The sequence below is a fragment of the Aptenodytes patagonicus genome, chromosome 3 (genome assembly GCF_965638725.1).
Source record: "Aptenodytes patagonicus chromosome 3, bAptPat1.pri.cur, whole genome shotgun sequence".
In the NCBI taxonomy this organism is placed as follows: domain Eukaryota; kingdom Metazoa; phylum Chordata; class Aves; order Sphenisciformes; family Spheniscidae; genus Aptenodytes; species Aptenodytes patagonicus.
The window spans coordinates 99,297,390-99,405,121 of NC_134951.1; the positions used below are offsets into that span (position 1 = coordinate 99,297,390).

General features: G+C 48.1%; 1 protein-coding gene across 2 annotated transcripts; it reads right to left on the minus strand.

Moving 5' to 3' along the window:
* Positions 1 to 33,842: 33,842 nt before the first annotated feature.
* Positions 33,843 to 93,494, minus strand: LOC143158442 (uncharacterized). 2 transcript variants are annotated; one of them, XM_076334391.1, is made up of 5 exons: positions 92,949 to 93,494; positions 75,049 to 75,124; positions 73,277 to 73,767; positions 49,368 to 49,421; positions 33,843 to 36,299 (listed from the first exon to the last, which is right to left on the minus strand). In XM_076334391.1, exons 1-5 carry the CDS (start codon positions 93,051 to 93,053, stop codon positions 36,171 to 36,173), a joined length of 855 nt encoding a protein of 284 aa, XP_076190506.1. In that variant the 5' UTR covers positions 93,054 to 93,494; the 3' UTR covers positions 33,843 to 36,170. The 2 variants fall into 2 exon arrangements, with proteins under 2 accessions (XP_076190506.1, XP_076190507.1); XM_076334392.1 differs by lacking the exon at positions 49,368 to 49,421.
* Positions 93,495 to 107,732: the final 14,238 nt, after the last annotated feature.

Consider the following 107,732-nt stretch of genomic DNA (forward strand, 5'->3'; position numbering starts at 1 on the left):
ATGAGAGCAAACAACCTCCAGATGGAGCTCATGATGCGCAGACATCACAGTACCTTAGGTCTCCTCCGACGGCAAGGAGGGAACCCAGGCTGTATCTGTGGGTATGGTCCCCTAAAGAATGCTTCCTCTTGCTTATCTAAGGAAAACTGAAGCTACATCCATGCATGTAACAATCCACTTTCTGGAATGGAAAGGAGCGTTCATAAGGTCCTTCAAAGCATTCAAAGGAGCGTAACACCTACTTGGTTACCTACTTGTCAAACTGGGTTTACAGCACTGTAAAAAGCTACAGGATGCAGAGAGATATCATTAACAAGTAAACCATCCTGTAACCAGCTCACAGGCCTTGCTTCAGCATTCGAGAAATGGTTGTTTAAAGCAGCTATTTCCTGCACAGAGCACACGATTAGTTGGTATTTTCTGTGCAACATGTGTTTACCTCATTATCATACTCACTTTCCACTGCTACAAAACTTCCAGTTCTGTATTCACCTAATAAATACTCTTAAATTTATGGGGCATCAATGCCCTAAGGCCCATGAGCACCTAATATTTGGGCAGCTGGCTGCAAGATATTTTGGCTTGCAGTGCTGTGCGTAAAGCAATATATATTTTGATACCTGTGTAGCAACACATTCTGCTGTTCTGGGGCACAGAATTATACATACACATTTAGCATAGCTGTAGACATGATATGGGGGTTTTTTTAGGTTTATTTTTTACATTCTGAAAATGAAGTGCTGTCTTAGGAGCTCTCAGTTTCATTTTCAAAGTGAATGTGAGGTAAGATGTGAAAAACGTTCTTTAAGTTAAAGGAAAGGTCTATATATCAGCCTGATTTGCTTAATTACGCTTTTAAATTGTGGAAGTGTTTTGTTGATTGTGCAGCTGTGTGGATGTATATGCAGGTGTATGCACACTTTCAACCATGAATATATTGCTTTGTTTCTCCGCTTTGACCTGTTAAACCACTTGAAACTCAAGTTTATGCTTTTGCTGGACGCAGTCTGCTGAAACTGCAGTCTTAGGGCATTTCAAGCGACTCGCCTCTTTATGCTGAGTACCTGTTTCAAATCCAGTTTCTTGTAACACCTAGAAATGAGATATGCAGGCTAAGAATAGCATATGATATGAATCCACCTGCAGGTGATTGCTCAAGGGAAGTCTAATTGAAATTAGGCTCCTCAAACAGCAGATCAAAACTCACCTGTGCTGGCCCAAGCGATGAGAGCACTTGGATGCACCGTAGAAGGCTCACCAGCTCCCCCAGACTCATGGCAAAGGCACCGAGCCTCCCTTTTTGTAGGGATCATGTTTGTACTCCTGTGTATAAAAGTATACTTGCTGAAGCCTTGACCATATGGTCAGTATGCAATGTGTGCAGTACTTTGGTTTAAATGCAACACATGGACTCTGACAAAAATTGATGTTCATGTGAACTGCAAAAATTTTCATACATAAGGAAATTTTTAAGGGCTGGCATATGTTATATATATGTAACATATGTAATACGTATGTAATACAGAGCAGAGTCTGCTCCAAAAGGGCAGTTCCAAAAGGGAAAGATTTACCCAGCAGCTTCTTACACTTTCTTCTGTTTGGCAATCGATTATTTTCCTTTCATGCAGAAGCCATGGACTAGCAGACACCTTTTGAAGCCGTCCCTTGACAATAGCTTTTCCTGATTTCATTTGATCTTGTATCTTTTCTCCCACCAGACTTGGTTGGGTCTGGTTTGCTGCTGGTGGTGCTCCTCTTTTCTGCCATTGCTTCTCCTGTATGTTGAGTCCAGTTCAAGCTTCATCATTTCCCGTGGGGTAGAACCACGTTGTGCTGAGCTGCTTCCTTTGTTCATCTTCATCCTCAAGCCCATCTCCACCTTAGCCGTACTCCAAATCATCCCCTTCATACTTTTGTCCTGCTCCTGAGTTGCACAAGTGGTTTTGCTGGGAGTTGAACTTAACCAGAAACCAGTCTGAACCACGATTTTCTCCCTCCCCCTTGCCTCCCCAAGCAGAAACTGAACCTGAACCTCTATTTCAAAGTTTTGAGTGGGACCTGCAGTCCCAGTGGAACCTGAACCAAATACTTCATTGTTGGGTGCCTGTCTCCCAGCTGCCCCTTTTCTTTGGGAGCCTTTTTTGGGGGTCCATCCAGTGCAGAACAAAGTGGGCAGTATCTCTGGCTCAACCTGGTGTTGCCTGGTTTAGCTCCAGCCCCAGCCTGAGTCTGTAGGCTGTGCACTTACCTCTGCCAGGAGTCAACCGAAAGGGTTGGCTCCCAGACTGACAGCTGTCCTGGACACAAGGTGTGTTTGCCATTCGAGCGGAGCTCAGCAGCCTGCTGGGTTATGAGCTGGCAGTATGAAGTGGCTCAACACGAGGCTGCTGGGTAGCCAAATCTCTCCCTTCTTGTCCTCCCTAATCAGAGCAGAGTTGGTCAAAGTCTGAGGTTTGCTCTTATTTGGGGGGGAAATGGCAGAGCCATCAGCTCGTGATAGGGTGGGATGATGTTTCTTTGCAACAAGCCAGAGGAATAGTGATGTGACATCTCATAACTTACTCATTCATCTCCTTAATCCCCAACCATAAATAACCACCGCATTCCCATTACACCTCTTCAAGAAACAGCAATCCAGACTGCTCCATAACAGCAAAGCAGTAACATCATAATTGCTCTTACGTGCTAGGGTAATTATAATGGGGTCTGTGGTGGAAAGATGATTTATTTTCCAGTGTTGAAAGCACAGCTGTAAGTACACAGACCTTCTCTGTGCTTCCTCCTGAAACAGCTCTCTTGGTTTCTCAGGTGTCTCACCGCAAAACAGATGAAACCATTTTCTCTCTCCAAATTAGCAGATTTGCCTGAGAACTGTCATCTGCTCTTGCGAAGCAGTCAGACAAGGAGACATGCCATGAAGCGCTGATGCTCTGCGGATTCTCTTCTGTTCCTCAAAACACATAGACAAGTATTAAACAGTTTAGGCTCAAGCCCAAGCAGAATCAACTACTGAGATTTCATCCTGACTCACTCCCAACCTTTGACTTTCCTACAGCACTTACCTCTTGCTGCCCAAATTGCCCAGCGGTAAAATGTGGCTAATTTCAGAAATGCAGCTGTACTCAATGAGTGGAACCTTGATTTCTCTGAAAGACGCTGGCACTGGGTCTAGGACTTTGCCATGTTTGTGAAGAGCTTTGTTAGCCTGGATTGAAAGGTGCCATCAAATGTCTCCTCCCCCTGAAGATGGGGTTGGTGTTTGGGGTGGGAGGGAGAGAGGGGAGGATCTCTCTTGTGTAGGAAAAGGCAGAATTCAAGCTATGCTTGAAATGACTACAGAAAAGCTTTCTAGATACTTGGATGGGCGACTGAGAGATAGCAAATGGGCAGGAGATGCGATGTTATTATGCCAAAAAAATTACCCCGGTTAGCTGTTGTGGCACCTTGGGTAATTAAAATCCTCTCTTGGATTAGGCCCAGGTTGTTCCCCAAAGACAAATATGAAGATGTGCTCTTTTTAGAGTATGGAGTAATGGTTAGAGGTTACAGCTCTGGCTGTATAACTGCTTTCATCTTATAAAATGAGAAAAGCATGAATGAAAAAAAAACCTCAAACATCCATTAGGGAGAGAATTGGCTGAGTGGTCCACAGGTACAGATAGTTTAATCTCCTTTATACTCTATCAGAAATCGATTCCGTGCCTGTGAACACTGGCCATATATTTCTCTCTCATCACCCTTTCACAGACTGGATCACACCAGCTATGGTCTGTTTGGGGACAGAACGACTATGAAATCTGGAGTGGCTTCCCCAGCAAGAGGATTGCCTCGCAATCAAGCAGCTTCCTTGGTTTTGCCTCTATGCTGGGAGATAATTGGGCTTCATTCTTCTTATGACTCTAAGCCCAAGATACATGCAGCTGTGCCCAACTTCCAAAGCCCAGTACCCAGCAGCATTTTACGATAGCTCTTCTCCAGTCCCGTAGAGCTGATCTGTGATGGCTATATACAGAGTGAGATGCAGGGTATCTACAAACTATATTGTTATCTTGTTTAAAAATGGTATAAAATTTACAGCAAATCAGATTTCGTTGTTGTATGCTGCCTCCCCTCTATATGGAATTTGCTGAAATGTGTCATGGCTGTAGGGTTAACCCAAACCAGTTAAACTCTTTTAATAATGACTTGTCTTTGTCTCTACTAGCTGCAAAGACTTACCTAATGTTCTGTTGTGGTTTTTAACAAGCATCCAGTTCCAATGGGACTTCATTAGAAGAGGGGTTTTTTTAAACTACAGTTCTTGCTCCAATTTGTGTTTTGTAATAATTATGTTTAAAGAGGAAAGAAATGTCATGTCCCAAGCCACGAGGGGGGCACGTGTCTAAATAATACAAAGGAAGTGGAGCTGTGCAACAGCAGGAGAAGGAAGAAAATGCCAGATCCTCTCCGCAGCCGCTCAGAGTTTACTAGAAATAGGAATAGCTGCACTGGGCCAGACCAAGGGTCCGCTTAGCTTGTTATCTGTTGGATGCATAGAGGAAGAAGCATAAGAAACCATGCGTGTGTGTATGCATATATGTATATATACATACATACACGTCTATGTCAGACTATTCTCAGAGGTGCACAGTGCACAGAGAGGCAACAGTCAGAACCCACAGGAAGGAAAACTCCAGTTAGATATTAGGAAAAATTCTTCCCAATGAGGTGAGGCAGCATCAAAACAGGTGCCCAAGAGAGGCTGTGAGGTCTCCACACCTGGAGGGGCTCAACACTCAACTGGACAAGGGCCCAAGCAATCTGACCTAAGGTGGCCTGGCTTTCTGGGGGTTTAACATGATCACCTCCAGAGGTCTCTTCTAGCCTGAATTATTCTAATAAATAAGTATGGATATACATACCCATGCACATACACATACACATTTTTAAAATAGATGAGGATATATATGCATGTATTTGGTACACTCCCTCTTCATATTCTGTATGGAAAAGGGTGACTTTTAACCTGTTGCACTGTTGGCTAGTCTTTTCAGTGAAAAGACAGAAGACCTTTTGGACACGATCCTCCAGACACGCTTGTTCAGTGGTGTTGCTCATGCAAATTTCAATGAAGAGATCATTCCTCCTGAACTGTGTAGAGTTCCTGACATGGGCCATTCTCTTGAAAGGGTTTGCAAAATCTGACTTACTTAGAACTATAATTTGAAGTCAAACTAGAGAAAGCATGCTACAAAACAGATTCTGCGACCAGCTAAGCTGCTGGATCTTTCTTTTGTGAGTCTGAGTAAGTGTTTGGCCAATGGATGAGGATGGTTGTTGTGGAATTGTAAGGTCAGATATTGGGGAAAATTATGACCTTTCTTCTGTAAGGAATGATAGTGTGAAATGAGTGCTGTGTGTGAGGCGGTGAACGGGCTGTTGTCCCTTAAACGCTGGGTTTAGTTCTTGCTTTGGATCCTATTACCTTTTGCACAGAAACTTAGTTTATTTCTACATTCCCTTCAGCCTAAAGCAATTTATAGCTCTTGTTCTTCCCCTTGTGAGTGGGTGGGAAGCTCTTATTTCAGAATCCTTTAAATAACCAGATTCAATTTCACCCTCATAAATTTGATCTCCAACACACATCCCCTTACTAAATAAGCAAATATTTTTCCTAAAACCAGTTTGGCTTATTCCTAGGTTGACCTTTTGTCAAGAAAACATGAAGATATTATCGTGATTGGAAACACTTCTCTCAGGCCCATAAACCAGGCAAACAAAAAGGGGAGAGGGAACGGAGGAAAGGCTGGGGCTTAAAAACCTCATTTTGGAAATGTCAGCTGGGCAACCAAACAGCATGAATCATAAAAAACAGTGAAAGAGTAGAGAAACAATGTGTGAACAGTTATTGCAGTGAAAGAGATGGTAATTCATTGTATACATAACAAATCTGTCCATTAAGCTGGGAAACAATATTTCACTTAGTCCCATGGCACAGCCAGGGGTTTTCCATGCAGCAGGCTGGGTTCAGATGGCATGGCCTCCTTGGGTGAGCCGGGGCCGGGGGAAGCCACTAGGATGCCTTGCAGAGGTCCTCAGCTCGTGCACCGCCACAAACGGCTTGCACCAGCTTTGCCAGGAGGGACGCCAGGGATGCACGGGGTCCCTCCTCTAACACAGCTGTGGTTGCCAGCCTGGTAGGCAATCTTCATGTGCCGCAGGTGAGGGAACAGCTTCTCCAAGGCACCTGTCACCCTCCTTTGCCAGTGAAATTAAAGGTAAGGGGTGTTTGCTCTTCATTCCCCCAACAGGAATTATCCTGGCCAGGGATGCCAGTCCTGCTGCCTCCTCCAGAGGTCCTCCAGAGGTGCTCCAGACCTCTCCAGCCTCTGTTGGTCCCAGAGGTCTGAGCATGTGGGTTTGACCCATGCAGAGGCAGGATGCCCCAAAGCCGCCAGGTGTAGCTGGCGGGCACAAGCTGGTCTCTTGTTTTTCCTCTCCCAGTCCAGGCCCAGGCAGGTGTCAAGTGAGGTGAGTGGTTAGGCATAGCCTGTTCAAACAAGCTGCTTCATAAACCTAAGTAAAGATCTTTCCAGGAGCTGAGAAACCCTGTTCCCATGACTTTGGCAGTTTTAATGTCATTGAGAGGAAAGGCCTGGGGTAAGCTCAAGAGAAATGGTTCAGTAAACTCCAGAGTGGCATAATTCCTGCTAGGGAAAGCTTGCTACTTGTCATATGGGTCTGCAGTAGCAGCGGGAAGGGATGACCTATCTCAGTGACCTCTTTTGGACGTGCCCTTTCCCAACTGATTCAAACCCCTCTCATCACAGCAGCACTGCTGAGGCAAGAGGCAGCATGGATTGCCAAGTATGTGGTGTTGGGGAACCGGGAAGGGCATTACCCACCACCAAAAGAAGTCCCTTTTCAAGGGATTGGGAGGCAGTCTAATGCTGATAGAGCTTTTCCTCACCAACTGCCAACACACCAACCTTCTGGATCAACGAGCAGCTATTGATCGCTCCTTTTCCCTATGATACCGACTGGCTTGAATAAATCAAACAAGAAGGTTTGGTGAAGAGAAGAGTCCAGTCCAGGCTATGACCTCCTGGAGCAGTCTGGGTGTCACGTCTGTTCAGGGAACCATCCTCTCCTGACCTTTGCATGTGACTTGTCCCCTCCCTTCTGGTGGCACACGCTTGCTCTGAAATACGCACACATCATCGGTCAGAGCACAGCAAGTGAAGGAGAAAGAACGTGCTGAAGTTCGTCGTGGAGTCAGGTTAGGTCTGCTCCACCGGCATAAGTTGCTCGCTTGTAGCGGAGCGTCACAAGAAATAGGCAGCTGGGCAGCTGCGGGGAGGCAGACCGGTGGCTGTTTGAGCTGACCGCTCACATAGCTACTCCGTCCTGCTCCTGTCTTTTCTTCCTTGACTTAGACAAGCTGCATCCTGGGCTAGCCCCTGTGCATCGCCACCAGTGCTGTCATCAACTCCAAAATTACATAGGAGAGTTGGTGGAAGAACCAAATGGTGAGTGTACCATGCTGCACTAGAGGGTAAAGATACCACAAAAAATATACCCAGGATCAGGTGCAGGGCAGATAATGCCCATTATCTGCCGTGGTCAGTGAAGTGACAGGGGTCTGTCTCTGTTTTGGTGTTTGCGTTACAGCTTGCTATGCTTTTACTGGATGTCTCCCTGCCATCACAGAGGGTAGAGAGGAGAGGGAGATGAGAACACAGTTCTTAACAGATTTAGGGAAAGGCTGAAGCTGTAAATCAAGATCTTCAATGCATTTCATCTCCTTCCCTTTCAGTATTTAGCAAGAAAACAAATGCATACACAGGAAATAAGGAACAGATGCGCAAGCGCATCTTGGGACAAATAAATTAACATGCAAGTAAGCAGGCAGGAGAGAGTAGCAATAAAGGGTAATTAGACCACACAGGCACCATCAACATGGGGCTGTATCTCCAAATATTGCCAACACCCAAGAGGGCCACAGCAAAGTGAACTCTTCCATTTTTGGCAGTGATGGTCCCAGGCCAGGACTTTGGCTATGAGCACCTGATGCTTTGATGACTGGATGGGTAGTGATGCTCCCCAAGAATAAACAATCACTGAGGGATATGGGAGAGAACCCCCCGGTTCTCCTCTTTTGGGGCAAATTGTCTCTTTCCACAGCAACTAAACAAACCAGATGATAGAACTTAGGGCAGGGATTGGAAAGCCATCATATCCTGTAGCTGCTCTTGGGTTTGAGTGTGGCCAGCACCTTTCATCTCACACCCTGTATACAGAAAGGTCATTTTTTTTCTACTGGATCTACTGAGGTTGAGACATTCTTCCCTTGTCCCCAGTGCTTCATAAAGCCTTACCCAGCAGTGTTCTAGGCACCAGCTTGCAATGCTGTGCAGAACACGACCCTGCAGCCCCCACAGAAATGCAGTACAGCCCTGATGAACTCCTCAAAGGCCAACAGCAGCCCTTAGGCACTGTAGAGTCTTAGATGGCAGGGCAGGGTTTGGCTCTGAGCACCTGGATCACCTCAGGACCATACGCTTACCATGGTCCCACCTTGCTCTCCTAGTTTCTGCCTTGTATGCATTAGACCAGCATCTCTGTATGTGTTTTACTCAAAGGTCTGCCCAGCCTTTTCTGAATAAACTGAAGGCATCACATGGCACAGTCACCACAGTGATTTGTACTTAGGTCCAAGTAAAAATTAAGCTCAGCTTTGAGTGTCTATTTATTCCTTTGCATTCCCCCCCAGTTTTGATTGCACGCATGGGACTGAGAATGCAGGAAGGTTATGGTTTGTATTGTATTTTGCACCATTCACTGAGCACCTTCAGATACCTTGAGAACTGCATGGACCACAGGTTGGCAAGTACTGTGCTGCGTGAGAGGAGAGATGACTGCCCTGCTGTAAGGACACCTGAGGTACTACAGCTGTCAAAAAAAGAGAAAAACAGCGACACGAACACAACAGTACCTGCGTGGCACTTCTGTGCCCAGCTGTTGGAAGGGCAGCTCTGCTTATCAAGCCCTGTGGAAGAGTTGATCCTCTCGGGTCAGCAGAGCCCACCACAGCTCCCAAAATGTCCTCACTGCTCCACCACAGAGTCATACCCGCCCCTGCACACACAGCCTTCCAGGCAGCAGTGAGGCAGCTCCTCTCCAGCTGTGCTCGAGGACAGAGATGGCATTTCCTTATCCAGGTTTGGATAAGTTTGCAAAGTTTCCCCAAGGTGGTGTTTGGGGTTTTTGCCCGAGGCCTGGGAGGTCCCCGCTCCTGCTCCCCACTGCCCTCCACGGTGCCCCTGGGGATTCAGGGAGGCTGGACAGCGATGTCCCCTGAGCCCGGTGAATTGGAGAATTGGCAAAAAATACTAATGTCGTCCCTGCGACCAGCCCACCTCCCACTGCAGAAGGGGAGGGAGGTCTGCTCCTCCTGCCTCACTTGCTCCAGATGACTGCACTCTGCTTTCCAGCTAGACCAAAGCATTTGGTTAATATCCGAGTTAATTCCTATGTTCCCCAGATAGGGCAAAGGTCAGGCACTTGGAATAAAATATCTGCACGAGTCCTCCCTCCCAAGTTACAAATGACACAAGCATGCTCTTTCTTTCTTTTACCCCTTCCCTCCAACCACAACACACATTGTTCCCCCTCTGCCTCCTTTATCTATCATCTACCTCCCCTGGACCTTGCTTTTCAAGTCCTAGCTGCATTGTCTTTTCTCCTGATCCTCCCTCCTCTCCTCTCTTGCTGTACATTGCGCAGATCACTCGAGTGTGCACTTGGCAGGAGCTGGGCTTCATTAAGTCTCTTTAGTTACCATGCTCTTTCATTAGCTGCCCAGAGACATGCTGGAAGCACGTTGCAGGCTGTCCTTCGGTGGTCAAGAGCTTTGGTGGGGTGTTGGCATGAAGGAGTTTGCAAGCCACTGTCAACAGGAGCAGCCTGAAAAGTAAGTAGCACCAAATGCTGGCCATCTTAAGCACAGCGCAGTGTGCAGGCAGGAGGGAAGTGGTACTTTCTGTTGTCAGAAGGGCATTTTGCTCCATGCCCTCCAGCCTTTTGCTGGGTGAAATATTTATTTTTCCCTCCGTGTCTCAAGATCAAAAGGACTATTGCCCCTTCCTGCCAAACAGCCCATCTTAATGCACATGCATGTGGTCTCACAAGTCATTTCCCCCACAAAAACAACTGTTGAAGCTTTTTGGCGCTGTGTGGAAGATTCCCTGAGCAACCCACTCTGGCGAGTCTTGCTCTTTAATCACAGGACAATGTTAACGGAAGGGACCTGCTTGGCTGTATCTAGTGTTTTGCTATCACAGGCAACTAGGTCATAAAATCCCTTGCAGAGACTTATCCTTAGCTCTGTGGAGCTATTCTGGGGAATGTTTGGTCAGCAAGAGTAATATTTATGTTAAGTATGAACCAGAATCAAACCTCAAGTGCAGGTTTCAGTTCCGGTTTGGCATTTCCTGAGCCCAATCCCAACAACATATGAAATCTCTAAAACTTCAGGTTTGCATTTCACACTCTGTCTTACGTGAGTCTGTGCCTTCAACCAGGCTATCTTGGTATTCTACAGTGCAGAAATAGCAAGCTTGCATTTAGCTGAAAGACCCTGCCCAGGACTCCCATGTATCACCCACTGAGTGGGTCCCAAAGTGCATGACAGGCTACGGAAAGGTTTCTAGAAACCACTGGGGGTCCTGCTGAGAAGCAGGACCTCTGAACACATTGCAGCACTCACTGAATGTCTTCCAACGATGTGAGAGCTTCATTTGTGAGACTCTTAAGGAAATTGCATCCAGTTGTCATTGCAAAAGAGGGAATTCAAGGCATGCACAATGTAATTATTCCCACTGGGAACTGCCAAAAACAACAAGGGTGGCACCCCATTGCTGTGAAAAAAAAAAAAAAGCTTGTAGAATATCTACTGCTGTGTGTGGCCAGGACTTTGATGTCCCATCTCCTCTGAGCACAGCCCTTCCCTTTGGCTTCGGCTCCCCCTCTGCCAGCCTCCCAGGCCCTCTGGCTGCCACAGGAGACCACCGACCAGGCTGGAGGTAGAGGCAAGAAGCAGCCACGAGCTATTTGGCTACCTGGTGTGGGAGCACGGACCTGCCGTCTGGCAGAGAAAGTCGCCTTGGGGCTCGGCCACCAGCTAAAGGTTTGGAAGGTCAAAATTTGATTTCCAGCATGTTATCAGCAAATTGCTTAGATCCAGGTAGGCATTTAGGTACTGAATTATCCTGGACTTAACTGGGACTTTGATGTCTAAATACTTTTGAGGGTCTGTCTGTAAAACGAGAATAATAGCACCTCAAATTTTCACAGAGGTTTTATGAGGAGACAGAAACCCCAGCTGGTGAGGTAGGCGGCACTGGCAGACACAGCACGGTATGCCTTAGGGGCATTGCCCTGCTTCTCCAGGAGCTCCCGAGCCAGGACCCCAGCAGCAGGCTCAGTGCCACCACGCTGCTGCTGCCCTGCCGTCCAGTGGACTTCCTATCGATGTTCACAAGCCACAAGGCTTCCTACTCAGGTAGCTCGCTGCTTTTGCAGAAGTCCTGCCACAATTAGCCAAAGAGCAATCACTGGGCTGTCAGGTTGGAAAGGCCAGGGAAATCACTCATCTATAAGCTGTCCCAAGCTTCCCCACCACCCTCTGGGCTCTGCAAAACATCTTCTGGTGTCACCAGAGTTTGAAAAGACCTGGGAAGCAACTCCTGGATCAGATCTAGGCTTCATTAATCTGTAAAATGTCCTCTTCTTTTTTCTCTAACCAAGCTCTTCTCCTCCCAGCATACAAAGCAAAACATAGCAAAGAGCTCTGGGGGAGGCTGGGCCTGGAAAAGGCTCAAAAGAACCTAATCTCGTTCTTCTGTGTATGTTTTTGCTTCATATAGTCTTTTGTATATGCTTTTGCTCCAGATGTCAGCAGCAGAACTGAGCAGCCGGGCTGTGGGTGACAGAGCAGCTGGAGAGGCGGCAGGGCTGACCAGGTGGGGTGGGCATCCCGCGCAAAGGTGGCATCGCCCTCACTCTCCGCCATGGCAGCACCCAGGCTTCGCTGGCGTTTGCAAGGCCATTCCCAGCGCTGACTCTGTCGGTATGAAAGACAGTCCGGGCCCCAGCTGTTAGGAGGAGCTATGTCTCATCTGATGTCCCATGAGGAGGACAGCTCAAGTGAAACCACTGGATGGGTCTGACTGACGGCTGGATCTGGACGTCATGGGCACGGCACAGTCCTGTCAGCTGCCAAAATACGGGAAGCGTCCCACTGATAATGAGTTGTACAGTGAAATGGCCAAAGCCCACACTGACTAATCTTCAGCATCAGCTCTAGATTTCAGTATTTGTTTTGATCTGTTAAATAATACCAGTGCCTTACTGAAAGTACATTTGCAGACAGTTTAACAGCAATTAAACTCATATGTATCTCTCACATGGGAGCTCGGCTTCAGTGAATATGGTTTCAATAATCAAGTGGTATTTTGTTTACATGCCGTAATTATGGTATTAAAATCTATACACAAACCTCACTGGAGACATGATCTTTTAATGTATGGCAGTCTTTGCAACTGAGGTAAAAGGCGACAAGATGGATGTGGTGTGAGCGCCCATAAGATTAACCAACACCACGAGCACAGCTGAGCGGGGTCCCTGGCATCCAGCAAGACGGGCACGGCTTCCAGCTCTTCAGCTGAAAGCTACTAGACGGCTAGCTGTAATCCCTGAAAGATGAGCACTAGCGGGAGACCAGTTTGGGATGCTCTGTCACCCAACAGGGTCACAGCATGGATGAAGTATTTATCCTCGTAGCTGTGGCCGTAAGCTTCACACAACCAGGGCTCATATTTAGCATGAAGATGACGCTCCCCTCAAGCGACAGGATGTCGGATCCTGAATCTTAGCCCTTTAAAATTGCCTAGGGCTGCCAGAAAGGGCTCAGAGTTGCACAGGGGAATTTACCTTGTGGAGTAAAGCTTTTTGGAGAACCAGAGAGAATTTCAGAGAACCGACAAAGACAGTATGATTCAGCATCAATTGCCATAAATCAAGCACAAGTGGCTCAGTACTAGTTCTGGTTCAAAAGCCTTCAGCACCTCACTCTCTCTCTCTGGATTTGTATCTCCCACCTCGTGGCCGTCTTCTCCACCTGCAGTGTGAGCTTTTGGAGAAAGAAGGTCTGTCAATACCGAATGCCTGACCCAGAGTTTTATGTAGCAATTCAGAGCCAGCGCCCCAGTGAGGACAGCCAGCACATTTTTGCCTAGGTGATAATTAGTAAGAGATGGTGAGGAGAAGTATCTTGAGATCTTAAGTTTTCCCTCAGTTCTGAATGTGGACAACCCTGCCCCATTCCAGGGCAAAGTCAGATCACGATGCAATGAATAAACCTCTGTCTCTCCGCTGGAACTGGGGGAAATAGCTCAATGCAGGCAAGTAAAGGTGAAAAGAGGTCATATTTTTGTACTTTTAATCTCTCCACATCACAACCCATGCTTTTCCTGGCCACTCCCATCACCACCCCAGCCACGCTGCAGAAAGGAGTGACTGTAGACTGCCTGGTTGAGTGTCCTCCTCCAGCCTCAGCCCAGGGGTTTGGTGGAGAAGGTCAGTGTACAAGGCCTAAGTGAGGGGTGAAGCTCTGGGCAAACCCCCTGCATGGACGCAGGCAGACGGTCTCCCCGGTGGCACAGGTACATGCTGTGCCTGCCCATGGGCACCATTGCAGCCGGTGCCTGGGCACATCTTGCCAGGGACACATCAACCTCACCATGCCAGTGAGCTGGACACCACTGCTCAGGATCTCTGGGCTGTGTTGCACGACCAGCTGAGCAGGATCCAAATGACTGCTCCTCTCTTTAAAATCTGTGGCTACAAAGGAGAGTTAATTTCTTTGTCATATGTTGAGTCGATGACTTTCCTCCAAGCAGAGGAGTTGTGGGGAGAGAAACAGTCAGGGGCTGAGATTAAACGGTATCACCAGTAATAAAAGCGAAGCAGATTTGCATGTAGTGAGCTTTCTTTTCTGAGAGCCATGCCTGGATAATCTCAGTTTCTACCTAAGAGATAGCAGAGCTGTCAGGACATACTCCATGTGGCCACACAAGAAAACACAGACATGACCCCTTGGCTCTTAGGAACGAGTGTAAGGGGGAGGGGGAGAAAGCACTAGCAGGGGAAAAGAAAACAAAACCCAAATTCATACAGCAAACAAATGTAAGAGCTCCTATTTTTACTTAGTAATTTACACGCCTGGCCCCCTTCCTATTTCTTCCATTTTTAATCTACAACAAATATCTCTGAACTGTGCTGAGACAATAAATCTGGGCCCCTTTGAAGACCTTGGGCAGCAGTGCAATAACAATACACTTTATAAACTAAACATTTTAGAGATTCATTTTCCCTTTGATCTGCAGCATGGTACCTCCACTGCATACATACGCACACACCGACGCACATACACATTCTGCTGAACCCACCACGCTGCTGTCTGTTGTTCCCCTGCCACTGGCGATGGACATCAGAGAGGTCATAACTGGATGTGATATGCAATATACACCCTCACAGAGATGCGCATGCAAGCAAAGCCTTTTTGGTAAAAGAACACCATAAAAGATGTGACCACTCCAAAACTGGTAAACAATAGAATTTAAGGTCACAGTGGAAGAATTAATTGTTCAATGGTAGGGGCAGGAAGTGGTTGTAAGCAATTTTAGAGTTTGTTTATTTTTAAAGCACAGTGAGAGAAAAGGAAAGAAACTTTATTGCATGACATCTTTCTCGTATCCCCAGGGACCATCAGCGGGGTCACGTCCATGAGATCTACTATGCAGACTTCAGCCCCTGAACTAGCAGAGTAAGTGAGGGCAATAGCTATTTGTCATCCTTTGTGTAAGCCTCCTCCAGACACTTTGCCTTTGGGTTTCACAGACAATTGTTGACAGTGAAAAAATAACGAGGCATCGATCACTTCGCCACTCTAGTAGCTGTACATCTGAGTCCACGTGCCTCCCACAGCCATCGAGCTGAAGGAGTGCAAAGCATTTATGAACTACCTGTCACTCACTGGTGCATCACCCACCTACTTCCCAAATGCAGCTCCCCTGGGCCAGCAATATGGCTGTAGATTAGCAAGGAAGCATGACCTCTAAGCACAGCAATTTGGGGCAAGAAATAAAAAAATCCACAGGTCAAAGGAAGAGAGTGAAATCTGGTGTGAGAGGAATGCATGGCCCATGCTCAGATTTCCTGGCCATGGTGATGTGAAGTCCCCATTTCATCAGAGCAGTGTCCAGGAGTCAATATTCATAGCGCCCTGTAGCAGTAGGCTAGTGTGATCAATCCTGCTGAGCCAGTAAAGAGGTTGTCACATCTGGTGACACCCTGGCCTCTCCTCTGAGGACTTTCAACCAAGAGCTGACCTGGATTGAACCTCCTTGACTTACATGAACAGACAGGATCACAGCAGGAGCGAGGAGGTCCCTGAGCATATCGCCTAAGCTGCAAATAAATCAGCTGCAGCACTTGCTGTGTGATGTGTATGTTGGAGATCGAAGCATGGTGTTAAATCCTGGGGAACAGACAGAAGGTTGCTGCCTCTAATTCTTACTCATTTTCTTGATAATCCAGCCTCATGCTATCCTGCCATTCTGCAAGCGACGACTCAAATTCCGGAATACCAACTTCTACTGAAGGTGAAGAGTTCAGTTCTCATGCCTATAGGAAAGCCCACTCAAAGTGTGAGATGAGGTTAATTAAAGAAATGTTGTCTTCCTGAGTCTGAAGAGAGCCTGAAACAACAGCTCTGAGAGGTGGAAAAGTCTTTATTCCACATTAAGTTCCTAATTCTGGCACAACAATTTAAGTATCACTGTTTTACTAGCATTTTAGCAGAAATATCCAGCTTAGATGTCCATGCCAGGTCTTAAATAGTCTCCTACACTTTCCCTGCTGCCATATTGCCTGTTGTTCAATTGCCTGCTCAATTGCCTTTTGCTCGGTAACAAGATCTTCAGTTTCTTCCCTGTGATTTTTAACGGAGATACAGTTTGCCAGTGCATCAATCTGGTAGTGTGTCAAAACATGGACCCAGCCAAAGGAGCGAAGGGGGCCAGGGAGGAGAGAGAGGGAAGGATGCCCAAACTTTGTTCCAAAACTAAGACGCTTTTTGGTTTCATTCCTGCCACCTACGTCCAAAACGGTTGGCTTGTCACCAGGAGTTTTCCCCTTACTTGCTGCCTGCGGAAGAGCTGCACCAGGCACATACAGCCGTGGGGCCAGAGGAGCAGGGCAATAGCTGCAGCTTATTGAATCAACAGCGTCCTCCAACCCCTGCCCTCCAAAAAGCAAAGGAAGGACAAAAACCAATCATCTGATACAAATTAATTTCCTGGAAAGACTGCAGGGTGAGTTAAAAGCACACACGAGTGCACACATGCAGAGCCCAAACTCTGAAATCTGACCTGGCAGAAGCTGTAGCGGCAAGCCTGACACGGGGGCATCTGGAAAGCTCTCCATCCCCACAGGAGATGGATGCAAAATGTGCTGCCCCTTCGTTGGTTCGAGTCAGCAAGCGGAGGGAAGCACCGGTGTTTGGACAGATGCAGGTGGTGTGTGACAGGCAGAAGGGCTGAGCAAAACGCTGCATCCCCCACTGCCCATTATGGGTCCCTCCGTAATAATTTTCCAGGTTCCTTTTAGCCATCTCAAAAGGGCTTGCTCTCCAGCTGCTTCTCAGGTCCCCCTCACACTAGCCCTGCCCTGGTGCAACACAGCAGATGTCAGCGAGGACACCCCTGATTTGCTAGGGCATTCGCAAAACGTGATTCAGGCCCTGGATTGCCCTCTGATCCTTTGAAGAGGAGCTACAGACAGCAGTCTTAAATAAATACATTTCAGGCTTTTCCATCTTGCTTTCAGGGTCCAGAGAAGCGACAGTCTTCAGGGCCCAAACATTAAATTTTGCAGGCCAGGTGTACCCCAGTAGTGAACTACCCCTGAGAAACTGCAGAGAAAGTCCAGACTGTGATCTAGGTCTTTTAACCATCAGGACTGTCAAAGACAAGCTTCAGGCAACTCTCCCAACCAAAATCTGAAGATACTTCTTAAAATGTGTGATTTTTTTTTTAAAAAGGGTTGAGTTCTTTGTTTTGCTTTCTTGCTTTGTAGGCTACATGCAGGCTTTCCTCTCCCCTCAGGAGCCCTGTTGTCACTGCTTTTAGGACATGAGAGATGAGAGCCACGTGTAATCACAGTGCTCCAAGAGCTGGAGCCTAGGAGTATTCAAAGAGCAAACCCCGAGGGCTAGGAAAGGGGATGTAAGTTTGTCTCTGGTGTCTCAGGTCACATACTGCGGCTGGATGTACAGTGCCTGGGAGGGGTTGGGTGTGGCCAGTATTTTCCCGCAAACAATTAGTTCTGCTTTCAGACAGTTCACATGGAGAATAAGTATGGGACTAAACACTGGCTACATCCTCTGCGTGGCATAGAATTTAGGGGGATGTCACTTTTGACCCTCCCTGCTCACAGTTTGCTCCCCAGATGCCACCCCAGCACACCAAGCCATTGCACAGCAGTGACTAGATGTCACACAGCAAGGGTATGATGCCCACGAGCCCAAAGCAGACGTCAAAGTATCGTGGGCTGCTGCCACTGGAAACACCTAAGGGCATTCCCAGGTCCTGGCTGTCATTCTCTCTGTTCAGGATCAGAGGAGCTCAGAAATTAGGGCTGGAAAGGACCTCAGGAGGTTGTTTAGTCCAACACCGGTCCCAAGACAGTATCAGCTATCCCTTCGCTGCTCCTGACGTGTTTGTCCAACCTCTTCTTTAAGACACCTCCACTAATGGATTTCCACCACTCCCTTATGCGATCCGTTAGCAGGGATGACCTAGGACATGCTTAACAGCTTGGGAAGGGAACAGAGGAAGTAAACACTGGAGTGACTTTACTTTCCAGGCCGAGAGAAGAGAAGAAAGTCAAACAGAAGTAAGGAGAAGGATGGGAAAGCTGAGAGGAGCCCCAAAAATTCTGCAAAGATTTTGATTCATGTCTCCTTCAAACCTCCAAGAGCTACACAAAGCCCAATCCTCCTCTCATCACATCTGGAGGCCCAAGAGGCTTCCAGACGGTCTACAAATGAAGAGTCAGAGCCATGTCAGCACTCCACAAGGTCACATCACCACTGGGAGGTGATGCGTGAGAGCGTGACTGTAAAACCCCAGTCTTTGTCACACCCCAGCACTGACCCCAGGAGCAAGATCGTGTTGCAGAAGACAGTCACTGGCATGTGGCGCTACTCCCTCCCATTAAAACAGCCTCTTCAGGTTGTCAGATGTTGGTGGTGCCAATGCCAGGGCCTCGACACTGCAGCAGCTCTCTAGCAGTTGGCTTGTTTCAGTCCAAGGTTTCCAAGCGGTTACAGGCCTGTAATAGCTGAGCAACTCTGCTCGGTACACTTCGACATTACCACTACTGTTGATCTTGGCGTATTATTTATCCATCTTCCCAGCCATAAATTTCCTTCCTGGACTCCGTGAGTTGCTTTATAACCGCACTCTTTGCGCTGAGACTGAAAAGCCCTGGGGACAAGACCTTTGCCTCCCCGCTTTCTATTTAGGGCTATGCAGCTTTATGACACTAACAGAAAAAGTAACTTCCCAGATGACTTTGCAGCCAGCGCAGAAGTTTTTTGAAATGCTACTTTTTGGCTACTTAGAAGGTCACCGATAAGAGCAGGGATAAATCTCAAGCCCGAGCTGCTACCACATAGGGAGGAGGAGATCCTGGTAGCTTGCTTGCAAATACGACCTACAACAAACCGTAAAGTTTTTCCCCTGTTCTCCCAAACGGATCAGCATGAAAGTCCACCCCAGAGTCTCATTACTTGGCCTCTGTTTCACAAGTTTAAAGCTTTGGAGGAGGTGAGTAGCCCCACCGTATTATCACCAGAGGCTCAGCTGCCTGCACAGACCTTTGCAACAACCTTTGGGAGATCAAGCAAGACCAGGGTTTGCACTGCACGCGTTAACGCCTGTCTCTCAGAGAGGCCCAGAGCTCGCCAGGCTCCTGGCTCGTGCCAATGACCTCAGAAGGCATCTGATGACAGCATGGGCTAGCATCAGCTGGCTCACGCTCCGGTCCCCCTCCCAAAGTCAATCCTTCCTACCAGCCTTCTTGCTCTGGACCTCTGCGAGCAGTCTGCTGTGGGTCTCTTTTCATTGGGGTGAGTAAATTTGAACAATGCTTTCCATCCCTGCCTGCCTCGGCTCAGAGGGGTCCCTTGAGTGCGCCATGAAAGGAGAGGCACATCTGGGCTGGATTACAGGGTGGTGCAGTGGCTTTTATAGCTACAGATTCCTGCATATGTTTCTGAGCAGGATGTATATACTCATACATCAAAATGCAGAGAGCCCCCAGGGTTGAGGGCCTTCATTTACATGAGTGGTTCTTGGTTGCCCCCTCTTTGGAGGGCTCAGCTACGCACACCTTGGCGGGCTGGGGTCAGTGGGAGGAGATGCTCGGGGCTGCTGATAACCAGCTCTCCCACTGGCAGGGGGAATTGCTTTCTTTTGAGAGCAGAGGCCAAACGGAGGGAGTCATTTACACCATTGAGAAGTGGGTGTAACACCGTGATTTACTGGCGTATTACAACCGCATAGGCACTGACTTCGCATGGATAAGGACAACTGTGAAGAAAACAAGGGAGGAGGCAATGAGACTCAGAGTAAATCCACAGAGATCAATAACATTACATCAGATTTACGCCAGTTAGTAAACCAAAGGTTGCGGTCTGCTCTCCGCAGCATTGGTTTATCACAGCTGCAGATTTTACACCACAGTCACTGAAACCAGGATCTGTCCCCTGAGTTTTTAGAAATAACCTCTTTCTCTCAAAAATCTCTTCTTTAGCTATCCGTGGGTTGAGAAAAAGAGACAATGATATGTGGATGGAAAAGCAACAAAAAAGAACGAAATTAAAATTAAAACGCAGCAAGGCTCCAAAGAATTTACAGATGTCTCTCTTCTCCTTCCCCCCCGCTTCTCCGTGGTCAGCTGTAAATATTTATCTGGCAGGCTGCAGTGAAAGGCATGGCCCAAAACACTTAATCACAATTTCAGTGTGGCTGCCCTCCAGAGCGCCCCGAACTTGGGGGACGGTGGGTTTTTTCTTGCAGCTTTGTTTGTTAGAAGAAGGTACCTCCGTCCTTACATGGGCAAACAAGCGCTTTCAAAAGCGATTCATTACATCTCAAACATGCGCTGCTCAATGCTTTTCTTCCCCTTCTTTTTAGGATTTTTTTCTTTCTAAAGGGTCTGCTTTTCTTTTTTAACCCTGAGTGAGGGAGATGAACGAGCCCTGCCACCCCACCAACAGCAGCCCGGTGCCGATTGCCAGACAGAAGTGGTGAAAGGGGAAATGTGAAGTTGGACTGGATCAGTCAGGAGCTTTGGGAAATCTTCCCCAGAAGCAGAGGTATCATTATATTTCTGTAATTCACCCCAAAGTGTTTCACAAGTGTTGATGAGACACGACCCCATCTTCTCTGGCGAGGGCGGCTGTCTCTGGGGTGGAGCCTGGCAGCTCCTATGGGGCGCTTGGCTCCACTCACCAGAAATTTGGGACAAGTGGAAGCACTGCCAGAGGCTGGCAATTGTCGGGGCTTCAGTTTCGAGGATGCCCAGCAAGAAACACCATTGGTCCAGGGGTTCCTGTGCAGCAATAGGCTGCCCGTGAAATCAGGAGCAAATCCCATGGGACCAGGGATTTGCGAGCCTCGCTCCTTGATTTTCAGTCCAGCAGTGAGTCTGGCCTTCTGACTCTGATCTCCCCACAAGGGCTCTAAACCCTCTGTATTTGTACTTCTCTATACTGCTACTTATGTTTGTTCCTGCCATGGCAATGGACCGCTGCAGAAATTTCCTTTCTGGTTGTTCCCTAGATGGACCCTGTGTCCTCCCGACCCTTCACACCCCCACCATACCACACAGCCAGCGGCCAAAGCTGAGGATTACTACACTTAGGGTCGTGTTCAGAAACAAAGTCAAAACACTTCCAGCAAGTGCACTTAGCGTGGCTCCATTTGCCAAGAGCAGCTGCCTCCTCCTATGGTTTTGGTTAAGGGAATGGATTTTGTGTTTAAAGGGGGAAAAAATGAACAGCTTCCTCTGAACCTCTCTGCAAACACTTGCAAGTCTGGGCAGTGGGATGAACCCAGGCAAAGAAGGTGGGGACTAGCTTGGCCAGAGTCCCCTAGCTGAAAGACCAGCTGGACCTCCCTGGCTGGTGGTGTTTAGAGGTGTCAATGAAGGGTATGGGTCATTGCCTTCAGCTAGCACCAACATGACATGCAGGCTGCTCCTATTTTGTCCCGCTCAAACTATTCCTCCCTTTTTTCCTTTAGCTTCTTCCTGCCCCTTCCTCTCCGTTCAAATCCAGAGCAGTATCTAGGGCCCATAAATACCCAGCAAAACGTGGCTGTTGCTGACTTCCCTCAAAGGAGACATTGTCCTGCGCCTCTCCCGAGGGCTCACTCTCTGCTTTGATATGGAGGAGCTGGGAGAGGAGAAAGGGAGGACAGGACTATAACACACAAAGCTGTGGCCCCTGTGGGACCACCCTCAAGGTCTCCCCTAGGTTTGTTCCAGCCCCACAGCAGCTCAGAGGCTGGAGCGCCTAAAGAGGCAGCCAGTGTTCACTTCGTGTCACAGCTTCCAGCCTCCGTGACCAAAGCGTGGCAGAGTGAGTCTTCCTTGGGAGAGGAACTGTGATGTCCAACCAACAGCTCTGCTGCTACTTCACCATAATGATTATTGCCTCAGTCTCCAGCTGAAACATGAATTTATTTTGTTTTTGTAGTTCTTCACAATTTTCTGCAGGGAGCGGCACACTTTTTGACAAAGCAGAGCCATGCACGACATCACATTTTCTTATTGCCTCACCATTTATTGCCAAGTTGTTGGTTCACCACCTGATTATTTATCAGTCTGCCTTTATGCCTTCCTGGACAAGATTCACTTATTTTTTCCCTCCTTGCCAACGCTTCCAGTGGAAATGATGCTTTGTGGGTGCAAACGTGCAGAGTTTCTTGAGAAGCCAAGTCCACTTTTAGCAATGAGCTCATTTAGAGCAGGTGATCAGTAACCACAAACATAAATTGGTCTGAGGTTAATCTATTATTGTATCTGGCTCCTGCAATTTTTAACAGACTCTCAGAGCCTAGAGAGCTGTTAAAGACTCCTCCCTGTAAAATGTAAATATATGAGAATCTCAGCTTCCTTCAAAAAATAAACAACCCTGTAACTACCTTCTCTGCAGTAATTCTTGTGACCTTGCAATTGCGATGCAAAGGGAAGCTGAAAATGAGGCCCAGCTATATCTGAAAGTTTTAAAAACCAAAATAGAGGATACGTAATCAGACTCCAAACTGCACAGTTTTTAATCTCCTATTTTTTAAGCCAGTACTGTGAGATTTGGGGCCTTACTCAGGATTTTGAAATCTCTGGGGCTGGTCATGCTGGTAGCGGTTAACTGTGTGTGCTGACACCGATTACAGCGTTACTACCTGGGGGCTGTGGTATGCTCTGGGAGCTGCATCTCCTCTTAGGGCAGTCTTTTGCAAAAGGCTCTGTTTGCTTTGACCAAAATGGGCTGCTGGCTTTTTGTTGCACGTAGGGCACTGTACCATCAGCGATTTCCAGCCTCCCTGGTCCTGCCGCCCTCTGAGCCCACCCAGTTACTGCCCAGCATTGCACCCCAAAATCCCTGGAAGCGCCAGGCCCACCTTCTCCCCTTGTAATGTAATAAATGGCAGCACTCAGGGCCACGCAGGGAAAGGCTGCTTTTATGGCAGGGTGCCCGGTGCCTGGGAAGAGCCAGGGTGAAGGTGAGGGAAGGCTTTGCATTATCATCCCACCAGTGCAACGGGGACGGCCCCGGCAGCATCAGGCACCACCTTTGGGGAGGACGAAGCGGAGCTGGTGCTTTGTGTGCCCGTGCGGCCAGGACCCTGCTCACACCCCAGGGGGTTAACGCGGTATTGAGTTTACCCAGCTGTAATTCCCATCATCTGCTCTATAGTCGTTCCCCACGTCCCACCGGCAGGCGCTCAGGGTAGCTGGCTCATCCATCAGTCCCCGCTCTGTCGGGGCGGCCAGTTACTGCTGCCTTCATACCGCCGAGGCAGACCATGGCAGGGGTGGGGAGGGCATGGGGCGGGGAGAAATATTTTTTATACTGTGACTGCCGCCGAGCTGACAGCAGCCAGCCAGAGCCGGGTTTTCCCACGGTCTCTTCACCTTCCCATCAGTGCCAGGGGTGAGGTGCCAGTTTGGCCCCCGGCTGCTGGCCAGCTCTCAAGGGGTGGGGAGGCGGAAGGGGCTGCCCAGGCCCAGCTGGAGCTTCTCTGACCCAGACATCAAGCGCAATGCTGTTTTGGCGATGCACTTTGTCCTCCTGCTTTGTGAGCCAAGAGTTTATAAACCCGCAGGGAGAAGCACCTCCTCTTCCTCCCAGCACCGCCGGCCCTGCTTTCGGCCGCAGGCGCTGCTTCGCTGTGTGCCTCTGAGCTGCAGATGGGCCTCTGCTGCTCGCTCTTCCCTCTTGTCTTATTAAAGAAAAAAAAAGAAAAAAAGGAAAGAGAAATCAAGTGGCTCTTCGCTGTTTGCTTTTCCTCTCCAGGAACCGATTACACAGTGGGAGCAGCAGTTTGTTGCCCTGGCCAGTGCCACCCTCCTGCCCTTCCCTTTTTTGCCCCAGACTCAGCAAAGCGGCCGCTCCAGGCAAGTCCCTGAAGAGCAGGAGGCTCACATCGCCTGCGGGCACCACGGGGACCTGCCTGCCTGCCTGGGGGCAGCTCCACATGCTCTGTAACACACCGTCTTCAAGGGACATCCTGGGTTCGAGGCCATGTCAGCTCAGGCACGTCCCCATCTGCCCAGTGTTGATCTCAGGGTCTTTCTGCCCTTCGCAGACCCAGGGGCAAGTCCGCACTGGTGGCTGTGGTGGGACCCTTGGACGCAGACAGCATTGAGGAGAGGGATGGGACCTGTCCCTCTGTTCCCACTGTGGGCACTGCCGCATGTCCCCAACAGCCTGGCCCAGCCAAGCTCATGACGTGAAAGGATGACTTGAGCTACACCCTGTGTATTTCCATCCCTGCTCTTTCTGGCCCAAGCCCAGGAAGCCCAGATTATTTACCAGATACAAAGGGAGGGGACGGTGTGATTCAGAGATCAAGAGACTTTTCCTTTTTCAGAGGGAAGAAATACTACCCCGCTCTTTTGCAGTACATAAACTGTCCGGCTGTGCCAGCACCAAAAGAAAATGTGTTGTTCTCTTGTGTTACAGAGAAGCGTCGAGGCCAGGCCACCAACAGGCTCTGCATAGGAGGCATAGCCATCAGCCAAAGGCAATGCTGGCATCTCCAAAGCATGATGGGGGCTTCCAACCTGTACAAGTCTTAAAAGATGAGTTTCTGTGTGGCTATTGTAAGGAAAGGGTTAAAGCTTTGCCAGGCAGCTGCAAGATGCCATAGGAAGGTGGGATGAGGAGTTACCCAGACTGTGGTACCCAGCCTCTTGCAATTGCAAGCAACCACGCAGCAGGTGGCCCCAGCTGAGAAGACCGAAGTCTATGGCACGTGGCCAGACCATTTCCTGGCATCCTGCAACGAGCCCAAGAGCCTTGCTCAGCCTCACCTCCACAGAGCAGCAGCATCACTCATAGAGCAAAGGCCTGGTTGTGCAAGAAGCCCTTGGCAGCATTCCCAGCGCAGCACCAGGAGGTGACTTTGGTGGGCCACCCCGAAGTGCTGGGTCCCCTTGATTAGCTCGGATGGGAGGAGCTGGATGGAGCAGCTCTTGCTCCCTCCTGGCCTATGTTCCCAGGTTTGCTCTCAATCATGAGAGGGACTGGAGAGGTACAGAGGGACTCTCAGGTCTCATCCTGTGCACCCTGGACAGGGCTGCAGTCCAGGCTCCCATAGCTCAACCCACCGCTGGGCAAAGCCCTCCAACTGCCCCAGCTCCTTGCTCTGCTGAAGAACACCTATAACACATTTTGGCACATGGACAAAGCTCCTTGAAGGAGCGATGTCAAGTGTGAAGCCTGTCTAAATACCTTGTTCATGGTCATGCACTCAGACAGCACCGCCTGTGGGAAGAGGCACAAAGAGATTGGATTCCCATGACCCACTAATTATAGGACGTGTTCTTCTTTTAACTGGTGCTTCAGATGATCCTAGTTACCTGGGATCAATTTGGGTGATTAATCACTCTGCAGTATCTATCTCAAGCACCCTCGGTAGTGCAGACACTTTGGCCACCCACTTCCCTCACCATTTCAGCCACAGCTGCAAAGCCCAAGTCAGTCCTGGGTGGAAACTCAGACTGAAGACATTACCCTGGGATCTCCCGGGCCTGGCCCCCTGCGCCCCACATGCAGCCAGCACCGCGGCTCCTCAGGAAAAATTCCTTTCAGGCATCAGGAAAAACGTGATTTCCTTACCAGCCGTTCAAGAGCCTCGCTGCCACACGCAGTCTGCAAGCAGCCATGGGCAGCATGGGACAGCATCCACCTCTGAAGGAAAGCAATGCTCCTGGGGTGGGCAAGCGATGTGAGTCCTGCCAAGCACCCGCTGCCAGTGCTCTGTGGGGACTTCGTGTCAAGGTGCGTGCCCAAGCTGCTCGGCAGCGTGGGGAGGAGCCGTGCCTTGGCATTGCCCGGGCAGGGGAGCAGCTTGGTGACAAGCAGGAGATGGCAAGGAAACGTGAGGGGGAGCCGAGGCTCTGGGCAAAACCCATGCACAGTGTTAGACAGAGGTCGGCTGACACATTGCTGTGCCTGAGCTGCTGGCCGAGCTGCCCCGCAGCCAAGCCTAGACAGTCAGAGCCTCCCTCTCCCTGGCACCGAGGGAATCTGAGAGTTGGGAAATTTGGTAGCGAATACCTCGTTTATGGTCAAACAACCTTGGGAGTTAAGGAATCACACCCCGCACCTCGGAGGAAACCTGTTCCTTGCAGTGAGACCATCAAGACAGACTCTGGAGATCCAAGGCAAAGTCTTCGTGCAACCAACAGTTTCTCTAAGGACCTAAATGATTTGCTTACTCTGCTCTGTGTTTCTGCTCCAAAGTGAAGATCTTTCTTCTGTGCAGTACCACTGCCATTCAATAATAGCAAGAAAATTCAGTATTTTGGTGTGCGCGAGAAGTAAAATCCTATTTACCTCGGATATTGTGCTGTCTCCCAGAGGTAATCACAAGGATACAGTTTGTAGAGCACCACAGTACTGAAAGCCACAGAAATACCACTGCAGATAGAAAGGTTAGGTGATTTAATATGAACCATACGTGCTGCTCAGAGTTTTCTGAATAATCCAGCTTCTGCGTGTCCTTGCTGCATTACAGAAATGATGCATCGTCTCTTCTTTTCTTGGCTTCGTTACGGGGAATGAATCTCCCCCGAGACCGTAATTGCTTCAAATGCTCTCTGCTCTATTTATATTTGATTTTACCCAGTGGTTTCAAGCAATTCTGATCCTGAATGACTGTTGATCTAGGGCTGTACCCTGGCTAACATCTGCTTTGAAGGACTTGGGTGCAGGTCTGTTTGAATAACATTACACAGGGCAGAGAGGACTTGGCTCTTCAATTAAAGGCTTTATAATGATCCAGTCAATACAGTGTTTTTCTTCACAGGCAGAGGCATGTGACCATGATGGTTTTCGTATCTGTGGACACAATTTCAGGCTAATGTGTATCTTTCCACTATCTTTGTGTCGGGTCCTTGCCTTAGCCACTCTCTGCCTCAGTTTCCCCCTCACAAACTGGCCATAGCTCGCCTGGCTTGGGCCAGGGTGCAGCCAAAACCTTGATAACCTGCCGTGCCCTACCTAAAAAGGGATTTTTCCTTCCCTGACTGGTGGAAATATCCGCAGCAGGCACTGCTGCTGGCAGCCCTGGCATCCAGAGGTCAGCAGAGAGGGGCAGCATTGCTTGCTGCTTCTGGGCAGAGCAGAGGGGGGGAACATTCGTACCCTTCTCTGAGCTCACGGAGGCCCACTTCATGGCCAGGGCGAAGCGATGCCTTCTCTCTCTGCTGTCGCAAGGACAGAGGCATGGCTCGGTCTACGCAGTGGCAGAGGGTGGGGGGCAGGAGGAGCATGTAAAGCAGACAGATGGCTACACAGCCAGCCAGGTTATTACCAGAATAAATTGGGTAAATCGCAGGCTAAGCAGTTGCTCTCCCTGCGGTAGAAGAGGATCTGACACCGTGATTGAAAATTAGCAGCATCTCAGAGGCAATCATGGCTGGGAAGTTGCTGTGCTGGGAAGCTCCGCTCAACCGGGTGTTGCACTTGGACTGTGTTATTACTGCACTTTAAACCACAAGAACAAAATGTTTGGGACATGCTAATGACACCAGGAGAAACAGAAGCATTTTGATTTGGTAGTAATTGTTGTAATTATTTTCTACCAGAGCAGACATGAATATAATATAATGGGTCTGATTATTTATCAGCATTCAACACAAGAAAGAAAATAATGCCGGTAAATAGCAGAGGGTTTATTTTGGGGAACTGTTTAAAGCCAGGAAAGGACAAAACATCTCTCTTCAAAACAGGGCCTGCGGAGGCTCTGCGCTGAAGATCTGACAAAGGCCTTCAGGATTCAAAAGAGCTGTATATGATCGAGGTTTTGCCCTGCTGCGTTTGGCTTGGTTGCACTGCCTAAGGCCAGGTTTGCTGAGCAGCCTTCCATTGGGCAAGACCCTCGCCAACATCTTGCCAAATGTCACCCGTTGGCAATGAAACTGTCCAGGGTGGAAGACTCTGGCTATCCTTTTCAGAAAAATTTGGCAAAGATGCTTCAACCATTTCCAGGAGAGGCACATAGTTTTGTCTACATTAAAACTTCCTTGCTGTTAAGACTAATGTCTGAAACAAGGTGGCCAAGGAAGGAAAAGAGGACGAGAAAATTTGTGAGGGAAAAGAAATCACACCAAGACCCCAGCACCAAAGCCTCTGGGCTGGCTCAGTGCAGGGTCTTATAGGAACCTGAAACCGGGAGAGGGGGTAAAGAAACAGGGGAGGCCTGGAAAAAGACATGGTCAGGCATTCTGAGGAGAGGCATTCACGGAGGCCAGGGAAAAGAGGAGTAGGTCCAAGTGGACAAACAGGAGAGCTGTGGACACACAAGGACAGGTGTCACACCAGCAATACAGGGCACCACCGTCTCTCAGTGGGGAGCAAACACCTGTGAGACCCACCGGTGTAGCGTGCCAGTGTGCTTCGAGGCCACGCTACACCGAGGACAGATGCTGGCTAGCCTGTCTCGGGGTGTCTGCAGGACGTGCCAGGGTGAGGAGAGCAGAGCTCCCAGGGGACCCTTCAGTAGAAAGCAACTTTCCTCCTGCTGCGGATGGTGACCACTTTCCTTGCCAAAGGGGCTTTGTTGTCTCCGTTCATCTCCCCGCTTGGCACCCCGCTCTGATGGCACTTTCGGTTCCTCCACTCGTCTGACCTCGGAGCTACTATGCTGTGAACGTGTCAGATGGGAACATGCAATCAATGCTGGCCAACCCACTAACAGACCGAGCTATTATTACATCAGGCACTGATGTGAGCAGCCACAAAAAGGAAAACAGATTTTTGGGCTCCTCATGTGTCCGGAGCTATCTGCACATCCTGTCCCGGGTTAACTGAAAACATGTGGTCAAGTCCTGCCAGGCTGGCGTGCAGCTACAGCCGGAGCTAGCTCTCAAGGCATCTGCATCTTCTGTCTCCTCACTCCCTTTCTTGAATAAGCCCACTAAAATCTAGCCCAGGAAATGGTGAGATACTAACATGCTTAAATGTCCTCCTCGTCACTGATGTTACTTCTTCTGCAGAGCCTTGCTGTTTCAGCTGCGTCCTCTTTGGCTTGCTCACTCCCATGTGAGGGTTACCAATCGCTGGAGGACACTTCTTGCTTTCCTAACTCGTTCCTACAACCCAAAAGTATATTACATATATAATATACATATTGTAAGCCCGAGACAGTGCTCAAACCAAACTCACTTTGTTCCTATGGCACATGGACACCGGCCCGCCACCCGGTGCAGAGCTGACCCGCTGAGAAGGGGATGCTTCGGAAACCTGAGCCTGAGCTATGCCCTTGCGACCAGCCTCTGCACATAGCGACCACGGACGGTTCAGGCTCAGCCTGGCTGTGGCAAGGGACATGACAGATGCCAGGCAGCCCCAATGACCTGGGGTCCTCCTAGCAGGGCCCCAGCACCTGCACACTGAGGGCAGACAGGATCTGCAGGATGCCCATTTGCAGCCATGCAGATAGATCAGCGAGCGGCCCAGGTTTCAAGCTGCTCCCTGATGCTGGCAGCTCAGTAGATGCAACAGGTCATCCCCAACCTCACCATCAAAGACATGAGGGCCGAGTCACCACTGAGGCCTCGTATCACCTCGTGGAAAGGCAATGGGGGTTTTGCCCCAAGCTGCCATGGAAGTGGGATTAGGCTTTATCCAGACCATTTGTTATCAACCCATTATGTCTGAGAAAACAAAAACCAGTTAAACTGCTTTTGTTAATAACAAGAAGAGTGCACTTTGTAAGGAATCAGAGTGACCGTGTCTGTTTGGAGCCACTCACCCACCTTGAACCCTGGCAGGAACAGACTCTGCCCCAGAGAAGGGTGAGATGGGGCTGGCACACAGCAACCTACCCTAGAAAACCCTCCCACCTCACCACCTTCCTCAACCGGAGGTGGCGTTTGTGCATGCAGTGTTTCCTGGGGAGTATTTTTCTTCATTTTTCTTTCAAGTCTGGAGCCATGTAAATATTGAGCAGCCGCAGCGTCCTGCGGCACAGGGTTCCCCAGTGCAACCCCATGCTCCGTGCAGATCTGCCTCCGGTTGTTTGCTTTGAACCTGCCACCTGATACTTTTATTTGTTATATGTGTTCAGTTTTGGGCCCCTCACTACAAGAAGGATGTTGAGGTGTTAGAGCGTGTCCAGAGAAGGGCAACGAGGCTGGTGAGGGGTCTGGAGAACAAGTCTTATGAGGAGCGGCTGAGGGAACTGGGGTTGTTTAGCCTGGAGAAAAGGAGGCTGAGGGGAGACCTCATCGCTCTCTACAACTACCTGAAAGGAGGTTGTAGCGAGGTGGGTGTCGGTCTCTTCTCCCAAGTAACAAGCGATAGGACGAGAGGAAATGGCCTCAAGTTGCGGCAGGGGAGGTTTAGATTGGATGTGAAGAAAAATTTCTTTACTGAAAGAGTGGTGAAACATTGGAACAGGCTGCCCAGGGAAGTGGTTGAGTCACCATCCCTGGAGGTATTTAGAAGACGTGTAGATGAGGCGCTTAGGGACATGGTTTAGTGGGTGGTGGTGTTGGGTCGACGGTTGGACTCGATGATCTTAGAGGTCTCTTCCAACCTCAATGATTCTATGATTCTGTGATTTGATGTCCCTGAAGTTCTTGTCTGAGAAGGAACAGTGTACAATCACTATTTTGTAAAGAGGTCACTTTGGTTTGAGTCACTGTTGTCCAGGTGCCTGCTTCTTTTTAATTCAATGGTGAAAGCTCCCAAATGCCTCAAGGACACAGATCAGGCATTTGTAATTTTTTCTTCACTTTTCCTAAACATTACTGGCATGATGCATTGCAAAAGTCTGCCAGTTGTTACCGCAAATGGCTGAGACTGCAGAAACAGCAAAGAAATACTCACCACCCTTGCCTTGGCCTGTGTAACCTATTTGTACATCCTCCGTGCATCACTATCTGCAGACGTCTGCAAACACACGGCCTCATTCATGCCCCTCCCCAGCACAAGCTCTTCTGCCCGTGCCCCAGATGCGCATCCACCAGCACCCATCCCGCCAGGTCCACACTTGCTTGCATGCATGCCCGTTGCCTTTACTCCTCCGAGATTTCCTTCCACTTAAAATATAAATAACATGCCATAAATATAAATGACAGAACCATATAAATGCTACTGTAAATGCACTCTGCGTCTATATGCCCACACTGTATCAGCACATACCCCATCCAACCCTAATCTGATACACATCCCTGAATGCATTCTTCCACCCCATGCCTTGCCTCAACATGCTATGCAGCTTCAGAAAGAGCAAGGGAAAGCCCTAAGCTGTTTGAAGGAGACGGTCTGTCTGGCTGGAAATTCTGCTTCTCAGTTGTTTCTGTGCCAAGCCGTGTTTCAGTGGCCTCCATCTAGCCTGGGGCGAGAACCCTGGCCCTAGCAGCACTGCTGATTTTGCCCATTTTCCAGTCAATCTGGTAGGTAGGCAGATAGGTCAATACTCAGCACGCAGTTGGAAACGGGGTGGTAGGTGTGTTTTCCAAGCATCATCACGCTTTGTAGCACACAGATGGTGAGTGTGCCGCAGGTGGGCTTCGCATTGAGCCCTGTCAAACAAAGACCCAGGTGGGTACAGGGCACCCCACTTGTGGGTGACTGTAAGAGTACAGAGATTTCTGCACAAATGAAACATACAGAGACATAAATATATATGTCATGTGTGTGCATGCGTGTACATACATATGTATAAGAAAATGTTTGGACAACACAAGAAGAGCTGATCTTGCGTGCCAGCTGCAAAGGGACTCGATGAGTCTCAGACTACACATATAACAACTCACTTTGCTGCTGCTGTGAGCTTGGTTCCCCTCTGTTATTTTTATAAGGCCACAGCATTAACCTAATTAATTTACTTTAATTGGAGAACAGTATTAGCCTAAACGGTCCCACTTAAATCACAGAGAAGCCGTGGCCAAGCTCTTCAAACAGCCGCCTGTCCCCATTCACCCTCCTGCAGATGGTTAACACAGCTGAGTTCAGCGTGCCTTGGCACAACAGTCCTCCCCTCTTTGTTTTCAGCTCTGAAGGGAAACACCTGCACGTCTCCAAGCGAGATCGGCTCAGAGCAGAGAAAGATCTCAGCTTAAAAGTTACGGGCTCCCCCACCGAGCCATGACCCAAACCTGGTGGGAGGACTCACTCTGGAGCCAGGAGCTCCAGCAAATCAGAGGTCCTGAGGGACCTATGCCCAGCTGACCACGCTTGCAAAGCGCTTTGCTCGCAGCCAGCCGGTGCCCCTGCCCGCTCCAGCAGTGGAGGGAGTGTTTGCAGAAGGCGTTTTGCAAGCCACAGAGGTGAACAGCCCCGCACTGATGTATGCCAGAGGCAGCAACAGGGCGCAGCGGCTACAGCAAGGAGCAGCCTTCAGAAGACCACAGCTCAGCTCTCGTTTCCCTGGTTTCTGCTGATGGCTTCCTCAGTGGTCTTTGGCAAACCCTTCCCCCATGCCGGGGTCTGGCATCCAAATGAGGCCGACGTCCTTAGCCTCCTTTGTCAGCTACACTGGTAACTACAACTGAAAAGTACACCGTAAGATCGTCGTGAATGCCACTAACCTGTTTTCTTTTAGTTTCAGAGTTGTCGCCGTATCAAGGCTTATCATCGTATTTTACCACAAAAACTGCCCTGTTTTGTTGTTAACTCGGAGGCCCAGCTTCCAGGGAGAGATGAGGGGTGGGCACAATCGAACTTAACCCAAACACATGCCGGGGGGGCTCAGACTACAGCCCTGGGGGCAGCAGAAGCAGCTCTACACCCCAGCTCACCCCGGCCGATTAGCTGATTGCACGCTGCAAAGCTTTATGCCAGCTTTCTGCCGTTCCGCCTGCTGTACTCTGGCTTCAGCACGATAGGTGTCTGTACCTACAGCCTGGCTGATACAAGGTGAACACGTCCCTCTCTATACGTTTCTAAACAAGCTTGACGTGGCAGAAGCCTGCAGATGATCAGGGTTTGCGGAGCCATAGCGGCCACCGTGTTTTTGAACAGCATGTAGGGCCCCAAAGGTGGGTGCGCTGAACAATCAGTCTGTTTTGGAAGAAACATCACAAAGAAAGGCAATTCTGTACGGGAGGTTCGAGAGCAAAGGGCTCGGGGGAGCCAGCAAGTCCACCTTACAACCCTTGGAAAACGAGCCAAGGCCAATTAACAATGAGCTGCAGCCGACAGAGAGGGGAAGGATTTCAAGATAAGAGAGATGGCAAGAAGCCTAGAGGAGATCAGAGCTTAGAGGGAAGAGCAGAAAAGGCCTCATGGGAATGGGTCCGAGTAGGACCGCTAAGGGAATTTAGGGGGCCTTGGAAAAGAGGACCTAGGTAATAGCCTTGTGAGATGCTGGTTAAGATAGATAGAGAGCTAGGAGTGTGGGGGAGAGACAGGAATTAGCTCAAGGAGATAGCAAGGGGTGGGGAATGCACATTACAAGTACCTGAGATGAGGTTTTTAGAGCAAGATCCAGAGAAAGGGGTGAGCTGTTACGCTATTGAGGAGAGGAGCATGAGTGCTCTGGGTGTGAGCAAAAGGGCTGCTGAGAAACTTGGGATAGAAGGTGTAAGACTTACTGAGGCTAAAATTATGAGCTGAAGACCAGCTGTGTGGTCATCCACCCTTCTGTTTTGGGGGATGGAGACCTGCAGCCAGGACATGTTCAACCCCCAAGCAATAGGCAGGTCACTCAAAAGCTAAAGCACCTTCTTGGTGGGAGGAGCACCAGTGAGGGCCAGTATACCATACCAGGCCTAGCCTCAAAGGGAGCAGCTGCATAGGGAGCTCCTCTTAGTTCAAAGAACCTGACGTTCATTTCAGAAAAGCTTTTGCTAGTTTGTTTTTAAAGCCATTCTCTTGCAGACGTGGCTTGGGATTTGGGAGTGCTGTGTTATACCTTGCTCTGCTCCATCCCCTCCTACACCCCTGCCCACAAACACCCACTGCCCGCAAACACGAGACCCACCAGAGGTTTGAATAGAACAGCTGTTATGCTTTATTTCGTTGTTTTGTTGGGTTTTTTTTTTTATTTTTCCTTCTGATTGAAAAAGAAAAGACAGAAAAGTTACAAAAGTACTAAAAGGCAACAATATTGGCAGGACATCCCCGTTCCCCGCTCCCACCTGGGGGAAGGCAGCCTGTCGTACCCTTGGGCTGGCAGAAACATGTCTCTAGGGCCAAGCACCTCAGCAGCTCTTGCTGAGCAAAGCCTGGGGACGCAGAACCACACGGGAGCTGCCGCCCCAGCCATCTCCACAGGGAACATGCCTCTTCAGACAGGTACCAGGCTACAGCTGTCCCTTCTCCTGAGCACAGGGGTTTGGTCCGAAGGGGCGACGCTTCCTGTCCTGCACTGGTCAGCTTGATCTGGCAGCAGTTAAAAAGCTGAAGTGTGCCATCAAGACAAGATAAGCAGGGTCTCTACAGGGGCAGGAGGAATCAGCAGAGGAATCGGCCTCTGTTGGAAGAAGGGAATTCTTGCAGGGAACCACGATGCTCTGCCAGAGGCACCTCACCAGCAAACCCAAGCGACCCCTTGGACATGGTACTGGTGCAGGGGGTGGCCCAGCTGGGACAGTCTGGAGCCAAACAGCAGGCAGAGCTGGGACAGCATCAGGACAGACATCCCCTCACCACCTTGCCCAGCTGCTCTGCCTGCCGGAGTGAGAGGAGGTTGGGGAGGGAGGAAGGCAGGGGTGGGGGATTTGGGTCCCCAGGCCTAGAGGGCCTTTGGGCTTTCCCCAACGGTCTGAATGAAGGGCCCAGAAAGCACCAGTGAATGCTGGTTCACTGTGTGGCCTCCTACTGGCAGCTGGACTGACCATTGGTCTCATCCAAAGAGTGGCATCAAAGACCTCCACACTGGAGCAGATTTAAAAACAAAAATTATTTTATATATATACTTACAGTTGCTCCTCTTGATCCAGACAAGAAGTAAACTACTCGGTCCCCCTTGCACCCAGCCAGATACAGGCTCAAGTTGGGGAATGCCTAGACAAAGATTTTATTCTCTCTACCAGGTGCAGCAAGGGGAAAAGCCTTGTTCCTCTGCCTCACCAAGACAGGTGAGAGCTTGTCCCATTAGCTCTTGCCTTGTAGCACAAAACACATACATGCCTCAAGGCCAGATCCCAGTCAAACTCCAGTGGTAGCAAGGCCTAGCATGGTCCTAACTGTCTTAGGACTGTCTATGGAAAAACATCCCCCAGCTTCACCCAAACTCTCCTCCTGTTTCTTCTACTAACAGGTGGCCACAAAACAGAGACCTTTCTCCCACTCCATGCTACACCTGGGAACACTTGTTCCACTGGTACAAGGCAGGTCTACAAGAATTTAATAGCCAGCATAAACAGGAGACTAGAAAGCTGCCAGAGACCTTAGATTTGTTTGAGTTTGGTGATACCAGTTACCTTCAGCATCATGTGAGGGCAGCAGGGTATTGGGACAATGCTGCGGAGAAGTGCTGCACATCCCAGAACACGGACAGCCTCAGCAGAGAGGAAACCCAAGAGCACACAGTCACCTCCCCAAGTTCTTCTCTCTGATGATGCTGAGAGGACTGAGGGTGGGCACTGTGTTTCCTTGGATGGCTGAACACAGACCCTCTATTCTAGAATTTTATTCTAACCCCTGATCTACAACCCCTTTCAACCCCATTTTAGACGCTATCTCCAAGTTGCCAGCAGACCAGCTGGAACATGCAGCTAGATTTGCCAGTTACTCCCTCTCCTAGGGTCTTCCATTCAAGAGAGCTTGAAGTGAATGCAATTGTAACAGTCTCAGAGAGGGATGATCTTGCTTTGCAGGCAGCCCTGTATAGCCTCTGTCTCCAATCCTGAGATCACTTCTGAGTGGGAGAAGGGTCAGATCTATAGCAAAGCATTGTAGACCCAGGTACTCTTGGGAAACTGACTGGACTTGGTTTCACACCCTGATCACTCATCCCTGCTGCCATGTAGGCCGTACTAGCCCCTGAACCCCTCAGGGATATCTTCAACTACCATCATCCCTGTGTTTGACACTGCCTTGGTGGCTGCCCTTGCAGTTTGTGGACCTGACTGGTTTGTTTTGCCCTGAAAGACAAAAATTTCTCCCTTTGCCACTATTCAGTTATGGCGATGGTATGAAAACAGGCACTGCTGCAAAGCCGTATGTTTACTGCTGCCAGAGAGGCTGCATTGCAAAGATGTGTCATTGTCCCCTTCTTCTCCCACCCATCCCCGTGGGCATTGCCACCTCCCCTTCTCCCTGCCAGGCAGGTGGTTGGTTGATAGTTCCTGAGGTTTTTGGAGAAACTCCTTCAGTAGGCACATGACGGTTCTTCCACTGGAGCTATCGGGCTCAGCGGCTTCAAGGTGCTGAGGGAACGGAAGGCAAAGGTGGATGGATCATACACAAAGTGGGGTGGTGGGCGGGCTCCATTGATGCTCTGCAGGGAAATAAAAAGAGGGACAAAGTCAGTGCTCATATAAGCTGCCAACAGTGAAGTTCTTGCCTCAAGTGCTTTGTCACATCCCTCTTTGGTACAATTACACCTCCTTGAATGGGTGGTCATGCATATGCTTGCAGCAAATGGCACCAACATAAGCAGTGAAGCGCTTTGCACATTCCCCTGCTCCTAATCCTCAAGAGAAAAGCATGTGCTCCACCCCCATCCCCCCACCAAGACTGAGGTTCCTGAGATCCACATGACCAGGACCCATGGCACCTGTAGCCACTAAGTGAAACAGGACATCCACAACGCATTTAGAGTCTGTCTGTGGTACTCAGTTGCCAACTGAGGTTAAACCACAACAGAGTCCCAGAGTCAGAACAGCGTCACTGCCAGAAGATGTAACATGGAAAAGCCAAATTCAGATTCACTTGGCCTTGAAGGAAGATCTACTACACTTTTAGAGCAGGGAGATAAACCAGGTCATCTCTGAAGACTCATTCTTCAGTCTTGTTTTTCAACAGCTCTCCAGTAAGGATTTACAAATCACCCTTTCTTAATCTATAAAGTCCCAGACACGCTGAAACTCTCCAGAGTTTTGGCTCCAGACTTCACAGTCCAATGAGGAATGGCTGGGAGATGCTCGGAGCAAAAGATCTCACCTGAAGCCCTTACAGCCTGGTTTGTACCACGGCCAAAGACCATTCTCTCTTTTGCTCCCAGTGTTCAGAGCACGGTCAGAGCAGACCCAGAGTAAGGAGGCCAGAAATACCCATGCACTCCATGCGCTGTGTGACAAGACAGAAATGCTGTTCCCCACTAGGCTGTGCTGGGACCTGCAGATCCCAGAGGAATTACGGTGCCAAAGACGTGATTCCACTCTGTTAAGTAGGAAGTGTTTTCCATTTACCTCTCGGGAACTTTATTTTGTTTCTTTCCTTAAGCAAGCAGAAGCACTAGTGAGGCAGCTGCTTCACAGACGCTCTTTGGCCAGGAGAGGAGGTCTCACTGCTCTACGGGCCAGCAGAGTATTTAATCATTCTCCTTCAGAGTTCATTCCCCAGGGACAGGTGTGAGCTACCAAGTGCCACATGCTGGAGAGTTTATAGCAGCTCAGAAACTCATGCAAATGTCCCCCACCCTCACCTCATTCCCATCACTGCTGGGAAGGGCTTTACCATTGTTTTCATGAAGGCTGGAAAAAGCCCAGTGAGAAGAGATCTGGCCTGGGCTCTGGTGTTACGTGCCTCCCTGCTGCCTCTTCTAGGCCTTTCCTAGTGAGACCCATGTCTTCCCTTGCTCAGTCTGCACCGAGTTCCTCAAAGAATTAGGCTTTTTAGGAACAATTACCAACTCTGCTGTCTCCTCTAAGCAGAGGTTCATTTTGGCACTTCAAAATCAGGTCTACCAGACAGCTGCAACCGCGTACCAGCACGGCAAGGTGATGTTTTGATGCCACCTGCCTCTATCCTGGCTGCTTTTTAACTTGTCATCACAGGACGAGCACATGCAACTTTTCCCAGAAAGCTGCTCAAATGGTCAGGCTTACCCAAACAGTCATACCAAATTAGAGAGAGCTACAGAAGTGTCCAAGCCAGGCCCCAGGTGCTGCAGTCACTGCAGCAGGATCTGGAAGCCTCTCCCTCCAGGATCTTGGTCACAGCTCGGACCCATGGGGCAGCCTTAATGTCAGAAAGGGCCTCTTTAAAAGCCAGTGTGGGCAGCATGTTCCTGCCTAGTTAGTACCTCCTCTGCAAATTAAGATGGGCACTTGAAAATGGAAAATACCAACATGGTGCTTGGCATCAGCTGTACCTGGAGTTTCAGCCAGCAAATCATGCCCTACTACATCCCCCTGACACCTTGGCCAGCAGCATAAGAAACAAGAGAGGCAGATTTAAGGGCCTTTACTCAATAGGCACCTGCTGTGGGGTTATATATGGTGTGTGCTCTGGCAAGCCTCAGAGCTGGAGGGTAACATAGCAACCCCTATTCAAAGCTAAGGGGCAGAATAAATTAGCCCATTTGTCCTTCTCCAGAGCAGAGAAGGTCCCCTGCCAGTGCCAAGAGGGAACAGGAACAAAGAACCTGGCATTCCCCTCCATTTTGAAATGCCAGACAGGATTAGGGAGGGCAGCTGAATCAGTTCATTTCTGGCGGACGGCAGATGGAGAAGAGACTGGGGAAAGACGGGTCCAGAGGACAGAGGAAAGTCATCCACAAAACTCACCAGGCTTTGGGTGAGAAGGCACCCTCGGATTTCCCTCTGGGCTTTCTTCCGGGGCCAACGTGTGGGGCAGAGAGCCTTCCCAGGGCACAGCAAGGGAGACAGGCACAGAACAAGGGCTGAGGTGAAGGACAGGGACGTGAGAAGACACAGGAGGATGCAGAGATTCACAGGTGGTCAGGCAGCTGCAAGTAAGGCTCAAACTGCACCCAGTCCTGCCTCTTCATCATGACACCTCTCGAGCAGCCACAAGACGATGGCGGGCTTTCAACAGCACAGCCACCACAACAGGAGGTGAGGGCAGGGTTAGAAGGGCCCTGTGTCCAACTGTAGGCAGTAACAGGAGAGGCACTAATGCAACTGCCCTCATTCACAGGAACACCCTGACCAACCTGCAGTCATCTATAACCCTGAGCAGTACAGGTCTATCTTACACCTACTCCATGATTAACAGGGCAGGACCCCTGCTAGGGACCTTGCTGGAGGAACGAAAGAGCACCAGCACCAAAGCACTCCACTCTCTTCTTGCAGAAGAGCATGTTTTCTTTGGAGCTCGTATTCTGCTCTAGGGATGACCAGGCCTGATCTGGCTTAGTCCACGACACCATTTGGGATCACAGCATGTGGTGGTCTGGCTCTGATGAGTAACACACAGCAAAGCTCTGTAGATATATTCCCAGAAAGAAGATGGACAGGGCCGGCTGCCAGAGAGGGAAACATGTTCCTCCCACCCCGTTGCTTGGGCCAGCTGCCTCCCTGTAGTCTGGGCAAGTGTCCTAGCCAGCCTGCCCTTCCCCTTGGGTGCCCAGCACCAGCCTACGATGCCTGGAACATTGGTTCGACTAAGGAAGGCTGTTAGAGTTGCTGCTACTGCAGCAGGCCCCCGGAGAGCTTGCCACAAACCTGCCTGACAGCCCCTGCTGAGCAACCCCAGGCCAGCTCCTGCAGAGGCTTCCTGGAGCACAAACACTCCACATTTGACATTAAAGGCTAGTGTGTTCACTCTAATGGCATTTGGGCAGCTGGGTAACTCACACAAAATGAAGCCTAATATGGGCCCTGCACTAATGGCAATCATTAACCAGGGCCCTCAATTTGTTAAGCAATGTATTTACACAGCTGGAGAACAGCCTGAGATACAAGCACTCGGCTGCCAGCAGGAGGGCACATACACTCAGATACACACTGTCACACACACCCATGCTCACTTGCACAACACTTACCTGCTCTCACACGCCTCAGGTTCTTCCCAGTACACATGCCCTTCCCTGGTCACTTGTCCACACCCCTCCATGCACACACAGAGACCTCCTCCTGACTTGGAAATCACAAGGAGAGCTGTCCGCGCTCATACAAATCTTGTCCACTCACATCGTAACTCAAGCCAAGCAGGGCCTGAACTCCACCAGCATCCAGTGGACAGCCCAAGGGAGCACAGCTCATCACTTGCTTGTACAACTGCCTGGAGCAGGAGGTAGTTTCAGTACCTACAGACACCATGCTGCCTCATTGCACGCCTCATTTGATTTAGATGAGCTCCTAAGGGAGTTAGCTTGTGTTAACACATTTCAAGCAACTATGCGCAGACCGCCTCGGTCACACACGCTTGTCAGCATGCACCCAGATACACACTTCTTCCCTCATATACACACGCCTACATATACACTCCTGCAAACCTGTACTGTGGTCACCAATTGCTTTATCACCATTAAATACAGGTGGTAAATAAGCAACCAGGCTTGAAACATATCTGAAACACATTAACAAAGAAGCACACCTAAAGATGGTACAGATAGCAACTGGATGCAGGTGCCTCAAAGACGACCAGTGAGATTAAACACTGCAGAAGAAATGCGGAATTTCAATCATATTAGCAGCCCTCAAAAAACAGAAATGAGCAACTGCTTCATAAATCCATCTGTAACATAATTGTACGTTTCAGCAAGAAAAAAGTGCATCGGAAGAAGATAAACAGGTAAAAGGATAAATCTACTAATACAAACCCATATTCCCCCTAGAAACCCACCCCTTACCCCTGTGAAGTCTGGGAAAATATCTCAAATGCAGATTGTGAAATCATTTTGGACTCATGATTCCAGAGAAGTGTGGTTCTCTTCTTTGGACAAAGCAAAGGCAAGCACAGCTCCAAGCATGCTTTCAGCTGTAGGAATGACAATCCCCACAGGAGGGGGGAAATGAAGTTACCTAACACAACAATGTCTTAGAAGGGAGTGGTGTGCTAGGGGTGATACGAAACTAAGCCCTGCTTAATACTCTTTGGTCCTCTTTCATAAGAGCTGTAGTATCCTGGCAGGATTAAAAAGTGGATCAGCTTGTGCACTCTGCCAACCCGTCCCCTACTCAGGGCCAATCCAGTACAGGAGTCCCTTCTTTCCTACCCCAGCAGTTGGGAAACACTGCCGAGCTCTGTTGAAAGGATGCTGCCTTCCAGTGGTGGATGCCTCTCAGTGGTGGGTGAGTGATCCCTTTGCAGTCTGCAGACCCACTTGTTAAAAGTCCTTTGGGATGAAAGGCACCATGTAATTGCAAGTTGTAAAGGCACATCCGATTCCCACCACCACCCTGTGTGGAAAGGAATAAATCCCCAGAAGAGCCCTGGCAAAGACAGACGCCTGCCTGCGATGCTGCCTGTTCATGAGACAGCCGCCTTGCCCAGGAGTGGACAGAACCAGAGGTAGTGCTGATATTCAGGCTGGGCACAGAGACAGTACAGGCTGGCTGACTCCACAGTGGAGCATTTACAGGTACACCACTTTTAATTCCACTTTGCCCTTGTTCTTCTCACCCTTGCCACGTGGTAAGAAAAGAAACTGGTGACATTTCAACTTCGATGTGTGAAACGATCAGCTATGAGCAAGGGAAGGGGACCCCCAGGCCTGCTCCTAGCTACATCTGTAATTCTGGACACGGTCCTGACCAAGCCACTTTCCATCATCTGTGCCTCAGTTTTTCCTGTGTATAATACATACACCACAGCCAGGCAGCCAGGATGAACTAATTAACATCTAGGTGTTGCGACCTTCTGATAAGAGGTGATTTCCTTTCAATTAGAGTCTCACTTCAGGCAGTCTTCAAGAAATAGTCACTGACAAGCAGGACCAGCTCCTCCAGTGGAGCAGCAATTCACATTTAACTGCTTCTTCATTAACTCCAATAGGGCCTCTGACAATTTAGTCCAGTCACAGACCTGAAGCAACTCAAAGAATAACTTTTCAAAGGCAAACCCCTTCCCTCCTGAAAGTCTCTTCTCCATCCCCAGGTTCTTATGCAGTTTAATATCAGGGGATAGCTAAAAGATACACCATGGCAGAACTTCGTTTTAAGACTACTCTTCTCCCTTCTCCTCCAAGAAAAAAAGACCAACTCCAAACACTGTTCTGACAAGGAAGAACAAAACTTTGCAGTTAGCACTGTTTTTCCTGTGTTCTCCGTTACCCTTCCCTAAAAGGCTGAAAGGCCTGTCTTCCTCCACCAACATCAGGCTGCCTAACACCTACTTCCTTCTATGCAACCACATTGCAAAGACCAGTTCAATAGTTTACAAACACATCACTGTTCCTCTTAGAAAGGAAAAAAAAAATTTTAAAAAAGTCTATCAGACATTTGCAAATGTGTGTGCAGAGTTGTCAGATGGCAACTACCAGACTTAGAGAGGTGCCACCAGACAGACAACACCGAACTTTTTTGGAAGGTACTTCAAAGGGCCTAGCAGATGCTTGCTGGTCACTTGCCCAAAAGCAGAAATAGGCCAGTTTCAGATATGGGTCCTTGCTGACACCAGAAGAAGCCTTTCTTCTCCTCTCTCACATGTCTTTGAGAAAGCTGACTGCAAGCTTTGATTTTGCCTGCCTGACAATCTGAAGGAAGGAGGCTCCACAATGAATAGGGACAGATGGGTCATTCAGAGTGGCAGGATGTCAGTGCTCCCTGGCCAACTTGGGGAACTCACCGCTCCAGGGTCCCAGTGAAGATCATGCTCTGAAGGCCACACAAATCTCTTAGGAACAAGCAAATGAACCCACATCCCCCTACTAGCGAGCTGTGTCTTGTCCCCACTTTCTCTCCTTCTGATACAAAATGGCCTGTACTTCCCTGCACACACCTGCAGCAGTTCCTGCACACACCACAAGGTCTGCGTGTGCCTGAGCAGGAGGAGGAGTGGGCACAAGAGGAGCTCCAAGCAAGCACAGACAGAGGCAAGGCATGATCTGGCCCTAAACCTCTCAACTACATCCGAGTAGAGTCCTTAGCAGTTTTGGTCTGTACGCAAGTGACACTACCTTGTCCTCTCTTTCCTCCCCACCTTCCCCTTTCCAGCCCTCCCTGTGTGGCAGGAACATCCTCCCTCCCTCCAGAGGGATCGCAGCTGGCTGCCCTCATAGTCGTCCTCCCTTCAGGCCAGGAACTCCAGGTACCATGCTTCTCACAGAGCCGGCACGTGGTGCATACTTGGGCATGTGCAGCTTCCAGTTTGCATGAGGCCAGGGCAACCCGATTCCCTCTGGCCAGGCAAGCTGGCACAGAGCAACACGCTGCTTTCAACTTAAAGGGAACTCAAATTAAAACTGCAAAGTGAGTATTAATTACCCTGGCATGAGCAGGCTGTGCACACATGCTGACACAGTGCACTTGCCTCTGGACAAACCGCCCCAGCCATGGAAGCGAAGCGCAGGAAGTGGGTGTATTATGGGAGAGGTGTGTGAGAAAAGAGGATTACAGCTCTGGGGACTGGAAGAGGGAATGGGTGCCAGGTTCCCACAGCCACACAAACAAAGGGGAGCAGTGAGCAACTGCAGTGGGCCTGGATGCAGTGGTAAAAGATATGCCTGACCTGCCATCTTAGACTTGAAGCTCTGCCAGGAAACAATGGCAGAGCCACTATGACCCTCTGCCATCCCCTACACCCCTCTCTCTCTGCTCCATCACTCAGGTGTGACCTAAAAGTCATCAAATCTGTCCCCCGCTCTGTGAAACATGCCTTGCCACTTCCCAGCCCCTTGAACCACAGTGCCACCAGCCACAGCCACCACCAACACACAGGGCTGTCCAAGGAGCAGCTGGTTACTGGGCTGCACCTCAGTCCTAACCTCCTTTCTACCCCTCCTCACCCCCCCGTTCTTAAACCAGATCCACAACCCATATCAGACCACAAAGCAAGGACAGCGCTGAAAACAGGATGTCAGCCTCCTGACTCACCGGCCACTCACTACTTTCATGGTGCTGTTTGGATTACAGAGCTCTTGGTTATTCCACAATGTCTATTCTGCAAGCACTTAAATGATTTAGCGGGTGCAAGGGCATACATGGCAGGAATTTATGAAAAACAGGCAGCAATAAAAATTCTTTTCTTTAAGGAAGCAGAAGAGAGACATGACAGTCCCTCTTCTGGCTGCTGTGGACAGGCTGAAGGCTGGTTAGCCTTTGCCATGAAATCCTATAAAAGCAATGCTAAATAAAACAATGTCTGGAGCCAGATATTTGGGATAGTTTTTAACAGAGGCATTCACACCTTGGCTACACTGGATCCTTCCCCACACTGAGGAAACTCTGGACAAAGTCTTTTGTTAAGAATTATTCAGACCAAGGGCTGGGGCTCTCCAGGGCCAGCTACCACTGCACAGAGACCTTCAGCAGGCAGCTCAGTGTCTGGATTGGGAGGAGCATGGGGGGAACTGGTTTCCCCAATAAGCAAATGGATATTCATGCTCTCACTTAGCAGAGGACCTTCTCCATTTTGCTCAGCAGAGATGTGCCCATCAACAGGAGACATAGAGCCCGCCTAGGGAACTGGAGTGCTAAAATCTCCATGAGTGGCCTCTGCCCAGCAAGTAACCCAAGGATGCAACTGGCCAGGGAGATGTCTCTCTTGTTGCTTCTAAAGGGCAGGTTTGGGTGTAGGCACTCAGTCACATACTAAAGACAACCAGGAGGGTTTGACAAACTGTTAGCAAGCTGCAGTTTGGGATCTCTGCTGTCGAGATGTCAGAACTGTTTAGACTGCATGATATGGTATGAATAAAGACACAGCTCAAGGAATGTGATTTGAAGATCAAAGCCCAGACTCAGTTCTCCTAACACTGTCTCTCTTCGGGCAAGTCACATTCTCTGCTGGTTTCTCAGTTTAACTCACTCTGAAATTGCAATTGTGATATTTATCTGCTTCTGGGATGCTATATTTAGCAATGCTTGCAAAGCAGCTTGGGAGCCTGTGATGCAAAGGGCAACATATATGTATGTATACACACACAGTGTCTTCTGATTTTTTTAGAAATCTTTACTTCTTGCTGTGCAGCCAGAACCTGAGGTTTGCACCAATACTGCTCTGTCACCTAACATGCCTTGCATTTGTGAATAGCTCAGGCATGTGCCAAGAAGTCTCAGGCCAGCGTATCTCCTGCTCAGTTCCAAGCTGTAAAGATCCCTTGTTTTAGAAGACCCAGCATGTTTCTGCAGTGGCCTTTTAGGATGCAGACACAAGAGATAAGAGACAGGGAAGTCATTCCAGGGATCTGGCCCCTGTCCAAGCAGAGGGCATTCTCAATGTTGATAAGATCAAGGCAAGAGCACAAGAGGTTTATGTTCCTATTTAAAATTCTTATCTTATTTTTACATAGCAGAAAACATCTCTCTGATCAACCAGGTTATCAGATTGGCCTTGAAATCCTTACTCCCTTTCTGCCTGCCCCAACAAGAGCTCTCGAGATACCCAGGGGCTTGCCAGTTGTGTCTTCTACCCACCTACTGCTGCTAAGATAAGCCCAGCTCCACCGATCCCATTCAGAGACTGCATGTAGGAGTTCGTGAAGGAAGAACAAGAATAGGACTAGATGACAGACTTGTAACCCTCATCCCAAGAGGGCCTGGAGAACTGAAGACTTATGGTATTACAGAAAGACTCTGGAAGATGGGTCTCTGCATACAGAGCTGGCTACAGCCAACCAAGCCTGGTCCAGGGCAGAGGCAGTTACACCCTGCGAGCACATGCTCGTACAGTCATCCTCCTTCCAGCGCTAAGGAAGTGTCTCCAATGCAACACCCAACTGCACCACGCAAACATGCTCTGGATGCTAAAATATCCATGCACATGCGTGCACCCCTCTCATCCTCACCTAGCACCTTTCTTCCACTTACAGACATCACACTGGCTGACACTAAGGCACCAGTGACCAGGTCTGCACACACACATTGCCCACCTCACTGTGCAACACCCATGTAGGCCCACGCCTACCCCACACCTTGCACTGACACGTGCTACGCTACATGTATCTTATGCACAAATCCACACTTCATACACACGCTGTCACCTCCAATTTATCTCTGCTCACCTGCCCACAGGGGCTGATTCTCCTGTTCCATTATCCTCTACCGAGGAGGAACAGAGGGGAGATTTTAATATTATTTTCTCTTCACTGTAGGCCCTGACCTTTCACAGCTGCTATTCCTGAAAACATTTCAAACAAATGTGCAGCAGCTCAGTCAGGAAGTTTATTAATCTCTCTGCCTTAATCTGTCTAGGTTCTTAGACTTGTCACATTACTGTCCCATCATCGCACTCAAGAACTGTGTGAAGCGAGCAGAAAGGCTGTAGCCTAACACCACTTGAGCTGGCCCATGGGAAGCTGAAGTGTAGGGAATGACAACAAGGTGGCACCTTAGTGTTAAAACAGCACACGGAAAAGCAAAACCCAGCCTGGGTCACCTGCTTGATAAAGACTCCCAAGGACCATGAACATTTCCAAGGGCTGAAAAACTGTGTTTCAGTGCCAGAGGGCAAAGACACTGCCCCTCCATCTCACCTTCCCATGGGAGACACTTCCAACAGAAGAGGAAGAGCATAGCTGGGATGATGCAACACCTTGCATCCTGACATGCCAGCAAAGCCCTAAGATGTCAAGGCAACCAAATATCAGTCAGGAGAAGGGTATTTTTAAAAGCACGCATTATCTCACAACCACATGAGACATTGTCCTCAGCAAGAACAGGATGAAAATGCTTCATTGATGTTACCAGCGGGTCACTGTCATCATCATCCTTGCACAGGAGGGAATAAGCATAATCCCTTCTCCTTCAAGCTTTCAGCAGAAGAAGTGGGGGGAGAATGCAGGAATCCTTGCTTCAAAACCCTGACATAAACCATTAGGTAGCCTGCCTGCTCCTCAGATCAGTTCTCTCACTGCATCTCCATCCAGTTGTACGCTGCCTGGATGTTGCTGCCCACCTCAGTTCAGAGACTGCATGCTCTTTACCTATGCTGAAACAGGAGCACTTGCGCATCAGGGCTTCTCAGGGCTACAACAACACAAGCAAACTGGTTCACATGGTGATGTTTTCTGTTCAGACATGCAGACAGTTGCCTGGTTCCTCCCGTAACAGCTCATCAACCCATTTGCTATAAGAGATCTGTCTTAATTTCTTCTACCCTCACCAGAATGGCAAAGTCCCAACACTGAACCTGTATCACCAGACCCTCAGCAACAGAGAACCAAGACTCTTACCTTGCCTCCTGCTATCATCCTTTGCAAAAGGTCACATTCAGTAGGGCCTCAGAATAGCCCTCCCAAGTGAGCTAAGGTCCCTGGTGTGCTCTGACTCCATTACTGAGTGCTGGGCAAGACCCAGAAATCACAGAATGGTTGAGGTTGGCAGGCACCTCTAGAGATAGTCTAGTTCAACCCCCCTCCTCAGAGCAGGGTCACCAAGAGCACGTTGCCCAAGACTGTCCTGGCATGCTTTGAATACCTCCATGGACAGATACTCCACAATTTCTCTGGGCAACCTGAATTTCCTGCGTTTTAACTTGTGCCCATTACCTCTTGTCCTGCTGCTGGGCAACGCTGAGAAGGAACCCTGTGCCAAGCATGTCTTACTGGCTGGATTGAGGTTTCCTTTTATATGATGAGAGCACAGCATCATCCTTCAGAGGTATTGACCTCTCTCAGCTGCTTCCAGAGCTGCGGCACCTCGGCAAGGTATTCTGCCAGGGACCTGCTGCCTCCTTTCTAAGCTGGGTACACAGAAGTGGGCACTCGCAATCATTTGAAAAAATGGAAACAAAAACGCTCCTTTACCTAACAGCTCTGCCACTACGACAGACCAACAAGAGACTGTGAAGTATCATATGCTATTGTCATGGAAACCACACAAGCGCCTCAGGTGGAGATGCACTGTCCCAGCTCAGCAAGGTTGGCCAGAGAAGTGTGGATTCTGTGCCATCTGTCAGAAGGGTGTGCTCTCAGTTTCTGCTGTTTATTTTAGTACGAGCTGACATGGGCTCAGTATGGAGCAAAGGGATAATTCTGCCTCTCAGATTCTCCAGGGGCACAAGAGTAAGCCACAATAATCAGCTCAAGGTGTCAGGGGAAACCACCCCACAGAGGTGTCGCTGAAAGCCCAGGGACTGGGGGACTGCCACCAAGCAGCACTGGAAATAGCTGTAGTCCAGGGACACCCAGAAAAAACAGCAAAAGCACATGGGGCAGGGATAAAGGAAGGTGATAAACAAGTTGCACTAAAACATTGCGGCAGGATTAGACTATTACTAGGTCTGAAGGACAGGCACAGTCTGGGGACAGCTCACAGGGCATAGGAGGAGACAGCTCCACTGAAAACAATCCAGGCAGGAGCACAAGAGAATACATAACAGATCAGGATTAATGTTGCAATCAGAAGTATTAGGTCATTGTGGGGCTGCTGGAAGACAAGACTGAAGTGCCCTGGCAGAAGGCATATGAGGAGTTGGAGAAATACCATCCAGCTCTAGCCAGCCCTACCTGCTCTCCCCCTCTCAAATAAAGCAGTGATGGGCAGCGGCACCCAACGGCACGCCCATAAACAGTAGCACTTCTGGGTAGACAAAAGCTTCAGTCCCATTTCCTGCTGGGCACAGCATAAACCCTGAAGGATCCCGGTCTGCCATTCATCCCTCTTACAAGGCATCATTGCTGGCTAGAATTACTCAGTGAAAGTAGTAGCTTTATCACAAAGAATATCTGTTTTCTTCACCCTGACCTGGTTTTGCCTGTATATCGCAAACATGCGGAGGATCACATGGAGCTCAGTGGACTGAGGCACTTGTTTTGGCTACAATGTGCAAGGTCACGCACACATCTCCCACAGCACCATACAGCACTGACCAAAAGAAAGCCAAGGTACCCACAAAGGAGATGGGCTGGCTGAAGAGTCAGGGGATGGGGTACTAGAGACAGACTCAGAGGTGCAGGCAGCACAAACTACAAGCAGGAGAGTTGAGCAAACCTAGCCCTGCTAGGCGTGTGTGCAATCAAGAATGGGAGATGCTCAGACACTGCAGTGTCATCCCAGCTGCAAAGCCATCCAAGCAATCTAGCTCTCATCTGCCATCATCCAGTCCCACATCCCATACAGTTCTACAGACATCAGTGCACCATGCAGGTATAGTCCCTTTTCCGCAGCTATCTACCAGTACTTCTCACCCCTGCCGAACACCACTTGTTACCTCAGATTAGCACTTCCCTTGGTCAAGGATCCAAATGACACCCTACAGGACAGCTATGCATAACTGTATGAGCTCATAGCAGAGGATGTAGACTTTCACTCCAAGGAAGCTTTGAACCGATAGTCTCCAAAATGGAAAAGCCGATGTATTATTAGCCTCATCAGCACCTAACCTAAATTGCAACTACACTCTATACTCCAGACTAGCAACTTTTGTTACGCAGCTGATCAAGCCACAGGAAACCTGCAGAAATAACATTCTGGGCGTAGGTGTTCAAAGAAAATCACCACATTTAGATATATGTGGAAAGATGAAGGAACTGCACCAAAAAAGGGCAACTTACATGAATTTTAATAACTCTAGTCTTCGCTCCACAATTCTTCTTGAGCAGCATCTTCTGAAAGAGAAGTAGAATCCAGGGATTAGTAGCAGTAGCATGAGGGAACAGAGAGCGGGAAGTTGTAGAGAGTCTCTTTTCATCAACATTTAATTAGCAAACAAGATGGATAGATGGTTAAGTGAGATATGAAAGATTAAGAATTACCAGATGTGGTCATCAAGTAATCAACCTAATCTGAGACTGTCTCACTCAACCTGCACAGAGTCCTTCGGCAGTGGCCGATATCCTGGGTTTCAAAAGAAAGTACAAGAAATTCCACAGAGAAAGATAGAACAACTGCCTAAAAGGAAGTTTCTTCCTAATTTCTGTCAATTAGTGGTTAGACTCTGTCCTGAAGCAGGTGAATTTATCTTCCTTCTATGAAGAAAAAAAATAGTCTATTTAATGTAAATGTGGATGTTCCCATTATTTAACAGTTATTTTCATTATGTTTATTTAGAATTAAAAAACAAGGTAAAAAAGCACCTGCCCACAGCCCTAAATCCCTTCGCCATATATTGTAAGGGCCATTAAAGCTGTCATAACATATGAACCGCACAACTTAACAAACAGGATAGACTTAGAACAGCAATTACTCTGTGTAACAACAGAAATAAACAGGCGAGTTGCAGCTCTATCCCAGTTCTGAGGCAGCACTTTGAAAGTTGGCAAGTGAATAAAAATCATTCTTTCCCCTCAAAAAAATTTCCAAAAAAAAGTGGAAAAACAAGGCTTCAAGAAAGAACAGGTTTTCCTTAAAAAAATACTTCAACTACATTTTTCACAGTGAAAAACTTGGTGGTGGAGGCATGTCAGGCAGAAACTTCTCCATCAGCTTTTGAAAAAAATAATAGATTTTCCTAGCTCCTGACTATTTTCTACCCTTCTCCAGTTGGAAAGCTGTGTGAAGTGTGGGAAAACACTCCCCCTGCCCCCTCCCACGCTTTAACAAAGCAACTGAAGTATTTTTCAGATTAAGTTCTTAACACAGAAGACCTGTGGAAAGACATTCCACCATCTTACTAATATGGATGGTAAATAGTGTGACCTTTCTATTTTCTCTTTCCTTTTGTTTGTAGTCTTCCTGCTTCTTCCAGTAGAAGACAAGATAAAAGCAACACAGTAAAGAGAGCCTTGGAAACTCAGAGCTTTAAAAAAAAACCCCAAAATACACAAACACCACTCAAAAACCTCAGAAGAAAAAAACCCAAACCTGAAGACAGTGCTCAGGTGAAAGTATATATTATTTTTCCAGTAGAAAGTACTGCTGGGGGGGCGGGGGGAGAAGTCCCACTCCTCCACCACCTTCTGTCATTCTACAACCCGTGAACATGTCTTTGCAGTGCCAATCCACACAGGTGCCCAAAGCTTGGAGAGGGGGCTGGAGATCCACCCACCATTTCCATGCACGCCAGCCTCCTGGATCTAAAATCCAGCCCTCAGCACACTCACAGCCCACTTACATGCCTGGAAAAGAGACTGACACGGCAGCAAGTCTTGAAACTTTTATGTGGATAGTTTGGGGCCTGAGGAAAGTACATTTCACTGCCCAAGCATGCATGGGGGAGAAGGGAGGTGCTGCAAGGATTTTGAGCTTTTTCTCTTAATCCTTTTGCAGGTGAATCCTAATGTTGCCTTTGTTATTCAAAGGGCTCAACAGCAGCCATGCCCAATACCTCTGCCCCCAGGTGTGACCTGGCAGCACAGGCTGCCATGTCAGCGCAGCACCAAGGTTTCTAACCTAAAAGGACCCAACAGGTCTTTGTCTCCTACCTCGTTTGTGCAAAGGGAACTGCTGAACTGAACTAACCCGAGCCTGTGCTGTCTGACTAAGCAAGTAATTCTTTGGGAATTCCTATAAAACAACATGGGGCTCCATTCACAGCCAGGCTGCAAGGCAGTTATTGTAAGGATGGTATTTACTGTGAGGTTACTGCCTTTCTTAAGACCCCTCGCAACCACACAATGAAAAAGACTGAGGAGGAGGGAGGACTTGGTGGGGCTGAGAAACCCCAGGGGTGCAGGGAAGGCCAAAGTGAAGAGTTGTGAGGTCTTGCAAAGTTTTGGTCTCTCCGTAAGCTTTTCTTCTAGACTGCTGTGAAATTTTGGCTGGTGGGGATGAGGAAGGGTAAGCTAGATAGCTCAAGCCACAAGCCCACTGGTGGGATAAAATGTGCGCGACAAAGTAGGATTGAGCAATGAAAGTGAGAATCAGGACTCCGGATTTTGAGCCCCATCCTTTAGGGGAAAAGCGCTGTTACAGTGGGACATACCCTGCCACATCCCAGTTGACTACAAGCTGCATCACTTTAGGCGAGACTCTCAGCTTCTCTAGGCTGCTGTAAAGCTGAGCTTTACGGTGGTACTTGGCTGAACCCCCAAGGAAGCTGTGACACCAAATTCCACAGTGCCTCAGTAGCACCACAGGATCCTCTGCTGAAAGGGGAAAAGTATCTTTAAACACAACTCTGTCAGCCAGGGAGCAAGTACAACACCTTCCAGTACAATCCAGTGGGGTCCAATGCCTAGCGAGGTCCCATCCACAGGTTCCCCCCCGACTCCATTGGGGGGCAACAAAAGACATTATTTCCCAACTACAAATTAGCAGAGGCAGCAAGACCTTAAATTTACTTATCCTGGCCTTCTATTAAAACGCATAGGGAGGAACAACAGAGACAGCAATTACCAGAAGACGACAAAGACTGACTGAAAAGTTTGAACTAGCCTGTGGGTGGATGGACAACCACCCAGACTTTACCAAGAGGAATTCAAGTGCTCAGCTGTATCCCAAGTCCTACGCTTCTGGCAGAAAACAGAGGTGCTCTTTTAGCAGTGCTGTTGTGGTGAGCTTTAATCATATGAGGATCTTACCACTATTTGCACTATTGCTGCAGTTCAAAGAGGTTGCATTGTGCAGCAAGAGCAGGATGCCCTACGTAACATTTTTTGTTACGCAATAGTCATCTGTGGTGTGCCTCTTGATGGAATTAGTAGTAAAATGAAAACATGACATCCCCTCATCTGCAGGCTGTAAAACTGGAGCATAAACCTCAGCAGAGGAAGCTCTCTAGAACTGCTGGGTTTTCCTACTTCCACTTAGACTGGAAGTGGAGCAAGACCACTTGTGCTACACTCTTCCAGCTTCACTGCAAGGGTCCAGGATCACCATAAGAGACAAAACAGGGGGAGGGAGAGAGAGTGAGCAAGCCAGCCACATGATCCTGCAGCTGAGAATGAATAAATAGAAGGCCAGTTATCAAATGTTATTCTATTTAATCAAATTGCTTGCACCTCACTTGCAGCCACATGCTCTCTGCACCCAGCACAGTAAAGCCATGCTTTACAAAAAGTAAGTCAAGCATCTTGGTATGGTTTTCCATCCCTCGGTTTTCCCTTTCCTTGGCAAACCTGAGCACAGACTTTTGGACAGGGAAGCTAAAACACAGTGCTGCCTAGCAACAGCCGGGGACTTTCCACGACAGCCTCTCCTCATCCTCCCTCTGGAGACCTCCACGTCACAAGCCAGCCGTGAGATGCAGCAACTCATTAACTCCTATTTACATAGATACAAGGCAGAGCTGAAGTAACATTTATTTGGCTACATGACTTGCAGTAGCCTAAAGCCGGGGGAATGGCCTGTAAGAAAGATGACACGTTCAGTTTAGTAACCCTGGGATTATTCCTAACTACTAGGCCAATCTGGAAGTGCAGTTTTATTTCCTCAAGTTATTTTTGGGGAGCTATGTCAAGGAAAAGAGCAGAGAAGGTCATGGAGAATATTAGTAGCAGAGCTGGGAATAAACCATAGGGTTTGGTTTCTGAGACTCTTTCTTCCACCTGCAGAAAAGGAAATGGAAGAAAAAGAGGCAGCATCTGTGCTCAGCCTCCCTATTTCAATTAAAAAGTCCCTCCTGTTGGTCTCTGACAGAACTGCTGGCATCAGCGCTGAAACCTACCGCTTAGGAGCACTATTATTTGCATGAAGGAAAGTTTATTTTATGATCTGCTGTGGCTTCTACTTAAAAGGAGGAAATGACATGACTACAGAAATGTGGAAAGTCTTTTTGAGGGCACAAGAGTTATGCCTCACTCTAAAAATAAGGCTGAATTGGAACATTTTAGGGTTAAACTCCCAGAAAACAGCAGAATCAGTTCAGCCTAAGAACCCTCCCACCAATCTCACCTCCTGTTATACAAATACTCTCAGCTCATAACCCAGTGACTCTCCATCCTGGATTCAAAAGAAAGTTGGAGGGACTGGAAATGATCACTTAGAGGGTTACGTATTTACTGAACGACATGCGGTAATGAACCCCCACCCCACCCCCCCGAACTGGCACGTGTGGCTTTGCTGCACATCACTGCCACATCAAAATACCACATTAAGAGCAGAGGTGAACCACCACCCCTGCTTCCCTCAGAGCACAGCCCTCTAGTCCAGCCTTGCTTCTGGAGACATCTCTGATTAAGGAGTAGCGCTCCAAGTCCTCTAACACTGACTTGAGCAGTTCTGAACTAACCCAGATGGTAAATGCTGCACGCATGTATTTGCTTACGCACACAAGCTACTGTATCCGGAACTACTACATACAAACTGCATCATGCAGATGATTGTAATATATATTAACAAACAAAATATAGGTATTCTTAATGCAAGGTCATTCTAGGAATAGTAAATTCATCCTTCTTGAAGATTTCATGTCACACTAATGCAGTTCAAAAATAAATATTTAAAACTCTGGCAATGAACAGTTTAAAGGCAGGCATCACAGCTTAATTTTCAAATATTTAAGAGTTTGTTCAAACTCTTAAATCAGCGTACAATGCAAAATATCAGCTTGTATATTAATAAACACCTTTCATCTTACATCTGCTTTTTATATGCACAGTTCTATTTTTAGAATGGTTTCGTTTTCACTACCTCCATAGGACAAAGCAACAGCTCTTTTGTCTACTGGTGGGGTTTTTTTTTTTAATTATCTTTATTATTATTCTTTTAATTTTATTATCTGGTTGTAGTTTTAAACTTAAGGGCCTGTCTAGAGTTGGATGCAGTTTAACTACTACCGTTTTTTCAAACCAGTTCAGCCTATTTCATGCCAGAGAGCACAGGAACTCTCAGTTCAACTTAACTCATCATTTAATTTACAATAAATCAGCACACTTCATCAAATGCTACATACTGATACACAATCAGCTTGTTACGACTTAAGAATTTTCCAGGGATTTTCACTTGTTTAATGAAAAAGACTTCAAAATTTGAAAAAGTCTGTATTCACTAACTGTGCTGTAACTTGACTCAAAGACTAGACTTTTAGAAGAACATCAGGCAGGCCAGAAGTCTGCCTTTCATTAGTTTTGCTGAGGACCCTCCACAGAAGCACTGGTGCACTTTGACTGAAGGTGTAGAGGTGTCTGTCACTTGTTGACATCTCAAAGCTCTTGATAGGATACAAAGTTTTAAGCAGACCAAGTTTTAAGAAAAAGTCTCCTCAGCTCTGTAGCTCTTGTTTTACTTCCATGCTGTTAACCCTACCAGCCAGTTCCCCAGTTGTCCAGAGTCTTCCAGGAACAACAAGGCAGACCAATCTTGAACGTCTATCACAGAAAATATAGAAACAGACTGATGATATTGCTTTGTTTGTTCAGAAAAAGAACCGAAAGAAGAAACATTACAATGTGAGGAGAAACTGTACTCTAAGTCATAGCAGAAGGCTGATGCAAAAGGAGAAACCATGCCCAGTGATGCGATGTCTATAAAGAGAAAAAAGCTGCAGTGAAGCAGCTCCACGGCCCAACAAGCAGACAGCTGAAGGGGCCTCAACAAGGTGCTTCTTGTGACAGGGAGGTGAAGCAGACACTGGTGCAGAGGCAACACCAATGTGTGAGCTCCAGCCCAATGCCACTCCCAGTGCACATGCCAAGCCGGCCGGGGAAGCACAGCCCCATGGCCCTTCTCTCCTGAGAAGGCATTTGAGAGCAAGGAGCCTGCCTGACCCCCCTCCCTACAAGCCCCCAGAGCCAGGTTTGGGCCAGGAGGAGCAGCCTTCCCCACCAGCCGGCTGCCGAACAATGCCTGTCCCCTGCCCCACCACTGCTCAGGCAGGCAGAGCCTGCGGAGGGTTAAGGCGCAGGGCAGGGGCACAGCTGCAGCGCAGTGGGCAGATGAGGTCAGGGCACTGCACAAAGTAGCTATTGTGCAGCATGCTGCGACTGCAGGCTTCTGCTCGATGGAGTCCCACTGCCACCGCCTTCCCACCGCGTGGCACGGGGCGGACAGCCCAGGGGGCCACAGGGGCAGGAGGCCCACAACTGCTAGCCACCAGAGAGCAGGGAAACACACATGCAGGGAAACCAGAAGCAGCCTCACGCTACTGACTGAGAGGTAGCGACTGAAATCCCCTCTGGGGATTTCAGCAGGACCCTTTTTACAGCACAGGCTGAGTTAAAGGAAGGGGATCAGCTACCCCCAAAGGCAGCACTCCCACAAGCCAGATGTGAAACCCCACAAGGCCCCAGCCAGAGCTCAGCAGCAAGGCTGAAGCTTTCGGTGCCTCCCCAACCTGACCGCTCCAGGCACCTCCAGGCTAAAACACTGCAGCCCAGTGCCCTCTGCTTTCGCTGACATCTCCAACCCAGACGAGCGATGCTCCATGCCCACGCAGCAGGGCGCAAGGGAGCCAGGCCATGGATCCTGTCCTTTTGCCAACATGGTGATGGGTACTCTGCAAGGGGCAAACCCGGGTCTGTCCTCCTGATCGGTTTAGAAGGATAACAAGCAAAAAAAAAAAACACCCACCACTTTTAAAGCTATTTTGTAGGCTGATCTTGGACTGGGTTTTTAAATTCCTTGGCACCAAGCAGTGCTGCTAGGGCATGGGCATAACCTCTTAGCTCTGCAGTACAAAAACTAAGGAAAAAGAGTAGGTCACAGGCTCCTCCTTACTGCTGTAAAGCTGAAGCAACTCCAGCTGACCTTACCCCACAGCCAGGCTCAGTCTCTCAGCCACACATGACTTTCATCAGCAGAGAAACAAGGGGGCCAGGCCTTCCCAGCGATCACCTGAGGGTACTGTGCATTTGCATCACTCCATGCAGCCCTCAGCCAGGGATGCCCCACACCGGGGAGCACCCACTGTCTGGGCCCAGGGGTGTGAGGCCGCTACCCAGCACATCCATGTGCCAGATGTAGACACGAGCTCCCTGCCCAGCCCCTGCAGCAGCACAGCACCAGGAGGGCAGTATTTTAGCCACAGCCTTAAATCACAATTATCATCTGTCTCAGTCTGCAGACTGCACCACCAGAAGTTAAAAAGCCTCACAGCACTTTAAAATACAGGCTAATTCAAGTGGTTTGGCCAACAGTCCCATCCTACAGAAATAAACCCCAGCATCTAAAGACTGTAAGCTGTGGTGATGCTGTGGAATATCCTGAAAAGCCTCTAAACTCTTTAGAAAGTTATTTCCATTTCCTATTCAGTTGAATTAGTGATTAACGCTTTTTTGCAACATTTATCCTCAATTTGCCTGAAACCCCTGAAAAACATCAACACATTTGGTCTCTCACTGTCACAAAGGGCCCCCATCTCTATCAGGCAGGGGAACCCCAGTTTTCCAGGCAACACCTCTGCCAGCAAGTGCCACAAATCCATGGCCTCCATTTAATGCAAACACTGACCACTTAGCACCTCTGGAAAGGGCAGCAGAGGAAATGCTAATGATCACTAAGTGATCATTGAGAATAAATTCAAATTAAAAAAGAAAAACAACAGACAAGGCCTTACAAAAAAGTGTACTTCAGGGACTTGCCCAGGATCACACACTCAGCAAACAGTGGACCATGAAAACCACAACAAAATAACTTCTGTGGTCACCAAAATCCCCTCCAACATAATGTCATTAATCACCTCATTTTGTGCACTCCCGGGAGGGGCTCAGCTGTCACTGCTGAAGAGAAATGGGTGAGAGCCTACAGCAAATACAAAATGGCCCTGAACCACAGGTGAGTCTTAACTGGCAGAACAGCAAGTCAATCCCACAAGTGATTGCTCTCTAAACAAGCACAAGCCAGTCACATCTCAGTCCGGAATGATGGGCAGGTGATCACTGCAGAGTGGCACCAGGCTGCTGTGCCTGGTTGATGCCTGCTACAGAAGACTGAGCCGAAGCCTGGCCAGCAATGTCTGCCACCTGGCAGAGCATCCCAATTCCCACCACTCCCAAGGCCCAGAGAGCAGACAAAATTATTCAAATTACAGGCTGCTTTTTTAAGTTCTCCCTGAATATCACACTAGAGCTAATGTAGACACAGCTACCTACTTATACAGTTATGGTCTAAGCAGACTGCCCATCTGTAGGTGACTCTGGTTTTCTACTGCTTCTCTGTCATCTTTGTGGCATACAGTCTCCAGATATGCTTTGAATCTGTACAGAAGCCCCATCCCTCTAGGCACAGATAAATCGGCACACATTTGCCCTGGCACTTTTACTGCTAGCCCTTTGATTTGAGTTTGGGGATGGAGGAAGTGAACACTCTGTATGGAGCATCTCTGGCTCATCAGCCACTTCCCCTGCTGGTCTGGCAGAGTCTGAGTCTGCTGATCTGCAGGGTACATCAGATGGTTCATCTATTCACTCCTCGCCAACCCCAAATCCCTCACTGAGTTTTCTTTGAGGCCTAGAAAAAATGCAAAGCTCCATTTGTGCAGGAAACAGACCTGATGGAAAAGTCCAGCACCTGTGGAGTAACAAAAATATAACAAAGGGGCAGGATTCATTAATTCCCTATCACTCATCTACACATGCCAAAGTTACCCAAGTTCAAATGCTGGGCTCGCCCCTCCTGCTCACTAGAGCCTGGGAAGGGAGGAGGGGTGCAAAGGGACAGGGGGTCTAGTTTCACAGCTGGCAGGCATGGTAGCAGCTCCTGAGAAAAAGCTTACAAGGCTTTTAATTCAGGGTTGCCAACGTGACTGTTTCCTCCCTTCATTCCTGGCCTTGGCTTGCTCCAAAGCTGTCCACAGGGAACATCCAGTCTAGTCTAACATATCATCTGATGTCTCTATAGTTTGTCTCACTTCTGCAGTAACAGTCACAAGCTGGGAACTGAAGCCTTGGCTTGGACATGACTCCAAAGCCCTCCCTCCCCACGGACTTTTGCCATAGGCAGAGCTAGGGCAGAAGGCACACCACCTCCTGTGGCTTTATCCTGTTCCCCTCAGCTCTGCTGCTGCAGCACATGGGAGATGGCAGTGCTGGGGGCTTGAAACGAGCAGCCCCAGACACTTCTACCATTTGCTGTTTAAACACTGTCCCTGAGTGCACCAAGAAGGGGTTAAGACATTAGCACAAGTCAGGCAATAGAGTAAACACAGTTTCCTCTAGGCAGGGAGACACAGAGAGGGCTCTGAAAGTCACACAGCTGTATACCCTGGGAAAGAAGAAGAAAAAATTAAAATCAGTGAAAAGTACAAACTCCTGTCAGCTGTGACGTTACAGGGACACAAAGAAGAAGAGAATCCACAGATGGCTGCTCCAAACCCAAAGGACACAGGCACTACCAGAGTGTGTGCCAGAGTACCTTTACACCATTCTTGGCTAACTGAAAAAAATACAAAGACACTCTGAAGGCTCTGTGCAAGCCACAGGGCCTCATGCTTATCAGCCAGACCACCAACAGCCTAGGCATCCACGACACCAGATTTCCAGAAGATAGTGCACACTTGCACAGGTTCACCCACCCGAAGAAAGGATAGCTGTACACATGGAAGGCAAAAGAAAAAAGCTCAAAGTTGTTTCAAGTCTAGATTTTTAAGTCGATTTCTTCGTGTTTTTAGTGCTAACCTGAATGCTTTAGATGGTGATATCAAGTGTTTAAGGTTAAAGGTATAAGTTCGTGGCCCTGAATGCCTGTCTGTCAGCCCAAAAACCTGCCCTAGAGGGTGTAAGTTAGCACAAGAGACTTTTCAGGAGGTATAAAAACAACACTGTATCTATCTCTAATCCACCACAGAAAATGTCCAATGGAGATCAATGGGTTTGTCTGGGGAGAACCCAGAACATGCAGCTTTCCAGCAGATTCTTAGCCAGAGGGTTGTTCTTAGTGGAGCGTCTCAAAAATAGGGCAACATGGGGTATACTCATGGCACTAAATCAGGAAAGGATTTTTCAGTGGCCATGAAGGCAGGCATGCCCTGTTCTTCACAATGGAAACCTCAAAAGGTGACTCTGAATCGCCTCCCACCCTCTCTCCAGCTGAATGCAAAGGATATTACCCCATGGGAACCCTTGCCTTGGGTTCAGCTGGTACTGATGGGAGCACTCACAAAGGCAACTTTAAGCAGAACACACACAAGGTCATGTCTTCAGACAAGAACTTGCATTTGTGGACAGTGGAGAAACTTTGAAAAAGCCAAATGCAGACTGACTGCATAAACAGCTCTGTGAAGCCAAAAAAAAGCCTGTCTCAAACAAACAAGCAAACATCCTGAGCCATGGGGCTTGCTCGGGCTCCACAGAGTCTGAATGCAGGGCACAGAGTCCCACTCCTTCTCCTCCCAAGACACACACACGTGTACATGTCATGTCTGCACAGCCCTGCAGCATATTTCAGCATCTTCTCCTTTCACATGACTATGCCTATTTGTGAGATCCCATTTGTTTGCATGAGCACATGAAAATAATTTTACATAAACAAGTACTACATTAGAAATTACAGGCCAGAAGATGATTAACAAACCAGAGAGACCATTTTTTGTCTTCAAATAGACATCCGTGAAGTGGGAATAGTAGAACACTAATAACCACAGAGAGAAATGATGATGTAACCCAACTGTTCCCACATTCCCCACCCTACCACCTACTTGTCCCCCTACTCCCCCACCCTCTCTGAACCTCACATACATGTTAGTGACAAGGGAACATGCTGAAGTGGCTGGCTAGCTAATAGGATAAAGGCCTCTTATTCCAGGGAGCTAAATCATTTATGCAGCATGTAACTAACCACTGCGCTCAGAGAACATTCTCCCATGCCCACATGCAGCAGTGCCTGCCCACACCTGCCTTGCAGCACCACGCTACACAGTACACAGGGCCTGGGGTAATGTTTGTGGGTTGAAGCTCAGAGATTGCGATGGGGTTTGACCTACTAACTTTGAAAGGGCTGGCCTAGGCCTGTACCCATGTGAACAGCTTGCAAGGATTTCAGAGAAGCCAGTATCCCCCACCTGGTGCTTTGTCCTTCCTCTTAAGTAAGTACATGGTTCCCTTCAGCGCTGGTGATCAGCACTCAGGGATTCTGATACCCTGTTGCATCCCCTTTGTTCACATCCTCATGGCTGCACATGGCTCAAGATGGCACAGAAGCTGATCCAGGGAAGCCTCCCCGATGCAAGAAGGAATACAACCAATTCAGCAAACAGTGCTTTACCCCGGACACTTCAATGCGCTGAGCTTCAGCATCTCCACTTGTCCATGGGTGCCAGCACAGGATACACATTACTCCTGCCAACTTTTTGAACCTCCCCTATGCAAGAGCAGTGATGTGCCAGCTCAGAGCCAGAAGCAGGCCACTACCTTTCTAAACAGGTGTTAGCAGAGCACAGCAACCCTTAGAGCTGTACCCAAAGAACTAGCTGGAGAACTGCTGACCTCATGTATACCACTCCATTGTCTGCATCAAGGTCTACTTTCCAAATAGTTGGAAATAAACCTTCAACTCAATAGCCTGTAAGATCCATATCAGAGCCTGTATAACACATGCCAGTGCTCATAATACACACATTGATTTTAACACACAAATCATTTCGGCGTTTCCTTTTTCCAGTTCAGGATTTTGGCCCATCTCATGCTTATGAAATGGTCATGTCCTAGGACCAAGAGGGCTCATTCACCCACCACACTGGAGAAGGGCAAAAGTTCAGATTATCTCATTAAAAGAAGAAAGAACAGAGTACAAAGGCAGACCTGAATGTCTCAAGGCCAAGTTCATTAAGATCCTCTGTGCAGAGAAAGGTTGATAATAAAAGCAAAAATTTATACCACATTTATCTGAATAGTTTTGAGGGTGTTTGAGTGATTTGGATGGTTGCATCTGGAAAGCAAATGAACCAGTGTCTGAACTCAGTACAGTTTTATACAGCGGACCAAGCAACATAGGCAAGTCTCACAGTTGCAGCAGTAGTTACTGCTGCTTTCTACTTCTAACCCTACCGGTAGCCACATCGTGAGATAGCAATCTGATTTTTTTTCAGCTTCTTGTGGTTTACCGTTTCACTCATCTCTAGGGTCTTTCCATAGGCTGGTTTAGCATAACTGCCCATAGTAAAAAAGTCTGCAAAATGCAGGCAGGAAGAACTAGCACATCAAAAATGCCTTTCACACTTCTTGTAGCAGTCAGACTTGGAAAGAACATCAGGTATATGAAAGAAAACACACAAGAATACTAAAAAGATGTTGTACTAGAAGTCTCTCTGCTCAAAAAACATTTTCCAAGAGCACCACTTCCACTGCTCATAATTACACTCATTCCTCTAACAACACTTAGAAACTAACAGAGATGGACATGTTATTCAGAGGATGACAGTAAATTATATCAAGTTGAAAACAAGTTAAGAGCTTGATTTAATAGCACATCAAATTCACAACTACAATGAAAATACATGTATCATGAACTCACTGTGCTATTTCAATCAGAGCTCTGAACAAAGCACCACAGCTTAGGTTTCAAGACTTACATTAAGGTATGCTCAATATACAGTCTTATCATCTAGCCAGGTACACCACGTTCTTATGTGAGGCTTGTCTGTCTTTCCTGCACATACAGAAAACAATAGTGGTGACAGACTTTCCTGAACAAATGCAGGGCATTCCCTGACCTACAGTGGTTTCCCCAGCTGCAAACCACATCACCTGTAACGTAACAAGTAACAGGTTTACAGCAATAAGAAAACCAGACATCTGAGTGGCTCCATTTTAAGGATATTTCTACCTATACTAGGAACTGCACAGATCCACTAGCTTTGCAATTTGGAAAATGATTTGTTAAACTGTTCCTTGTTTCTTAAGTAATGCCCATATACTGTCACACCAGAGCCTATAGGAGTGTCTGGTGAGCCTCTGAAGCAATATGCAAGATAAGGAGTTCCTAAAGTCTCCACAGGTAGGCGAAATACTTATCTATGCTGTCAAAAATGAGCATGCTTACAATAAGATTGCAAAGTAACTTGCAAAGTAGTTCAGGGTTTCATCTTTTGTATAACTGCTCAACCTATTTTTTCCATAATCAAATGCATGGAGGTGAAATTACAGCTTGCAAGGATATGCCAGGATTTTAAAACACAAGCACATTTTTAGAATTAAAACTATAGTTTGCCATAGCATAGACATGACCACAGACTTCACATTTACACTCTAGAGGATCCTCAGTTTTGCAAATTCATTCCTATGGAAATTGCTTTGCATGAGCAAGCAAAGGCCAACAGGAGATTGAAAAGATCATTTTCAATGAGGAAAACCAGCAAACTTAATAGGGTTTATCTTAAATATCTTCATTTGTGCTTTTTTTAATTTACTTGTGTCCCCTAGGATACCTATGCTTTTGAAACCCGGAATTTAGAAAAAATGTAATTATATGTTTTTGGCTTGGAGAGAGAGGGTTCATCTGTGACTTACCTGTCATCATCTCCTCAAAACCAATTGCAGCTCAACAAGAAGCATGTTATCTGGGATCACTGCTCTGGAGAAGGGCAGAGAGTTTTAGAAGTGAATCTGCTCTGGTTTAACTCATCTACATGAGAAGTAGATGCCTCTATTGAGTGCCTCCTCCTGTGAGATGGGCTGTGGACCAATGCCCAAAACTCCCATTGACATCAACAGGCTGAAAGAAAGCACGAGCAGAGTGCAGCAGTGCGGTTCTCATGTAAGCCAACAATGGAGAGGCTATTCAGAGCTAAGGCAGAAAATCAGAGCTAAACCCCAGCCCACGCCAAGGACAGCTGTGTTGTTGACAGCCAGGCTGGCTATTCTACCATGCCAAAGCTTGTCTCAAAAAACAGTATTTCCTAGAGTGTTTACTCTAGTCACGGGCTTGGCCTTAAAAGCTCAGCCAGCTTCTGCCCGTTGAACAGCGATGGTTGCTGCGTTTTCAAGTCTCAGACACGCTCTAGGACAAGCTGCTTGTTTTCAGTCTGCTGTGGCAAAACTGGAGCACAAAAGCCCAGCGTTAATAGTTAATCTGCACCATCACATGACCACCCTGTTTCTACTGTTTCCAAACCTGCACTACCACCTCCCTCCTTCCTTCTCACTCACAGGCACTGCCCCACAGGGAGGCTGCAGGGTCCAAAGCACACCTGTGTCACCTCTCAAACACCAGTGCCAAGCCATGCTGGACAAGGAAAATGTCCTACATCAGAGATATGGGGCTATGCAGTACCAGCAGAAAGTAAAGGGAAAAACAAGCTCTTGCTTTCCATTCGTTGCTACCATCGCTTCTGTGTAGTGCTTTGAACAAGTCTCTTACCATCTAACTTTTAAGCAGTAGTAGCCCCTACTACCTTGTGGGTGCTGATTTTTAAGAGACTGGTCACTTGTGTAAGTGCTTAAGCTGGGAATTCAACGCTTAGTGGTGGTGGTAGGGTAGGAAAAAGTCTAACCTATCTCTTCTGCTCATTTCAGTTTCTTCATCTATATAATAAAGTCAGAAAAGCAAGCAGAAAACTGCCACCACCATCACACGCTCTCCGGACTACATGAGGAATAACCAGCTTGGTACCAAATAGCCATTTACCCTTTCCAGTCTCCTCAAGCTTACCTCACTGATCCTCCAAAGAAGTAAACTGTAAGGCTTTCTCCTTTTCAGGGGTTGCTACCATAAGCAAAAGATGTAACTTACCATGCCTGAAGAGAGATCCATTCACCTGCAGACAAATACAACAGGGGCAATGACAGCATATGGTGAAGCCACCTGCAAACTCCTTTTCTCCCCAGGCAATGATGAGATATAAATATCATAATGAGCCCGTGCTGAGGAAGGAGTGGGAAGGGAGAGGTATCTGGCCAACTCAATGGCTACACTAGGACTGAACCCAGGCAGCCCTTCTAGTCCAGGCACACCAAGGCTGGGGGGCAGTGAGGACAATCCAGCCCTGTTCCAGAGGAGAGCACTGTAGAGAAGGTCCTGACCTTCACTTCCAAGCAACATCTACCAACTGGTCTTGCTGGAAAGTATAAACAGGTTGCAGCAAAACTTCTTAATCTGCCAGGCCCTCAAGGCCACTTGGGCTGAATTCAGAGAGTGGGAAAGAGAATGTGCCAGCATTATCCTTCTGCACCGTACTGTGTCAAAACAAGAAACAAAACATCCTTTGGCAAGCCTTCTTCAAAAAGGACCCACAACAGCCAACACACAAGAGACAGAACAGGGATATGCTGCAGGATGGTCACCCTTGGGTATCCAACCCAGCGCCCACTCTGTGACTGCCATTCACCCCACTTCAAATCACATTTTAACCAGTTGTGTTGTTGCTGCAGTTAGGATCTCTAGATTTTGCTGAGTGATGGGTTTTGTGGCCTGCTGGCAGCCCACCATAAACCACTGCCAGTAGCTATGGGAGACTGGGCTTTTCCTTCCATTAGTTCAGTAAGAATTAATCTCTGTGGTGCTTTGAGAGAAAAATGCTAAAGAGGTCAAGACCTCAACCTTGTCCATTCACATGCAGAGGTTCTGGCAGCCACTTCCAGTTGGGAACACCTCCCCCCCCCCCTTCAAAATTTGCTCCCTCCAGGCCTACCTACCCCTCGGAGTCACACCAAGAGTTCAAGCCTCACACAGTATCACCAGAATCACTCAGGACTTCTCCCTAAGTCACATCCCAAGGACACATGCCAGTGGTGCCCATATGCCCATTTGATCTCCTCTCTCTGGTCTGCAGCCAAAGAATCAGCTTTAGTCTAATACCTTCTTACCAGGCTTTAGAGAAAAAAGACAGACAGCAGGGTTGGGAAGGTAGCCAGCAAGGCTGCCAATCTAAATGATAAACCATTGGCTTTAACCTCAGGCTCATAATTTACTGCCACTGGTGCCAGGTGCTATTATTGTCCCTTTGGGAATCTTAATACAACAAAATTACTCTCTCTAGCTCTGTCTCCATCCATTCTTACCCTCCTCTTCCCCTTCCTATCCCACAGATCTCTCCTGCCTTCAACACATACACTCCCAAACTTCAGCCACATCTAATTTCCTTCCCTCACCTTCCTTTTCCTCAACCAAGCGCTCTTCTGGTGCACTTCAAATCACCCTGACCAACCTAATCCCCACTCTCTTCCATGATCCAAAGCAGAGGTTTCAGATGTTTCAGCAGATGTTCTAGCTACTGGCTCATGCTTGGAGACAGCCCAGATGATACTTAGGCCCCATGGTAGTCCAAATAGCTATACTGACCAACATGCAAGCTCCCAGGAAGAGAAGGCAAAAGGTACATGGCCAGGTACCCAGGGAAAAAGAAATAAATATTTCCAGACAGAGACACTCATACAGTGGCTCACTCGTCCATCTCCCCCTTGAACTGTTGCCCTTTTACATGCGTTACAAAGCCTGATAAAAAATGCACTCGGGTAAAACAAGGAAGGAAGAGATTAAGGGAGAAGAACAGAAGTGTTTGGCCCTAGAAATGGACAAGCCAACACACTCTGTGCCAGGGCTGACACAATGGTGTAAGAGGTCCAAGGAGAGATGTGTGATCAGAATGAAAGTCTGCTAGCAGCACACCTGAAAGGCAAACATAGTATCAACAGATGTCATGGTGCAGGACAGAAGTGCCACACAGAATCGGAGCGAACTTGCACAGAAATTAATTCTGTATTTCAACAATGTACAGAGAACATAGAACCTCACAGAGAAGCTGTTGATGTACAGGCTGGATGAGCAGACAGCGAGGTAAACTGAAAACTGGGTGAACGGCTGACCTCAGAAGGTTGTGATCAATGGCACAAAGTCTAGTTGGAGGCCAGTAATTAGTGATGTACCCCAGGGGTCAGTACTGGATCCAGTCCTGTTCAACGTCTTTATTAATGACCTGCATGATGGGGCAAAGCATACCCTCAGCAAGTTTGCTGATGACACAAATCTGGGAGGAGTGGCTGATACACCAGAGGGTTGTGCTGCCATCCAGAGAGACCTCGACAGGCTGGAGAAATGGGCTGACAGGAACCTCATGAAGTTCAACAAGGGAAAGTGCAAAGTCCTGCACCTGGGGAGGAACGACCCCAAGCACAAATACACACTGGGGGCCACCCAGCTGGAAAGCAGCTTTGCAGAAAAGGATCTGGGGGTCCTGGTGGACACCAGATTGAACATAAGCCAGCAATGTGTCTTTGCTGTGAAGGTGAATGGTATAGTTGGCTGCATTAGGAGGAATGTTGCCAGCTGGTCAAGGGAGGTGATCCTTCCCCTCTACTCTGCACTGGTGAGGCCACACCTGGAGTACTGTGTCCAGTTCTGGGGTCCCCAGTACATGGAGCTACTAGAGTGTCCAACAGAGGGCCACAAAGATGATTAAGGGACTGGAGCATCTCTCCTATGAGGAGAGCGAGCGAGCTGGGACTGTTCAGCCTGGAGAAGAGAAGGCTCAGGGGGATCTTATAATTGTGTACAAATACCTGAAGGGAGGATGGAGCCAGGTGCTTTTCAGCGGTGCCCAGTGCCAGGACCAGAGGCAATGGGCACAAACTGAAACACAGGAGGAGGTTCCCTCTGAACATCAGAAAACACTTTTATTGTGAGGGTGGCTGAGCACTGGCACAAGTTGCCCAGGGAGGTTGCAGGGTCTCCATCCTTAGAGATGTTGAAAAGCCATCTGGACAGGGTCCTAGGCAACTGGCTCTAGGTGACCCTGCTTGAGCAGGGGAGTTGGACAAGATGATCAATGACCTCAAGTTGCGCCAGGGGAGGTTTAGATTGGATGTGAGGAAAAATTTCTTTACTGAAAGAGTGGTTAAATGTTGGAACAGGCTGCCCAGGGAAGTGGCTGAGTCCCCATCCCTGGACATATTTAAAAGATGTGTAGATGAGGCACTTAGGGACATGGTTTAGTGGGCATGGTGGTGTTGGGTTGACGGTTGGACTCGATGATCTTAGAGGTCTCTTCCAACCTTAATGATTCTATGATTCTGTGATCTCCAGAGGTCCCTTCCAACCTCAACCATTCTGTGAGAGTGCTCTAACCTGTCATGCTGAAAGCTTAGAAATAGGACTAGATTATCCTACCTGCCTTGCCCTTGGCATTTACAAGCTGGCACCATGGCAGCAGGTGAGCCTTACCGTCAGTGAAGTGACGACATAGTCAACTCACTTGCCTCCTTCAGTAAAGAAGAGGAAATCATTACCCTTTCTAGGAAGCAGCTAGGCCAAGGTCTACATGGGTTACTGCTCTCTTATGCTCCGATTCATCCAGCCCTAGCAGCATGCAGGTACTGCCATTACAGCATGTTTTTGTATGGATTAGATAACCATCCAGGGAACACTTAGGGGACACAGAGAAAGAGACAGATATCTGCTGCCTGGCAGAGTCATAATCGCCTCCTTGGGGCAGGGTGGGGTTCCTCACGCCTTCCCTCACTATTCAGTCTCTCTCTCTACCTCCCAGACCTGTGTGTTCCCAGAAAACACCCCTCCTTCCCACCCTCCCTCTCTCTGCCACTGTCAGACTACAAATGCCTTAATCAGCAAGCCAGACATCAGCTGGGTGGCACTGAGCCAAAGAGTCTTTGTAACAGACATCAAACCAGAAGAGAACATCTCCTCAGCTCCTCCAAAGACACAAAGAATGAGACACCTCTACCATGCCCCATCACCCACTCATGTGGTACATCTCTATAGTCCCAGAGCCTCCTGCCACAGAACTTCATCCTTGCAGGCAAGTAGACCAGACAATCTAATCAATCTTTTTCAGCCCCAAACTTTCCCATGCCAGAATTGCCTCGCAGCAGCCAGGCATAGCATTTGTTTTGCTGGCTACTTCAGTGCCAAATGCTGGCAGGGGTGAGACAGGCAGGGGCTTCTGTCTGGAGGAACGGCTGTTGTAGAATATTTCTGGGGGTGAAAAATAAAAGCAAAATTGCAGGAGGTTACTAGAAGCAGGATTTCTCATTCTGTAATGGCGCAATTGGTTTCTGCAACAGTTTCCTTAGTATATTGCTTCAACAAGCACTCTACTGCACCAGGGGACAAAGAATTGCTATGGCCCAACTTTTCACACCTGGGAGAGACAAGTTTGGCACTGGGCCCCTTAGGAAATGTTGTAAGCTGTTACGCTCAGCACAGGCCCCTGAACTCCGCTCAGCCACTCTGGAGAGCAAGGCCCAGGGCAGAGACAGTGATGAAACTACCACCAGCACCAGCAGTGGATTTTCCAGCACCCCGTCAGCACAGAGGCAAGCTCAGACAGGCAGATGATAATTTTCAGGAACTGACAGGGCCTGGATTCAAATGGGAGGCCAAGAGGTGAAAACGACTCGCGAGCTCGCACATTCCCTATCTGGAAGCTATTTGTCAAGTCCTGGAGAGACAGGCAAGGGCAAAGCCCAGCTGTGCTAAGGATATGGAAATCTCTCACCCTGGAGCCATTAGCAGCCCAAAGCCCAGACCCCAGCATACCAGGGGTCACACACTGGTCCTTGGTCATGTGTGGTAAGTGCTGTCCTCCAGCCTCTGTGCAACCAGTATCAGCGCAAAGAAAGCTTTCAGTGCCAATCGCCCTACGAGGCCCAGTCCAACCAAAATGCCAGCATTCAAATATTCAGCAGAATGACTAGCATCTAAATGCTCATACAGGATGTGCTTCTCTTCTGTGCTGGCCTTTTTCATCCTAGGATTTCAAAGCATTTTAAATAATGCATTAAGCTTCCATAAGACAATGGAAGCTTGATATTATCTACTCATACATGCAGGCAAACCATGGCAGAAGGGTTTCACAACTTGCTCAGAACTACCTAGTGACTTCGTAGCATAACAGGAAATATACCCATGTACCCAAACTCTCTGCCCTTGTACTTTAAAGCAATGCTTTCCTTACCAGCCACCTACCCACACATAAATGAGAGCAATTTGGATTTCTCATCCTGCCTACCCAAAGCTGCTCTCCTCCAAGACAGATCTCTTATGATCTCTCTCCCTGCAAATGCTGCACTCCGACTTCTCATGCTGCTGAAAGGAGATTTCAAAGGAGCTCCAGCCAGTCCCACTAAACTGTACAGGAGGACGGAGCCTTTACTTCCTCTCGATCTGTTTACACAACATGCCGAGACCAATTATTATCCCCTGGGAATGAGCTCAGCAGCTCCAAGAAGTCTTTATGACACCCTGGACTTCCTTACATCTCAGCCAACCCTTGTGTCCCCTGGTGCCTTCACCTCAAGCCATTAAAGGATGTCCCTGCTCTCCTTGACCTCGTGCTCTCAGCATTGCCAAAGAAGTCAGATCTGCTGAGGTTAGCAGGGTGGCAGCAGCCCCAGTCTTTCTAGTACATGTACGGCCTTCAATAAATAGCAAGTGGCTGGCAGCAGGGCCTGTGTGTAATGAGGTTGCTGTCCCAGGACCATGATCAAGGGGTGGCTGGGAGAGGGCATTCACTGCTGCAACGCAGGTGTCTGCATGAGCCAGCGTATTTCTGCCCAATTAGGGGAAGGAAAAGAAGAAGTCTGAGCTAATTTTCTAGTCCTTTAGAGGAGTGAAGAAAAGCGCGTATTGAATTCCCCTCGCTCAGCCTCAATAGGGAAGAGGCTGGATGGCCAGCTGAACATCCACCCAGGGTGGGAAATACACCCACCAACTGTCCAAACTCATGGCTGGGGCACAAAAGGGCAGAATCACGCTGCCCCGTGAAGCCAGAAAGGCATGGCCTGGCACCTAACCAGGATGGGACTTTTTAAACCTGCTCCTGTGCAGCCTTTCCTGCTGAGGGAGGCTGAACTGAAAGGCCCAGATGATGGAGGTTTATCCATCAGGCCACGGAGGTAGAAGCACGGCAATTCCCTAACCCCTTAAAAGCACCCAGATTGCCCCCAACCCACTTGTCTCTCCCAAATTTGCTCCCCTTCCTTACCAAAAGGCACCAAATCACTGGAACACAGCAAGACATTTGGACACTACGTGCCACTGATCCATGGCCTTCCTGGAAAAGCTGCCTTGTCTGTTCAACCTTAAGAATAGCTTAAGTATGCCCACACAGAGCCACGCCACACCACAACTCTCTGGGCCAATTTTCCATCACCGTCCAATATAAACTGGATTTGATGCAAAGACAAAGCACTCGGCACCTCTTCAACCACCCCTGAGTAACCCATACCACATCACGCACCCAAAAGTATCTTGTCTCGGAACACATTTGCTTCTGGCACAAATTAATCTTGCCTGATACTCTGTCATCGGTCAGCTTCACAGAGACACAGGAATGGAAGTAAGGCTCAGGGACAAGAGTGAAAACCACATCTGCTGGTCAAAAAAGTTTCCATCTGATTGAGCTTTTCAGCTGTATTCTCATGGGCAAGAACATGATAGTAAGGATAAGAATCACAATGCAAGAATAACTTGATGTTCAGAGCCCAGATGAAGCCTTAGAGTAGCCAGTTTAATATCATCCCTCATTTGCATTGTTTACCTGACTAAAAGCCACATGATGCCAAGTGCTGCCCAGACAGTTAATAAGAGGCATTTTTGTTGGATAATGAGAACAGACCAAGAAAGAAATGCCCTGGTCCCATGTTACAGGTGGGGAATGGAAGTATTGAACGAGACTTGCCTAGCTTTATACAAGGATTTTGTGACAGAACTCAAAACAAAACCCAGATTTCAGATCACTGTTGTCAGAAATGAGATCACTGATTTTAGCTAAGCTGATGGGAATCCAAGTGTCAGTAAAGACTGAATCTACAACACTGTTACTGTTCTGTTGTACAGAAACAAGTACAGGTAGCAAGCAAAGCCACGCAGTGAACAAGACTTCCTAGATCAAGCAAGAAGTCATCATAAAGCTTCAAGATGTTACTGGTTGAAAATTAACCAATTAAAACTATAAAAATAATACAAATGACCAAACACTGTTACAATATTCAGGCTGCATCTCACTCTGCATGTTTCCCCCTCCATGCCCCCCCCCCCCCCCCAAAGTACATTTTTAAAATTAAAACCACTAGCAGAATATCCTTTCTTTATAGCAGGGATTCCACAACCTAGAAGTGTTAATGACATCTACAGTAAAAATGTTACTTAAAAAACACACCTCCACTCCAGATTTCAACTTTTTTGCAAAAATCATCGCCACAATTAATCCAGAAGTGCAGAGAGCAGACAGACCAGGAAGCAAGTCATTCTCACAAGGTTTCCCAGAAAAACCACAGTAGTTTGGAAAGCTTATTTAAATTAGCCTCTTTCACCAACACACTCCCAAACATACTGCTGAAGGGAACTTAAGGCAGAGCAGGTAGATGCTATGCCTGGGATCCAAATCAGAGAAAGCACCTGGGCCGAAAGGAAGATTTCTCCATTTACTCATACGGACTCTGAAAAAAAGGCGGCACAGCACAGGCTTACCAGCTTTTTTCTCCTCTCATTAGGATGTGAGACTAATTAAAGTCTGCCAGTACCAGCAGATTTGGGTGATGTGAAATGCAAGACTAGGCCTTTTGAATGTTCTGTGAGCAGAAACATGGTGAGAAGGGTGATGAGGGGGTGAGGAAAACTGTACTGAAACCACAAGTCTCTGCATTATGTATTCACAGGATGTATCCTGCCAGCAGGACTGAGAACAAGCAGGGATGTAATGGGGAAATGGAGGGGTCTCACTTTTACAGATCTTGGAAAATAAATACACAGTCCTTTCTTTTAGTGGGTCCATCTTGTAGGCTTAAAGGGGGTGTCGTTAGTGAGGTTAAAACTAGTATATCCAACCAACCAGAGGCACTGAAATTCCTCCCTAATGAGAGGAAATTCAGAACTGAAAATAACTGTCTTTAACTTACTGCAGTTTACCAGGGTCAGCAGATGTCTGCAGATACACTTTCAAACTGACACTACACCAGTGCAAGAAGAAAAACAAATAATGAAGAGCGAGCTGAAATACTAACTCTACAGCAACGCCTTCTGAAAGAGAGGCACCAGATGGGCATTGCACAGGGCAGCCCACCCCACCAGTACCAGGCATGCCCCATTTTCCAGCCTCTGCAGAGATGAGGCAAACTCTTAGCATTTATGCACTTCGATCCCAGGGCCCTCCAGAAGTCCTGTAAAATCAAGAGTAACTGCATCTAGAGCAAACAGTTTATATTTGTGAAGCGTTAAGAAGGTAAAACACACTGTTTTACATTGCTGTAAAACTCTAGGAGGCATAAAGAGACCTGGGCCCAAGGAGGTCAACAAGTGTGGAAATACCCATCATCATAAGTCTACAACCACTTTGATCACAAAGATATTTCTTTATACACCCCTAAGCAATTAATTTATTTTGAAGTAAATGGTATGGGTCAGCTCATGGCAGCAGAGGTAACTTGACAAAGTGAACTCCAGTGATTTTGTTCCTGTGTCATGCAATGAACCAGACAGTATAAGTGCTGCCTTTCTAACGGGGGTAACAAAAAGAACAGCCCAACTGTAGCAAAAGCCACTCAAGTAGCAGCAGCTTTACCTCTCAAGAGAGGCATCTACACTTAGGCCTAGTTTATCCTAGACAGACAGCAGAAGTACCAGTTATGCCTCTGAAGACGTGATCACAAGAAACAACCCTATGAATTTACTGAACCCTGCCTCAATAACCCTTTTCCCTTTGCTTACAACACCTTCTCTCAAGTGACGCCACCTTCCTCATGAAGTTCTGCCTTACCTGCTGCATTTTTTCCAGGTCAAGGCTGGGCCTGCTGACCTTATCCCCGTATCCTTGTCGATGTCTCTTACAAGGCATGACTTGCTCAAGGCCTGCCCCGACGCTTGTGAAGATTAAAGGTCTGGAGGCTGGGCTCCGCCCCAGGGGCTGGAGTCTCTTGGGAGGGGAGGCACTGAACAGCACAGGGCTTGGGCTGGCGTGCAAGCCATCGGCCTGCTCTGCCACGGGCCGGAAGGACATAGCGCACAAATTCTTTACTTCTTCGTCACTGGAGGAGGTGTTGTTGCTGTCACTGCAGCAGGCAAGCCTGCTGACCTGGGACCACTTTCGCTTCTCAGCGGCAAACTCTCGGTTGATGCGCTCCAGCTCCTCTTCCGAGCTGTGGCGGTCAAGGCTGGCATGGAAGAGGGCCCGAACCTTGCAGCATTGGTTCTCCTGGTTCTGGAGCTGGTTGGTGGCCAGAGGGGTCAAAGTACAATTCCGTCTTCTCTCTGGTGGGAGGAGGAGATAGAGGAGTAGCAGAGCAGATCTGCGTCCCACACCCTAATAAACTGGGCCTGCTTTCTGCTGACCTGTTTTTTTTACCTCTTCTCAAGTGAATTTCTGAGCTGTTTTCTGCCTTTTTTCCCCCCAGAAGAAACACCCCCCCTGGCTGAATGCTTCCCTTGGGAAGTTTCCAGAACTTTGTTTAGACCAGGCTGCTAGACATCCCCTTGCAAACTGTCACCTGGAAGTCTAGTTGCAGAGCAAGAACACGGACCTGCTGCCCACCTCATCCCCAGAAGGTAGAGAAGACATGATCTTGCAAATGTCTTGTTAGGCACTTAACTCTAGCCAGAAACATTAAATTCTAGTGACCAGTTCTCAGGGCAGAGGAGATAAGTTAGTTACATTATTCTAAGCAGCACGTCTGTGGCTCAAATAAGAGATCTGGTTTCTGGAGGTAAAGGTCCTCTTTCTATTATAAGGCTTGCCATAGAAGAGAGCCTGCCTTCAGCCATAAGCTGGGAATGCTTTACCTGTTCTGCTGAGCTCTTTCCATGTTAAGGATGTGGAGCAGGGATTTGAATTTCAACAGGACATGTCCTGTGGGTCAGGAATTTAACTTCTGCCTTTGCATAAGAATCCACTTGAATTTGGCTAAATTATGATAAAACACAGGGCATGCACAAATGGCAGAGATTTAGCGTAGCTGAAGAGATGCATTTACTACAGATTTCACCTACAGCTCTAAGCTGCTTCATACCAGGTCCAAAAACAATAGCAGAGAACCTGTTTCTCCTCTATGAAAGATCCTCAGCTAGATTCAAGAATAGAGCTGCCCAATACCAACAGTACAGGAGGAATGGAGCGAGCTAATCAGACAAGCAAGTCCAGGGGAATGAGAAAATGGAAGGTCAAAACTGGAAATTACAAGGAAGAGGAAACCTAGAACAATGATGATGCAGGTGCACAAGCATGGAATAGAAGATAAATTTTTAGTCCCAGCTCTGCTGCTGGCCCAATTGTAGACCTTCTCCGTCCCATGTCTGCAGCACTGGGGCCTTAACATGTGGTTAATGATGCCTATCTCTGGTAAGAAAAGTGCTACTGCAGCTTCTGATAACACCAGCTTCTCCCTGTGAGGTCCCAAAGGCTTCAAGGTGACTGACTTAATGCCTCTGATTGTGGTACTTTGGGGACAGAGAAGGAGGCACTTCTAAGAGCACAAGTGAAAAACAAAATGGACTTCAGCTGTAGCTTCCCAGGACCCTCCTATCTAGTCCCTTTACCTCTGTCGATCTGAGCAAGTTCCTGGTTCTCTCCCTCAGAGTCGTCGCTGTCCTCATCACTTGGGGGGTAGGAGATCTAGGGGGCAAGGAGAAAGAAAAGGCTTCATCGTGAACACTGAACATTGCCCTGCTGCTGCCCAAGCCACTTCCCCCACCCTCCCCCTCTCATATCCTGCAGGCATCCACCCCGACTAACCGCACACACCCAGCCGTAGCACCTCCCTGTGTACACATCCTCATCTCCCAACCTCAAACTCCCATCATATCCTCTTACTTGCAGCAACACAAAACGCACAGCCTACCGCTATTTCCACCTTACTGCACCACCAACTCTTTCCCAAGCACAACGAACATACCCTGCCCTTAGCTCCCCAGACACACAGCTTATAACCATCATGGCCTACCACATCCACATCACGTGGACAACAATCTCCAAAACCCACCACCGAAATAAAGACACATCCTGTCAACAGCACTATCATCTTGCAAGGTACCCACAAATGGAAGTGGCATGTTAACTTTAGCCATCCTATGTATGTACCCACGCTTCCCCCTTGAAGGCACACACACAAAAGCCACCAAAGAACAGATGCATCTTGCTTTCCTACAGAACAACTCTGAAGAATGTAACAGAAATAAAAGAAACAGGTTTTCACAGAAATGCAAACAATAACATTGTGCTGTCCCTGCCACAGTATCCAGTGGCAATAGGTTTCAAAAGGTTAATTGCTGTGTTTCTGTTTTAGAAGTGTCTGATGTGCTGTGCTTGCCTTTTATAGAAGGTGAGGCAGCATGCAACCATTACACTGATATGGACCCATTTTGCCTCCACCACTGTTCCTAGGGAAACGTCCTTGGAGTGTTTCAGCCTCCCAGAGACCCAAAAGAGCAACTACACTTAACTAGGTGCCTATGAAAGACACATACGGCTGATGCAAAGAAGTAACAGGAATAGTGGAGAAATTCTGACTTTGACAGCTCTTAAGTCAACCCACCTATTTTGTGACCATCCTCCAGGACTGTGTCTGGGGTTTCCCACCACCACCCCCAAAGCCTGTTAACACCTTTTTCCTCCTCCTTTTTTAAAGCTACCTTTTGCCCTTCTATATTGACATTGCCCTTTAAGAAATCAGAAAATATTTTCCTTCCTTGGTAGTCTTTAAACTACCTTCCCAACTGTCAAATGATGAATGGGGAAAGTGGCACAGATTTATCCCCATTTCTGATATCCTTGAAGTAAATGTGGGGGTTGTTTTTCCACCACAACTACAATTTGCTTGTACATATTCACACACATGAGTCATTTAATAAAGGCAGCTGGCACTGAGGAACACTGCCAAATTAACAGACTTCTAGTTGTCCCCAGAACAGGTATAATACCTTGTTTGTGCCATGGTAGTTCATAGAGGGGACAGCTGACACTGAGGTGCCATTGTGCTAGCTGCTGTACAGACAGAGGTCCTGTCTTTGTTACAAAAGCTAAGGCTCCAATTCTAACTAACTCGAGAGATACTGACCTTAGTTTGTGGCTCATTCCCACATAAAAACCCTTCATTTGGATGTGGCAGGGTTTTCAGTGAGGTTTAACGGCTCTGTGGGGGAAACCTATCAGCTCCACTTTTTATACTGTGTAAATGTCAATACGTGGCATGGCGCTGCTTCCAAAAAAGAGGCAATGACACCTAGCACATGCAGATCAAAGAGCTACTGCACAATGTCACTGGCTTGAGATGATTAAAATAGGAGTTGGATTTGAGTCAACGATTGATGTTTTGAAGGTCTGTGTGTCCACTGGTCCTGGGCTTCCAGGATATTCACTCTTCCCCGTACAAGTACAATTTTGCTAGCCTCTCGTCTCATATGGATAACTCACCTCCGCTAAGTCCTCCCCAGTCCCACAGGCAGCCCAAGACTAATCCCCTCTGATTTGCCTTGAACACTTCTCTAGAGGCTTTGTTCAGAGCACCTGTGAGAGAAACCTTTCAAACAAGAAGATACTGAGTCTATGGATTTGGTCCCATAGTATATATCAAAGAAAATAAAAGTGGTAGTACAATATGAAAGGCTTCATGGAAAAAAGGGGCTCCCACAGTCTTGCTAACCATCCTCCTGATGCTAACCATGGAAAAATAAGCACCCGCTCTTCTAGAATCAACTACGATTTTTATGAGCAACATAGCAAGTACTTTTCAGAAACAAGGCAATGAGAGACACCTGTTGAGCCATTCCTCCTGACACCCATCTTTTCTTTTGGAAGAAGAACATACCAGTAGCACATTTCTCCCAACATTCAGACTTGGTTTCTCCCATTACTCCCACTGGTTTATTATACCCTTGTTCTAGACAATACCCTCAGAAATGAGAGTATTTTCAGAATATACATCACAGGCTAACCATAAAAAAACACCTTAAAATCCAGCAATTGTGCATTTTATGCATGAATGAAGTAAACAGATGATACGACTCAGAAGTCACATTGCCTCTGATGTCCCACGACCTGCACTGTCTTTCGGAAGTCCTCATCTCTGATTTTGTGTGGGTTACATACGTGCAATTACCCTCCTCATTGTTCTTCACATCTTTCAGACATCATCATTTTCCCCCCATTTGTCATTTAGCAAGGTCTTCTATTTTAGTATTGTTACATACTCTTTTTATTAGTAAATCCTTCCACAAATTATATCCTGGTTGTGGGAACTGAAGTCTCCCAAGCTCCTATGTATGAGACCCTATCTCCCACGTTCCCTAACAGAGAACCATCATTTATAGTAGACTAACCATTAATCTTTCAGAGTTCAAATTTTACACATGAAACTCCTTGCCATAATATACCACACAGGCAAAGATTAATAGAAGTTTGAAAAAAAGACTGTCTGTATGGATAACAAGAATTTCCAGAAACTATGAAGATATAGAGAATCAAAGACTAGTGCTCTGATTAGTTGGAGATAAACGCTCTCTCCCTTGACTCTTCCCAGGCTTTAACAGTAACACTGTCCCCTCTTCAAAAGCATTCCACTAAACACAGCTGTATTGTGTTCAGGCCTCCAGCCTCCCTTGCACAGTCCCTGTCTTATATTAGCCACAGATTTACTTTTGTCTGAGGCAGCACAGCCTTGTTTGTCTCACAAACTCAGAATTGTGGCACTGCAATAACAGAAAACTCAATCTCCATGTCAAAGATCCCACCAAAGATCGTGGCTTCATTCACAGCATACAAATCACAGAACTGTTTAGCTTGGAAGAGACCTCTTGGTATCATCTAGTTCAAGCCCCTGCTCAAGCTGAGTCAACTAGAACAGGTTGCCCAGGACTGTGCCTAGTACACTCTGTACCTTAACATGCAAAATTAAAGAGAAGAAAATCTCCAATTCACATAGATGTGTGAATGTTTACAAGCCATGGCACAAAACAAGCCAGAAAACAAAGGACAGGTGCCCATCCAACCTCCAGTCTTTCTTCAGGAAATGCATCAGATCTGAAGTTCAAAGACAGCAGCCTCCTGTTGATGAGGATCTCAGTCTTACACCTGGGATCTTCAGCTCCAGCACCAGACACACCTTCTGTCAGGCTAAGGACTCCCACAGTGCCAGGTGGAAACATGGACAAACTTCCCCATGCACTTGATTTTGCATCAATCTCCAGTAAGGAAAGATGGGTTTGTGCAGAATAATCAGATGGTATTTAAGGACAACTGAGTGTAAAGCTTTTAATTTTGAGGGAGATTTAACATAAAAGACAAACTAGCAGATATAAGAAAAAGCTAGAGACAGAAAAAAATTTGTCTTTCTCTTCACACTGCTGCTTGTCAACTGAGTAATGATAACTAGCTGCAGCCAGAATTACCCAGGTCCTAAAGGTCCAGTCACCCTTAGACTCTAAAGCCCTGAAATACATCAGGCAATTAAAAAACCCCACCTTGTTAAAGCAAAGTTCCTCTTGGTCTTTGCTTACAGAAGAGAAATTAACCTGCTATCATATGACCAAAAGTAATGACATTAAGCATTATCTTGGAGCTTACAAAAGAGAAGGGAATCTCACTTCTAAGGCAGAACAAATCTCTCCCACCACACTTCACTTAATGGCTGTATTGTCCTAAAAAACTAAAACACCAATGGGGTGGTTTCATGAAGTGGAGGATGTGTGCATGAGGAGCAGGTAAGACAAAGATAAAACTGACCACAGGAAACCCCTCATTCCCAGCTTGAATCAAGAATGCACACAGGCTGGAGGGCATCATTCCCAATCTTCCTCTGGGAGGGAGGGAGTTTACCTCCAGGGACGTGGCTTCCCCGGCAGAGGCCAATGCTGCCTGTGCTGCCACATGACTGACTGTGACACAGGCTCATTCACTTGAGCCCTGGCACTCCAGTAAAGCCCCTTCCGTGTGCCCTGGAAAGAGATGCTGCTGAGTTGGTCTCACCGGTTCCTGGCACAAAAGCAGAAAGGGATGATGAGCTCACCAGCAACTACTGGTATCTCTGCTGTGGGGAACAGATTTCCATTTCTTCAGACTGAAGAAATGAAACCAGTGCTCACTTACCTTCTCCCTGCCACACTGCCTACAGAGCAGCTGCTAGAGACATGGGCATCCTACAGCACAGGGCTCTGCTGTTGGCTCTTCTCCTTCCCAACCGCGTGGCTTTAGTAAAAACATTTTACTAAGTTTCCCCACTGTTATTTTTCCAGGTCAACAGTTGCTGCAGTTGCCATGGGACACTGCCTGATCTTCAATGAGGGAGGTGCCATCCTCCCAATTATAAGAAACTCTGAATTAGAGAGAGTGGGAAAAACAAAGGAGATTATGAGACACTGAAAGGCAGTTTTGAGCCATGGAACAACATGGAGGAAGAAGGAAGGAGTGAGTCAAACAGACCTTCAAATTAACTTTTAACTCCTCTCCCAAGTTCTCCTTTAAATTTTATTTTAGAGATATTCAGCATTACAGGGACAATTTATGCTAGTAAAACAGGCTGTAATGCTTGCGCTCTACTCAAGAAAAGCAGCAGAGTTACAGATTAGAGGAAAGGTTTGGTTCAGTCTTCAAACATCCAGAAGTGAGATACGACTGCCCAGACTAGATCTGGATTTTACAGCTGGGGTCCTTCAACAGCTAAACTTCCAGCCAGAACAGTCCTAGTTTGGAAAAGCTTTCTAAAGTATTTTTTCCATTGTTATTATTATTTTCCTTTTTAATTTTCATAATAGCTCTGCCTCCAAACTCCTTTCCCCATTTCCTTGCAAATGGCTGCAATTCAAACCCAGGGTTCATAACCCTTGAACATTGTCCTGCTTGACAGAGCAGCTGTCTGGCTGAGGCCGTGAAAACAGTGATGGGCCAGTGGGACACAGAACTCCAAGGCCCTTGTTTTCCAGGCCTGCCCCATGCCAAAGACAGCAAAATTCCTATATTTTGTAGGACTTTTAATTTTTGCACAATTAGTCAGACACATCATCTTCTGCATGGGTCTAGAGTCTAGTTAACCATTGGTGGTTTCACAGATTTGAGGGAGGCAGAGTTACTCTAGGTAGCCAAATCCACAATGTTTTAACAATACATGTCATTTTTGTTGAATATTTACCTTACACAGACACAGGCAAACATGGTGACTGGCAACTCTCAGGGTGCACGTGGTGGGAGTCATTAACCAGAGAACATGGAAACTGAGTTTCTGTTCTGAGGAATAATGACTTAACTTGATTTCCAGAAGTGTGGGCTTAACTTGGGTTACCTAGATCTTGAGAGGAAAAAACTAGGCTTGCACAGAACAACGAGGACATGAGTGGTGGGTGGGTGCGGGGAGGCACATGTGTGGTCCTCTTATTGTTTTAAATCCTCTCCCTCACCCTTCTGTAATTCCATGAACAAATTAATACGTGTGTTTTGAACGTACTGTTTGCACAGCAAGATTATGTTTATCTGCTCTCTACCGCTTCTGGAAAGAAGTTACAACTGTGGCCAAGCCTGACTAGAACTACAGAGATGACAGGACACTGCCCTAGGCTTGGGGATCCTCATTTGCAAGCGGAGTGAATCAGAGGACTCTATGCAGAGACAAGTGCAGCGGAGCTGGGTTCAGCATTGGCAAGGGGCACAGACACTGGTCAAAATACGGTTCATTCCAAACCCACAGAGCACAGCTGGACTCTCTACACACTTTCATCTGCCCCACATCAGTTCTCTCGCAGCAGTCAGTCTGCATCAAACCTCCTCTTCTAAATCTCCCCCTGCTCTTCCCGCGGCTAAGCTGAGATTATTTTGCAGGGGAAGGCCAAAGATAAAAACACCAGGGGCTTTCGCAAAATAAAAAAAACAGCAAGTCCCAATACCTCACCATTGCTCCACAGAAGTACTGTATACAGCACCAATGAGCCTATGGTGCATGAACACATGGACTCCATAGTCACCAGAAACAGCAGGCATCTGAGGTTCTCTGATCACAGGGAACTGAATGCAGCTGATGCCTACAATTGAGCTCCACTGTTTTACATCAGCTAGGGATCAGGTCTTATACACAGGTATCAGGTGAGCCACAGCAATAGCCTTTTCCATTGCCTCCTATCCACCATGAGTCTGTTCTCAAAAGCTCTGGGCAAATATTGTTAGAAGAGCAAAACCAAGATCATCCTTTTAAATTCCACTCAAGATAAACCTCCAAAAGGCAGTACTTGCAAAGAGACTAGAAGAGACTCAGTTCTACCCAGAGACCAATGGTACAGGCACCTACATATATGCACACGCTCCTCCCACCAGCCATCAAACTTGTGTGACAGAGGACACAAAGAATGCTAACAAATTAAAAAATGAGACTTTAAAAAGCCTCCTAGGCAGAAAACACCCAGACTCTGGTCCTTAGCACCCAAAATACTCCAAATCTTAGAGAACTCCATTCAGTTTATTTATCCTCAAAGCCACTATGAGAAGCAGAATCTCTTTTTATAAACATAGCCGCAGTTGTGTTTGGGGCCATGATTTAACAGGTCACGATGTTAGAAATTACAGATGGAACAAAGTCACTACAGCCCTCACTCAGCAGGTGGATGGGGTCTGGTAACAAACATGTTACCACTGAAGTAGAGCCTTTAATCCTCCAATTTCCTCCTTGCCTTCCCAGACCACTATGTTTTACGAAGTAAGACTGCTTCTGCAGTACAGAAGCCAGGGGAATGCTGCAGCTCCATGCCGTGATATGTGTCATACTTTCTGGTAGCAAGAATTTTTACAAAATTCTCAAACTATCCCTATGTTGTTAGCTTAAGAGACTGGTTAAGGTTTATAGCTCTTACTATAATGACAGAAACCATCCACTCCTCCAACTCCACTTCCACCTGCAAGTGAAGCTTCCAGACGAGCCACTCCCCAGTAAGTCTCCAGCAAATCTCCTACTCTCCTCCCACCCACTCAGTTTCTGCTCACTACAAATATCCAGCACAGCCTGGCTTCAGCCGGCAGTCACCTGCATGTGATCGAGCCACACAGACAGTTTCTCACCAGCTCTGTTACTCTACCCAGGGCTTTGCTGATGTGATAGAGAGTTATGCCTAATTCATATCCAAGTTTTAAGGATTCTCTTGGAAGACTAGCATTCACCTGTTAACTTTCTCATCCTATGCAGGGAGATAGCTTTTTACATACATAGTTCAGAAGGGAATTAGCAAAGAAAACAGTGGTAAAGTGTCAGGAAACACCCATCAGAAAGAAGCAGCAACCTACAAAATGGCTGTGCTGCAAAGAGATCCCTTTGCAAAGGAGGTCAACTCCTCTGACAGCTCACAGAATGGAGCCCTGGCATTCTCCTGGCTAGCACCCTGCAGAAGCAGGGTTATTCAGCAGTGTTGACACCAAAGCACAGCAGTCCAGAAAGATGAGAAGGAGCCTGAAGGATTAAAGACCTTCATTATGGGGCCTCACCCACCCTGCATTAAGGTACAGTGACTTAGCTCCATCTGTAATTTGCAGCCCGTTTGCTGCTGAACCTTAGCTCCAAACATAGTCAGATTAAAAGCAAAACTATTTATCACAGGCTGACAACCCTCTCAGACATAAAGGGAAGACAGTACAAGGGACACCTAGAACCAGAGGGACACCTATAGCATAGCTAATCTTATCTGTAATGCATGTACTGAGAGAGGGGAGGATGGGAGATGGCTGCTCACAGCAGTGCCAACCATTCCTGCTTAGGCCACAGGGATTTAAATACACTCCTCCCGGACTCACAACCCATCCCCACTGGCCTAGCTCAGTTTTTACACTGCTGTGATGAGAAGAGGTCCCTTTGCGCAGGCCAGCTTCTCTGACAGTTTACAGCAACTCCCCAGCATTGCATGGGTCCCCTCTACCAGGGAAGTACAGATGACAGCAGCTGGCATAAACAACACATCTGGTAACAGTTTTTCCATTCCCTCCTCAAAAGACCCAGAGGGGGCAACTGCCATTGCTCTGAGATACTTCATTAGCTGAGGAGAAGCTGCCTGTGTTGGGAGACCTCACTTGACATCCACCTCTGCTCAGCCATAAAGAACCACATTAGCCAGATTTGCAAACACAAGGAACAATGCCTTACAGTCAGGCTGGAAAATGCATTTGGAGCACATGAGACATTTCAGGCTTCTCCTCCTCTAAAAATCCCACATTAACCTTTCTGAGTGCAAGCAGACACGAGCTGTTTTTTCTCTATAGATTTACATTAAACTTCTTGTTTTTTTATCATGGAGCAAGCCAGTAATACAGGATAATCCTTCAAGACCAGATTTTTGATCCATCTGGTCAGGCATCTTTAAAGTAAGAGTTAGGACCATATAAAAACTTGCAGTGGCTCTCACTGCACCAGATCCTTTCCTGGTAGGCATTGTGTGATTCCAAGTGGTTCCTAGTCCAAAGGGGCGGTCTCTTCACTCTGCACATGGAGGGATGGGCTAGAGATGAGTGGCACAAAGACAGATTTGAATGTTTATTCTCTCCTCCAATATATGAGCTGGAAAGCAGGAAATTAAATTAGTAAGAGGCAGGTTCTAAACAACCAACAGGTGATCCTTCAGCAACATGTAGTTAAGTTGTGAAACTTTTTGCCATAGGACCTTCTGGATGCAGAGACCCTGCATAGATTTGGTGTGGGGAAGTGGACAGGTTTAGGTAAAGGAAGTCCACTGGGCTACTAATGCACAGATAGCAGCTCTGTCTCAAGAAGTCCCCGAGACCAAAGTATGTGCTGTTCTTACAGTCTTCTCTAGGTGCCCACCCCTGGCGCCTGCAGGAGATAAGATACCCAGGGAAACAGACTGTAGGTCTAAGATGGGATAGGTGCTCTTAAGCCCCGTTCATGGAAGCAGGCCACACAGCACATGCATTTACTTGCAACGTCACAACACAAGGAAATGCACAGAACAAAACCCAACAGTGTTCTTGCAGATCCAACTCACCTCACTCACCACAGGTAGCTACTGACACAGTGTCCAAGCATCACATACTAAATCAGCACCCCCACATACTATTTCAGGTGAAAGACAGGGGAAAAGTTGCATTGCACTGCAGCCCTCTGCAAAATACCACTGAGGGGTTTCCCAAGAACGGCTTGTTCTGTCCAAGACAGAATAAAGGGTTTTCTATGAACAAAAACATATACATGGAAGCTGCTGATTTTTTAAGCCTCTAAATTATGTCACTTCATATGCTCCACACCAAATACCACTGTTCTCTCCTGTTAATTAGCCTTTGGCCAAAGAATTTTTTTTCCCCCTTTATTCCTAGGAGTTGGTTATTCCGAAGAAATAAAAGAAACCCACACACAGAAACAGTCTGGCTGCAGACAACTGTCTGGAACAACCACTTGGCTTTGTGCGTAATAACTAGGTGACAGGATATGGAAGGATTATTTTATATTTTCCCAGCTTACATCCAGACACACTCTCAGCAAACTGGAAGATCTAGCTGCCTGTCCGGCACCTCTCCTCAAGATGGGAAATTCCCCATTCAACCAAAGGAAATGTTTGTCTCATCTTATACCCATATAGAGCTTGGCAGATTATGGCCTCTGATGCCAAGAAGTAAGGACATCAGTTAAATAAAAAATAGCCTGCATCATGGAAACAATGTGACCCCATTACGAAGAAGTAAGATGAGACAGATTTCTGAACAAAATGAATGTGAGGGGGTAGGGTCTTTATGCCATCAGCAACTTGAATTCTGTGTTCTCCTTGAAATCAGTGGCTCAAAACCAGGTTTGTAGCCCAGTCAAATCAATTAATCAGCTATCCAAGGCCAATCAGTAGTTTGTTCCCTAGAAGTATCAGAAAACAAGGTCCATCTACTCTCACTGTGGACATCAATGAATATTGAGGTATTTGGGAGTACTTTATCCAGACATCTCCTGTCCTTTCATAAATCTAAATTCAGACAAGGACCATCTACCTTGCTGTCAGGCAACAAACCTCAGGTCAACCTATCCCTAAAATGGGAGACATGACTAATAAAAACCTCCTCAGGCCACCCAGGCTCAGGCACTGGTTTCCTCTTTTCCTCCGAAGGTGTTTTCAGCCCTGAACTCTTACGTCTTCTCATATGGGCTGATGCTGGAACAAGGGTTGGGAGGTGATCCCAGGCAAAGCTGTAAAGGGCTTTTCTCAGGTGTGTTTTCTGGGTACAATGACCAACCAACCCAGTCATGCCAGTCCCACACCATGGCAGCTCATTTGCGGAAGGCAATCCATAGCCTCAGTCTACCAAGCCTGAGGGATACCTCCCCAGGTTTCACCACATCTCCCCACTGACAACACTCATTTAGAAGGTGCATGCCAGTGGGGCACAGGCATTAATCTCCATTCCCAGCACCACAGCTCAAGCCTTGGCAAGCTGAAGGGCTCTGCAGCAGGACTTTATTTCTATAGTGAGCCTGGATGGTGGGCTGGCTGACTAAGAGTGCTGGGGGAGGAGAGGGCTGGAAACAAAGACTGGTCCACACCAGCTGCTTGCAAAGCTGCTAGTCACTCACAAAACCTTCTTCGGGCTTTTAGCCCCTGCCACCCCAAATGACATTCTGCCATGCTAACCCAGAACAACTAGGAAGACCCAGGATTTGGATTATTGCACATGCAGTTATGTGGCAGCTTTGGTGCAAATCTTCCAAGCAAGATACTTTCTTACATTGAGGTCCATCGGGAAGTTTTCATAAGTGTCCACAGTATTTCACCCTCCATGAAGCTATCAAGACTGGACTAGAGAGGCAACCATGTGAGCTCTTCACATGATGTACCCACACAAGGGTATCCTGTTGTAGCATTCCCATGCTGCTAGGGCTGTCTCAGAGAGAACAGCAGAAGTTCACCTGGCCAAGCGCTTGGTGTGCTGCAATAATTACAGAGGAGGACGAGAGACTACTCACCATTAAGATCTGCTCCCTCCGCCTCAGCCAGCTCCTGAGATGCCCCAGCCTCAAAATGCCTGTCCTACAACTGAACAATTCAGTCTGATGTATATAGTGGGGTACACATGGAGGCCAGGTCAGTGTCCAAACAGACCTGCCCACGGCAGGGAAGAGATTATAACAGGTCTGAAAAGCAAGAAGAACATAGCAAGAGAGGGGAGAAATGCCCAGAGGCACCCTGAGCTGTCCACCCCCAAGCAGTGACCAAGCTGGTCCAGAAGAAACCAGACTTTGAACTGTGTTTCACCTGTGTGCTGTGTCCCCACAGCTTGGGCAGGCCTGTGCCCAGATTGGCACGGAGACAGCTCTGCGTAGGTCACATTGGGCCATGTGTCCTTTACATTGACTTTTAGGCCTGGGTCACAGCAGAGTTTGTACTGCACAGGGAATACTTTCTGTGCAGATAAAGGTCACAACTAATTGGCTTTTCTCTAAATCCTTGCCTGGGTGTTCATGCTGTGCAGTTGTGGGTGGTGCTGGTGCGTATTCAAAAACAGCTTAGCTGGCTGACTCTGCTGGTCAACGGTGGTGAGAGGACAAACAGGCTCTGCCCACGGCCACGTACAACAGTTACTGCTGCAGAAAACAGCCCTGAGTGCACACATACCTGTGATGCTGGTTGCTACGAAGAGTTGGGTCACCCAGCAACCCGAATCCCACTGAACAGGAGATACAGATAAATGCATGGGGGTAGGAGGGGTTAGTGCTGCCTACACTGCAGGTAGGAGTGTATTTCCCACTGAAAAGGGAATACAGCCTTTGGTTCCCATACTGTGGCATCCCAACAACACTTCTGTGACCCCAGGCATGGTCCAGGAACAGCCAGAGAAGCTGGCCAGACTGGCACGCCATGGCAGAGTGTGCCCTGCCCACCCACCACTCCACAGAGATGTCCTAAGTGGATGAAAGTCTTGCTTTTTACTTTAAAAAAGGTAAACTCACTGGTTTGCAAGAGCCATAATTAAAATAATGACCTGGGTCTGCTTTCTATTTTCAGTTCAAATATAAGCTGTTTTTCTGCTCAGAAAAACTTTTAGCATCCCAAACAGTGCAACATAAATTCAGGAGCTGTAAGATGGTGCATGACAGCAAGAAATGAAGTAGAACTGCACTGTCCAGCAAAGTAAAATGGATTAATCTGTTTTCACTGAAATTCAAAAGTTAAATACATAGTATTACATTTTCAGAATTCAATTTTTCATTCAAATAAAATCAAGAATTGGGAAATACAAGGAAAAGTAATGAGATTTCTTCGTGACACTGGGGGGTGGATTTTGGTTTTTTAATCTAGCCCAAATTTTCCTATCAGTCATAAACAAGGCCAGCCAAGAGGATGTCTTGCGGAACTATCCCAATGTCAATGAACTTCCCATTATGCTGTATTTGCAATATCTGCAATTTGTCTGAAGTCCCACTCTGTGGAATTAAGTCATTACAGGAGATTATCGGTGCTGGATGTCTGCACAGGAAAGATGACAGCCCTTGAAGATTCAGACCTTAGAAGCCAAGTAGAAAGACTTGCAAACCTATTATTTTACAATGCCTCAGGCAGAAGTCTCAAAAACTTAAGGTTTCTGAGTGGCTGGGACTGCCTGTTCTATTCTTTGTCTTGGCTAAGTATCTATCACAGCATTTCTAACCCACTAACATAATTTTAGTCCAAATTATCACAAACCTAACTTCAGGCATATTCATAGATACTCCAATAGGCAAAATTATACTTACACACTTAGATTCATGCAAGTGCTTGTCCCCCTCCTGAGTGAGATTAAGACAAACCAGAAGCATCTAATGTTACCAAGTGTTAATAGGAGGAAAAGCAAAGCTTTTATGTAAAACAGAGTCCTCCAGCCCTAGAGGAATGAACCTGTTTGGTGGGATGTCCTGAAAAACCCATGAAGGAGAGAAAACCTTCATACATGACAGGAGGCAGACGAAGCTAAATTTTCACTATGCCAAGCTGTCTTTAGCCAGCCTGAAGAACAGTGGCTGGCTGAGCACGTGACAAGCAGTCAACCCAAAGAAAGAAGGAAATTAATCTGTCCGCATTCATACAAAGCATGAGCCCTTGCACAGATCTTTGAAAGCACACCCACTGTGCATCAATAACGATGCTACTTCACTCTTTTTTGGTCTGAGGAGAAAAAGTTTAAACAACACACTCCTGGCTCTGCAGAATAACCAGCTACCACCAGGACGGTGACTCAGAAGTCACTGCCTGCAACCTTGAGGTTCGCTTCACACAACCAACTGAACCCCCTGCATATAGGAAGGATTGGGATGATTCCCAGTCACTCGTCAGGGCTGGCCAGCCAGACCAGAGTCTCATAGCTGACTCCGAATGCAGATGCCAGCAAAAAAAATAACTGACATGACTTGCTGGTCCCCAGCACTGTGTATGCACATGTACAAGCTGCAAGGGTACGTGAAGCGAGCTGACACAGTGACTTTGTTAGTGCCTAGTCCACAGTTCCGTTGTAAGCAAGCGTAAGGCTAAAATTACGTAGCAGAGAAATGCAGTTCTCTATCACCAGAACAGACTCACACATGACTTCATTTCATTGATCGACGTTAAGGAAATGACAAACATGTCTTAAGTACCTCTGCCCAGGACAAAAAGGAATACGCCAAGTACATAAGTAATTTAACAACTTTTGTGAGTTAGAACATCAATTGCATTGCCTCCAAAGTTGGTTGTGTCAACAGCAAAGTTAGAATGGAACTGCCACCCTTAAAATGCTCAGTTTTCTTCAGCTACATGTTCTAGCCAGTTAATTTTTTAACACACCACAATCCAACTGTTTCATTCTGATAACACCTAGGGCCACTAATTAAGGGCTTAGTTTGACTGGCAATGCACAGACTTGTTCCAACCACATGCTCCCTGCCCCAAGGAGCTTGCTTGCAAGCAAAGCTTAGAAAACAGACACCTATACTTTAGCCACTACACAAAGAGGGCAAGGGCACAAGAGTTGAAGAGGGATTTGGAAGAAATGCATTTGTGTGAGAAACCCCTACCCCAAGTAGCAGGGATGAACAAGACATTTCATTTGTAGAGAGCTCACTGAGTCGGTTGGAGAGTACTTCTAAGGGCTCAGTATCAGTGCTGCATCACAAACCCACATGCAACCCCAGGATGTGCATTTTAAAAGCTCCTTAAACAATTTGACTTATAATTCAGGAAGGGCTTCTCAGGGCTACTGGTCCAAAACTATGAAAGAAAATAATAAAAAACTGTACTAGACTGTAATACTGGACAACCAATGAAAAATTCAGGCCTCGAGTTACAGGCCTCTCTCACTTTCCTTATTTGAAGCATTTCCCTATAGTATGGCACAACCCTCTGTTCTCACTCTTCTCTCCTGTCCCAGAAAGTCTGCTCTGGAACAGACCCAATTGCCAGCTGTTATCAAAGATGAGCCCTAACCTGTAAAGTCAGACCTGCTTTTGGCTCTCAATTTCTAACAGCCAGCCAAAAACTGGAGGTTTCTGAATCTGGTCTAATCTCTAGCAAATAACACCAGATCACTGAAGCAAGAGGTGGAACAACAGGCTGATGCACACGGCTCCAATTCACAATCCTTTCTTGGATTTAGCTGCAGCAGCTGAAGGACTAAGCCAATGGGCTGGACTATGAATGGCAACAGCTCAGGAGTGGACATGCTGCCACTGAGCTGCCCCCGTTACAGGGGCACGAGCATCCAGTGGTGAGACAGAAAGGTCAGCAGGACCAGTCTTCCAAGGCTAGGGGTTCAAATTTGAACCTTAACTACCACACTCAACAGCCCAGGCACCCTTACTAGAAACTGCTGGCAGCGCACACTAACCCAACAGCAGGTGAAGTGTCAGTCAGTCAATCCCTCCCTTCCCATTATGGTGACTTCTGGTGAAAGGGCAATAAACAGACAGTAACTTCCTCAGCAACACCAGCACGAACCACCAGACCTCTTGAGTCAAAGCCCTCTGAGCAGCCTTAGTTGTCAACTGCCTAAAGACCAACTTTAGTAGGGGGAAAAAAGAAAAATCATTACATCAACACCCAAAGCTTGCATATTTCCTGGTTTCACTTACAGAAGGCAATGGCAGCCTCTCAGCTTCTCCAAGTGGGGGAAGGCTAGGAAGACCTATCACAGCCACACTAAACCAATTTGGGACACAAGGTACCAAAATGAGATCATCCTGAAAAGATTCCCAAAGCTTGGATGCCCATCCAAGGTTGGTCAAATCTCCCAAGCTAACAAAAGTGAGTTGACAATTTACCCAAGGACAGTCTCCCAGGACTTTGCCTAATGGCAGTACTGTTACAAGCTAGAAACACAACAGCAGCTTGCTTTCCCTTGAATTTGGGAACTTCCAACAAAGGTCATAAAGTGTAAAAGCAAGTGGGTAATGAAGGAGAAGAGCAGCTAAGCACACTGTTTTTAAAGCTCAGAAAGCTCTTGGTTTGGGCGGAGGATGCAGATCAGTTCTTATTCTATACAAATTAGTTGCTCATTCTCCACTTACACTACTACAGACCTGATTTTATGCTCACACCTAACTAACTTTTCACTAGGTTTCAGTGACAGCAGACTGGACCGTTTAAATAATGCATGTACCACACATGCCAGAACACGTACGGACCTGCACAGGCACAGACCAATGTGAGGAAATTGAAAAGGCAGAAGTCTTTCTGGGGCCTGGCAGCCCCACATCATCTGAAAGCAGTAGAGGGAGATGGTACGGGACACTTGGCCTCGTCACAGGGTCCACGCACAGTGCAGCCACAGGAAGCTCCCACACCACTCGACACTTGTGACACCTATCCCGTGCCCACACCTGCAAGGCGATCTGGCCCAACACCTAAGACAGAGCACTGCACACTCTATTAAGCAATTAGTATGCTGGTACAAGGCTCAACCAAGACCAGGCAGCTGCACATGGTCCCCAAAGGCCTACAAAACATATACAAACCCAGAGTTTGAAAGTCTGGCTTTCTGCCCATACACGTGTATACCACTCATTGTGCCACTCCCCACGGCAGGCTGCAGAGCTACCCCTGATGGTCTATACATTGGCCTTGCAAGAAACAGTGCAAGCTTAAGTCTCTCTCTCCTCTGTTGAGCCTGCAAAAATGCAGACCACCTGTTTGCAGGTGGCATGAAACCTTGGCACTAAAACGAACAAAATGGCTGCAGATACCCACTCCTGGGGGTTTTCCTGCATGCCTCCAAGCATCCTGAAGGCTGTACATACCCCTGAGAGCTCCTTCCAAAGATTCTCCTGGTTTCACAACTTGAAGCTCCAAGAGACAAACAATAAAGCTAAAGGAGGCGATCACAGCCACAAGGCCCAGAAACAGTGTTCAAAAGAAATCCCCACTGCCTCTGCAGATATTCTGCACTGAATCCATCCACCACAACCTAAAGCATTGCCCTTATTTTATTTCCAAAAATAAAATCTAATCCTGCCTCCCCCAAGAGCCACAGAATATGCAATCCCCGCAGGAAGAAGTACACGGACACAGCAACCTTTGAGGAAACATCAGCACTGTTTCTAACAAAGTTGCCATCAGCATGTCCAGTGACTGCGCAGAAGTGCAGCCACACGGCAATCCGCCTCTGTGTAACACATACAAAAGACTCCACTAGAGTCTGGTATACAGAACCCCAGCCCCCAACTCGGGCAACGAGGGCCGCTACTTTTCCCAGATCCCTTCTTCGATTTGGGGCCAGGTGCTACACTTCCCGCAGTACTGATGCCAATCCAGAGTAACTGGTGATTTCAGGGGGTATCCCTTGGTTCACAACACTTTCACCAAATCAGGATCTGGTAATTTTTTGTAAGTAACTCATCACGACTCCATTTTTATCCCATTGCAAATGGCTCAAAAATTCCTCCTTGCATTTGGCAGGAAGGGCTTAGATATTCCTTATCCTGAATCTGTGATCGTCATTTTTCTTTTGAACGCTAAGAAAGGATGTAAGCAGAGTACAGAAAACCATGAGTCCATACAGCGAGTCCGACTGCAAATTTCAGCTCAGATTCCAGCCTTCGGGACCAGAAGGGAGAGAAATGCAAGTAACAAGCTGAAAGGCATTTTAGGCAAATCATGTTTGGGGGATTCTAGCCTGGTGAGGGCTGGGAGACTACAGATTGCATACATACAAAGGTAACTAGACAGGCAAATGCCTATGTAGCTGAATGTGAACCCCGTTATTTATTTATTTATAAAGTAAATACTTTTAAAGAACAGACAGATACATCTGCCTTTATCCACCTTTCTGTATTACCTATTGAATTGTGCAGGGTAACTCTGAAAGCAAAGGAACAGGACTTTAATAATAGGAATACAGCCTAGGCCAGTTCCTACTGAGCACACTGGCCGAGAGGAAACTGGCCCAGCATAATAAACACTGCAAGTTACTAGCTTCTCAAGGCCCCGTTATTAGTTACCTGAAGGGTGCAAAAAACCACCGAGACAAAACCGGCTGTTCTTACCTTTAGCTGGAAAGGTTGAATTTCATTCAAACTCTGGTTCCTGAGCTTTTTGGTGAGGATCTTCAGCATGGTACAAATCCGAGGAGCCAAGAAAGGGTTAAGCATACACACACGCACGCATCTACATCTGCCGAGCCGCTGCTGCTACGCTTGGAGGAGCTCCGCAGAGCTTGCATCCAGCACCCCCAGGTACACGGCGAGGAGGGGGCAAGGCTCCGGACAGCCCGCTTCCAGCTGTGCCCCTCTCTCCTCCGCCACCGCACTCTGTCCTACAGCCCTCCGCGGGGGGAGGGAGAAGGAATCCTTTCCCAAAGTCTAAAGAAAAAAATAAATACCAAACTTCCTTTGCTTTCCACCCCCTCCCCGGTTACGCTTCAGAAAGGAGGGAGGTACCAGCTGGCAGCGTGCTGCAAGGGACAAGAGACATACGGCGCAGAGCGTTTATTGAGGGACGGCAGAGCTCCCTAGCCGAGGCCCCAGGCTCCGCTCATGGCGGCGCTCCCGCCTAGCCCGCCTCAGCCCCGACGCCGGCGGCCCCAGGCGGGCATCGCGCCCCGCTGCCGTCGGGCGCCGCCGCCCCGGGCTCCCGCACCGCCGCGGCCGCCCCGCGCCCCTGCCCGCGACGGGAAACTTGTAACAAACGGGGCGGCAGCCGCGGCGCCCATTGGCCGGCCGGGGCGGGCCGGGGCGGGGCCTCCGCTTAAAGGGGCCCCGCCGGCGTGACCGCCGGTGCCTGCCCCTCCGGCCCGGAGGGTGCCCGAGGGGCTGGAGCAGGCCCGCCGCGGTGCCACCGGCGGCCCTTCCCCGGGCGGCGTCCCCTGGGTCCCCGACCTGGTCGGGCTCTGCGCGGGACGTAGCAGACTGATAACTGCTTGTGCCGCACGGCATGCTGGCTCGCAGCCTGCTCGCGCCAGGAGGGTAATGGGATGCCGTGACCTATCTGCCCCGTCCCCCGATTCAGAGCACGGATCCGTAGGGAGGACTCGCGTACCCCGTCTCGAGTCCCTTGAGCCCCCCAGGGAGCGCTCGCAAAGGGCCCGCAGCAGCAGGGAAACTCGCCGCCGCCTTTTCTCACAGAAGATGCCGGCGCGGGGCCAGGACGGCGCCGGCTCCTGCTGCACCAGCTGCCCTCGGGCACGAGCAAGGTGCCCCGTTTCCACGGCCCGCCCTCCAGCACCGCCCTGGCGGAACAGTCAGGAAAGTTACCGGGCACTGGCGGATGGGCTCCCAGCCGCTATCAACCCGCAGGAAGCCACCGGCGCATTTGCCAGCAGTAACAACAAAGGGCTTTCACCCACTGCCCGCTCCGTGCCGGCGATAAACTCCCCGCGTCTAGGTGAAAGGTGCCTTTTGCCCACTACCAGTCCCTTGGGCCAGCGCTGCCTTTTGCCCCAACCTTCCTCCTGGGGCAAGTTCGGAAGCGCTGAGGAGGTCTCCGTTTGAGTACGAGTTCCAGAGGAGTGCTGGCTGGTTAATGTATCGGTTCCCTGTTCTCAGCCAGCGCCTGTGACGAGATAAGGAAAGAGCACTCATAAAATGCTGACTGCGGAAAAGAGAGAGAACATCTTTGCTGCAGGGGAAAGGGCCTCAGTTCAGCTCCAGTTAGCAAAGTATTTTTCTTGAAGGAGTACAACAGGCACCGAGTCTGAGCCAGAAAACAACGTTTCTGCTTTTCAGATAGTGCCTTCTTAGGAGATGCCTGCAGTAGGAAACTATCCCACCTATTAAACCATACTTGCTCTGCGAGTTCTGTGTTCACGCTGTGGACTTACTTTCACCTGGTCTTCCCCCAGTTCACACCAAATTGAAATCACCATCCAATCTCATGACTCTAAATCACCATATGTTGTTCTAGATACTTCTGGTTTCCTTACTGCATGAATACAAGAAAACAGGTAATGGCGCACATTATCAGCTCGCTAGTCTAGCATCCTGCCTCCAATGGGAGAGAGTAAAATGCCAGACAAAAGCAGAAATCCTCCATACAGATATGCAGTAATATATCGAATGTTAGGTAAGAATTATTCCTGATCCCTAACCGATAATCGAGGTACATCCCAAAGCCTGACAACTGAGAGTCTCTTACCCTGGTGAATGTCACTTAAGAAGATTCATTTTTTTTCATATAAAGCCAAATTCCCCAGGCCTTCATTCATTCCTTATTCCGGCACTGGAGCTGCTGGCTTTCCTTGTAATGGTCTGTAAGATATAACCCGTAAACCACAGTCAGCTTAAACTACTGGGTATGATTGCTTTCCCATATTTGAGTTCTCCGGGTTCAAGCGTTGGGACAGGCATGTGCCAGGGCCCAGTTGTTTATCTCAGAACAGATGAAGCTGAAAAAGCTCCCTGAAACAAAGAGCAGAACCTGCCACCCCACCCGCAACACCTCACAGCCTCTACCTGAACTCACACCGCCCCACTAAGGTGCAAAACAGCAGCAGTGACCGCAGCCTGGCGGTGCGTTCGTGCTAGGCTGCCTAACCTGCTCCTGGGACAGTGCTGCTAACGACAAGCGGCAAAAGCAAGTGTCAACGAGGCTTTGTCATGACACTTGTGATGTGAGGGAAACTAATACTATAATTCCTTGTACTAACTCTGCTTCTGCAACTTTTGCCTACATGTGTTTCAGCAGATACCTGCAGAGCAGCTATTTCTTTCTTGCTTTGTATTTCATATAATCAGAATAGCCAGAAACACCAACTTCGGGTGCACCCAGGTCTTTCCGGGGTCGTTATACACACCCGCTCCCAGTGTTTTCTCAAACTGTGTAGCCATGAGCATCTCTGTTCTCCAACAGGCTCAGGAGAAACTCACACTCCCAAGTTCCTCCCCAGATAACCTTGCGCCTCACACTGGTAAAGTACCATGGCCTCTCTCGCGCTCCACTGCCACAATGCCAGGAGCGACTGATTGACAGACCACAAGCTCTCCATTGATCCACAGCATCCAGCATCTCCTCTGCATGAGGCACAGTGACACACTGCTGCAACCAGCGACAAGCTATTTAGCAGACCCCCAGAGGAAAAGAAGCCCTTGCAGAAAGCAGAGCTGCAACCTACTGCTCCAACTCTCTTCTCATGTGATCCCTGCCCCGAGGATGAGGCTTGACATGCTGGATGGGTTCCCAGTAGATGACAAGTCACGCTGCTGCATCATATACTGGAAAGAAAGCTTCCTGAGAGAGGTCTGGAGGTGTTGCTCCTCCATACACATACAGGTTGCAGAACACTACCAAGTAACTTCTATCCAAGGATAGCAAAATATTTTCCAGGGGTAAGCGATAGTATTATTCCCAAAGGAGAAAACTAAGACAGAGGAAGGTTGCTTGACTTTCTGAAGGTCACCAAGGAAAACTGTGGAAGATCCAAGAATAGAAGTGGTATCTCCTGGCCCCTAGCCGTATGCTCCCAGACTGTAATCTAGCCCGTTAGCAGATCACACTGCTGGAGCTATGCAAAATTCAGTGGTTTCACTTCCCAAGCATCTCATGTGATCGCTTTGCTTTGGTTTTGGTTCCTGTGGGTTTCTCACCTCTGGAGTTTTGATCTGCCTACTGGGTTCAAACCAAATCCAAATCTCAAACCTAGTCAAAGAGGCCAAGTTTCCTCTGGTCACATGATAAAAACATGAACAATGCATTGCATAACATTTATAGTAAGCCCACACGCCTGCTCCAGCATTGCTTGAAGATCTCTTTAAATTCTGTATGGCCAGACTAAGAGCAGAAGGGAGGCAAGTGGCAAGCTCCCCCTGCAAGAACACATGGCATTGCAGAGACAGGGAGAGGGCAGGGGGCTGTGACCTGAACCACTATCCTGGTTCACTTCCACAATACCCACATGTTCCTGCCTGCTGCTGCCACAGGGAAGACATCCCTGGAGAACTGCCTTAGCTCTTGGTGTGTCACATCTTATTTTCCCTCAGAGACATTCCTCTGTGGGAATCCTGGCCAAACAGTACAATACGGGAGACAGGCAGGAGGGGTGAAGACAATGCAATGAGGATTAGTTTAATGCACAGTTTCCCGTTGTGCCCGGAGGACACTCTAATACCTTCTGCAGCTTATCCTGCCCAGAGCGTACCACTGACACTGCGAGATGCAAGAACAGGAATGTGTGTGGGTGCAGAAGGCCCCATTAGGCAGGCCTGGCCAAGCCTCCTCGTAAGGAAAGAGATGCTATTCTCACCCTTTGAAGTCATCGGGGGATTTGCTCGGCCCACCTCGCACACTGAAGTGCTCTTCTGCTTCCCTTTCCCGCACACTGTCCTGTACCATAGCAGGATCACGCTGCATCTGTGCGGACGCTGGTCTGAACATCCCGACGCGGAAGGCAAAAAAACCTGCCAGGGAAGAGGTTCAAGTGCCATCTATTGGCGATCTCCCCTCATTACACCAAGGGAGACACAAGGATGAGCTGGAAAAACCCCATCCATCCCCTCTCACTTATGACCCTAAATGGGTGATGTCTGGGACAGACACTGGAGCTACAGCCAGTGCCAGGCACGGAAGGAGCATCTGTCTACCAAGGGCAATGCTAAAAGCAAGGCAGAAGCAGGATGAAAGCCGAGCCTGGAGCTTGCTTGGAGGGAGATGTGGGCCCAAAGCCAGGCACGTCTTGAATGGTGCCACAGAGCAGGGCCATCCACCAACTGTCTCAGCCACAGTCCAATGTACGTAGATAAAAGCAGGGGAGAAGGACAGTCCACAAAAATAATGGGAATTGTTCCTAGAACAGTATGACTGACAAAACAGGCAAAGGGCACCAAGCTCAAACCCTGAGCCAGCCACCAATCACTTATGGCAGGTACCGCAGGGCATTTCTCCTCCCAGTGTATGAATTGCTGAGCCTGTAGGCTCCTCCAGAAGGCATCATCTCTGACTTTGCCTCTGTGCGATGTCTGCCCCAACACAGGCCAACCTAAGCCGAGTCCCCACCATACAAACCATAAACACCCCATAACCCAGCTGCAGGGGTGAAGTTGCAGTGCACACAAGTGCTCTCCGAGCTCTGGCCATGTGGTCTTTATACCAGGAGTGTGGGGCAGGCAGTTGGGAAACATCCTACGTGCGGTCGCAAAGGAGCCCTTCATAAGGCTATAGGCACCCAAAGGTGGGAACTGGCCACCGTTACCTTAACGGCTACAAACTGCCCCAGAACTGAGCCAGCTGCTGTCATGCAAACACTTTGGACACTCGGGGAGTATCAGGAAGGGCTGGTCAGAGATGGCTGACACTGACAGCCACCTGTTCTCTTTTAGATACATCTCTTTTAGGCACATCTGAGCAACGAACTACCTAGGATACATGTTTTCCAGATGCAGTTTTTGACGGCCACGAAAAGAGGAAAGAAGCAGAAAAGAAATTGAAGAGAAAGGTGTTCAGAAATTACTGATCCCTGCTATTTGATAGAGAAACAATGACCATGCCAGCATAGGCCACGTGACAGCAGTAAGGAAAATGATCCTCTTAACAGCACTGCGGGGCAGCCCTATCTCTGTTATAACTCCCTTGCTGCCCATTCTCTCCCTGCAAATTGCTAGGGCCAATTGGAAAGTCAGCGTGTGGCTAATACACCGAGAACCAGGGAGAGCAGGATTACCGTGGCTGTTTACACCGTGCTTCTCTAGCTGGTACTGCAGACATCCATTCATCTGCAAACAGGCCTGGAAGGGGCCCCACGATGCCCACTTGGTAATGGGCTGCTTGCACAGCACTCACAGAGCCAGCAGTTTAGCTTGGCCAGCTGGAAGCACCAGGGTAGCAGGGCAGCCTGGCTCCTCAGAAACACAAGCAAAGAGAAGTGATGATTTCTGCTTTAGATAGCTTCTTCTCTCTAACCCCTGAGGGTTAGAGAGAATCATCTCATCTGGCTAGAGGATCTCTGACCTTCTTTCCTTCAAATACAGTCACTGCAATTCACTCATGTCTCTTCCTTTTCAAACACCTTCATGATAACAGTCCTCAGCTAGGATCACACAGTGGTTCTGAGCCCTGCCACGTAGCTAGCCAGGAGCAGTCAGTCCAAAGATGAAAGAAACACCCAGTCTATACATCCTACCCCCACAGAGAGGGCCAACCAACTCATCAGCTGCCTCAGACTTGAGGTCTTTAGGTCAAAGACAAGAAACTTCAAACTACAATGCTTAGAAGGGTAGCATCAGAGAGAAAGAGCCTAGGTTCCTGCAAAAGCAGGAAACTTCTTAAGCAAAAGTGCTAGGAAATGAGCACACTCAGTCTCTACAGAGGAAGGGAGAAAATATTATTGTGGTTGCTAGTTTGATGGGGGGAAATTCCTTTCTGGAACTTCCTGGCTGCCCAGACTGCCTCTGGGCTTATCCCAAGTATATAAATAAAATACAGCTTTCAACATCAAAGAGGTTTCCCAGTTCCTCTTGTTGGGCACCCCATCTAGATCTGTATTTGTAAGCAGTTTCAGTGCTTCTAAGGAAAGTGAAAAAGAGCCAGGTTAGTATCACCGGGGAAAGAAACTCCAGGAAGAATTTCCAGGAGGTGCAAATTTGATCTTGCTGCCTTGCAGCTTATCCCTACTGTGGGCACAGCGCATGGATGAGGAGAGCAACAGCCAAGCCGCACCCACGCCATACCCTGGCTGGGCCAGCCTGGGGGACTCCTGGCCACAGTGCCTCACTGCGAGCCTGGCCAGACCTCTCAAATTGCCATCAGATGATCAGAAAACACCAGCCGGGCACTGGTGATGTTTCACAGAACTGCTACAACTCCCGTCAGCCTACATGCACCCCATCTCCAGCTGCTGCCAGGCTCCAGTTCATCAGTGGGGAGGGAAGACAGTCAGTGCGTAAACCTGTGCTACTGAGCTGCTCTTAGCATGGCAGGGAAGGCTGGGGAGAGGAGCACGAGTACTGCCTGGGGCCTCTACAGGACTGACAACTCAGCAGAATCCTCAGAGAAAGGCTCGGAGTTAAAACATACAGCCCTTAAAATAACTGTAGAACTGAAAAGTGCTCTAATGACTGAGGATTTGTGGCCACAAACCAGCCGGAAGCCAACCAAAGGGGTCCAAGCATCCAGTAAAACTGCACTTTGAGGAACAGGACAAGACAACCTGTCTACACAAGCCTCTGCCTCAAAAGCTCAGATTGCTAGACTGGCCAGGGAAGGAGCGACCTTAGAAGACTTTGTAATGAGAATAAATCACAAGTATGTCATTTACTCCTTGCTTTCTGAACTCTGTGAATGCACGTTGTATCTGTACAGTCCTCCCCGGCTCTTCTAGAGGCCAAGACCAAATGCTGTAACCTTGATCAGTTTCTCACAACTAAGGACAGTTATTTGCAAGCTATCCACCAGAAATCCCAGTTGGAACAGCTCTCTAGGCAGCATGGCTGTGTAAACAAGGATGAAAATGGCCTTGGGAGGGAGGAAATGAGTTTGGCATCAGAAACCATGAGCTCTGCATGCAGGCACGCTAGCACTAAAAATGGTCAAAAAAGGGGTCAAGAGAAGACGGGCTAAGACAAAGGGCAGATAAAGGGTGGAGGTGGGATATTTTCATGGAAATCTTATCATACATCACTCCTTTATGTCTTTCTGTTTCCAGGGTAAAACCTTTCAGCTAAGAAGTGCTGTCAGAACAGAAGCAGGATCTGGCTGATCCATGGAGACACGACAGCCATGGCCTGCTCCTGTCCTACAGACCTCCCCTATGGGGGGGCTGGCTAAAAGAAACCTTGTGAAAAGCCCTGTATTGTATCCAACACTTTCTATTGCCTGTATTATATACCAGCCGTCCCCAGAGGGCACAAGAGACCACCACTTTGCCACTAGACCAGCTCACCCTTTCCAACCGAGCACTGCCAGGAGAAGCGAGAGCGGTCTGGAGGGGTTCTTGGTTTTTCCCAGCTCTGCCTCTGTGTTCTTCCACATGGGCTGAGGGCAGAACCCGGATTACCACATAGCAGCAAGGAGCTGCTTTATGTTGACGAGCACACACGCAAGCAGGAAGTTGAGCTTTATTAGCCAAAGATCTGGGTGTCTCGCGCACAGCCAGCCAGGTTGCTGATCCCAGGCTCTGCATGCTCCCTTGTCAGTGCTTAAGCCCAAGGACAGTGCAAAAGGCCAGAGTGAAAGGATCAGGCCTGCCTCCGAATTCCACCCTAGGATGACCTTTCCTTGTCTGAGTGCATGAGAGGTGGACACTAACTAGAGCCCGACACAAGTTACACCCCACGAGCAGTCTCCTAGCCCTCAAAGGAGAACAAAAGTATGGCCCACACAACCTGACAGCATTCAGAAGAGGCAATGCAGAAAGAAATTCTCTCAGTCTTAGTTTCCACACCACAGCCAGCATTCTTAGAGGTATTAATTAGTCATTTTCTGGAGCATGTTTTTGAAAAACCCCTCCTCTTTCTCAGCCAGATCTACTCAGCGGTATTCTGGCTCCCCTCTAGATGGGTAATGGGCCCAGATACATAGCATCGAATCCCCCAGATTAACCTGCTCATGCATTGCAAAGAAGCACATATGGCAGGGGCATGGGATTCTCTCTCTGGGAGACCTGCATAGCTGTGTAGCAAATTGCAAGAAAAATAGGACAGACAGATTGAGTCTAAAGGATGAGATGTTAATCTCATCACTCCCCAGCCCTCTCCTTTTCTCCCTTGTAAACCCAAAGGACAACTTCTGAACATCCAGCCAAACTTGCTGTATATATGGCAGACACTCATCATACCAGCAGATAAATGGGCTTTCAATATACTTCTGTCCAGTTCCTTGCTGCTATCATCACCCTACTGTATGATCATCACAGTATCAGAGCTGTCCCAACACTTACTTGCACATCGAGCGGGCTGTGGTTGTGATGGTTGGATACTCAAGTCACATATTGCATAGTAGAGTGGCAGTCCCACCAGACTGACCACGTTCGCACAGATAAGAAGTAACATTCATTATGTCAGTGTTCATGTCAGCCCTGGCCTACGTACTCTGATGCTAATGTGATGGCTGCATTGACAGAAATGAAGCTCAAGCTATGGTAAGAGTCAGGCTAAGAGGATAACAGCCAGAAAGAGTTAGGAGAAAGAGCTATGATTAGACCAGACAGATTGGTCAGGAAAAGTATGTGACTTGGAGCACTGTAATTAGCATCCTGACCAAAGAAGTTTTGTTCCTTCATGTCAGTGCAGGTTTGCTGCTATCAGTCAGACATCTTTCTGTGCCGTTCTTCAGAGGACATAGAAAAGCTAAAAGCTCAAGTACATTCACGTAACAGAAACTCCATTCCCAAGAGATGTTATACCACAAGGATCAGTATAACTGAATATACTTGCAGGGGTGTTCCCTTGCAAAATCTAGTCAGTTCCTCCATAATTTCATATAGCAAAACTAGTGTAATCTTAAAATCTCCAGGTTTTACCTGAAGGCGGGAAGCTATTTTCTACAAAGCCTGATGAAATTTAGCCAGGCTTTGAAAAGTTACCCTTTCGTATGTTTTTTTTTTCCTCTTATGTTTTGTGTGACTTTCTTCCTAAAAGTATAAAAAATGTTGATTAAACAGAGTTCACTGTTGTTATATGCCACTGTCATGAAGGCAGCGATAACAAAACTGTGTAATTACAACCCATTTTACCTTCCACTGGGTGTCTGCTATTTAGGGAAAACAGTAAAAGGTCATTAACACCAGAAGGCAAGGCTTTTTAGCTAAGGTGATAGAAGATTTAAAGGATCAAGGCCCATGTCCACAAAAAACACAAGGTCCCATAAAATGGATCTTGGGAGAAATCAATGAGAGAAATCAAGTATCTAAGTCCAGGCATGCAACCCTTAAAACCCTGCCTAATCCCTTGGGCTCCTAGACTATGTCTATACCAGAAAATTAAACGTGCCCAGGACTGTTCTCTGGCACTGAGGGCCCTGGCACAGGATGGCTTGCACCCATAACATTAAACTCTTTTATCCTTCAAGCAAGGCATTTGGATCCAAGTGGTTGTTGGGAACGGCCCCTGGCCCACACTAACTCCCTCAGTCACGCCTGGGAATTGTTTGGAAGAGTGTTAACTGGCACAGGCCAAAACCATGGCAAGAATAAATTAACAGGAATCAGCTATTAATTTCATAGACGATGGAGTTGTAGTGCCCCAGAACATTTGCTGATACAGACGTAACCCTAAAATCCTATCATGTGCACATATAGTATCTATATATGCTTATATACTATCTATATGTATACATTTATGTAGAATATTATGCACTTATACCATATACTTACAAGTATCAAGTTTGGTCTGCATAGGAAGGATTTCTTGGCAAAAGTGTGACAGGTAGATTTTTATGTTGCTGGTTGACTAGCCATCAGCAGTCCTTACTTTCAAGCGTCTTCATTCCTCCCTTCCAGGTTAACCTTGAATTTCTACCTTCTCAGACACTGCGATATTATTCTGAATAACTGGAAACATTTGGGGGTAATTTTCACATTCATTTTCACAACCGCAGTGTGTATTCGTCCATGCTTAGAGATGTTTGTCTGGAGATTGCCTTTGCTTTTGAGATTTGCTGTGAATCTCTAACACTGTGTCGTGTCTATGCCGTACATGATCTGGCAGATCCCAGGAACAGTGTGAAGCCCAGGACTCTCCTGTGGCTGAGCACCTCATGTTCACCTTGCCGGAAGGGAGCCTGAACCACCAGCTCTACCTGCTCCTCATGGAGCTGCAGCTCTTCAGAGCTAGAAGCCATTGCTCTGTCCTGTCTGCCTGATGTCAGTCGCACAATGTCATTTTGCAGAGGCAAATAGGACACACAGGGATGATGGGATGGGCACAGCAATTGTGGGCCCATTCCTGTAGCACATATAGGACCTTGAGTGTGTCCCAAATTACAAATTACACTTTGATATCCCCTGGTAGTAGTAGCTGTTTTTCCCTAAAACTACTCCAGGCAACTCACGTGGAGGCATAGGGTACTTATTTACAGGCTTAGCCTTCAGACCACTCCTGATTATCCATGGATAGGCTAGCAGCCTCTGTCCATCCCGTCATCTTGCTTCAGCGGTAGAACTTGAGCAGTAGCTGGTCTTGACTTTTACAGGAAAAAGCCTGAGCTACAAAGTCAAAATCCCATGTTGTAAAAGAAGAAACCTTTTGTTCATATAAACTTGTCTATATAAACTGTATCATGTACTTGTTCATATAGAACAATATACTGTGCACATCTTAGGTGCAGGGCACAGCCTCTAAACAGTCTGGACAATACCTGGATTCAGGTTATGTTTCACCGTACCAGAGGTGTCTGAATCAGCATGAGCTAAAACTCGCTGCCTTAAGACCTGACTCCGCATGGTGTGCAACGCTGGACACTCACAGAAGCCTGTTGCTCTGTGCAGCGGATCTTCCATGCTAGCAGAGCAGTCTGAGCTCAGAAAGCCTGCTCAGCGGGACCCTGAAGCTGACTCGCCTGGCCCACAATCCATGCTGACACCTTTAAATCAGCAGGGGATATATAACGGCCACCAAGAAGGCTGGGGAACAGCACCCTGCCAGCTGCAGTTAGTGCCTGATGGGTGCTGAGGGGGCCGCAAAACAAAAGCCCGAGGCTTGTCTCCAAGCTGCCCATAGTCCGTGTGTGAGTGGAAGAGTACATCTTCACATCTGAAGACCTGAGCCAAAAGCCAGAGCAATATACTCTGTGATTGATGCCGCTGAGTCAAAAGGAAATGACCCGCTCCTAGATAGCACTGCAGGAACTGCTGCAGGGATAGAGTCATACACATGCACGATCAGGCGAGGCACTCTGTAACTGAAAGCATCTGCAAACCCGCTCCGCAGCAGGGGCTCAGCCAAGCCATGCGCCGCAAGGGCAGCAAGGAGGACTTAGAGAGCCAATGGGTCAGGAAGGAGGGCGCAGCCTGCCCCGACGGCAGCTCTCTGCCGACAGCCGGCGAGAGAAGGCTTGCTCATCCCTTAACCCAGGCAGGGAGACACTTTCGCCCTGTCAAAAAAAAAACCCTCCCGGGGCCTCTGGCCCGCTTTCCTCCGTCCCTGCAGGCCGAGGGCCGCCACCCCGCCCGCCCGGCGGTCCCTTCCCCTCAGCGGGGCTGCTCGGCCCGGCTCCCGAGGCGGCGCCGGCCTGCGCCCGGCAGGGGGCAGCAGCGGCGCGCGCACCAACCGCCGGCCGGGCCCGCGCACCAGCCCTAACGGCCGGCGGGGTGCGGCCTCCCGCCCCGGCCTCTGCCCGCCCCGGGGCCTGCCGGCTCCCGCCGGCCACCCCGCACCCCTGGGGGAGCAGAGCAGCCGGCTCGGTTGGCGGCGGGGCGACGCGGCGTCGGCCTGGCGCGGTTCGGCGGGGCGAGGAGTGGGGCTGTGCCCTGAGGTGGCCCGGGACAGAGGCAGCCGCCCAGCATCACCCGGGTGTCTGCAGGGGGCTCTGGAGCCCCCCAGCCCTCACCCCCTGCCCAGCACCGTTGCCTCCAAACAGGGCCACCTGAAGGAACCCCGTGCTTGACTACAACAGCACTGGTTCCCGTTTTAGAGCATGCGGTGACCAAAACCATCTCAGTCCCCTTCTCCCTTGGTGGGGAAGGAGTATCTCCAGGTTTCCTGTCACTACAGTAGGGCGGTGGCATTGAGCCTAAGGGGAACGTGGCCTCGGCTGCCTCCTCGCTTTACCCCAAGGCCTCAGCCAAACACACCAACCCAGGGTTTGTGTTTATGGTTGCCTTCACACACCCTTTTCTGAGCTTCCCTCGCTTCGGTGCAATCCCTTCTTGTAACAGTTGGGACATCGAAGCCAGTTGCAAGACTGCGTGCGCAAGTCCCTGCCAAGATTTTCCCATTGTCACGGCTCACTGAGTTCCTTCCCCTTCCTCCACCCACCAAATCCTGCTGGGTTACTGGAAACACTGCAGTCCTAATGTACCAGTGTCTTCAGGCTACCTATGGCAGAAAGGGATTTTTCCAGGAAAGGCTCTTAAAACAATCACAGTCATTCCCGACTTCTTTGCCACTTGCAACTGCTTCTTCTCCCTTTCTGAGAAGGGGTGATAACCTATTTTGACAGCATAAGCTGCTAGAGACGGGAGAAAGAAAGGGGGAAAAAAAAGTTAGGTCAATCTGCATTTTCCAAGCTCCAGGACACAGCCAAGCTGGCCAGCCTGGTCCATATAAAACCCACTCCAGTCGCTAACTCCATCGCTACTGTGATGACCAGCCAGCAGGTATGCAGATTGCCTTGAGAGTGTCTCCTCCTTCGCCCAAACCTTAGGAAATTTGAGGGGGTGGGGTGAGAGGGCACCAAACAAAAAAAAAAAAAAAAAAACCCTAGGGAAACAATGTTGTCTAAGACCCAGAACAAGGCCATAAGAATCAAAATTTCTGTATTACATGGTAAGCTTTCATTTTCCAAATCCTTGGTCACATTTCTTAATCTCTCTGAGCATCATAATTTTCAATATAGCAGCATCCTACCCACCTGTGCAGTGCCTGCAGCATTCTGATGAAGGTCACTATGTAGGCCCACACTTTAATTATATGTGTTTAAAGTGACAATTGGATCTCTTTATGATTGTGACCTGAAGGAAAATCAGACTGACAATTAACTAGAGGTGGAGAACACTCCATTAATGAAGGCAATGAAGGCAGTAAGTCAGGGCTGCGAGGTTCTTGTTCTCTTTGTTAAGGCTGGATTAGTCTGTAGTTCTGCAAAAGCCAATTCGCTTTTAAATGCCTTGGCTCCCTAAACTGCAAAATGGAGGAAAATGCCTATTGCACAGGAGCAATGTGAGATTTATTTAAATGAATAACACTGGCAAGGTTCTTGGAAGTTGCCAGGTAAAGCATGTCACATAAGAACAGAGAACAAAATAAATATGGCTGATAGCTTTATCGTGAAGGGAGTAGAAAATGTCTTTGTCTTTATGACGCTGAGAAATATTAGGAACGAACAGCTTCTTTTTACATTGTACCTTGCATTTGCTTGCTGAACATTCCCTGCTAGGTAGAATCTAGATACCTAGATTAGGTATCTAATTTGCTACGGAATAGAACTCGGAAGGACTAATGCGTTATTTTCCTAGCACATCAGACACAACCGTACAGAGAGTGAGATGCAAACAGAGAAACAACCAGAAGCTTTCTTGTACCATCAAAGATGTAGGAAAAGGAGCAAGGAAAGGTGGCAAACCACAAAGTTTGCCCAACAGAGAGGCCAAAACAGGGGAGAGAAGCACCAAAAGCAGCCACAGGCATCTAAGAGGAAAACACAAGTGAGTAGGAGGAAGACAATGCAGTAATACAAAAATAAAGCCCCTGGCCCATTTGGGCACGTTCAGATTAATGGGCAGGGGCCAGTCAGACTGACAACTATCTTGGAGCTCTTCCCCAGGGAGCAAGGCATTGGGTGCTTTTTGTATATAATAAAAAGACTTTAGGCACTTCTGTTTATGCCAACTCCCTTTATTACTTGTTCCTCAGTGAACTAGAGTCTTCCCCCCATGATGGCTTTCTCCAGCAGCCTTACCCAAACCCTTAAGGCAAGCGCTGCTTTCTTCTGCCCACAACAGCAGCAAAAGACAACATCCACCACGCACACACCCCACCATTGCCTGCCCCACCAGACCTACCAAGGTACAAAATCTGCTGGAGCAACTTGCTAAAGATTTCCTTGTTTTGGCCATTCTGAGGGCAAAAGTCACAGGGTTTTAGTCACATCTCAGGTGCACTCTTTACCCAGCAGACCCCCACTGACCTAATCATGAGAACCATTAAGCAATGCTGGCCAGCTACAATTGTATCATCGTATTCAGAGAA

Bases quoted from the DNA above. Each gene is read 5' to 3' on its own strand.
- LOC143158442 (XM_076334391.1), bottom strand. From the start codon at position 93,053: ATGCTTAACCCTTTCTTGGCTCCTCGGATTTGTACCATGCTGAAGATC. The intron at 73,768-75,048 runs GTAAAGGGACTA...TCCTCCCACCAG, and splicing joins ACTTGCTCAGATCGACAGAG to AGAGAAGACGGAATTGTACT. The intron at 49,422-73,276 runs GTAAGGCAGAAC...CTTCTCTTTCAG, and splicing joins ACCTGGAAAAAATGCAGCAG to AAGATGCTGCTCAAGAAGAA.